At 39.1% G+C, this 144,179-nt stretch overlaps 1 protein-coding gene and 1 pseudogene across 5 annotated transcripts; one reads left to right on the forward strand and one right to left on the reverse strand.

Moving 5' to 3' along the window:
- The first annotated feature begins 18,678 nt into the window (after nt 1–18,678).
- On the forward strand, nt 18,679–104,430 carry SLC38A4 (solute carrier family 38 member 4). 5 transcript variants are annotated; one of them, XM_010805041.4, is made up of 16 exons: nt 18,679–18,976; nt 67,753–67,985; nt 72,967–73,057; nt 73,564–73,679; nt 76,499–76,572; nt 77,233–77,325; nt 84,547–84,628; nt 84,715–84,797; nt 84,894–84,952; nt 85,832–86,107; nt 86,239–86,318; nt 87,398–87,498; nt 89,706–89,830; nt 98,367–98,511; nt 99,894–99,991; nt 102,165–104,430. In XM_010805041.4, exons 2-16 carry the CDS (start codon nt 67,867–67,869, stop codon nt 102,264–102,266), a joined length of 1,644 nt encoding a protein of 547 aa, XP_010803343.2. In that variant the 5' UTR covers nt 18,679–18,976; nt 67,753–67,866; the 3' UTR covers nt 102,267–104,430. The 5 variants fall into 5 exon arrangements, with proteins under 5 accessions (XP_010803343.2, XP_024847596.1, XP_005206446.2 ...); XM_024991828.2 differs by lacking the exon at nt 18,679–18,976 and adding an exon at nt 38,274–38,332; XM_005206389.5 differs by lacking the exon at nt 18,679–18,976 and adding an exon at nt 53,630–53,678.
- Nucleotides 104,431–129,596: 25,166 nt separating this feature from the next.
- LOC132345272 (eukaryotic translation initiation factor 2 subunit 3-like) lies at nt 129,597–131,417 on the reverse strand (annotated as a pseudogene).
- Nucleotides 131,418–144,179: the final 12,762 nt, after the last annotated feature.

The raw sequence follows: 144,179 nt of genomic DNA on the forward strand, positions 1-144,179 counted from the left end.
TCCTTTAAAAACTGAAAATAGTACTACCATATGATTCAGCAATTCCATTCCTAGGTATATATCTAGAAAAAACAAAAACACTAATTTGTGAAAGATACATGCACCCATTGTTCATAGCAACACTATTTACAGTATGTAAGACATGAAAGCTGAGTGCCTATCAACAGATGAATAAATAAAGAAGATGTAGTATATACATACAGTGGAATATCAGCCATAAAATAAAGAATGAAATACTGTCATTTGCAGTAATGTGGGTGCACCTAGGTAATATTATGCTTAGTGAAATGAGAGACAAACACTACATAATGCCATTTACAAGTGGAATCGGAAAAATAATACAAAAGAATTTATATACAAAGCAGAAACAGACTCACAGACTTAGAACACAAACTTATGGTTACCAATAGAAGAGAGATTGGGGGAGGGGAAAATGTGCAGTATGAGATTAACAGACACAAACTACTATATATGAAATAGATAAGCAACAGGATTTACTGAAATATCCCAGGGAATTACACCCAATATCTTACAATAACCTTTAATGAAGTATAATCTGCAGAAAATGAAATCACTATGCTGTAGATCTGAAATTAACACAATATTGTAATTGATCATATTTCTTATTTCTGTTGACTCAATCCATTCTCATTGTGATAGATTAAACAAGGTCTCAAAGTTTTAACATTTTTTCATTAAGAGGATGAGGATGAGGTCAGGCTCTGTGACTGCTTGACCAATAGTATATGGTAGAGGTGCTACATTCCCTTTTCTAGGCCCTGACTTAAGTAGAGAGCATTTCCAATTTCTACCCTTTGGAAGATTCACTCTTGGAAATCAGTCACCATGGCAATGAGAGCACTCAAGCAATTCCATGTGCAAGGCCCACGTGGAGAATAACTGAAGCTCTCAGGTCATAGCTCCAGTTGAAACTAGGTGACAGTCATCACCAACTTGTGAGCCATGTGAATGAGTTGTCTTGGAAGTGAATTCTCACAGCTGATGCTCTGTAGAGCAGAGTTTAGTCATTCTTACTGAGCAAATTCATATGCAAATTCAAGTGCCACCAGCTCCCAGTTCTCAGTGTTATAACCAAGGTCCTTCTGCTCATGATCGTAGTGCTTCTTGAATTTCCTAACTCAGGGTGTCTCTCCACCTTTCCTGTTCCACCCTCTAGAACTGCCTGCTCAGCATCTCCACTTGCCTGGCCCTCTCACTTCTCCATGGAAGAAGCTGCATCAGAGATAGTATAGTGAGCTGCCACCAGACCCTGTAAGTACTGTATTTAGACTGCTGGACCTGCCACCCTCCCAGCACATCCTCAAATTTGTCTCATCAGTGGGTGCATCTTGTCTAGATAGTCTCTGTCTTGGTGGGAGTGAGAATCACTTGAGGAATGTGTTAAAAATATGGTTTGCCTCACATTCTAGAGATGCTGGTTCAGCATGCTGGGGGTGGAATGAGGGAATTTTTCACAAGTATTCTGGGGAATTCCCATTCAGGTGGCTATTTAGGGACCCTGCCTCACACATGCTTTTCATCTGGTTCCAGGCCCAGGAAAATGAGCCCTATCCAGGTAAAGTTTATGGACCTGGATTCCAAAGCCCGTATGATCCATATAACAGATATGGACACTGAAATAGTAAGACTCCAATCTGTTTGGGACCTAAGTCATTCTCTGACATCAAGTTAGGACCCTGGGGAAGGGTGAGAGTTGACCTTACAAAAAGACAAGATCTGACCCAGTATAATCTCAGGTTTTCAAGAGATAGCATTGTAGTTTTCAAACCTGGCCACACATTAGGATGATCCAAGGTATACCATTAAAAGGTAGATTCAAGGGACACAAATTGATGTCACCAAATCAACTTCCTCAGAATAGAGTTTTGGAGTTTCCATAAACCCCATGCTTCAGATAGATCTGGTACAAATCTGTGTGTGGACCTGTCAGCAATTAGAAACAATTAGGATATAGCACATTTCTTCTGGTTCCCGAAATTCCACACTTAGAGATTCACTCCTTTAGACTAAAGGTTGTTTGGTTATTCTATCAGTAGCAAACATTCCAAGGAAAGAGGGTCCCTTTAAGTGCTGGAGAACAGGGATAATTAACATTAAACACCATCATGTTGCTTTGGGTGAGGGTATTGAGATGTTTTCCAACCATGACCCAGCTGGAACCTTGAGGTTGCTTAGTTCCACATTCCTTTGTGCATTCTTCTCAACACTGTCCTCCACTCACCTCCAAAATTATTTTAGAATTATTATTTTTACCTGTGCACCCCTTTCCCTTAGACTGCTAATTCTTAAGAACAGGGTGGGTGGGCTAGGTGACTTCAGTTGTGTCCAACTCTTTGCAACCCTATGGACCAAAGCCCGCCAGGCTCCTCTGTCCATGGGATTCTCCAGGCAAGAATACTAGAGTGGGTTGCCATGCCCTCCTTGAGGGGATCTTTTCAACCCAGGGATAGAACCTGCCTCTCTTGTGTCTTCTGCATTGGCAGGCTTGTTCTTTATCACTAGCATCACCTGGGAAGGCCTCTTAAGAACAGCGAATGTCTAACTAGTATCTGCATCTTAGACATTATCCAGCATGTTAATAAATGTTGCTAAATAGACAGAAGATAGTACCTCAAATCCTCACACCTTAATGCCGATGATGCCAGCATAAGAGGTGTCCTAATATGGGGGAGGTATCACCTATTTGGGTTTCCCCAGAGGCTCAGTGGTAAAGAATCTGCCTGCAATGCAGGAGACACAGGAGACACAGGTTTGTTCCCTGGGTTGAGAAGATCCCCTGGAGGAGGGCATGGCCACTCACTCTAGTATTCTTGCCTGGAGAATCATGGACAGAGAAGCCTGGCAAGCTACAGTCCATAGGGTCCCAAAGAGTCAGACACAGCTGTAACTGAACACACACACACATCATCTATTTAGGACTGACCTCAGCACAGAAGTTGACAACTTGTGTCTGTCAACTGAGCAGATCTTGACATGGAGAAGGATAAGAATGTGAGGGCGTGGGAACTCCTCCCACAACACATCCCATGGGGCTAGAGAAAGCTGAAGATGCATTAGACGTACATCAAACTGTCAGCTTTTGTGCTGAGGTCAGTCCTAAATGGGTGATGTGGGTGTGTGATGTGTTCAGTTACAGCTGTGTCCGACTCTTCGTGACACTATGGACTGTAACCTGTGAGACTTCTCTGTCCATGGGATTCTCCAGGCAAGAATACTAGAGTGGGTGGCCATGCCCTCCTCCAAGGGATCTTCTTGACCCAGGAATTGAACCCGTGTCTCCTGTGTCTCCTGCATTGCAGGTAGATTCTTTACCACTGAGCCACTGGGGAAACCCAAATAGGTGCTACCTCCCTCATATTAGGACACCTCTTAGGCTGTCATCAAGCAGTTCTTTTCAAGGCCTGTTCACAGAGTGGGTGATTCTGAGGATTTTGGTGTGTTGGATGCTTAAAGGTCTGCTTGCCCTAAAGAAGTACAAGCTTCTGAATAAAATGAGAGAAACAGCTTTACATTTTTATGGGGTATCCAGAGATTAGGACACTACCTCAGGGATCAAAGTAGGGAGTTTGCCTTCCTAAATGGACAGAAGGCTCTTTCTTGTCCTGCAAAAGACAGGAAATAGGACATGTTCAGGCAGGGACCAGAGGATACTCAAAATGGAAAGTAAGAGAAAATGTCAGTCACATTCCATCACATTTACTCCTCTGGCTAAGGCCAGCCTAAAGAGTGGGGACCCTGTGTGGCGAGCTGATTTTAAAGTGAGAGCAAAGGTAACAAAATACTAGGTTCATGAACAGAAGACTCAGTTTGATGAGGATACTTGAAATTTACATTTGGAAACCAATTGTCATGATCACCTTGACACTCTTGTGTACTAGCTCATACCTTTGAAGAAGGATGGCCAAGTTTATCTGGAGGCATTTTCCCTGTAAGTTATAAATGGAACTGCTAACATAAAAATGGGTTATGTTAAAAAACACAGAGCCCAGAAGCTTGAGGTGTGACTTTGTCCTTTACACATTAAATATTGCAACAGGTCTTTCCTAACATGTTACATGCTGCAATGTGTCGACATAGATTTAAGAAAAATTTATGCACTGACTGTAAATCTTAGTTTTAAATTGACCTTTCATTTTTTTTTTTAAGTTTTAAAGGAAACTGTTTCATGTACCAGACCCTCCTCAAAACGATGGTGTTCAGGGTTCCTGAGTTTGAGACTCATTCATTACCATCCCACTCAGATGCTCTTGCCAGTTTACAGTCTGGCTTTGTTATAAAAGCCAGAACCCTTTTTTACCTTGAACTCTCTATGGCAGACTGAACTAACATTCCATCCTTTCTGATAGAGCATCAATAGAGGGTCTCTTATCAAAAATATCCCATCAAGCTGGATCATTGCTTCCAGAAAGCAAAGGGATAACTGATAACTAGTGTACCATGATGTTTAGTGTGATGTGCTTGGCTTAAGGAAGAACATAAAAAGAGCTGGAAGGATTTTGTTAGGGGTAGGATGGGATTCTCTCGGATTCCTAAGTATGAGTTTGTATGAAAGTCGCTCAGTCGTGTCCAACTCTTTGCAACTGCATGGACTATACAGTCCCTGGAATTCTCTAGGCCAGAATACTGGAGTGGGTAGCCTTTCCCTTCTCCAGGGTATCTTCTCAATCCAGGGATTTCACCCAGGTCTTCCACATTGGAGGTGGGTTCTTTACCAGCTGAGCCATAAGGGAAGCCCAAGAAGACTGGAGTGGGTAGCCTATCCCTTCTTCCAGCAGATCCTCCCCACCCAGAAATTGAACTGGGGTCCCGTGCATTACAGGTGGATTCTTTAGCTATCGGGTTACTAAAGGATCAGACAAAAAGAGGAGTAACTCTGGTTGTCTCTAGATGAGTAAATCATGTGTCTGTGAAATGTGTGGATTTGCAGAGGATCTAGAAACACAGACCAGCCAGCCCACAGCTGTCACTGATAGGGAGACAGAACTAGAATCAGGTTCTTGCATTTAACCCATTATGGGGACAGGAGTTTGTCCACCTCTGGAGAGAATGAGTAAAGAAAACTAAGAGGGAGAAGGTATCCCTCTTGCTACCAAAGGTGATCCGTTTACCTGAGGTGGATCCACATGTTCCACCATCTCAGGAGCACCAGGCTGCCTTGCCTCCCCCACAGGCATGGGCTTCCTATATGCATGGGAATACATTAAAGTTGTTCACCTTCATCTTCACGACTCATTTCCTCAGGTAAGTCTGTCCCTATGATCAGTGCATCCATCTTTCACTGCAGTCTTTGTCATTTTATGTGTATTAGTGTCACACTTTGATTGTTTTATCCTACCAGATCATAAACCCCATGAGAACAAAGATTGTGTCTGCTTTGACTCGCTCTCGGGCTTCCCTGGTGGCTCAGATGGTAAAGAATCTGCAATGCAGGAGACCAGGGTTCTATCCCGGGGTTGGGAAGACCCCCTGGAGAAGGGAATGGCTACCCGCTCCAGTATTCTTGGCCTGGAGAATTCCACGGACAGAGGAGCCTGGAGGGCTACAGTCCAAGAGGTCCCAAAGAGTCGTCACAACTGAGTGACTAACACTTAACACTTTGATTAAAATGCTTTCTCCTACCAAATTATAAACTCCATGAGAACAAAGATTGTGTCTGTTTTGACTCCCCATTTTGTCACTCATAGCTAGAACTTAGGAAGTACCCAGTAAATGTTTTTTAAATCAGAAGATGAGCAAATGCAGACAGGACTGGATTTTCTGAGGAAGGACATGGGGTCATGAGCATTAAACAGGGGACTACCTGTGGGCAGGTAAAGTCCAGAGAGGAGAGATATCTCAAGTGAAAGCAACTACATGAGGCTTCATGTCAGAGCCTTCCTTTGTGCAGTCAAATTAGTCAGAATTTCAACCCTGAATCGTCTACCTTGGGATACCCTTCAGAGATGTGCCTCACTCCTCAGAACTTAGCATATTTACAAAGTCCTGCACTGGTGAGCTACTGAAGGCTGTCCAAGCAGGATGACATGAAAGAGAAGGGTCTGGATATTCTGCTTTGCTGACAGCCTCATCAGAGAAGGATCTGGAAAAGCATTGAACCCCTAGGTGACATAGAAGGAGGAATCCCCCTTGGTCAGCGACAGCTATATGGAGTGGCACAGAAAACCCCAAGAAGACTCAGTTCTTCCAATGTTCCAGGTTAGGAAGAACCTTCATCCAAGCTGGAATAAAATAAGACCCCCAGTAAAACCATTTGATGAAAAAAATAAATGAATCAATCAATTGATGCTTCTCTGTTTTACAAAAAGTTGAAAAGCTAAGTGATAATTTTCTCTAAGATAAGGATGGAATTTAATCAAACAAAAACATTTGAAATTCAAATACCACTATGAAGACACTTTTGAAACTCATTGGTTTAAAATTATAACCTGGAGGCGGTCCTAAGATGGCAGAGGAATAGGATGGGGATACCACTTTCTCCACAACAAATTCATCAAAAGAACATTTAAACGCTGAGTAAATTCCACAAAACAACTTCTGAGTGCCGGCAGAGGACATCAGGCACCCAGAAAAGCAGCCCATTGTCTTCAAAAGGAGATGCTTTATCAATGGTGCTGTACAGATGGAGAAGTCTTGAGACTACTGTAAAAATAAGACTGAAAACCAAAAGCAGGAGGCTTAAAAAGTCCAAATCCTGAGAACACCAGAGAACTCCTGAATCCAGGGAACATTAATTGACAGAAGCTCATCAAACGCCTCCATACTTACACTGAAACCAAGCACCACCCAAGGGCCAATAAGTTCCAGAGCAAGACATACCATGCAAATTCTCCAGCAACACAGGAACACAGCCCTGAGCTTCAATATACTGGCTGCCCAAAGTTACTCCAAACCCATTGTCATCTCCTAACTCATTACTGGACACTTCATTGCACTCCAGGGAGAAGAAATCCAGCTCCACCCACCAGAACACTGATACAAGCTTCCCTAACCAGGAAACCTTGACAAGCCACCCGTACAACCCCACCCACAGCGAGGAAACTCCACAATAAAGAGAACTCCACAAACTGCCAGAATACAGAAAGGCTACCCCAAACACAGCAATATAAACAAGATGAAGAGACAGAGGAATACCCAGCAGGTTAAAGGAACAGGATAACTGTCCTCCAAACCAAACAAAAGAGGAAGAGATAGGGAATCTACCTGATAAAGAATTCCAAATAATGATAGTGAAAATGATCTAAAATCTTGAAAGCAAAATGGAATCACAGATAAATAGCCTGAAGACAAGGATTGAGAATATGCAAGAAAGGTTTAACAAGGACCTAGAAGAAATAAAAAAGAGTCAATATTTAATGAATAATGCAATAAATGAGATAAAAAACACTCTGGAGGCAACAAATAGTAGAATAATGGAAGCAGAAGATAGGATTAGTGAAGTAGAAGATAGAATGGTAGAAATAAATGAATCAGAGAGGAAAAAAGAAAAATGAATTAAAAGAAATGAGGACAATCTCAGAGACCTCCAGGACAATGTTAAACGCCCCAACATTCGAATCATAGGAGTCCCAGAAGAAGAAGACAAAAAGAAAGACCATGAGAAAATACTTGAGGAGATAATAGTGGAAAACTTCCCTAAAATGGGGAAGGAAATAATTACCCAAGTCCAAGAAACCCAGAGAGTCCCAAACACTCAAGGCGAAACCCAAGGCAAAACACCCAAGACACATATTAATCAAATTAACAAAGATCAAACACAAAGAACAAATATTAAAAGCAGCAAGGAAAAAACAACAAATAACACACAAGGGGATTCCCATAAGGATAACAGCTGATCTTTCAATAGAAACTCTTCAGGCCAGGAGAGAATGGTAAGACATACGTAAAGTGATGAAAGAAAATAACCTACAGCCCAGATTACTGTACCCAGCAAGGATCTCATTCAAATATGGAGGAGAAATCAAAAGCTTTACAGACAAGCAAAGGTGAGAGAATTCAGCACCACCAAACCAGCTCTCCAACAAATGCTAAAGGATCTTCTCTAGACAGGAAACACAGAAAGGGTGTATAAACTCGAACCCAAAACAATAAAGTAAATGGCAACGGGATCATACTTATCAATAATTACCTTAAATGTAAATGGGTTGAATGCCCCAACCAAAAGAAAAAGCCTGGCTGAATGAATAAAAAAACAAGACCCCTATATATGTTGTCTACAAGAAACCCACCTCAAAACAGGGGACACATACAGACTGAAAGTGAAGGGCTGGAAAAAGGTATTCCATGCAAATAGAGACCAAAAGAAAGCAGGAGTAGCAATACTCATATCAGATAAAATAGACTTTAAAACAAAGGCTGTGAAAAGAGACAAAGAAGGACACTACATAATGGTCAAAGGATCAATCCAAGAAAAAGATATAACAATTACAAATGTATATGCACCCAACATAGGAGCACCGCAATATGTAAGACAAATGCTAACAAGTATGAAAGGGGAAATTAACAATAACACAATAATAGTGGGAGACTTTAATACCCCACTCACACCTATGGATAGATCAGCTAAACAGAAAATTAACAAGGAAACACAAACTTTAAATGATACACTAGACTAGTTAGACCTAATTGATATCTATAGGACATTTCACCCCAAAACAATGAATTTCACCTTTTTCTCAAGTGCACACGAAACCTTCTCCTGGATAGGCTGAACAACATGCTGCTGAATAACCAACAAATCACAGAAGAAATCAAAAAAGAAATCAAAATATGCATAGAAACGAATGAAAATGAAAACACAACAACCCAAAACCTGTGGGACACTGTAAAAGCAGTGCTAAGGGGAAAGTTCATAGCAATACAGGCATACCTCAAGAAACAAGAAAATAGTCAAATAAATAACCTAACTCTACACCTAAAGCAACTAGAAAAGGAAGAAATGAAGAACCCCAGGGTTAGTAGAAGGAAAGAAATCTTAAAAATTAGGGCAGAAATAAATGCAAAAGAAACAAAAGAGACCATAGCAAAAATCAACAAAGCCAAAAGCTGGTTCTTCGACAGGATAAATAAAATTGACAAACCATTAGCCAGACTCATCAAGAAACAAAGGAAGAAAAATCAAATCAATAAAATCAGAAATGAAAATGGAGAGATCACAACAGACAACACAGAAATACAAAGGATCATAAGAGACTACTATCAGCAATTATTTGCCAATAAAATGGACAACTTGGAAGAAATGGACAAATTCTTAGAAAAGTACAACTTTCCAAAACTAAAACAGGAAGAAACAGAAAATCTTAACAGACCCATCACAAGCATGGAAATTGAAACTGTAATCAGAAAACTCCCAGCAAACAAAAGCCCAGGTCCAGACAGCTTCACAGCTGAATTCTACCAAAAATTTAGAGAAGAGCTAACACCTATCCTGCTCAAACTTTTCCAGAAAATTGCAGAGGAAGGTAAATTTCCAAACTCATTCTATGAGGCCACCATCACCCTAAAACCAAAACCTGACAAAGATGCCACAAAAAAAGGAAACTATAGGCCAATACCACTGATGAATATAGATGCAAAAATCTTTCACAAAATTCTAGCAATCAGAATCCAACAACACATTAAAAAGAACATACACCATGACCAAGTGGGCTTTATCCCAGGGATGCAAGGATTCTTCAATATCTGCAAATCAATCAATGTAATACACCACATTAACAAATTGAAAAATAAAAACCATATGATTATCTCAATAGATGCAGAGAAAGCCTTTGACAAAATTCAACATCCATTTATGATAAAAAACTCTCCAGAAAGCAGGAATAGAAGGAACATACCTCAACATAATAAAAGCTATATAAGACACACCCACAGCAAATATTATCCTCAATGGTGAAAAATTGAAAGCATTTCCCCTAAAGTCAGGAACAAGACAAGGGTGCCCACTCTCACCACTACTATTCAACACAGTTTTGGAAGTTTTTCCCACAGCACAGAGCAGAAAAAGAAATAAAAGGAATCCAAATTGGAAAAGAAGTAAAACTCTCACTGTTTGCAGATGACATGATCCTCTACATAGAAAACCCTAAAGACTCCACCAGAAAATTACTAGAGCTAATCATCAATGAATATAGTAAAGTTTCAGGATACAAAATCAACACACAGAAATCCCTCGCATTCCTATACACTAATAATGAGAAAATAGAGAAATTAAGGAAACAATTCCATTCACCATTGCAACGAAAAGAATAAAATACTTAGGAATATATCTACTTAAAGAAACTAAAGACCTATATATAGAAAACTATAAAACACTGGTGAAAGAAATCAAAGAGGACACTAATAGATGGAGAAATATACCATGTTCATGGATTGGAAGAATCAATACAGCAAAAATGAGTATACTACCCAAAGCAATCTATAGATTCAATGCAATCCTTATCAAGCTACCAAATTTCACAATTTGTATGGAAATACAAAAAACCTCGAATAGCCAAAGCAATCTTGATAAAGAAGAATGGAACTGGAAGAATCAACCTGCCTGACTTCAGGCTCTACTACAAAGCCACAGTCATCAAGACAGTATGGTACTGGCACAAAGACAGACATATAGATCAATGGAATAAAATAGAAAGCCCAGAGATAAATCCACACACCTATGGACACCTTATCTTTGACAAAAGAGGCAAGAATATACAACGGAGAAAACACAATCTCTTTAACGAGTAGTGCTGGGAAAACTGGTCAACCACTTGTAAAAGAATGAAACTAGAACACTTTCTAACACCATACACAAAAATAAACTCAAAATGGATTAACAATCTAAACATAAGACCAGAAACTATAAAACTCTTAGAGGAGAACATAGGTGAAACACTCTCCGACATAAATCACAGCAGGATCCTCTATGACCCACCTCCAGAATATTGGAAATAAAAGCAAAAATAAATAAATGGGACCTAATTAAACTTAAAAGCTTCTGCACAACAAAGGAAACTATAAGCAAGGTGAAAAGACAGCCTTCAGAATGGGAGAAAATAATAGCAAATGAAGCAACTGACAAACAACTAATCTCAAAAATATACAAGCAACTCTTGCAGCTCAATTCCAGAAATATAAACGACCCAATCAAAAAATGGGCCAAAGAACTAAACAGACATTTCTCCAAAGAAGGCATACAGATGGCTAACAAACACATGAAAAGATGCTCAACATCACTCATTATCAGAGAAATGCAAATCCAAACCACTATGAGGTACCATTTCACGCCAGTCAGAATGGCTGCGATCCAAAAGTCTACAAGCAATAAATGCTGGAGAGGGTGTGGAGAAAAGGGAACCCTCTTACACTGTTGGTGGGAATGCAAACTAGTACAGCCACTATGGAGAACAGTGTGGAGATTCCTTAAAAAACTGGAAATAGAACTGCCTTATGATCCAGCAATCCCACTGTTGGGCACACACACCGAGGAAACCAGAATTGAAAGAGACACATGTACCCCAATGTTCATCACAGCACTGTTTATAATAGTCAGGACATGGAAGCAACCTAGATGTCCATCAGCAGACAAATGGATAAGAAAGCTGTGGTACATACACACAATGGAGTATTACTCAGCCATTAAAAGAATACATTTGAATCAGTTCTAATGAGGTGGATGAAACTGGAGCCTATTATACAGAGTGAAGTAAACTAGAAAGAAAAACACCAATACAGTACACTAACTCATATATATGGAATTTAGAAAGATGGTAATGATAACCCTGTATGCGAGATGAGCAATAGAGACACAGATGTATAGCACAGTCTTTTGGACTCTGTGGGAGAGGGAGAGGGTGGGATGATTTGGGAGAATGGCATTGAAACATGTATGTCATATATGAAACAAAAAATAAAAAAATAAAAAAGGGGATGTTATGTTAAAAAAAATAAAATAAAATTATAACCAGGCTTTGTGTACTGTGCTTAGTCACTCTGTCATGTCTCTTTGGCACCCCATGGACTGTAAGGCTCCTCAATCCATGGGGATCCTCCAGAGAAGAATATTGGAGTGGGTTGCCATGCCCTCATCCAGGGCTTCCCTCGTGGCTCAGACAGTAAAGAATCTGTCTGCAATGTGGGAGACCTGAGTTTGATCCCTGGGTTGGTAAGATCCCCTGGAGGAAGGTATGGCAACCCACTCCAGTATTCTTGCCTGGAGAATACCTATAAATGGAGGAGCATGGTAGGCTGAAGTCCATGGGGTCGCAAAGAGTCAGACATGACTGAGTGACAAGCACAGCACACAAAGCCAGATTATAATTTTAAATCAGTGAGTTCCAAAAGTGTCTTCATACTGGTATTTGAATTTGAAATGTTTTTGTTTGATTAAATTCCATCCTTATCTTGAAGAAAATTATCACTTAGCTTTTCAACTTTTTGTAAAACAGAAGCATCAATTGATTGACTCACTTATTTATTTATTCAGCAATTACGTTTTGATATCACATCTACAGAACTTACAGTCTCAAGAGGAACCATGTAAACAATTTATCATACAATGAGAAAGAATGAAACCTACTGCAGCATTGGAACAGGGCCATGGAAAAGTAAGCACACAATTTTGACCTCTTTCACAACATCTATCTCTTATATTTGAAGACTAGACGTTAAATGCTTTCATAGTTTCAAAATTAAACTGCAAACTTTGTATTGCTTTACATTTCAATCTTAAGAATTTAAGTAATAGGTTAATGATAGTTTCCTGTTCTCCATTACTTCAGAAGGCAAATTTTAGGGAACTAGGATTTTACTGTGGTAACAAGGGAATAAAAGAAGTAAATATTCATAAGCTGTGCAATTGTAGAATGTTAAGATCACACAGGATGCAAGGATCAAATAGTCTGCTCTCTTGTACTAAGAATGAGGGAACAGGCCCAGGAGAATAGAATGAAGTTTTAGGGTAATTAGAAGAAATTTTCAGTAACAGATGATACAACTATAATCAGTATCTTCCATGTGAAAAAGGATGATTTAAGTGCCTTATGAGATTTACTTGATTTTTTGGAACAACTCTAGAATAGGTAAAAATACATGCTCAGTCATTTCAGTTGTGTCCAACTCTTTGTGATGCTATGGACTGTAGCCCTCCAGGCTCTTCTGTCCATGGGGTTTCTCAGGCAAGAATACTGGAGTGGGTTACCAAGCCATCCTCCAGGGGATCGTCCCAACCCAAGGATTGAACCTGAGTCTTTAAAGTCTCCTGCATTGGTAGGTGGGTTCTTTCCCATTTGTAGGTGGTTCTTTAGCACCACCTGGGAAGTCCATGTTATCCCCGAATTACAGATGAGGAAACTGGGGCATAGAGAAGTTAATAATTTACCTAATTATTATGTAACTAATAACTAATGACCAGCTAGTAAATATCAAAGTTAGAATTCAAATCCAGGAAGGATTCTGGTTCCAGAAATCAGAAACCAAGTGTTTAACTTTACATGTTCTACATCTTATTCATTTGCAAAACATACATGTATATATTAATACTTATTTTAAATGTGGTCATTCTCATTAAACATCTCTAGTTTTGGGAGATTAGTGATAAGTTCTTTCATTTTATTTTTCCAAATAAAGGAAAGAGTAAGTAAGTAAGACTATGTTTCTAGCTCTCAGAGGAATGTTGCAAAGGGGAAAATTTGCTTTGAGAGTAATTTGGTATTTTCTAAAAGCTGCCATGCTGTTGTGTTACCTGGCAATAGCAAATCAATGTCAGTCTCTGTTCAAACACCAGTTATGCAAAGCATGTCAGGGTAACTGGTAGCCTGGCAGACTGAATCAGCGACTGTCTCTCTGGGCACCAAGATTCTAACTGGCCACCTAATTATGGTTCTTCTTAACTACAGAGAAAAAATTGAGAGAAGATGCAAAATATCACTAGGGATAAATCACAGATCACTTTATTTAACAAATAACTCAGGCACAGAGTGTGTGACAGTACACAAATTGTAGGGGTGTTCTTCATTAGTTCATCCACTCATCCAATAAATAACTACAGAGCTACCCTACAGCAAATGTTGGGAACACTGATGAGAATAAACGGAGAATGGTTGCTCGGGAGCTTGAAGTCTACTGGGGCCTATACTCGTGTGTTATGATGTGCTTCTGGAGCCCAAATGAGGAGAATTCTAACAATGGGACAGAAGGGGGAGACCTTTGGAATCATATATAGCTTAATCCTTCCTCTGATTCTGCCTCTGGCAAGTCCCTTAACTCCTTCACTCTGTTTTCTCATCTGAAAAGTAAAGATAAAAACACCAACCTCACAACTAGTAGTAGTAGTGTTAGTCGCTTAGTCAAGTCTGACTCTTTGTGATCCCATGGACTGTAGCCCACCAGGCTCCTCTGTCCACGGGATTCTCCAGGCAAGAATACTGGAGTGGATTGCCATTCCCTTCTCCAGGGACTGCCATTCCCTTCTCTTTCGAACGCTGGTTTAAAACAAGCCCTTGAGGATGGTTAAGTATATTCAGCATAACAAGAGTTTGATTATATCACGGAAAGACAATGGCATGCCAGTTGTATTATATCACCTAGACATTGCTCAGAGCTCTTCTAAAACTCTAAGAATGTAAAATAGCTACAAAAGATGACAAGTTTGAATTTTGCTCATCAGTTTGTGGCTTTATAGACAATGCAATTCATTTTATTTCAATACATGTATGATTAAAGTAAGTAGCACATATGAAATGAACAACCTATAGTTCTCTACAAAATTAGGCAATGAACCACTATTTTTATGTACTAGCTAAGATATGGACACCAGATCAGATCAGATCAGATTAGTCGCTCAGTCCTGTCCAACTCTTTGCGACCCCATGAATCGCAGCACGCCAGGCCTCCCTGTCCAACACCAACTCCCGGAGTTCACTCAGACTCATGTCCATCGAGTCAGTGATGCCATCCAGCCATCTCATCCTCTGTCGTCCCCTTCTCCTCCTGCCCCCAATCCCTCCCAGCATCAGAGTCTTTTCCAATGAGTCAACTCTTCGCATGAGGTGGCCAAAGTACTGGAGTTTCAGCTTTAGCATCATTCCTTCCAAAGAAATCCCAGGGCTGATCTCCTTCAGAATGGACTGGTTGGATCTCCTTGCAGTCCAAGGGACTCTCAAGAGTCTTCTCCCACACCACACTTCAAAAGCATCAATTCTTTGGTGCTCAGCCTTCTTCACAGTCCAACTCTCACATCCGTACATGACCACAGGAAAAACCATAGCCTTGACTAGACGAACCTTTGTTGACAAAATAATGTCTCTGCTTTTGAATATGGTACCTAGGTCGGTCATAACTTTCCTTCCAAGGAGGAAGCGTCTTTTAATTTCATGGCTGCAGTCACCATCTGTAGTGATTTTGGAGTCCCCAAAAATAAAGTCTGCACTGTTTCCACTGTTTCCCCATCTATTTCCCATGAAGTGGTAGGACTGGATGCCATGATCTTCGTTTTCTGAATGTTGAGCTTTAAGCCAACTTTTTCACTCTCCACTTTTACTTTCATCAAGAGGCTTTTGAGTTCCTCTTCACTTTCTGCCATAAGGGTGGTGTCATCTGCATATCTGAGGTTATTGATATTTCTCCCGGCAATCTTGATTCCAGTTTGTGTTTCTTCCAGTCCAGCGTTTCTCATGATGTACTCTGCATATAAGTTAAATAAGCAGGGTGACAATATACAGCCTTGACGTACTCCTTTTCCTATTTGGAACCAGTCTGTTGTTCCATGTCCAGTTCTAACTGTTGCTTCCTGAACTGCATACAGATTTCTCAAGAGGCAGATCAGGTGGTCTGGTATTCCCATGTCTTTCAGAATTTTCCACAGTTTTTTGTGATCCACACAGTCAAAGGCTTTGGCATAGTCAATAAAGCAGAAATAGATGTTTTCTGGAACTCTCTTGCTTTTTCTATGATCCAGTGCATGTTGGCAATTTGATCTCTGGTTCCTCTGCCTTTTCTAAAACCAGCTTGACCATCAGGAAGTTCACGGTTCACATATTGCTGAAGCCTGGCTTGGAGAATTTTGAGCATTACTTTACTAGCGTGTGAGATGAGTGCAATTGTGTGGTAGTTTGAGCATTCTTTGGCATTGCCTTTCTTTGGGATTGGAATGAAAACTGACCTTTTCCAGTCCTGTGGCCACTGCTGAGTTTTCCAAATTTGCTGGCATATTGAGTGCAGCACTTTCACAGCATCATGACTAAAGCAATTCATTAAAAAGTTGAGTAGCTGCATAGTGAACTAGTATCAGTCTTAGGACTGCATTGATCCCATCTTTATTTGTGTTTTCTCTGAAAGGACCTTTTGTTTTAGAAACTTGGATTTTGCTTTTACTAATTTAGGTAGAGAGAAATATATATCTATCATGATCTCATTAATCCTCTTCCAATTTTACCAATTTTGACAATTTAATACTTTTATAAAAGATGCTTATATTTATTAAACAAGAATCGATGGAAAAGTGTAATAATGTGAAGATAATCTAGTTTCAACAAGTTTAAAGAGACATCAAAATTATTCTGATGTATTCTAATTTCTTGATTGTGAAGATCTTTTTTGTACAGTTCGTCTGTGTATTCTTGTCACCTCTTCTTAATATCTTCTGCTTCTGTTAGGTCCATACCATTTCTATCCTTTATTGAGCCCATCTTTGCATGAAATGTTCCCTTGGTATCTCTAATTTTCTTGAAAAGATCTCTAGTCTTTCCCATTCTGTTGCTTTCCTCTATTTTTTTTTTTTTGCATTGATCGCTGAGGAAGGCTTTCTTATCTCTCCTTGCTATTCTTTGGAACTCTGCATTCAGATACTTATAGCTTTCCTTTTCTCCGTTGCTTTTTGCTTCTCTTCTTTTCACAGCTTAACTTATATGCAGAGTACATCATGAGAAATGCTGGACTGGAAGAAGCACAAGCTGGAATCAAGGTTGCCGGGAGAAATATCAATAACCTCAGATATGCAGATGACACCACCCTTATGGCAGAAAGTGAAGAGGAACTCAAAAGCCTCTTGATGAAAGTGAAAGTGGAGAGTGAAAAAGTTGGCTTAAAGCTCAACATTCAGAAAACGAAGATCATGGCATCTGGTCCCATCACTTTATGGGAAATAGATGGGGAAACAGTGGAAACAGTGTCAGACTTTATTTTTTTGGGCTCCAAAATCACTGCAGATGGTGACTGCAGCCATGAAATTAAAAGACGCTTACTCCTTGGAAGGAAAGTTATGACCAACCTAGATAGCATATTCAAAAGCAGAGACATTACTTTGCCAACAAAGGTTCGTCTAGTCAAGGCTATGGTTTTTCCAGTAGTCATGTATGGATGTTAGAGTTGGACTGTGAAGAAAGATGAGCACCGAAAACTGATGCTTTTGAAGTGTGGTGTGGGAGAAGACTCTTGAGAGTCCCTTGGACTGCAAGGAGATCCAACCAGTCCATTCAAAGGAGATCGGTCCTGAGTGTTCTTTGGAAGGAATGATGCTAAAGCTGAAATTCCAGTACTTTGGCCACCTCATGCGAAGAGCTGACTCATTGGAAAAGTCTCTGATGCTGGGAGGGATTGGGGGGCAGGAGGAGAAGGGGACGACAGAGGATGAGATGGCTGGATGGCATCACTGACTGGATGAACACGAGTTTGGGTAAACTTCGGGAGTTGGTGATGGACAGGGAGGCCTGGCGTGCTACAGTTCATGGGGTTGCAAAGAGTCGGACATGATTGACTGACTGAACTGAACTGATGTGTGTGTATGTGTGTTAATGGAGAGTTTTTAATCCTCCTGATTATTATATATCTGCATTATGTGGATGGATTTTTGTTTTTGTTTTTTTCCTTTTTTTTTTTAAAGTGCTGAGATGCTGCTGATGTATTAGGTAATGGGAACTGTAAAATAAGACGGTTCTAGATATTCACAGTCTGAACAGTGAACCTTACCATTCTGGATAAAGTTAAATTGGGTATATGATAATTTAAAAAGTAATTTGTGTTGCCTGATAAGTTTGTTAAACTGTGGGGCTCAGATCTCTACAGGAGAACATTTTCTCCCTTAAAGAATGACAAACGAGCATTAAATAAACAGGAGGTTGTGAACATATTTGTTACACGCATAGGCTTTTTGGAAACAGGAATTTTGGTTAACCTCAGAAAAGTTTCAATGTAAACAGCTTTCCTTAAAATGGTAAGTGGTGCCTTTAACAAGCAGAACTGAAATTGTAGTGCTATTTATTAAATCCTAATTCCTTCTTCATATATACTGAGGATTATGCTTACAGTGGAATCTTGGAGTGGGTGGGAAATGACCACAAAAGACCCCTAGCCATGATTAAGGGCTGGAAAGCTATCTTCTACACTGCTCTTGCATTAAGTGATTTTTACTGTGAATGACAGGTTTTTCATTTACAACCCTTCCTCAATTTTTTTTCCTTTATGTCAGATTCAGGTTTGACATCATCAAACCTACAGGAAGTTTAGGGCCACCTACTGAAAGAAAGACTCTTTTACAGACTTCAAAATGAGCATGGACATGTATTTCCACATATAGGACAGATACAATAAATGCAACCTTGACTAATGAAGGAACTTAATTGTTAAAAAAAAAAAAAAAAAAACCCACAGAAAAGCTCAGCTCACACCACGATATCCTCTGTTGTCGTGGGTCCAGGAAAGCTGGAGCAGGGGCTGGCGGGTCCCAGGCTTCACTCTTGGGGGACAGCTGGACAGCTCAGCCCCACCTGGGAGGATGCTTTCGTTGACATCTCAGGTTGCCGCCTGACGATTGGTGGCTGGGGCTGGAAGGGAGGGTCCACAGGAAACGCGACACTGGGGATGCTGCCCCCTATCACATGATGGAAATTTCCACTCTTTAGAAAGGCGAAAAGAAAAGAAAGAAGGGTCTCTCAATCCACCCTTTTCCCCTGGATCCCAATCGGGAGAGGGAAGAAAAAGGCGGGTGAGTGAAGCTGTTTATATTTTCCGTTGACTTAAAGACTTGTCAGTGTGCAAACCTGTGGCTGGATCCCAACTGGGATATGTGTGTGTGTGTGTGCGCGCGCGCGCTCGTGTGCGCATGGGGACAGGCACACGTCTGCAGCGTGGTCTCTCAACCTTCTGGGGCTTAGGTCAGGCGTTATGGCTCCTCGTGTCTTGTTGATGGTCCTAAATCCTTATCATTTTCCAAAGGATCCCACTGCGTGTGGGTTACTGCAGGCTAATGACCGGACTGACTAGAAATTAAGTAAACCAGGGCAAACCGAGGTAAAGGGCACAGGCTGGGAAAGCTCCTGTGAGTCTCTATGCCAGGAGAAGTGACTGTGCCAAGGCGGCCTATTCCTGGGGGGGCTGGCAGTGGTTGGCTTGCGCTGGAACGCCCCGCCCGCGAGCCCGGGTTCCCTGGGTGTTCGAATTTCGCGATGCTTGTTTTGAGACCGCCATCCACAGCCGTGGCGCCGCCGCCTGCCTGGCCAGGGGATCCGAGACCCTCTGGAGGAACTGGCTCCACGTTAGCTAAGGATCGTGCTGGAGAGGTGTTACCCGAGTCGCGGGACCAGTGCCCGCGTCCTCGGGGTGGGGACACTGGATGCAGGACCTAAAATAGACCCATCTTCCCTGACAGCTGGGCCCCCTGGGAGGCCAGCGCGGTTCCCTGGGTCGGGAGTTCGGGCTTGGCCGAGGAAACTCCGGGGAGGCTCCTGTAGGGGAGGAAGAAGGCGAGATCAGCGCTGGATCTGGGGACCGTGGCTGCCGGCGGTGAGCGCGTTCCTTGCCGTCGGACTGAGAAGACTGGGGCGCGCAGAAAACAGGGAAAGAGCGGCGCAGAAAAGCGAGCAGGAAAGACAAGTGGAACCAAGGGAACGGAGAGGGGCCGTCGGGGAAGAGGGTTGAAGTCCAAGGAGGAGGAGAAAAGGAGAGAGCGATAAGGGTCCAGACCCCGAGAGGGGTAGGAGTAGGAAGGAAAATGGAGAAAAGGGAGAGAAAGAATGGAAGGAAGAGAGCGGGGACGCTGGGAGCACCTCGGAGTCCGGGAGAGGAGAGGGGTGAGCGCGGGGACCAGCTCCAGAGCGCCGCGAGGTTCAGGGAGGGGCTCTTCGCACAGGTGGGCGTGCGCCCTAGTGGGCGTTGGCTGGAAGTGGAGAACCGCGCGTCCCCCAGCTTCCCCTAGTGAACCAGCAGGGAAAGGTTGCGAGTGTCCCTTCCATGTGCACCGAACCAGCCCAGGAAGTGGGTACCAGGTTGCCGACTTGGTTAGAGGAACTGGGTAAACTAAACCAGGGATGATCCAGAAATCCCCACCTGCAGTCCTCCGCAGAGCCTTTAAATACCTGGGCCTGATTTCACCGGAGGACGCCAGGTTGGCTCTTGATGTGTATCTCTTAGTGCAAAAGGTGTATTTCTACCTGTCTCAGAGGGATCTTAGACCCTGAGAAGAGAGGAGAAGCGAAGGGTAACCTCTGCTGGAGGTGTAAGAAGACCTGGTCTTGCACTTAACCTCCACCTCCTCCTGGTCAGGTGCCCCATCCCCCAAGGCTGCTGGACCTGCTTTCTTTGTTATTGGTTGGGTAGTGGTGCACTTTGGTACCCTTAAGGAAAGGAGGGAGTGGCCAGCCTTTCACTATGAATGGTCTGTTTCCCAAATTCCTGATTTCCTATATTCATCTTTATTCGCTCCCTAGGCAGTGCAGACATAAGCATTATGACATCATTATGACTAAATTGTCTTATGTTGTAAAGAGAGGATCCTACACCCAGATCACATTTCCAGGGCCTGGGTTTGTTTCAGCATTGGTTAAAACTTTTCATTACCTTGACTTTTGCTGGGAGGGGGTGTAAATTCGCCTGTGGGTTTTTTTTTTTTTTTTTTTGTCTCCACACTGCAGATAAGGCTCTAAGGAGTGGGTGAGACTGGTGGACTCTCTCATATGGAACACAAGAAATGTTTGTGTGTGTGTGATACAGTCTCAAATTCTAACAAATGAATCTACAGAAAATCTGTGTTTTAGGTAGAAGATTGTAAGCACAGAGACACTGAAGACAGTGTCTGATCTCCCCAAGTTACAGAATACCATGGGGTGGCAAAGAGTCAGACATGACTTAGCGACTAAACAACAACACATATGTGTTCAGAGACAGAAAGCTTCTAATGGGCTGATTTTATCACAAAACCTCAAAAAACAGGAAGACTGGGGTAAAGGGATAAATAACTTTCAAGGCTGTGGGCATAGGAGGTCAGCTCTTCTGCCAGAGTATGCAGTGCTAGGTGCCCCAAAGATGCTAGTTTCTGCTCCATTCATCATAATAATGGCTCACGCATACATATCAATTACTATATTCCCTATATGTTACTAAGTGCTTCTTTTAACATTTGACCCCCATCTGACCCTAGCCTATTGAGCTAGATTCTATTATTCTAGCTATATTATAGATCAAGAAATGGAGATACACAGTGTGGGGGACATAGAACATCTTTGGAAGTTCTGTTTAGGCATTAATTATTCTTAAGTGTACAGAACAATCTTCTTTCACTTTATATTTAATCATAGTCAGAACTAGACAGGTTCTGGAGACCCAAGACTGACTTCCTAGTCTATTAGAGACTAATTCTATCCTAAGAAAGCCAAAAGCAGCTTAAGAATTAATATTTGTCAGACCCAGGACTGGATTTTTTTTTACAAGTGACATTTGAGAAATGCATAACTATGGTTCAGTTCAGTTGCTCATTCGTGTACGACTCTTTGTGACTCATAGACTGCAGCATGCCAGGCCTCCCTGTCCACCACCAACTCCCAAAGCTAGCTCAAACTCATGTCCATTTTGTCAGTGATGCCATCCAACCATCTCATCCTCTGTTGTCCCCTTCTCCTCCTGCCTTCAGTCTTTCCCAGCATCAGAGTCTTTTCCAATGAGTCAGTTCTTCACATCAGGTGGCCAAAGTATTGGAGTTTCACCTTCAGCATCAGTCCTTCCAATGAATATTCAGGACTGATTTCCTTTAGGATTGACTAGTTGGATGTCCTTGTAGTCCAAGGGACTCTCAAGAGTCTTCTCCAACACCACAGTTCAAAAGCATCAATTCTTCAGTGCTCAGCTTTCTTTATAGTCCAGCTCTCACATCCATACATGATTACTGGAAAAACTGCATAGCTTTGACTAGATGGATCTTTGTTGGCAAAGTAATGTCTCTGCTTTTTAATATGCTGTCTAGGTTGGTCATAACTTTTCTTCCAAGGTGCAAGCATCTTTTAAAAACAGGATGGCTGTAGTCACCATCTGCAGTGATTTTGGAGCCCAAGAAAATAAAGTCACAGTTTCCATTATTTCCCCATCTATTTGTCATGAAGTGATGGGACTGGATGCCATGATCTTAGTTTTTTGAATGTTGAATTTTAAGCAACTTTTTCACTCTCCCTTTCACTTTTAAGAGGCTTCTCAGTTTATCAAGCTCTCAGGACAAGCATAATATAGCAGCTTGTGAACTTCTGAGCTAAAGGTTTTTCTTCTTTTATATTATCATTTTTGTTCATTTCTGCAGTGGTTTTTAGGCATATTCTCCCCCCACCCCCCATCCTTTGTACTGACAATAATTTTTGTAACTATTTTTTTTTCTTCTCATTAAAAATTTTTTTTTTATATTGGAGTATATATATCTCCATTCTTTTTCAGGTTCTTTTCCTATTTAAAAAAAACTTAAATGTTTTATTTCTTGCAAATCCAAAGCAATAATTTCTATAGAAAACAAAAATTTAATGAAATGTAATGAACATATATTTTAATATGTATAGGTAATATTACTATTCTAAAAATGTATAATATATATAAAAGTAATATTACTATTCTAAAAAATTCCATGTGTCACATGAAACCATCTCGCATACTACTACTACCCTGATGATGTCTTGTAGGAAGATGAGGGATAGAAGAAGGGGAGAGCCAAAAGAAAGGAAGACTCTTCAAAGTCAGACTAAAAGTCAAGCCCTTTTAATGTGTGAATCACATTTAATCTTCACACAATACTCCACTGTATCAGATCAGATCAGATCAGATCAGTTACTCAGTTGTGTCCGACTCTTTGTGACCCCATGAATTGCAGCACGCCAGGCCTCCCTGTCCATCACCAACTCCCGGAGTTCACTGAGACTCATGTCCATCGAGTCAGTGATGCCATCCAGCCATCTCATCCTCTGTCGTCCCCTTCTCCTCTTGCTCCCAATCCATCCCAGCATCAGAGTCTTTTCCAATGAGTCAAGTCTTCGCATGAGGTGGCAAAGTACTGGAGTTTCAGCTTTAGCATCATTCCTTCCAAAGAAATCCCAGGGCTGACCTCCTTCAGAATGGACTGGTTGGATCTCCTTGCAGTCCAAGGGACTCTCAAGAGTCTTCTCCCACACCACAGTTCAAAAGCATCAATTCTTCAGCGCTCAGCCTTCTTCATAGTCCAACTCTCACATCCATACATGACGACAGGAAAAACCATAGCCTTGACTAGACGGACCTTTGTTGGCAAAGTAATGTCTCTGCTTTTGAACATGCTATCTAGGTTGGTCATAACTTTCCTTCCAAGGAGTAAGCGTCTTTTAATTTCATGGCTGCAGTCACCATCTGCAGTGATTTTGGAGCCCCCCAAAATAAAGTCTGACACTGTTTCCACTGTTTCCCCATCTATTTCCCATAAAGTGATGGGACTGGATGCCATGATCTTCGTTTTCTGAATGTTGAGCTTTAAGCCAACTTTTTCACTCTCCACTTTCACTTTCATCAAGAGGCTTTTGAGTTCCTCTTCACTTTCTGCCATAAGGGTGGTGTCATCTGCATATCTGAGGTTATTGATATTTCTCCCGGCAATCTTGATTCCAGCTTGTGTTTCTTCCAGTCCAGCGTTTCTCATGATGTACTCTGCATAGAAGTTAAATAAGCAGGGTGACAATATACAGCCTTGACGTACTCCTTTTCCTATTTGGAACCAGTCTGTTGTTCCATGTCCAGTTCTAACTCTTGCTTCCTGACCTGCATACAGATTTCTCAAGAGGCAGATCAGGTGGTCTGGTATTCCCATCTCTTTCAGAATTTTCCACAGAATACTCCACTGTATAGATATTTGTAATTTCCATTTTACAGAGGAGGAGATTCCAGCTCAGAGAAATTAAGCAAAGAGCCAAGGATCACAGAGATAGTAAGCGACAGGGCTGGCATCAGAACTGTGGTCCCTCCTATGCCAAGGTTCCTGCTTCCTATAAAGACAGCAGTAAGATGAAGACCATGAGGAGAGCACAAACTTAAATCAAGAAGGTTAGAGAGGTGTTATACAACAGAATGGGCTGTGAGAAACGGGAGAATGGAGAAAAACAAATCACTTTCACGTGCCTGCTAATCTTCTGGTCTTCTTTCCACTGTTTGTAGTGACCTAATTTCATTCATTCATTCTGCAAACAATCATTGAATATCATTATCCCCCAGGAAGTATTAGGGAGTTTCTTTTCTCCTCGTCTCCCTAACACCTACCAGAGTCCCAGGCGAATACTAGGTGATCAAAAAATGTTTGTTGAGTAGAAGGATGAGTCTAGTGAAGGAAAGAATAAATAAGCAAACAGTTGTGTTAACAGCATGTGAAGGGCCAGGGGAAAAAAATCAGATTTGAGCACTCTGCCACCAAATCTGGCTTAGGAAAGGGGTCAGAGAACATTTCTAGACCAGATGATACCTCAGATGGGTTTTGAAGCAGAAATAAAAGTCAGCCAGGCAAAGAAGTGAAGGAAGTAGGGGAGGATTCTCAACAGAAAAACTGGCCTAAGCAGAGAAAGAAGGTAGAGACCATATGGGGAATTTAAGAGTTCAGTGGAGATTGCTGGGAGGAGGTGAGGGTGGGGGTGGGGATGGGTGGGGATGTGGGGGTTGGGTGAGTATATGGTCTGGGTCCTAACATGCTTTCTCTGCAAATGTCCCATAGCTCTGCCTCTCTCTTGAATGTCGGAAGTGAACTGTGCTAACAGGGAACAAAATGTCTGAATATAATAAGAATTAGTGATACATTTTATTATTTTATCATTTTATTATGGCCCTATAATAGAGGACTATAACTCTTTATAATGTTAGTGTTTTAAAACCTAAGCTCAGATAGGAAGACCAGACCTTGTTGTCCTCTGTACGGGAAAACCAAATTATTTTTCTTGTTCTCAAGGGGACATTTTATTTTGGTATAGGTACAATCCACATGATCATGAAAAAGACTTCCTAGCTAATGCTTTATTATGCTTTTCTTAAAAGGTAGCTTGGAGGGATGTGGATTTCTCTTCTTATTTTAGTTTTTGTTGATTTTATTTTTCACTTTAGCATGCTAAAGAAGAATCAGAAAGTAAAAAATTTATTAAAAAAATGAAATGAGAAGACAGTAATAAATTTCACTGTCTTATCTCCAAAATAGAGGTTTAAGCCAATTAAAATTCTAGGTTTTGATAGTAGACTTTGAAAACTTAACTCCCAGCATCTCGTTTTTCTTTAGGGATCTTTTATACTAGTTTTTCATTGCAGGTTCAGAGGTCTGCATGCCACTTCACCATTTCCAGACTTGTAAAACACTCACTCACACTGTCATGAGGAAGGGAATTCAAAGAGTGACTGAAACCTATAAGTAATCCCAAACCTCATTTCCGTTAACAGATTAAAACCTCCACATTTTAGCATTAGATCCTTGGGTAAGTTTCTTAATCTTTCTGAGTTTCAATCTCTTCGTCTATAAAATTTGGATCATAATAGAATCAATCTCACGATCTATTAAATGAGTTAACATATGTAAAATTCTAGACCAATGCCTAACACATAAGAAGCGTTTAATATGTGATAGCTCTTATCATTAATGTTACTCCTTCTGTCACCCAAAGCACTGTTTGAAGTGTTAACAAATGTCTGTACTAAGTGTTGTTTGATAACGTGTTCTCCTCGAAGTGCTGTAACTACAATGAGGGAAACAGAAGGGAGGCAGTGAAAAGAGGACTAAATAATACTCATGTGGGACAGTCCAGCCCAGATCAGTGTCATTCCCTGTATAATAAGATTGAAATGTTCCCTTATTTCCTGTTGGCTCTTTGCCCCCAGGGCTCCTGATAAATCTAGTGTGTATTCATCATTAAAATGAACATCATGTCTGGTTCCCTTGTTTTCTCTCATTTTTGTCTCTTTTGGTCACTGCTGTCACCCTGGTACCTCACATAATGTCTGGCGTAAACAGACACTCATGCATGTTTATTGAATGAAGGAAGGAAGGAGGAAAACATGTTCCCTTTTTTTAATTTTTTAATTTTTATTTTATTTTATTTTATTTTTCAGTAAGAAGTTTATTGAGATATAACTCATACACGAAAAAAATGTATCAATTTTAAGTATACAATTCAATGAGTTTCAGTGTATTTGGAAAGTTATGCCACCATCATTACAATCAAATTTGGAACATTTTTATCACCCCTCCCCCCAAAAAAGCCACATACTCATTAGCAGTCATTACCCATTTTCTCACAATCCCTCTGCTGCTGATGCTGCTTAGTCACTTCAGTCGTGTCCAACTCCGTGCAACCCCACGGACTGCAGCCTGCCAGGCTCCTCCGTCCATGGGATTGTCCAGGCAAGAGTACTGGAGTCAGTCGCCATGCCCTCCTTTAGGGAATCTCCCCAAACCAGAGATCAAACACAGGTCTTCTGTACTGCAGGCAGATTCTTTACCACTGAGCCACCAGGGAAGCCCCACAACTCTAGTCCTAGGTGAACAATCATCTACTTGCTATATTTACCTATTCCCAACACTTCATTTTGGAGAAGGCAATGGCACTCCACTCCAGTACTCTTGCCTGGAGAATCCCATGCCTTTTTTTTTTAAAACAATATTTATTCTTCAAATAAACACTTTTTCGTCACAATATTAAAGGCCTTTACAAAATAAATCTGCATTGTGAATAATCAATATAAATATTTTAAAATTAAATTATTTTTTCATTGTGTTTCATTGCACATAAGGAAACACACAGGTTTGAGAGTCAGGGCATGTGGATATGAATCCTGGAGCCATCACAGAGTTGGGCTTCCTGGATTTGGATCTTGGCTCCATCCTTCTGACTTCTCAGGTTTAAATTCTGGCTCCCTTACTTTCTACCTGAGCCACACTGAGCAAGTCACTTAACCTGACTGCTTCATTCTCTTTATCTGTAAAGTGAGTGAAACAGTTCCTATTTCAGAAGGATTTTATGAGAATTAAATGAGTTAGTTTATTCAGAAGCATATTTGGCACTTTGTAAGCATTAGAGGTGTTTGTTAACAGTTAAAAGAAACTCTTTATTTCCAGGTAGGTATAGTAAAAGTACCTGTGTTACAGAATTAATTCGACAATACTGCACGATACATATTAATAACAATAAACACCCCCAAATGTTACTGTTGCTACTGCTATTGTATTTCTGTTTTATGGGGAGGAGCTGGAGCCCTGCCCGTAGCCTATCCATTCTTGGTTCATTGAAAGTCTTATTGATTCTACCTTACATTTCCTCCCCACTCTGTGTGTTCTTGCTGTTATTTTTCCTTGCGTCATTCGTGCCTTTTACACCGCATACTCCTCAAGACCAGGACTTTACTCTTTGTTTTGGCATAATTTTATAACATTTGGTACACTCACAGTACTATAAAAATGTTAAATGAGAAAAAGAAAAAAAGGTGTAATTCACCAGGAGGCAACTTTGGCCAAAAACTGATCAGGCTGCTGTGTTCGCAGTGTTGGTACTTGGTGAGGGCTGCCCAGCAGCTTCTCCAGGGGCAACTGGTGGTTCACAGGTAACGCTCAGGTCCCGCCGGCTCGTGGGGAGCATAAGCTGGGTCGCTATGCACAGGGAGGACCGCAGAAGGCCACCGCCTGGGGTTGCCACATCATTCACAGGTTTGCCTGCTTTGCCATTAATACAACTTCACTAGAAAGATCAGGCTAATAAGTCAGGCAAACTTGGAGGGAGACATAGCAAAGAACTGAAAAAGGTGGGGAGAGAGAGGCATTCTTTACAGGGAGAGGCTACGGTGAAGAAACGTTTCCTGCATGCTACATGGGGCTACAAGCTATGGTCTTATTTTCTGGAATTTTTCCAAAGGGGACAGAGGAATATGGTACCTGGATGCAGAATGTTCTTATAGACCAAACGACCAAACCGACCTTGATTGTTGGTGGGATCCAACTAAAGGGGTTTGTGCTTCCACCCTCACTTTGTGCATTCCTGGAAAACAGATGGTTCAGAGCTCTGCAGAAATGGAAGCCGCTGTGACAGCCCCGAGAACACAGTTCAGCACGATTTTATTTCTTCTTGCCTTTGAAGCAGCTCTTTAGTGATAGCACACCTTTGAAAAAGATCTCATACTTTTTTGGCATCGTTAGCTATGCTGTATTTATACTTGCTGTGCAGAGGAGTCCGCACTGTTGGTTGATTTGTATAAATTTATAATTTTAAAGCCATTATAGTTTCACAGGAAGTTGCAAAGTTAACACAGAGAGACCCCATGTACCTTTCAAAGCTAGTTTCCTCCAGTGGTTACCTGGGACATAATTTTCTTACAATATCAAGGCCAGGAAAGTGACATCGGTGCAATATGTGTATATATTTTCCGTGTCATTTTATCACATGCACAGATTTATGCAACCACATCACAACCAAGAGACAGAGCTTCCATGCTACCGAGATGAAGAACCTTTGTAGTCACACCCTCCTCTTTCTCTCTGCCCTTGGCAAACAGCTATTTTCCATCTCTTTATTTATTTTTATCATTTTGAGGATGTTACATAAAAGAAATCATAGTGTATGGGATCTTTTGTGGGATCAATTTTTTTTTCACTTGGTATAATGCTCTTGAGAGTCATTCAAGTTGTTGTATCCATGCATGCATGCGTGCTAAGTCACTTCAGTTGTGTCCAACTCTTTGCAACCCTATGGACCATATCCCAACAGGCTCCTCTGTCCATGGGATTCTCCAGGCAAGAATACTGGAGTGGGTTGCCATGCCCTCCTTCAGGGGATCTTCCTGACCCAGAGATCAAAACTGCATCTCTTTTGTCTCCTGCATTGGCTGGTGGGTTCTTTACCACTAGCACCACCTGGGAAATGGGTTGTTGTATTCATAGCTGATCATAGTGATCACGATGGTGTGATCACTGACCTAGAGCCAGACATCCTGGAATGTGAAGTCAAGTGGGCCTTAGAAAGCATCACTACGAACAAAGCTAGTGGAGGTGATGGAATTCCAGTTGAGCTATTCCAAATCCTGAAAGATGATGCTGTGAAAGTGCTGCACTCAATATGCCAGCAAATTTGGAAAACTCAGCAGTGGCCACAGGACTCGGAAAGGTCAGTTTTCATTCCAATCCGAAGAAAGGCAGTGCTAAAGAATGCTCAAACTACCGCACAATTGCACTCATCTCACACGCTAGTAAAGTAATGCTCAAAATTCTCCAAGCCAGGCTTCAGCAATATGTGAATCGTGAACTTCCTGATGTTCAAGCTGGTTTTAGAAAAGGTAGAGGAACCAGAGATCAAATCGCCAACATCCGCTGGATCATAGAAAAAGCAAGAGAGTTCCAGAAAAACATCTATTTCTGCTTTATTGACTATGCCAAAGCCTTTGACTGTATGGATCACAATAAACTGTGGAAAATTCTGAAAGAGATGGGAATACCAGACCACCTGATCTGCCGCTTGAGAAATTTGTATGCAGGTCAGGAAGCAACAGTTAGAACTGGACATGGAACAACAGACTGGTTCCAAATAGGAAAAGGAGTTCGTCAAGGCTGTATATTGTCACCCTGTTTATTTAACTTCTATGCAGAGTACATCATGAGAAACGCTGGACTGGAAGAAGCACAAGCTGAAATCAAGATTGCTGGGAGAAATATCAATAACCTCAGATATGCAGATGACACCACCCTTATGGCAGAAAGTGAAGAGGAACTCAAAAGCCTCTTGATGAAGGTGAAAGTGGAGAGTGAAAAAGTTGGCTTAAAGCTCAACATTCAGAAAACGAAGATCATGGCATCCGGTCCCACCACTTCATGAGAAATAGATGGGGAAACAGTGGAAATAGTGTCAGACTTTATTTTTCTGGGCTCCAAAATCACTACAGATGGTGACTGCAGCCATGAAATTAAAAGACGCTTACTCCTTGGAAGGAAAGTTATGACCAACCTAGATAGCATGTTCAAAAGCAGAGACATTACTTTGCCAACAAAGTTTCATCTAGTCAAGGCTATGGTTTTTCCTGTCGTCATGTATGGATGTGAGAGTTGGACTATGAAGAAGGCTGAGCGCCGAAGAATTGATGCTTTTGAAGTGTGGTATTGGAGAAGACTCTTGAGAGTCCCTTGGACTGCAAGGAGATCCAAGCAGTCCATTCTGAAGGAGATCAGCCCTGGGATTTCTTTGGAAGGAATGATGCTAAAGCTGAAACTCCAGTACTTTGGCCACCTCATGCGAAGAGTTGACTCATTGGAAAAGACTCTGATGCTGGGAGGGATTGGGGGCAGGAGGAGAAGGGGACGACAGAGGATGAAATGGCTGGATGGCATCACTGACTCAATGGACTTGAGTCTGAGTGAACTCCGGGAGTTGGTGATGGACAGGGAGGCCTGGCGTGCTGAGATTCATGGGGTCGCAAAGAGTCAAACATGACTGAGCGACTGATATGATCTGATCTGATTCATAGTTGGGGCCTTTCTATTGGCAAGTAGTATTCCAATTGTTTGACTGTACTTACTCGTATATTTTTGTATTTTTTCCTCTCACTTGATATACTTATTTAGAACTTTAGTTGGATTAAAGAGGTGCTGAAGGAACTTGATGACGTGAAATGTGAAGGTAAAATTTGAATGTTTCTCTTAAAAATGACATTTGTATGGTAGGGCAAAAAGGTGTATGAACTACATCTCCATTTAAGATGGAGGTCATTGGAGGGATGGAAAGGAGAAAAGGAATAGGGCAGAGAAAGTATGTCTTCAGACAGTAAGTTCTAAAATCTAGAATCTGTTAAAATTTCCACACCCATTTAATAATCTATTCTGTGATTTTACATTTAGTCTAGACAACTCCAATTTCTTGAAACTAACAAAAACAAAGCCTCTGTAGTAGGAAATCCCCTGCCAGTTTATGCTCAGTCACATAGCTGATAACTCAGGGACAGACACATGACTGGAAATGCCAGCAAATGGCACTTTAGTTTGACAGGGTCACTGAGAGTCAAAATAGCATCTTTGGCCCCAGGGCAACTATCAAGGGTCCAGAGACAGTCAGTGTTACCTTACTCTGCTTCATCCCTCCGGCCAATGGGAGGAGCATCCCCTAGAGGTCACTTAAGTGTTAAGAGAGGATGTTACCGCTCACCTGAATGCCCACAAACCTGGACGCTGGTGGCTGTAATGAGTAAGGGAGTGCATCACTTCTGTAGGACTGGAAGAGGTAAGCTTGGCCCCTCCATCAGTCAGCACCTAATTAGGCAACTTCCCACCCTAATACTACCATGCCTCCAAGCAGAGGAAAGAAAGAAATATCCACTACGATCTGAAAGTGTAAATACTCCTTTAAGTTTTTAGAATTTTACATTATGGGCTTTCTGAGTCACAACAATTCACAACATAACACTATCACTCAGGAACCCTGACTAGAAGAAAGTTTAACTGAAGGCATTGCCCACTAGATCTCCATTTTAATGCTTTATGTTACCAGAAAAATATTCCTTATCCCACATCCTCTGCCTGAGGATGGAAGGTAGATACAGGATGCTCGTTCCAAAGCCTAAAACATAGAAAGGACCAGGCATGTCATAGCTAAAATAACTTATAACTTCTTTGATAGGCAAATCTGCTTTTCTGAATCTTTCAAAATGAAATAGAATTGTTTGTACTGTCTTTATGATTTATTTTTATTTTGTGTAAATGTTAGATATCTCATATTGATTTACAGGCTGTTCTTCTGGGTCACGTCTCCTGTGTTTGGACCACATGGTCACAGCATGTGGTAGGGCAGTTAACTCAACCCTGCGATCTTGAAGGAGCCAACACTTGGCTGTCAATGGGAAGACTGAACAAAAGGTCCACTGAATGTAGTTTACTTTTCTTATATTAATGCTGTTTACTTATGTGACTAATGATGACAGTCATTGGCGTAGGGGGGCAGACACAAAATATAAGCACATACATAAACTGTGGTTCCCAGCACTGTAGTGATTTTTTTTAAGGGGTGATGGGGAGGTTGTTTGTTTTCGAATTTTTGTTCTTTAAAGAAAAGAAGTAGAGCTTTTCTGAAAGAAAAATAAAATATAAATACTGCATGTATTATATTAATGTACATAGAAATCAAGTACTAGCTGTACAGTTACTTTCAAACAATGTTGTAACCCTATAGCAGTATCCACGCTTTGAAGAATGAAACAAAATCCAATGCTTTACATTACTTTTTATACCAGAATTACAGAATGTTCAAACTCCTTAACTGGTGGTCAAGGCCAACCTCAGACAGACTCTGCACGAACATTACATTTGAGATAAAGTAGACTGTAGTCATTTTGCTTTTTTGGGTCCAAACTTCTGAAACCATTACTCCTGCCTGGACCCCTCTCACCTCGGAAGCCATACCATTTTTCCTCCATGACACCTGCTCTATTTGCCCCAACTCTCTTGCTGAGCCCTCCAGTTTAGGTCCATTACTTGGTGACAGGGACCCTATTAGAAATAGTGTTCAACATGGAGTAGGTACTCCATGGACATTGAACTGGATTCTGCAGTCAGACATGGGGGTATGCATGTCCTGCTCAGCCAGTCCTTCACCAGCTTTGGTCTTTGGATAAGTTACTCCATCTTTTTGATCATCAGTTGCCCCACGTGAAAAATGGGGAGATAATATGGCATCATCAACTCAGTGAACATAAATGTGAGCAAACTCCAGGAGAGAGTGAAGGACAGGGAAGGCTGGCGTGGTGCAATCCACAGGGTCACAAAGAGTCAGACACGACTTAACGACTGAACAAGAACAAAGGTGAGGATATTACTGACTTGATACAAGTCCCTGGCATAATGTTGGGCTGTCATGAATATGTTTATTACTAGTGAGAACTTAAATAAGAGATTTCAGACTTTACAAAATTAACAGGATAATGATGTGAGTGGAGGATGAAGAAAACTTGATTGTTTAGACTTCTCTGCATCTTTCAACCCTAATCGATATCACAAGGAGGAACAGAGTCCCTCTCTGCCTGTCAGCAAGGAAGAGAGAGTCTCCAGTGGCCCACCCACTGAGACTGGATACAAACAAATGGAAACAGAATGATTCTTCCCTTCTTAAATCTATGGAAATATGTGTGGTTTGGCACAGATTTTAGTTTTAGTAAGAAATAATCAAGTGATGGATGAATTTTTATAAAGAAGGGAACAAATCCTAGATATTAGCTACAAAGAGTAATTAAAATAGTCTCATGATGAATCATCTATCCTTGAAGCTATTCACAAACACAACCTGTAGCCTCAGACAAGTGAAAATTTCCATGAATTAACTGGTTATTCGAGCTACATAATACCAAATTATTAGAGTTCTAATGCTTGCCTACAAATTGGTTGATATTTTACTGAAGCATGGCTTCAATCAAATCAAGGCCCTAACTATTAGCTCTTTTTCTGGTTACACTTATGTCTAAACAAACTCCTTTTGTGTTTTGAATTACAGACCTAAAAAGGATGTGTTTAGACCATAGCATGCAATTACAAACAGAACAGCTATACTTTAAATAAATAGCAAAATATACTGAGTCTGGAATAAAGGGTCCCATACAAATTTTGACTTTTTCCTATTTAGGGCCACACCGTAAATAATTACTCTTTTATTAAGTGGTTGAAACTCTATTGGAACAACTCTAGAGTTGTTTCAGAATAACAACATCTTCTAAAGGAGTTCTCAATATTAGGTGAAGTGCACATATGTACATGGATCTGTACAAATTTCACAGTCACAGAGGAAGAACATTTGCTCAAAAGTCTCCTTAGTCTAACTAAGGATATGGAAAGTGAAAAGTGAAGTCGCTCAGTCGTATCCGACTCTTTGCAACCCCATGGACTGTAGCCTATCAGGCTCCTCCGTTCATGGGATTTTCCAGGCAAGAGTGCTGGAGTGAATTGCCATTTCCTTCTCCAGGGGATCTTTCCGACCCAGGAATCGAACCCCGGTCTCCTGCATTGCAGGCAGACGCTTTACCGTCTGAGCCACCAGGAAAACCTCTGTTAAATGACTGAGGAATACAGTGTTCTGATTAAGGGGAAATTGTACCTTCTATGGATTGCTGATTTTCAAAGAATTAGAACATAGCAAGATTCATTTTAAAATCACAATCTTATCAAATGTAATTTAATCTTTCAATGTTTCAGAGTGCCCTGGGCTCACCATCATGAACTTCATCTGTAATGGCCAAATTCAAAGGTGCCAGTTAATAGAAATTTCTGGTTGGTTGAAGAACTTTACAGTGTCTTCCTTCTGCTTTTAAACTTCTTGGAGAAATATCAAGGGAAATACATGTAGTAGTTCTGAACTAGGAAACTTAACCATGTTTAATATGGAAATCTCTAACATATTTCAAAGTAGAGAATGATATTCTGTAACTCTATCTAACTTCAACAATTGTTAATACTTGTCTGTTGCATTTCACCTATACCCAAGCCTTTCCTCCCTGCTGCTGCTAAGTCACTTCAGTCGTGTCCGACTCTGTGCGACCCCATAGATGGCAGCCCACCAGGCTCCCCCATCCCTGGGATTCTCCAGGCAAGAACACTGGAGTGGGTTGCCATTTCCTTCTCCAATGCATGAAAGTGGAAAGTCAAAGTGAAGTCACTCAGTCGCATGTGACTCTTAGAGACTCCATGGATTGCAGCCTACCAGGCTCCTCCGTCCATGGAATTTGCCAGGCAAGAGTATTGGAGTGGGGTGCCATTGCCTTCTCCATAATCATTACCAGGTTATTTCTAAGCAGATCTCAGTCATCATACCATTTGGTCCATACATGATTCAGGATGTATCTCAAAAAGATAAGAAGTCTTTAAAAATAGCTAAAATGTCATCACACCTTAAGTAAACCAATGTTTCCTTAATATTATCAAATATTCAGGCAGTGTTCAAATACCTGATTCTCTCTTTTGTTTTACCCTTACTGTGTTTGAATCTGAATGAAACAGGTGAACACACTCATTGGTTGATATTTCTCCTAAGTCTGTTTTAACCCAGAGGTTCAACCACACTTTATCTCTCTCTTTTTTTAACCTCATGTAATTTATTTGATGATAAATCCCAATCATATGTCTGATAGAATTTTCAATATTCTGAATTTTGTTAATTTATACAACCTTAAAAATGTCACCCTAAAACTCTAATCTTCTGCCTTCTTCAATCTAACTCTTGTAAATTGCTTCTGTTTTAAAGAAAAATTGCACTTTGTTGTCATTTCTTTGCCTGTTTCCTTGAGGGTCCTGTCCTGCTGGCTACATTTTGTGCAGTTTTGCACAAATATCCTTCCTCATAGTATCTGTAATTTACTGAACATTTCTTCCAGATAGAATCTGGCCAACCTGGAGTGCCCTTTCAGTATGGTTTCAAAATGTGTATTGATCTACTAACCCAGGTGCTTGCTCAACTTTCTCTAAGATTGCAAGACATCACCAGTAAATAGTAGGGGTTGTTTTGATTTTAAAAGCTCTGCTATGTGACTGCATTTTTAGAAGCGTACTTTTCTATTACTGATACACAAAGATATGTTTACTTGGAAGTTAACATATTTGGGATTTGCCTTAAAATAATGGAGTGGTTGTTTACACATAATGAGATTAACCCTGGCTGATAATTGTTGAAGCTGATAGTGCATATATGTAAGGTTTCTGTATATTATTTCACCAACATTTGTATAACTTTGAAATATTCCTTAGTAAGAAATAAAGATGAAATACAGTATATAAGCTAAGTTATGTAATGAAACATTCCATTTTGGGAAACTTTATTGCCAAGGACACTTAAAAAATCATCTAGACCTACAGGGGTGGGATTGTGGCATAGGTTCAAAAGGGGGGAGATATAAATATACTTATGGCTGATTCACATAAATATACTTATGACTGATTCACTTTGTTGCACAGAAGAAAACAGCACAGCATTGTAAAGCAGTTATCCTCCAATTTAAAAACGTCATGTCTAAGGAACAATGCACTTTGGTTTGTCTAAAAACAAGTTAGTTTTCAAGTTAAAAAAATCAATATTAAATAATATTTAAATAAAATGGAGAAATGGGGTTGGAGCGATTGAAAATGTGACTTGTGCAGAGGTGATTCATTGGTTTTGTGATTTGACTAAGCTGCCTTCTTTAACACTCTAGTGTGGTGGAACCCATCAACATGCCCCTACAGTCTACCAATAGTTGACAAAAGACTCCCCGAAGAGGAATGACCCAAACCCTTTGATTATCCCATAAGAGAAGATGCTCAGATGGATTATGACAGTCATACTTATAAGCTTTCCCTGCTATTATGCCAGATGAGAATTCAGGTTTTATTTTCCAAGGTGAAGGTCAAAAGCAAAACTTTCCCAAAACCTATCAACATTTAACTTTAGTTTGATTTCCCTTTGTTCTATTTGTTGAAAAGGTAAGAGAATTAACACCTTATGCTTATATTAGCCATATATACTAGAAAATACTTTTCAAAGGACATTTAGCTTCTATTCATAATAAGTTTCTATTATCTCATTAAGTAATTGATTTTGTTGTTTAGTCACTAAGTCGTGTCTGACTCTTTTTGACCCCACGGGCTATAACCCTCTAGGCTCCTCAGTCCATTGGATTTCTCAGGCAAGAATACTGGAGTGATTGCCATTTCCTACTCCAGGGGATTTTCCAGACCCAGGGGTCAAACCTGCATCTCCAGCATTGGCAGGCAGATTCTTTACCACTGAGCCACCAGGGTAAATAATAGTTAATTTTTTGTTATAATCTGCTATGCAACAGCAAAATTTAAGATTCTAGGGACATTTTCATGGGCAAAAGGTGAGGAGTTGGAATTTAACTGTATTTATCATCATCAATTTAAAATATGTAATAATATCATCGGTGATATTTTTACTTATATGAGTGTAAAAATATTTTGCGGATTCACTCAGGCTTGGCCCTAACCCTGTAAAACATATCTTCCCTTAAGATATTGAATTATGCAACCTGGAATTCTCCTCTCATGGACTTTTCAGAAGTTTAATGCTCTCAATTGGTGAGAAGTTATTCTATACCCAGATTCCTCAATCCCTCTGAGCTATTGCTTTCTACCTACTTACTTTTTAAGAATTTTGATCTGAATTGAAATAAAAAGCTAACTTGTGTCTCTTTGTAATTCTTTCAATAAAACTAATATAGGTATATGTCCTCAGTTTCTAGATTTATTAAGTTTTATAAAAAAATTAGAAAAAAATGATTCAATAACCTATGTGAATACATTGTGAATATTTTTTTTTATTCCTTTATTCTCTACCAAAATTAAGTGAGAAAAATAGATGGAGGCAACCCACTTTTGAATAGGGAAAGCATGGAAATAGTCAAGTGTGTTGGGCTTCAAATTTCATGGGGTTTAAGCCAACAAATATACCAAATATTGAGGCCAAAGGAAGGCCCAGTCACCTGCTCTCCTGACAATAAAGCACAAATCACTTTTTCAGCATAAAAAGAGAAGGAATGTTTTTTACTTGTTCTTTAAAAAGATATAGAGTGGGTTTTTTCAGGCTCTACAATGTTCACTTTTAACAAATAAACTTGAAAACAAAATGTCAAATGTCATGGAAAATAAAAATAAGACATTATATTTACAAATCATGTATTTTTTGTAAAATGATAGCCATTAACTCAAATTCTTACACTGCTGTGTCTGTCTTCTTTGCCAGATTCACTGTTATATATCCAAATACACCACAACTTTCAGATTTCTTTTTTAAAAAATAATAGTGGTAGCAATAATAGGTACTTAGAAACAGTCTAAGTATTTAAAAATATTCTTATGGTTCCATATAAAAATGTTATTACTATACACATTTCCATTTTGCAGAATATCTAATCTGTACTTGGACAACTAGCATATTTTTGTATGTTTCTTTAAAAAAAAAAAAAAGGTTCTCCTTATCTTAGAAACACATATAGGCTTTGTGTTGCAATGGTTGCTATGGCAAATTTGTATATTTTAATAAATACCAGACCAGAGTAAACAGACATCACAGCAGGCAGAGGTAGCTGGAAGCATCGAGAGCATGTCAGTATTTCTCTTATGAATATATATGTTTTCAGGGTTTCCTATGTTTGAAATGTTAACTCCAAGGCAAGTTAACACAAGACAATGAATGCTAATGCTTAAAAGGCTGACTTTTATTTTTAATTAATTAATTTAATTGGAGGCTAATTACTTTACAATATTGTGGTGGTTTTTGCCATACATTGACATGAGTCAGCCAGGGGTGTACATGCGTCCCCCATCCTGGACCCCCCTCCCACCTCCCTCCCCATCCCATCCCTCAGGGTCATCCCAGTGAACCAGCCCTGAGTGCCTTGTCTCATGCGTCGAACCTGGACTGGTGATTTGTTTCACATATGGTAATATACATGTTTCAATGCTATTCTCTCAAAGGAGCCCACGAAAGGAAGTTATTTCTCCTGGGGATCTGTGAATATTGCAAATAACAAAAGTTTGGAGGCTATTCCTGGAATGTTTGCTAGTAGGCCGAGGAATTAAATTTGCCACCTGGTTTTCAGCCAAGAATACAGAATGAAATGTTTATGGAAGAGCATAGTGGGCTACAATCCGTGGGGTCACAAAGAATTGGACACGACTGAGTGACTTCACTTAGTACATGATAATTGCTCTTCTGAGTCAAAAATAATCTACTGTTTAAGAGGGTTCTCATAAAAACATTAAATTCCTAGGCTATTTCATATGGTTCAAGTACTTAAAAATATACAACCAACAGCAACAACTAATATTTGCTTACTTCTATAGAGGTGGCGCTAGTGGTAAAGAATCTGCCTCCATATGCAGGAGATATAAGAGACTGAGGGTTCAATCTCTGGGTTGGGAAGATCCCCTGGAGGAGGGCAGGGCAACCCACTCCAATATTCTTGCCTGGAAAATCCGATGGGCAGAGGAGCCTGGCATATATCTGTACATATATGATCCCATTTGTGGAAAAGTAAGTAACAAATGCATATATCTTCTTTAATAAGTTACTGTGTTCAGTTCAGTTGCTCAGTTGTGTCCGACTCTTTGTGACCCCATGAACTGCAGCATGCCAGGCCTCCCTGTCCATCACCAACTCTTGGAGTCCACCCAAACCCACGTCTGTCGAGTTGGTGATGCCATCCAACCATCTCATCCTCTGTCGTCCCCTTCTCCTCCTGCCCTCAATCTTGCCCAGCATCAGGGTCTTTTCAAATGAGTCAGCTCTTTGCATTAGGTGGCCAAAGTATTGGAGTTTCAGCTTCAACATCAGTCCTTCAAATGAACACCCAAAGTTACTGTGTTCCTTGCAAAAATAAGAACAAAAAAGAAGGAAAAAGCAATATAATAGAAAATAAAATGTCTTAATTTATCAGTCTATCCAAGATACAAAACAAAGACCATTTCCATTTGATCCATAGAGCTATACACAGAGATCGAGATAGGTGCTTTTTAACTTTTTATAAATAGAATCTCTGAAAAGTTATTCCTCCCCTACCAAATCTGCTCAATGTAGGCATACTATCTGATGTACAATTATTCTCAAATATAATTTTAGTGGTCACAACAGAGAATAACTAAGTATGATTAGATGAGATAATGCAAAGCTTTGAAAGAAAATTGTTTCTTAAGCATTTGTGGTGGAAACTCAGGAGGCCATATGACTGCATCTGTTTCTACACTTTGAAAATGACCTGTATGTATACCTAGACATTCCTCATGGGTAGGTCTAAATTTGGTGACAATGCATATGGAAACTGAACACTTTTATTCACTAAAATCCTAGAAAAAAATAAAAAGAGTCTCATATTTTTCATTTTAGCTGGAGTGAGAAGACATCTAAACATGTGTTTCATCTCTTTGCCACATACTTCTAAATCCTTATATTAGTGCAGTAAATACTATCTATACCAGATATAAAAGAAATATTTAAGCTGTATTTCCTATGACAAATACATGACCAAAAAACATGGAGAAAAATCTTTGGGAGATACTTTCAACAACTCACTGCAGTCTCATTTTTTTTTTCTGTTTCATATTGTAGCTCTCTCTCCTGTTGATGCTTTTCATAATTGGGCATGGGAGTGATAAAAATCTTGTTTACTTAACAATTGCCCCAGGAAAACCAGTCTACATGGTGACACATTGGACAATGAGCAATACAACAGACTAGTTATTGTTATCCTACCACCAAATGGGCAGATTTAAAAAACAACTAAATTTATCTTCTGAAAATTAAACCGCATCGTTGAGACCATGAGTCTTAGTAGTCTAGATAAGTATTAAGTCTCGAGACATTATTGATATAATAAATATACTTCAACATTATTCTGTTTAGGAGAAAGACAGGACTTGATGTCAGTACAAGTACACTCATGTGAGAACAGTTCATTATGTCAGCAATTGGAAGACCAACTGTTTGAAAGAGGAAAAGATGGACAGAAAGTAAAATATCAGGATGGATAGCACCAACTTTTACCAGCATTGTGTTTATTTCCATTTCTACCCATACCACCCAGGAAAAAATGTCCTGTTTCCCAAAAAGCAGAAGAATGTTTGATAAGACTACTAAAGATTTTTAATGTTGTTTTTCATTTCTATAAAGCTTTCTGTATGAAAACACCTGCATATATGTTTCCTTATCTCTAAATTTCCAAGAATAAATTGACCTGGAGGTAATAAAAAAATAAAAAATTTGACGTGCTAGTCATTTAAACTTCAACTCAAATCTAAGCAGTCTTATACAAGTTAACTGGAAATTAGTGAGAAGTAGCATATGAGCATGCTTATAAGACTTCCCTGCATTTAAGAGATAAGGAAATGGAAGTTGTAGGGTCCTTCTTTGATCAAGAAGCTGCCTCAAAGAGAGCCAGTCATCCATTCATGTTGCCAGCTTATCCAGACACTGATTCATAATGATTAAAAAGGTCTTACCTTTGAATCAACTGGTCCTGATTAGACAAACCTATGTGGGTGGACAATTTGAGAATTAGTACAAGAAGGCCAGCAATCTCAAATCCCATAGTGTAAGCAAAAGGTCAGTCATTTATTGTGGCATCTGAAACACGTGTCTTGGTACATTTGGGGGTCTTCGTGTTTTGTCAATCTTATAGGAAAAAAAAAATCTAAAGCAAGCCAAATCAAACCTCCCTAGATCTACCAGCACATTTGCATGTTTAAACACTGTCTCTTGAGGACACATTCAGAGGTAAATATGTACCGTGGTACTGTTCAGCTTCACAGGTTGGTTAATGTTAAACAAAAACATGTATTGCAAACGGTATCTTATTATGAGGTTGCTTTCTGAGATTCCACGGGTCAGGGTCAAAACCTGCCGTTTTCTAGCTTTTCAACAGCACTAATCAATAGTTTAACAGATGAAATAATACTCTAATAAACAGTGACAATACTTTCAAACCAAAAGGTGTTGAAACCCAATTTAATTCTACCAATGATTTTGCTAATGTCACATTGCCCTTATAACCAAACAGCCACAAAAATACTTTTTATGTCTATAATGCTTAAATATCCATTATCTCATTTCATCCTCACGGTCATAATGGTTCTTATTAGGCACAATTTTAAAGACTGAGTTCTAGAATATTTAAATTTCTTTATCTACTTTTCAACAAAGAAAATAAGTGCCATATTAGCTTTCGAAGTTAGAGACAATTCTTTAAGCATACACATATAACAAATACATAATATTTATTATGTTTCAGAAACTCTTCTAAATGTTCTACAAATAGGGACTTGTTAATCTCCACAACAGCAGGGTGAGGGAGGCATTATTATCTCCTTTTTACAAAAGAGGAAACTGAGACATGGAGATAAAAAACAACTTGCCCAAAGTCAGACGATTATGAAGCGATAAGAATCAGATTAAAGTCTAGGCAGTCAAAGTCCAGAACCTATACTAGATTCAACTACACTAAATGAGACACAGTGTCTGCTCCTGAGGACTTCAAAGCCTAGAAGCTACTGTAGACAAATATACTAAGAGAGCATGTTGGCATGGTAGCAAAACTTTTAGAAAGCAGAGACAGCACAGAGGAGGGAGGGAATAACTCTGCTTTGTAAAGTCCTTCAACTAGTAGGCAGCAGGATAGGATTTAGATCTGAATCCTTGAATTTGGACTCCAGAGTCAGTGTGCTCTCCATTTCATAGGGCAACTCCATGTTTGGTAGAAGAATTGGGAATTACAGTGAGAAAACAACAGTGCACTTATAGTGCCCTAGCATATGAACCAAAGGACAAAAGCTAAGTTTGTTTTAAAAGGGGAAAAAAGCACTGTGAATCCTAATAGATATAAATGTAAACATAGATACAGATCTTTCGTATATGTAATGTAGAATATATAATTTAAAAGATATATATAGATAGCCACAGAACTCTTGTATATCTCAACCCAACTGTAAAGCTCTCCAGTCATTCTTGTGACTCGGGGTTTGTCAGAAGAAACAGCCAGATGTTCAGAAGTAGAAGGAGAGACTAAAGACAGGGAAACACTGATGGGCACGGTTATAGGAGCATACATAAGAGGTGTTCAGTGTTTACACCCTAAATGAGTGATTGCTAATTGACTGATAGAAAACAGGAAAAGGAAAGAAAAAAAAAAAAAAGATTAAAAACAATTCATTCTGTTATTCACCTTTTAGCTTGCTAAAATTTTGATGAGTTATTTAAATATTTAGGATAGGAATTTTATGTCAATGATCAGAATTTTACATCCAAAGAGTCTCTAGTGGAAAACCACTTTGCTATTTCTTTGACAGTTATATAAATATAGTTACCATCTATTTACATTTCTAAGTTTTGTGGTTCAAATGGTGGCAAAAGGGACTCTATGGGAAGAAAGAAGTAACTGTTTTGCCAGTATGAACTATAGTTATGTTTATAAGTGTTTTTCCATCACACAGTAGATCCTCAATAGATGAATGGGTGAATTTCATTTACTTCTTCCGGTGGTCTTGTTGTCACCTCAGGAATTATATACTCTTTGTAAATGAGAAAACAAAGGCCCACAGAGTTTACTGAGTTGATAGTTCCACAGCTAGTAAATGATGGAGTTAGACCAGGAACCCAAATCTTTAGAATCAAGTGCAATGGAAAATGTTAGCATAACAAAAGAGAGAGACCTTGTTTAGCCATTCAAATCCTTTGGGTGTCAAAGATTAGAAGGGATGAATAGAGACTGTTTCAAGACAGAAAATGTGAACTCCTCTGAGGCTTCCTCTGAAAAAGCTGTTAAAAGTCATAAGTTTCAAAGGAAATGTCATCAGTCTTTTAAAATTGAAAAAAGGCCACAAGCAAAATTATTTGCATCACCATGATTGTCTTATGTGCATGTAAAAATCAGATCACCCATCATTAAAAAGCAAGTATCAGTCTTTCAATTGTTATTTATTACACTATACTAGATACTATAAAAAAAAGAATGAGAGACTGTAGACACTTGAAAGTTAGGACATTAATATTACTAAGTATATTACTCATATATAATTTACTTGGTTATCAATCCTCACTTAGATGTATTTTAAAATAATTAAGGAAAGTGTACCAGGACAGTACAAAAACACAGTAATAATACTTTCCTGCCGTTTTAATATTTAAAAGATGGTAGGAATTCTTTTTGACCAAAACAATTTGCCCTAGTTTTATCCATATTAAAAAGTTTATGTCTGCTTTCTGGCCATCTTTGATACAAAATTCTCTCTGTTTTGATAGCCTTAGAAAATATACCATCTTTACCATGATGGACATACATTTTTTGCAATCAAATTAATAAAAACTTTGAAAAAGGAAAAAGAGAGAAGTTTAAATAGATTGAACCTTAGATTGCAACTTAAAATATAATCTTCAAATATCTAGGAATAACTAAAGAAAGGGTCAAGATTTCTATAGTTAAAAATTCAATTCCTGTAAGTCTTATAATTATGGTAGTTATGTGAGAGGTGGGCCATAAAGAAGGCAGAGCACTGAAGAATTGATGCTTTTGTACTGTGGTGTTGGAGAAGACCCTTGAGAGTCTCTTGAACTGCAAGGAGATCAAACCAGTCAATCTTAAAGGAAATCAACCCTGAATATTCATTGGAAGGACTGATGCTGAAGCGGAATCTCCAGTTATTTGGCCATCTGATGAGAAGAATTGACTCATTTGAAAAGACCCTGAAGCTGGGAAAGATTGAAGGCAGGAGGAGAAGGGGACCACAGAGGATGAGATGGTTGGATAGCATCACCGATTTAACGGACATGACCTTGGACAAACTCCAGGAGATGGTGAGGGACAGAGAAGCCTGGCGTGCTGCAGTCCATGGGGTTGCAAAGAGATGGATACAACTTGGTGACTCAACAACAAATAATGTATTTACATCATTTTAAGCAAAATACCTCATGAACGTGAATTTTTCTGTTCTTAGGAAAATTATAATACAACAGCCCTGATGGTGCAAACACAAAGCAGTGACCCCAGCTCACACAGTGCAGGAAAGAATTGCCTCACGCTACCCTGGTGGCTGTTATTACTGTTTGCAGTAGCCTTAAACTATCACCATTCCTGACAAAGCACATTTTCTTCACATATCTGAAATTGTGAGCTCTATGTGGCATTGCTGGGCTAGTCTTTTTAAATGAACTCATCTGAACTGAACAGAATAGAGAAAAAACATGGAGCCCTAACCCCCTGTGATCCCACCAGTGACTTTGCCAGTCAAGTTTTTTTTAACATTCCAGGGACACCAGACAGCTGGGAGCTGCTTCTTGCCTTCTTGCTTTTTCTTGTGCTGTCTCTCTACCTGCAGTCTGCTCCCCACGCCATCGATCCTAGCCAGCTCTTGTTTATTCTTTCAGTCTAAGCCCAGCTGTCACCTCTCTGGTAAGTCTTCTCTGTCCTTTTCAAGCTGAGTTGGGTGCTGCACTTCTTTGACTCCCCTCCCCATTCCCCTGGGCACTTCACATACCTCATTATAGCATCCTGACCTACTTAAGCAGATTCCCTGGAGAGACCAGGGCTTCTTGAGAACAGAGACTGGATCTTATATTTTTGTCTATCTTGCTTTATTATTAATTATTAAAGTATTAGTTGCTCAGTCGTGTCCGACTTTTTGCAACCCCATGGACTGTAGCCCATCAGGCTCCTCTGTCCATGGGATTCTCTAGGCAAAAATACTGGAGTGGGTTGCCATTTCCTCCTCCAGGGGCCCTTCCCAACTGTACATAAAGGAGACTTCATTAATGTGCATTAGAGCATACCCCAGGTTAACTGTTATAGAAAACTGTCTCTTGAGCCTTTAAATTAAGCAGTCATCTTCATTTATTCATTCAATAAGTATTATTGAACACTTATGTGCCAGGCTTTATGGTAGGGGCTATCTTGCCTTAGCCCCTACCATAAAGCCTGGCACATAGGTGTTCAATAATACTTACTGAATGAATAAATGAAGATGACTACTTACTAGGCTGTAACAGAAACTGACTGTCTCACAGCATTATGAGAAAACATTGAGGCTCCAAATATATTTAAATATCTCTATTTTTCTCAATAATATTTTGAGAGTTATTACAGTACCTCTTGCTGATTGGGAAGAGAAACAATCTATCCCTCCAGAATACACTGGACATGGATAATTTTATCTATACCTTAAATAACTGAAATGCCCATTCAGAACTGAATTTTTTTTTTTTTTTAAAGAGAGTTGATTGTTTCTGGTCAAGCATCCAAAATATTCTCACTAAAAATAGAGATTTAGTTTGTGGCTAATGTCTGGGATTGATTAACAATTTTTACAAAACCTAGTATTTTAATAGTATTTATTGTTTTTCTCATAGTAAAAGTAATCCATACACAGGGAGGCCTGGCGTGCTACGATTCATGGGGTCGCAAAGAGTTGGACATGACTGAGCGACTGATCTGATCTGATCTGATAGATGAGAAAAGAAAGATTATCAACATTTTCACAATCTGGAAATAACCACTCTTTATATTCTGATATGTATTCTCTAAGGCATTTTTCCCTTTCCCTTGAAAATATATATATCGTATGTTTTTATATATTAATGTATAATTTTAAAAACAACACTGGGAACATATTATTGTTAGATTTTGTATCTTGCTTTTCAAAACTTATTATAATTAGAATTTTCTCATGCTCTTATTATTATTTGAATATTCTTTGAACACATGATTGGTGATTACTGCTTAATATTCCAGGAATCCAGCTTTCTATAAAAGGACTAATGGCTCCTTGCATGTAGTATGGACATTCACCATACCATCTCACAACTGTCTCTGAGCACAAGAAGGAACTACTCCCTTTTAATATGCGGCATGATCCTCATTTAGAATAATTATAATGTTTCTCGTTGCAACCCTTAAATAAGTTCTAAAGAATTGTTTTGGATGCACACATTGAGACAGCACCTTTAATAAGGACTTTCACTCATTCATCATTTATGCAATACCTGCTGTGAACAGGCATAGTCTAATATTAAGGTAAACAAACAAAAGAAATTATTTACAACTAATCTAACTTGGCTGTCTAGACATACTCGAATTTATCCCCAAACCTCCTGAGTATACCATCTGCCCAAATGTCCCTCTTGACTGCTGTCCTGCTGAATGAGGTCAAGACATTTACTTTTTCTGAGTCAGCTTTCCTATATTTAAGTAAAGTCTGGTGTTACCCAGCCCTCCAGGAAGTATAATTCCTAACTCCTAAAACCCATAAAGTACAAATAGTTCAGTGAATCTTGCCATGTTGGCTCCTGCTAACCCTTGTAGCAGAGGACAGCACATCTGTCAACATGCTGCAAAGAGCTCTGACCTCACCATGACCTGGCCCTGGGGGTTGCTTACAGCTCAGCAGAGAGAGAGAGCTGCCCCCTCGCTTACTGAGATCTGACTCAGGAAATCATCTGCATTCCCAGAAAAGTCCATTAAGAAATGTCAACATCACTATTATAAGTCTCACTCAGCTCAAATTCCTTTGAAGAACACCTTAGCGTAGACTTGCTTGCCTGGTTTCAAAATTCTGGAGAGGCCAGCTTAAGCATATCTTTTGTTATTAGGGACACTGATTCTCGTACAGGATGGATTTGTGTCATTCCCTTTTTGGAGAGCCCCTTCCCTTTAATAATCCTGCTGGGTGATTTGTTTTTGTCTCCTTTGCTGTCTATCTCCTCCCAGTTTAGCCTGGCAGCCTATCGGGTCCCAGCTTAAGAAACTATTGGTTGTCCAATCCAGGCAAGATGACGTCAGAATTACAAAGTCCAATCACTGATGAAATTACAAAATCCAAATGCCCAGAAATTGTTTTGGAAGGGAATTTGCTTTGAAAGGAAAGGGAAGGGAGAAAGCAAGGAAAATTAATGTGCTGCGCCCGGATAGTATGTAGTTTTTAAAACATTAATTGCTGTTTGTTAGAAAGGCAGTCTTAGCACAATGTTAACACTGTATTCTGTGTGAAAAACTTAAATTATCAAGGTGATTTATTTAGGAAGTGCTGTTATAATTTAATCACTATCTCCTAGTAGTGCTATTTTCTCAAGCAGGCATTTTACATGATAGGAATCATATAAAACAAGGAAGGACTGGTGCTGAAGCTGAAGCTCCAATACTTTGGCCACCTGATGTGAAAAGCCAACCCATTGGAAAAGACCCTGATGCAAGGAAAGATGGAGGGCAAGAGGAGAAGAGGGCAACAGAGGATGAGACGGTTGGATGGCATCACTGACTCAATGGACATGAACTTGGACAAACTCTAGGAAAAAATGGTGATGGACAGGGAAACCTGGCATGCTGCAGTTCATGTTCACAACTTTGTAACTAAACAACAACAATTAACACTTAGAATTTCAGTACGTTATTTAAGTTATAATTATCCACAGGCCCCACAGATCTTATCTTTCTTCACTTTGGTGTAGCCGCTCAGGCAGAAGCCTAGAATGAACTTGAGATACCCTTTTCTCTGCATCGTTTCAATGTGGGATCAAGAAATGAAATGGACCAGAAGGATCTTAGTTGCTTGAAAGGCAAAATGAAGAAAACAAAACATGAACAACATAAGCTGTCTTCTAACTAGTCTTTTTTTTTTTTTTCATCAGCTGAGACTAAAGGAATTTTTATTTAGGTCTGTGGCCAAGTCAGTAAATTTGTCAACCTGCCCCAACCTTGTTTGCTAATTTTGCAACACGGTGACTATTCAAACATTTCCAGAATGCTCCATTGTATAACTGTAAAGGTGGTTTAGGCTGGATTCAAGACAGGGGGACGCCATCCATCAAGCAATTTCCTCAGCACATGTGGGTCATTGTTGTTCTCTTGGTCTGGGAATTTTTTTTTTTTTCTGAACAGAAAAGCAGAGCCTTTCCCTGGGGCCAGGCTGGGCAGCCTTTTGAGAACTCACATTTGAGAGGGTCCCAAATTTAGACTTTTAGAAGGTATCATCAAATAAGGCTCTTCATAAAGTCACTTGTATTATATGTGTGTTGAGGTGTTATTTTGTGAAATAGGAACATTGAAAAATGTATGACAGTTCAGAAATCCGCTTTTGGATTTTTTAAAAATTTAAAAAGCATTTTTGAATCCTCTGCCGAAGAAGAATAAGAAAATTATTCATTTGTATTTCTATGTTAACAGTTAATTTCATATGTGGCTTTTGAGGGTCATATTTACAGTTTTTTCTTCTTGTAGTCCTTATTTTTTTCTGTAAGTTGAGATTAATAATTTCATAACTATGAAGAGAGAGACCTATAGCACATCTATGCTTCCCTCTCTCTGCAGATGAATCAAAGGACCTATGTACTCAGATCACCTCCAAGATAACATGAATTCTGCAATTTGAATGATTTAGGAAGAATTATGCAACATTTCTATATGGTTTTTCTTCTTTTTAAAAAAATGTATTCATACTAAGATAAGATGAAGAATTTGGAGGGCCAAAGAGTGACATCAGTAAAGATCACAAATGCTCTTTGTCCTTGGAAGCCGGAAACTCAAAAGCCAGAGAATAAATCCTAAGTTAAAAGGAAGTAATCAAAGTCTTGTTTCTAATTGCAGTTATGCTAGTGTCTTCCATTTCTAGGAATGGCTTGGTCATTGTAGCTGATTACCTACAATACTGTAAAAAACAGTTGGATTAATTCACATATTGTCTGTGTTTGGAAGCACTAATATTGTAGGATGAGGACAGATCTATAATCTTGGCAACTGATCAACCGTGTTCAATTTTGGGTTCAAAAATCTAAAACCTAGAAATTGTAAAAGATAACTTATTGAAGCATAAGGCCTCGTAAAGACAGTATAGCAATTGAGAGAATAACTTTGAAACATATATATTACCATATGTAAAATAAATAGTTGGTGGGAAGTTGCTCAATCCAGAGAGCTCAACCCAGTGCTCTGTGACAACCTAGAGGTGTGGGATAGAGGGGGTGGAAGGGAGGTTCAAGAGGGAGGGGATATATGTATGCTTAAGGCTGATTCACATTGTCGCAAGACAGAAACTAACACAACACTGTAAAGCAATTATCTTCCAATTAAAAATAGAATACAAAAAATACAATGTAGCACAGAAAAGTTAAAAAGAAACAGAAGCAAGGAAAAAGGTAGGTGACCTAAAGGGAAATTAAAGTAGGAGCAAAGAAAAGCACTTGAATACAGATACAAAGGCAATACAAAATTATTAAAGATTAGGTGATTTTGTTTCTTAGTCATTACTGTTTCTACCCATATTCTTCCAATTTGGCTATAACCACATTGTATTTCCAAGTATTATTTTGTTCAGTGACTAAAATTAGAAATTTGGGTGCAATTATGAGAACAAGATGTTATCTTTCCTTATGTCATTGCAAAATGCCATAGTCTGGCTAAAGGATATATATATTGTTGATCAATTTTTAACTTTATCTAGCTGGAACTTTTCCTTCAAAGACATTGATGAAGGTAGAAATTTGAAACAAGATGAGTAGTGCTTTTAAATACAGGCAAGAAAAAAAAATCTGATTTAATGCATGGGTATGATCTGAATCAGTTTGAGTCAGAAAGTTTGTGCTTTTATTAGATAACATATTGGTATATACATTCTAGGATCTTCTCTGTACTATTTGAAAATGAGAACCACAGATTGATGGGGTGCTGAAGTGGATGAGTTACCACCATATATTCTCTTTCTCTATATAAAGAAATATAAAGGTTTCATTACAAGTTTCTTATTTCTAAGAGAAGTATCACATAAAATTCACACCATGTGTTGTGAGCTAGTGAAAGTGATAAATAGAAACAGTAGTACAAGAAAGAGTCAAACTACCATTGACCCCACTTCAAATCCTTTCCATTTGCCTTCTCTTCTGCCATTATTCTCAGATAGGTAAATATCACCAAAGCCAAGCCAGCAGTCAGCCTCCTCAGCATCCTTCTTGAACTCTTCTCCATCTCTACCCTATCATCCCACCTGTATCCCTCCCTGCTGATCCTATGATTTTCTTCAGAAGCTTTCAAGAGATCTTGATCACAGAAATCTGAGTTCTCTAGATTTAATGCCTTTTATAGCCTAAAGTATTCCATTCCAATCTGTTTTTCTCTGAAAAGTCTCTGCTGCAGCTAGACTAGTTTTCACTGTTGCCAGAATATGCTTCTAGCATTTCTACCTTTTGTGTCCAAAATGGCTCTCCCTTTCATCTCTGCCCATTGGAGTCTCACCCAGACTTTAAGGCCCTCTTCAAGATCAGTAGCCTCCCTCAAGTCATCTTGGATGATCTTAGCCCCCTGGGGACTTTTCCTCTTCTAGAGTCCTGGAGTATATGATATAATTCTGCTAATATTAATCATATTGTAATCTGGAAGCTGGGTATCTCTTTAAGTGGACATATATTTCACCTTGCAAACCAACTTCCCACCTCAACCAAGTCTCACCAACTTCCCACCTCAACCACCTCTGTTCTTGGTGGCACTTCTATGAATTCCTTACGAAAAGGATCATAATATCTGTCATTTCATTCTTCAGACTTGCTTCATTATTCACTATCCACATATTTTTCATTTTATTCATTTTTTTAAAAGTCTGTACATATTCTGGTTCATTACCTCTTTGTACACTGATGCTTGTACCAAATTAGATCCTATCAGATTATGTGGCATTTTCATGTTTTAAAAATCAAAAGAGAATAGACCTACTGCCAAATGTATATGAAATTACATAATGATATGATTTAAGAAATATTCAGAACATAAAACTATAATGCTTAAGTCTGTATTTTCCTTGTGAAAGGAAAGTTACTATGAGTTTTGTCAAGACCAAACCATACATTTCTTTGTTAATCTTTGCACGTCCAAATATGTCAGATATCTAGGGGGAAATAATTGAACGATAAAAATGTTCCTAAGTCATTTTAATTCAGCCAACTTTTGTCAAGTTAGTTTTTATCTATGTATATTTGACTTTTGAGTCAATGTCAGGAAAGTTTTCTGGTAAGAATTTTGCAATTAGAGTAGGTTCTAAAAAAATATAAAACTCTTCATAGAAGTCTCTTATGTGTACTTTTCATTTTAATTCAGCATGCTAATTTGCTATAATTACTTAGTGAACTTGAAGAACATAAGAGTTATATGGATGCCAAGACTTAAAATTTGAGAGGTAAAACCGTTGGTATTTATTCATTTATCTCCACTCTATTTTGCATGAAGATATACTATGAAATAAAATTGCACTATTAAATTTTGCTAGAACACAAATATTTCATTTTCTAACAATTAGCACAGGTTTTTGCTTTCTTAATTTTATACTCATCTGATAACTTTGCAAACAGAAAAAAATCTTAAGTTGGAAAGATAATTAAATGATGGAAATAACTTGAAAAGAAATATTCTTTAAATTCATCTGAAATTTAAATTAGTGTTGTTGTTGGTCAGTTGCTCAGTCATGTCCAACTCTTTGCAACCCTATGGACTGTAGCTCACCAGGCTTCCCCGTCCTTCACCATCTCCCAGAGTTCGCTCAAACTCATGTCCATTGAGTTGGTGATGTCATCCAACCATCTCAACCTCTGTTGTCCCCTTCTCCTTCTGCCTTATATCTTTCCCAGTCTCAGGGTCTTTTCCAATGAGTCGGCTCTTCGCATCAGGTAGCCAAAGTATTGGAGCTTCAGTTGACAACAAATTAGTGTATTTGTTATCATTTTTCCCCTAGACCATAATACTTTTCATCCGATCATGGACAAAGTTACAAGGTAACTCTGAAAAATAAAGAAGCAGAACTAAAAGACAAATGAAAGTAAACATACCATGTTAAAGTTAATAGACGAAATGAGCCTATTTGAAAAGGAAAAGAGAAATGGATAATTGGACACTTTGCTTAATGTTTAATTTCTTGCATCAACATAAGATTTTCTTAAAGAACAATGTTTAGTCCTTTTTTTTCCCCCAGAAATAGGAAATTGACACAACTGTTGCAATCTAGCATCTAGCATTTCTTTTGATTGGTTACTGGAGAGCCCATCGATGTTATAAATATTAAAGAGGCAAAGAACTCTTAATTCTGGACTGATTTTTTAATCTGTTTTCTCACTGAACTTTCAGAATGTTGTCTGCTTTATACATTTTCATAACAGAATGAGTTATTTGCCAACACATTTTAACTCTTCTTCTGATATATGGAAAGTCAAGTAGATTTTTTTGAAAGGGAGAAAATGTCTATTTAGAAATTCTCTAAAAACTCCAAATAATGTTTTGCTTACTCAGCACACTACCTTTGAAATGGTAGCAGAGTCTGAAGGGGCTTATGTTTTCCAGCCTCATGTCACCTTGAGTAACTTGGTGCTGTTGCGAGTGTCTGTTATTCTAATATAACATTTCCTCTGAATAAAATCAATGATTCCAAAGAAAATAACTCTTCTGCTATTTAATACTTTCTACACTTTCTGATTGTAATAATTCTTTAAGCAGTCTGATTCCATTATTATGGTATTACTTTAATTTGACTTCAGTTCATAAACCTCTAGAAAAATTAACATTTCAGATTTATCAGTCAACCAAGCTGTAGAATCTTGATACAGAAAGATACCGGTCAAGGTAAAGCTTTCAGTAAGTGACTGTTTTGTTGTATAAAAGCCAAAATTCTAAAAGCAAACAGAAATCGGTGTAACTGGTGTTTAATCCAAGTGTACAACAGTAAACTGATTTAGCTTCTCTATTTTTTTAAGAGCTGACGCAAGTTGAACAGAGGGAGGTGTTGGGGTGAGGGGTTGGTGGTGATTGGCTTGCCTAGATCACTCCCACTGGTCTTTAAATCATTGTCTAGGTCCCCAAAATTTCACATAAGTCAACTCTGCAACAGGGGTCTGCTATGCCAAACAATTTTGGAAAGACTGCACAGGACTGGATAAATAATTAAGGTAAAGCTGATTTTACATGAAAACTTACAGTGTTGAAATAATGCTTCATTTCTTCTTTTTATGGTATTGATTATTTATTGCTTTTCTTATAAAAAATCGATTCAATATACTGTCAAATATTGAAATTATTTACCCAGATCCTGGGAGGAGGCTCTGGAATGAAAAGCTGACACAGTTTGTCTTAGGGAAAAGTATAACCTTTGAGATGTACACGCTTAGTGTTATTAAAGACTTTCTTTATCTTAAAAACAAAAACACCCACCAAAACTTAGTTTGCTCAAAGAAGGAACATCATACCACTATAGCAGATGTGAAAGGCTAAGTGTTTGGGTGGCTTCATTTTCAAAAGAAAAAAAAAAATGTTGTGTCTTAGCTTGTGTTTTTAGGTAACCATTTTAGTGAAGGAGTATTTTTACAGCAAATTTACTGGAAGAAACTGACAGATTAGTAGAATATAAGCAAAGCTTTTAGATATAGAAAGGCTGGAATCATATCTAAAAATTAGATCTGTACTCCTCAAATGTATTTATCAGACAGTGGGAGAATTCTCAATGTATTTTGAGCTTTTTATAGAGCATATGGTGATTATTTTAATTAAATGTCTAGGTGATAATGAAACTGTTTCATAACTCAGTGAAAAAATATTTTAAATGATGATATACATCATATTCATGGACAATTCATTGACTAAGTTTTATTCTTGACAAACTAAAAAAATTTAGGTATGTTTCCTAGAAAAGATAGCCATTTGTTTTACAAGACAAGATCTGCCATTTTTTCAGATTTATATTTAGATAGTGTTTTGGGATTTTCTGGAAAGTCTTTCTACTTCTAAGAATTATATCAGTAACATTTAAGTGCTGAGAAATGTAGTTTTGAGAGCTCAACTCTTGACTTTTCTTAAACTATGTTATACAGTGTGCTTTAAGGGTTATGGAAGCTATTATTTTTAATATATGAGTTAACTTTTAAAAAGTTAAATAGTTTATTTCAGAAGGAAATAAGTACCTCTGCAGGTGGTCTAGTATCTATTATATAGAATATAGACATTTAGAATTTAGTATATCCATAATTTATGACAGATTATTAAATATTGCACATTAACATGGATAGCATAAGGAGTTCACTGTGTAATATTAAATATGCTACATATTGAGGTGCACTTCTGGAAACAAACTACTGTTTGGGAAAATAGGAACTAAAATTTATGCAGGAATTTAAGCTATTTCTTAATATTTAAGATGACTAGAGAATCTATGTCTTTTTCTAAGAGCAGAGCTAGAAAATTTTTAAGTAAAATAATGTATATGGATTTTATGAATAGTCCTTTATACTTCATCAAAAGGCTGCTTTAATTCTTATATTAGCAAACATGTAATATTCTTAGCAAAGGGACAAGACTTCAACATACGGTAAATTCTTTTAACTTTACAGTTCTCCCTTGATATTATTTCTAAGCTATGTCTAAGTAGAGGAAGGGAATGAAAATGCTAAAATATTAGTACCAGCAATACGAAGTTGTCAAGCGAATGTGTGCATGCTTAGTCACTCAGTCATGTCTGACTCTTTGAGACTCCAATGACTATAGCCCAGCAGGCTCCTCTGTCCATGGCATTCTCCAAGCAAGCATACTGGAGTGGATAGCCATTGTCTTCTCCAGTGGATCTTCCTGACCCAGGGATCAAACCTGGTCTCCTGCTTTGCAGGGAGATTCTTTACCATCTGAGCCACCAGTGAAGCCCAAGTCAAGTGAATACAGTTTTGCTATTATTGGCAGTTTCTTTTGTAAGATGTACTTCAGACTGACAGTGAACACTTTTATGAAAGCTGATTTCTGTGAGAAATCATGCCATAGACTAATGAGTCATTTGAGTATCAACATGTGATTATAATGACATTGTTGGGGAAATTGTTTAAGAGAATTTTACATAAAGGTAATATTAGATTCATTTCATTGTCAAATCTATATTCATTTATCCAAGATATATTTTGGATGTGGATTTAAATCAGCTCCTTTGATGCAAGATAATTTGGCTTTTAGAAGTTGTGATTGGTGGTGGTTTAGTCACTAAGTCATGTCCAACTCTTGTGACCCCATAAACTGAAACCTGCCAGGCTCCTCTGTCCATGGGATTTCCTAGGAAAGAATACTGGAGTGAGTTGCTGTAAGATCAGCAACTTCCTGCTCATCCAACCGAAGGGTAAAATCTGCTACCTGAACCTAGATTTCAGAGTAGATTCATCAGAACTGGACTGGCATGAAAAACAAATAGCAATGGTGGGAAATTTAGCTCCTTTTGTGCTTTCATTTATCAGGTAAAATAAATGTTTATAAATAATACTACAAAGAAATGTTATATATAATGTTTAATAACTAAAAAATATAAGGAATCAGCTATTTAGGACATTCAGATAATGTAATAAGTATGATGAAACAAAGACTTCTATATGGTGAGAATGTTCCAAATACTTTTGTTTCAAATTTTGATTTTTCACCTTAATGAATGAGTAAAGTAAAATGGCAATGCAGAAGATCACTGGACTCAAATATCCAGTCTGTTTCGGCAAAATCTCTATTGCAGAGAAACCTAACTTCATTAGCGAGAAAGGCTAGACTATAGAAAGTTCTGTCAAATCAAATCTGGTTTTTAACAGTCTTATGGACTCTGTGGGAGAGGGAGAGGGTGGGAAGATTTGGGAGAATGGCATTGAAACATGTAAAATATCATGTAAGAAATGAGTTGCCAGTCCAGGTTTGATGGACGATACTGGATGCTTGGGGCTAGTGCACTGGGACAACCCAGAGGGATGGTATGGGGAGGGAGGAGGGAGGAGGGTTCAGGATGGGGAACACATGTATACCTGTGGCGGATTCATTTTGATATTTGGCAAAACTAATACAATTATGTAAAGTTTAAAAATAAAATAAAATTTAAAAAAAAAAAAGAATTTTGAACATTCTTTGTACAGCAAAGCTGCTCTTCTTCTTGGGAACCGGAAGGGAACATTTCTATTTCACTTTGAAATGTTAACCTATAAAGCTATAACAAGAATTGTACTTGCATTTATAAAGGAGGTCATATAAAATTGCCTTGGTCTTCGAAGAATATGTCACCAGGTACTGTGCTAGATAATGGAAAATATGTGTAGTCTAGAAACCTGACCTTGTCCCACCTTCATGAATTTTTTTTGCCTAGCAGAGGAGACAGTTATTAATATTTATCAAATAGTCATACAACTAAAAATGTAAGTTCAAAGTGTGATGAGTTTGTAAGGAAGAGGAGACCATGTTCCATGGGAGAATCTAATTTAGACATGGGGCCCCTCTGACCGTGTGGCATTTAAAGATTTTTAGTTTCTTTTAGTTAACTGTGGGAGACACTTTGTTAAGAATGTGGGGAAGGGAATTCCAGGCAGAGGGAACAGCAGGTCAAAAAGGTCTCGAGGTGGCAATGAAGAAATGAAAGAAGTCCAGTGAATCTAGTGAGTAAGGGGGGCATGTGATTCAATGCAGGACTCAAGAGCTCTGTCTGGGTTAAGCTATGTAGAGCCTTATATAGCATGTTAGGAAATTTGACTTTATTCTGAAAGGTAATGAGAAAAATAATTTTGGGTTCTTCAACATGTAGTCATTTGGATTAACATAATTGTCATGGAGAGAAAAGTAAATTAATTTTAAATAAATGTTGCAAGAAAGATTGACATGGTGATAGATTGAACATGGGAGAGGGGGCACAGTATAGAGAAAGGGAAGTACCTATAATGATAACCAAATTCCTCTTTTTCTTTTAATATTTATTTTATTTATTTGGCTTCACTTGGTCTTAGTTGCGACACACAGGATTGCAGCATGTGGGATTCAGTTCCCTGACCAGGGATTGAACCCAGGCCCCCCTGCACTGGGAGCACAGAGTCTTAGCCACTGGACCACCTGGGAAGTTCAGCCAGATCCCTCCTATTGTTACCGAAAGGTGTATGGGATCCGGCTGCTTGACCCCCCAAAAGCCAATACATAGGCAGGTTGGTGGAAAGGAAAGTTTGCTTTATTTCAGATGCTGGCAACTGGGATGGAATGGGGGAGGGCGGACATCTGTCCCAAGGCCAACTCCCCGCCCCCGCCCCCACCATCCCTGAAGAGCAGGGGATTAGAGCTTTTATAGACAGAGGGAGCTATGTGCAAAACCAGCACAGTCAGCTCTGACAGTCATCTTCAAATTGATCCTTGGTGGTCTGGTCAGTCTTATCTTGGTTGTTGTAGGTATAGTTAATCTTCAGTTCCAGGGTCCATTTGTTCCCATTTTTTTTTGGCCAGTTCTCAGAATTGTGGCCGCTCGTGTCTTGGGTACAGTCTAGTCATTGTTTAGTTAATTCTTCCACCTGGTGTTTGAGTATCTGTAAGACAGCTCACAGGATATGGCTCAGAATATTATCTATAGCCCTTGAGAAAGAACTGAAGGTCCTTGACTATGCTTAATGGCTACATTATTATTATTATTATTTGGTCTCCTTTGACTGTTTTCCTTTGTTTCTGCATTTCTCACTTCTCTGATTAAACTTATTCTTTAACTAAGGTTTTCCACAGGCAGAAGGCAGGCAGAGGACAAGGGGAGGAGGGCAAGGACTATCGGGTCCTGCTCTGTTTCACTGTGAGCACTTCTTATGAAGTGCCATGTACTGAGATAGGGAGCAGCAGAAGAATCTATGGCTATGAAAACTAATATATTATATATTATATTATGAAAAGGGCTCCCCTGGTGGTTCAGACAGTAAAGAAGCTGCCTGCAATGCAGGAGACCCAGGTTTGATCCCTGGGTCAGGAAGATCCCCTGGAGAAGGGAATAGCAACTCACTCCAGTATTCTTGCCTGGAGTTTTCCATGAACAGAGGAGCCTGCCAGGCTGCAGTCCACGAGGTCGTGAAGAGTCAGACATGACTGAGCGACTGAGCACACACACGTATTATGTTATTATATTTTTCAGTCACAGCATTGTTCTTTTCTAGTCTCTCCAGGGAGTGATTCAATGATTAGTTTAATAAGTATTTATTCAGAGAAAAAAGTAAAGATTATAATATAAGAGCTTGTTCAAAAATCTATTTTCTCTACTAAACAGAATTCATCAGGTATAGGGATTCTGTCTTATTCGTGCTTTATCTTTCATAGTTTCTGGCTTATAGTTCATTCTCAGTATTTGTTGAATAAATAAATAAATACCATCTTTATACACTTCCATGTTGATTAATCATGTGTTAAGGTTTAGCAATTATGCTGTAGTCTAAATGCTTCAAAGGACCTACTTTGTGCAGCAGGCAAATGACTCAGTGTATCTAGTTTCTTGTAATGTTCTAATTCTTTTAAAATTGTGCTTTTAGCTGTTGTTCCCTTAAAATAGATCAGTAATAGAATCTTCAGAGCTAAAGATATGAGCTGTGAAACTGTGTTCCAACTTTGGTGAGAAGATGTCCCTTGACCAGGACCAAAATTAGGATTAGGGGCCATTCTTTATGCAATCTGTCTTATCAGGCAAATGGCCTGAGGTGGTAGAGAACTCAGGGAGACCCAGAAACTGAAAGGAGGCCAGAATACCTAGAACAGTGAGGTGGGAAGAGTGTGGAAGGAGTGAAATCAGGAGTAGAGGGACAATGTGGAACTTTGTGGGCATGTGGAGAATTTTATATATTATCCTAAGAGTAAAGGGAAGACAATACAGGATTTTATGCAAACAAACAACATGATCTAAGTTTTGTTTTTAAAAGATCAATATGACTATTTGTAGAAAATGGATGAGGAGAGGGAGGGTAGGCAAGAAAGGATGAAGGTATCAATTATGATTGTTGCAATTGACAAAAGGATAAGGCAATGGCACCCCACTCCAGTACTCTTGCCTGGAAAATCCCATGGACGGAGGAACCTGGTAGGCTGCAGTCCATGGGGTCGCTAAGAGTCAGATACGACTGAGCTACTTCACTTTGACTTTTCACTTTCATGCATTAGAGAAGGAAATGGCAACCCACTCCAGTGTTCTTGCCTGGAGAATCCCAGGGACGGGGGACCCTGGTGGGCTGCTGTCTGTGGGGTCGCACAGAGTCCAACATGACTAAAGCGACTTAGCAGCAGCAGCAGCAGCAGCAGCAGCAATTGACAATGTAAGAAAGTTTGGACAAAACCAATGGTGGAAGCAATAGAAGGAAGTGGACTAATTTGAGAAATACTTTAATTGTTGCAAAATCAACTAGACTTTAGAAAGGAGTAAATGTTAAGGATAAAAAATTAGAAGACTGATATTTCTGATGTGAAGATCTGGATAAATGGTGACAACATTCTTTGGACTGGAAATACTGGAAGAAGGAGGAACTGTCACAAGTTAGATTTTAGGCACGTTGAATTTGAACTGCCTTTGAGATACACAAATATATATACATTAGGGCACTGGAGATATGCAACTGGAGGTCAGAAGGAAGGCCTGGGCCAGAACTGTGATTTAGAGAGTTCATGGTGTATGAAGTCTTGGGAGTAGAGTGAAACACGGGGAGTTTAGGACCTATCCTTGAGGAATTCAAGCAAAGAAACTTCAAATGAAATGATCCTTCTTAAAGGAACAAAATCACAAGAGATCTGTAAAATAATAAAACTCAGCATTCAAAAAACTAAGATCATTGCATCCAGTCCCAACAGTTAATGGCAAGTAGATGAGGAATTAATGGAAACAGTGAAAGACTTTATTTGGTGGGGCTCCAAAATCCCTGTAGATGGTGACTGCAGCCATGAAATTAAAAGAAGTTTGTTCCTTGGAAGAAAAGTTATGACCAACCTAGACAGCATATTAAAAAGCAGAGACATTACTTTGCCAACAAAGGTTTGTCTAATCAAAGCTATGGTTTTTCCAGTAGTCATGTATGGATGTGAGAGTTGAACTATACAGAAAGCTGAGTGCTGAAGAATTGATGTTTTTGAACTGTGGTGTTGGAGAAGACTCTTGAGAATCTCTTGGACTGCAAGGAGATCAAGCCAGTTAATCCTAAAGGAAATCAGTCCTGAATATTCATTGGAAGGACTGATGCTGAAACTGAAACTCCGCATTGGCCACCTGATGCGAAGAACTGACTCATTTGAAAAGACCCTAATGCTGGGAAAGATTGAAGGCAGGAGGAGAAGGGGATGACAGAGGATGAGATGGTTGGATGGCATCACCGACTCGATGGACATGAGTTTGAGAAAGCCCCGGGAGTTGGTGATGGACGGGGAAGCCTGGAGTGATGCAGTACATGGGGTTGCAGAGAGTCAGACATGACTGAGTGACTGAACTGAACTGATCAGCAACAAATGGAAGTTTTAAGAATTCCTACAAGCCAGGAAGCAGATAGGGGTGGAAAACCTGTGAAAGAGAAAAGGAACCAGAGTAAACCAGGTAATTGGGCTTTTTCCAGAGGCAGTCCAGTAGGAGTTCCAAGTTAAGTCTATATACACAAAGAGGAGGCACGATTCACGAGCAACCAATGACCAAGTGTTCACCAAGGAACTTTGATTTGGACTCTTCATCTGTTTGGGTTGCCTCTTTTGGTCAAAAAATAAGGCTGCAATCTAGTCTGTAAAGAGAGCCTAAGAATGGACTTTATAATAAATATTAAGACCTCCACAGCAGGCAAAGAGAGATAACAAGCACAAATGGAAGCTCCACCAAGAGGAATATACATCATTGTGTTTTGCTCCCTGAGGAACCTTGTCTACAGCACCAGCTATGTCTGGGAGTGGAGTCCTGGAGTTGCTCTGCAGACAGACTGACTGCATAGACGCCACTTACCCAGACCTGTTGTTTGCTGTTTGGTCACTAAGTCATGTCCAACTCTTGCAACCCTGTGGAATGCAGCCTGCCAGGCTCCTCTGTCCAAGAGATTTCCCAGGCATCCCCTTCTCCAGGGGATCTTCTTCACTCAGAGATCAAATCTGCAACTCCTGCATTTGCAGGCAGATTCTTACAGGATACCTACAAGGGAGCAATCCGTCAGTGGAATGAGCCTGTAAGATTTCAGAGAAACCCCAAGTACTAGCTTTCTAAGTTAACCAACATACTCTTCACTCATAAATATGAACAGACAACCTAGGATCATTAAGAATTTCAGGAAAGCCAGGCAAATGGAAGAGAAGAGCCAAGATGAACAAACAGAATAACTCCAGGAAAAAATACATAATTTAGGGAACAACAAGAGCTTTTGGAAACTTGAAATCAATAGTCTTAGAAAGATTTGTGTAAATACTGCATCTATAAAACGAACAAAAGAGATGGTATGGAAAAAGAAGAGAATAAACAAATGATCAGAAATTAAAAACATGATTGTGAAAAATAATTAGCTGGCAGGTTGAAAAAGAAAACGGGTATAGCTTAAAAGTAAACAATGGTTTTCTACTCTACCCCCAATACTTTCTTCTGGTACCAAAAGTATGAGTTTTTCCCATACCAGCCAATTCTCCCACACCAGCAGGGAGTCCTGCAAGTTAGTCAATTCTGGCACTGTTTCCTGGAATTAGCATCAGATCCCACATATTAAGGGCTCAGTCCTACAAGACTGCCTCAACTTCAGATGCAATGGCAAGTTCAGACCTCCTGTACTTGTGACCAGTCAGCTATAAATCAGATTTAATCATTTTCTAGAATCACTCACAGAACTCAGGAAGACAGTTTGCTTACTAGATTATTGGTTTATTAGAAAAGGATATAATCAGGGACTGCCAGATGGCAGAGATGCACAGGACAAAGTACGAGGAAAGGGACTCAGAACTTTCATGCCCTCTCCTTGTGGACCACTCTCCCAGCACCTCTGTATGATAACCACTCCAGAAGCTCTTCAAACCCCTTCAGTTAGGGTGTTTAATATCTGCTACTGCTGCTACTGCTAAGTCGCTTCAGTTGTGTCCAACTCTGTGCTACCCCATAGACGGCAGCCCACCAGGCTCCCGTCCCTGGGATTCTCCAGGCAAGAACACTGGAGTGGGCTGCCATTTCCTTCTCCAATGCATGAAAGTGAAAAGTGAAAGTGAAGTCACTCAGTCCTGTCCGACTCTTCGCAACCCCATGGACTGCAGCCTACTAGGCTCCTCCATCCATATCTAGACATGGCTAAATAATTGGCCATATGTGATTGACTCAGCCCATACCCTCTGTCCTCTCTCAGTTGATTGGAAGTAGGGTTGGAAGTTCCAGCTCTCTAATCAATTGGTTGGTTCCCCTGGCAACCAGCCTCCATCCCAAGGGCTTTACAAAAGCCACTTCATTATCATAAACTCAGGTGTGGTTAAAAGGGTCTTGGTATGAATAACAACAACAACAACAAAAACATCTTTATCATTCCAGAACTGTTTCAGGAACTGGGTACAAAACCGAAATATTAGTTATATAATTACATTTGGAGCTTTGTGCCAGAAATGAGAAGGAAGACCAAATGTATATGTATTATTATATCACAGTGTTACACAGCTGAAAATCAAATCTGTTTTTCTGGAAATTGAGGAACTATCCCTGAACATCGAGTAGCAAAATGGGAAATAAAGAGAAAATCTTGGCAATAGAGATAAAGAGGGCCAGTACATGACTAATACAAGTTTCAAAGGAAGGGAAACATTTTAAAATGGTAAAACATTTTTATCAGAAGAAAGATACAAGTCTCTTAAGTGAATGGGCTCTTCACGTGTGGATTAAGATGAATTTTTAAAACGACTCGTATCTAGTTACATCCTGGAGAAATTTCAGATTTTGTTAAGGAGGAAAATTCTAAAACCGTTCAGAAGGGAAAAAAAAAAAAAACCAAAGAGATGAAAATCTGATTCATCAGAGGAAGCTGGAAGTCAAGAGACAAAGGTTTTCAGCCTTGTAAAGGAAAATGATTTTGAATCTAGAATGCAAACAATCAAAAAAGTTTGAGAATAAAGTAAAGACATTTTCCAACATGAAACAGCTCAGAAATTCTATTTCTGGACCTATTGTGAGAAAAAGTTATTCAAGGGAGTATTTCAGCACAATGCAAAATGAATTGAAGAAAGGAGATAGCTTGGTATTCAAGAAACACGGGCAGCTGAATAAGACCCAGAAGAGGGAGGAGGAAGCCCTTCAGAAAGTAAAAGAGTGTGGATAATTTGCTTCCAAAATTCTAGTGCATGCCTGCTAAGTCGTTTTAGTCGTGTCTGACTCTTTGCGACCCCATGGATTGTAGGCCACCAGGCTCCTCTGTGCATGGGATTCTCCAGGCAAGAATACTAGAGTGGGTTGCCACGCTCTTCTCCAGGGGATCTTCCCAATCCACGGATTGAACCTATGTCTCTTATGTCCCCTGCACTGGCAGGCAGGTTCTTCCCCACTAGCGCCACCTGGGAAGTGAAAGTTTTAGTAGTATAGGATTATATTGCCTTTATTATGTAGTCAAATATATCACTTGGTTCTTTGGGCATACTATTTACACAATTGTAATGTTGTAAATTCTTTGGCATTGCCTTTCTTTGGGATTGGAATGAAAACTGACCTTTTCCAGTCCTATGGCCACTGCTGCGTGTTGCCAACAAAGGTCCGTCTAGTCAAGGCTATGGTTTTTCCAGTGGTCATGTATGGATGTGAGAGTTGGACTGTGAAGAAAGCTGAATGCTGAAGAATTGATGCTTTTGGACTGTGGTGTTGGGGAAGACTCTTGAGAGTCCCTTGGACTGCAAGGAGATCCAACCGGTCCATCCTAAAGGAGATCAGTCCTGGGTGTTCTTTGGAAGGAATGATGCTAAGGCTGAAACTCCAGTACTTTGGCCACCTCATGTGAAGAGTTGACTCATTGGAAAAGACTATGATGCTGGGAGGGATTGGGAGCAGGAGGAGAAGGGGACGACAGAGGATGAGATGGCTGGATGGCATCACCTACTCAATGGACTTGAGTTTAAGTGAACTCCGGGAGATGGTGATGGACAGGGAGGCCTGGCGTGCTGCAATTCATGGGGTCACAAAGAGTCGGACACGACTGAGAGACTGAACTGAACTGAATGTTGTAAATTATAGCACAGCAATGTTGTAAATGCTGATTTTTTAGGTAAATTATGAGAGATTTGTTTTACAGAATAGATGACATTATCATGAATCTCAACATTGTAGAAGTATTTCATGAGCTGAAACAATTAGGAGTGTGGAGGAAGCAATTAGGAGTATAGAAAGAAGTATGTTAATTTCCTTATCTTTCCTAAGTGTCAGTTTAGAGTTGATAAACTAAGTCATCGAGGTTTTAGTGAATAGTTTAGAATGACTAACTGTAAATGAAGAAGTAAAAACAGCAGCTGTCATTAGTGATTGCTATTGGGAAGTGAAACCGATACTCTGGGATACTGTGGGATGTTGAGACAAGTGTGTACTCAGTTAATACAAGTTTCTACTTTTTTTAATTGTATGCTTCTCTCTGGTGCTTCTAAGATTTCCCTCTTTATCTTTGATGTTATACACTTACACTACCTTTTATTAATGAAAATATTCATTTTTCTTCCTCCTGCTGGAAGTACTGTGTGGTGTTTTTGAATCCTGAGAACTCCTCTCTTCCTTGAGTTCTCAACAATTCTTTGTCCTTTTTGTCTCTCATCTCACAATTCTTTCATATTAGAATAACTATTCAGACATGTTTAACTTTTTACCTCTGTTTTTCTTCCCCATGTCTCTTAACTTCATATTTTTCTTTCTTTCTTTGTGGTATAATTTGAGTGATTTCCACCTATCTATCTTCCAGTTTCATTACTCTCCCTCCAGCTGAGTTTTTTTTTTTTTAATTTGATTATATATTTTATTTTTAGAATTCTTTTTGCCTTTTTCTCAAACCAGTCTGATCTTCTATTGTGTTCATAATCTGTCGATGTTATTTCTTATTTCAAATCTATTATTACTTTTTATTATACTAATTTTATAGTCCATTTTATTTTTTCTTTTATCATAAAGTCCGTTTTAAATTACTTTGCAGTTTGTAGTCAGTCACTCAGGTGTGAATTATTACTTCTTGTGCCCACTGATTCTCCTAGTGAGTTTCAGTTTCCGTATGTAATTTGCAACTTTTGTGATTTGGAGTATGAAATCGTCTTAATCAAGGGTTGTCCTCCACAGATGGGCTGCTGCAGCACTGGATTTATGGAGTCATTATCGTGTACCTGTTTCTTACTTGCCAGGAAATTTATGGATTCCATGCATACTGGAGCAATTTTTTTTTTTTTTTGCATTGATTGATTTTATTTTTAAACTTTACATAATTGTATTAGTTTTGCCAAATATCAAAATGAATCCGCCACAGGTATACATGTGTTCCCCATCCTGAACCCTCCTCCCTCCTCCCTCCCCATACCATCCCTCTGGGTCGTCCCAGTGCACTAGCCCCAAGCATCCAGTATCGTGCATCGAACCTGGACTGGCAACTCGTTTCTTAGATGATATTTTACATGTTTCAATGTCATTCTCCCAAATCTTCCCACCCTCTCCCTCTCCCACAGAGTCCATAAGACTGTTCTATACATCAGTGTCTCTTTTGCTGTCTTGTACACAGGGTTATTGTTACCATCTTTCTAAATTCCATATATATGCGTTAGTATACTGTATTGATGTTTTTCCTTCTGGCTTACTTCACTCTGTATAATAGGCTCCAGTTTCATCCACCTCATTAGAACTGATTCAAATGTATTCTTTTTAATGGCTGAGTAATACTCCATTATGTATATGTACCACAGCTTTCTTATCCATTCATCTGCTGATGGACATCTAGGTTGCTTCCATGTCCTGGCTATTATAAACAGTGCTGCGATGAACACTGGGGTACACGTGTCTCTTTCCCTTCTGGTTTCCTCAGTGTGTATGACTAGCAGTGGGATTGCTGGATCATAAGGCAGTTCTATTTCCAGTTTTTTAAGGAATCTCCACACTGTTCTCCATAGTGGCTGTACTAGTTTGCATTCCCACCAACAGTGTAAGAGGGTTCCCTTTTCTCCACACCCTCTCCAGCATTTATTATTTGTAGACTTTTGGATCGCAGCCATTCTGACTGGTGTGAAATGGTACCTCATAGTGGTTTTGATTTGCATTTCTCTGATAATGAGTGATGTTGAGCATACTGGAGCAATTTTTATGTTAGTTTCTCTGCTCAGGATTTCCTTACCAAATGGTAGTGTATGTTTCAGAACCACACCTTCCAAGAGTGATAGTATTTTGCCCAATATATTGATTCAATAAGAATTGAATGAAACTAATGGTAAAAATTAAATTTCAGAATATTAACATTAATGGATTTGTAGCAATTTTTTTGCAAAGTAGCAGTCCACCCCTTTTCACTTAATTGAGGAAAATGAGGTTAAAAAAAGTTAAATGTGCTGAGATCCAGTGAATTAAAGGCAGAGCAAAGCCTAAAAGCTCGATCCCTTTCTTGTTAAAATGCATTTCAACTTTGCATAGATGGTGACTGAGGCTGATTCAAAGATAAACTTGTACTTACTTTTGTTACTGTTCTTAACTTTGGTTTCATGACCCAAGTGCCTGAAAAGGGGCTCCCTGAGCCTGACACTACCTTGTGTTGCCTGTTATTAAGTATTTTGATGGTTAATTCTTTCATGCCCGATTAACAGATTAAAGAAAAATTAACACAGTCATTTTCTGTGTTACTGTTGGTGGAGACACTGGTAGATTCTACCTTGGCAGATCTTTCTTTATCAATAGGTTACCACTGTCACCCATTTAAGTAATACAATTTGCTAACAAATACCTAAAGTTTCTTGAAGACTGCTACCATGTCTTAAGATTTATTTTTTTCTTCCTACAGTGACTATTAAAGCCCCTGCCATTGAAAAAACATTCTATAAATACCAGCTAATTTGGCAATTTATTAAGAATTTTCCTTTTTCTCTTTCACTTTCTTTCTTTCTTTTTTTTTTGTATTGGGTAATGGAAACTTTGGAGACATACTTTGTGAATTTTTCAGGAATTTATTTACTTTTCATGTTTTTACAGAGAACACACACAAGTAGGTGGTTTGGACTTATTGATCTAATTTAAAGAAATTTATAAAGATTTATTCTGTGTTCTGTTTGCAGAACAGAGTGTTCTGAACATAATAACACCAAGTAGAAGAGCCTCAAGCTGAAGGTACAGTATCTTGTTTACACTGAAGGAGCTTGTGTGTGGACAAGAAAGCGCTGACAACTCAAATGGATCCCATGGAACTGAGCAATGTCAACATCGAGCCTGATGATGAGAGCATCAGTGGAGAAAGTATTCAAGATAGCTACACCAGGATGGGAAATTTAGAAAAGGCAGCAATGAGCAGGTATGGGGTTAAAATGATCAGGCTCCATGGAAAAATGAGAGGTTTATGGACATGGAAAACAAAACTTTTGTTGGGAAGAACTGAATTTATTACCTATTTGAGAGCTAACAATGATCTTGATGTTAACACATCAACTCTCTGATCCTGAAGTATACATTGGTATATCATTATTGTATGTCAGTCCTTTGTATGATTACTTTAAAGTTGCAGTTACAGTGTTCTTGTTCCTATTAATAATATATAATAATTTAAATTATAATTAACACACCACTTCTCTTACCTTTGGGGTTATTCTCTCAGGTTCCTCTTCTTCTGACTGCTCTGTTAAGTGTTTCTACATCTCCAGAGTTCTGCTGAGATTCTTCTCTGGCTAAAAGTGTCCTTTGAGACAGCTTATTCACAGCCATCATGGCTTCACCCACTGAACATATGGCACATTTCAGCCTGTTAAACTTCTCAACTGGATTTCAGATTATCATATCCAACTGTTTACTACACATCTCTACTGGATGACTCATGTGTCTGAATTGCCTCCTTGATTCAGTTACACTTGTGAGTGTCTAATATTGAACTCTTGTCATCCTCTTCAAAATTTTCCCTTCTTCTAGCAATTTCATCTTGGTGAAAGTCATCAGCATCATTCAGCAACTCAATCAAAGGGCCTTTGGTATCAACTTTGACTCATCCCTTCTGCCGAACTGCATGTACAATGTTTGACTATATCCAGCTGCTTCTACCTCATTAATGTTTCAAGTCCACCCACTTGTCTATATCCATTCTATTGCCATCTTGCTTTTGTTCCTCATCATCTGTCACTCATCCACTAGAACAGCCCTGATTAGTCCCCATCTTACAATTTACTCCCTTCCAACTAGACCTCCACATTCCTTGCAAAAGTAATATTTTACAATTTCAAATGGACTCATGTCCTATCCTAAGGTAAACCCTTTCAGTGCTTCCTCAGTAGCTATGAGAGAAAGATTATACTACACATTGCTTGGCATATGAGGCCTTTCATGATCTAGCCCTCACCTAGCTCTCCTCTTCATCCCTTGCCCTGTTCCCTGTTTATGTGCTGTCTTCTAGCCTTGTTGAGCCACTTAAAACTCTTGTTCCTTCATTCACTCTGCTCTGTCTGCCTGGAATGCCCTGATTTAAATATTACCCACTCACCTTCCCCCTTTTTCTCTACTGGCTGCACTCTTTCTTCAAGACTCAGCTCAATATCAGGTCTCCTATGAAGCCATCCCCCAGTTAGAAGTGATCACCTGCTCTGTGCACCTTCTCCCTACCCAGATGTTCATGATGCCTGGAACAGAGTAGCTGCACAACTGTTATTTAATAAGTTTAGTAGCTTCTTATAAAATATTACGTAACACCAATTATTCATGATTTAAGATATTCAGAAGTGAATTTTTTATTAAATCTAGGTCTGGAGTAGAGAATATTATCCTCAAATCAGGATGTCTTATTGCATTCATAACACCCAGGAAGGGTGTCAGGAGGAAGCACTGTTCTTCCTCCAGGAAGCCAGCCCAGTAAACATTAGTGTTGTTGGATAAGAGAGGCCATGGAGATGTCAACACGACTCTTTGTAGGTTGGGTGACTCTTTTTTTTCAGCATAATATATTTAAAATTTTTTAATTAGAAGGTACTTTACAATATCATGGTTGTTTCTGCCATACATCAATATGAATCAGCCCTGGGTATACATATGTCCCCTCCCTCTTGAAACCCTTCCCACCTCCCTCCCCATCCCATCCCTCTGGGTTGTCACAGAACACCGGCTTTGTGTTCCCTGTGTCATACAGCAAATTCCCACTGGCCGTCTATTTTATATATGGTAATATATAGGTTTCAGTGATACTCTCTCCGTTCATCTCACACTCTCCTTCCCGCACTGTGTCCAAAACTCTGTTCTTTATGTCTGTGTCTCCTTTGTTCTCTAACAAGTAGGCTTATCAGTATTATCTTTCTAAATTCCATATGTGTGTGCATACTAAGTCACTTCAGTCGTGTCTGACTCTTTGTGACCCTATGGACTATAGCCCACCAGGCTCCTCTGTTCATGGGATTCTCCAGGCAGGAATACTGGAATGGGTTGCTGTGCCCTCCTCCAGGGGATCCTCACGACCCAGGGATCAAACCCAGTTCTCCTGTGTCTCCTGCATTGAGAGGTGGGTTCTTTACCACTAGTACCACATGGGAAGCCCAGATTCCATATGTATGTATATGTATGTTCGTATACAATATTTGTCTTTCTCTTTCTGACTTACTCTTGAGGAGGCACAGCATGGTAGAACCAGGGCTTTGGAATCAGCAGAGGAGTCATCTGATTTGGGAGAAGGTATTTATCTTCTTTGAGCTTCAGTGGAAAATGCAAAATGGCAAACCAACACCTACTTTGCTGAGGATTAAATGAGTGCCTTTGAGATAGATGATACTCAGTGAACTGTTGTTTTTTCCCCTGCACTTTGTTACTCAGGAAATTGATCAAATCCAAGGGCTCTTTTGTTTCTGAGAAAGGTGCATACAGATATGAGCTCTGTGGAAGTGCCAGAGCTGAAAGGGACAGGGTCCTAAGAAGAGTCCTACAGAGTCATTAGATTTGGTCCTCTGAAAGCCAGCATGAAAAGAGCAAGAATGCTTTTGTCAGCTTCAGACAGTGTGTTCTGGAATACTTACAAGGACTTAGCTTGTAAGTCCTGTCTCTACTGGGTCATTATTTTGCAATTTTATGATCATTTTTAAAAGATGGGTTTATTTATGTTTGGTTTGATCTCTTAAATGTAAATTTTGGGGGAAATTCAACATAATACATTTATTTGGATTCATTATACTTATGTTTTCAATATATGCTGGGCTTGATATTAAATCACTGAAGATTCTGGGGACATTTCTCATATATTTTATACAATCTTGACATGTTTTATGACTACAATTCATCTCATGTCAAAATAAGAACATGCAAATGCCTCAAAAGAGAAAGTCTATTTACTTTTACATTTAAAACTTTAAAATTACTCATGGGCTAAAGGATTCTAGCTTATTGATTGAGGTTAAAAATAGAATGTTGGATATTCCAGAGTTTAAATCTAGATGAAACCTTTGTTTTTATTATCATTAGGCCCATTTGGGGCTCTGTTTCATCTTATCTTTTCCGTTTCCAGCTATGAACATTATGTACCAGTCTCCACATAGCAAGTATATTAACTACAGACTATTAAAATAAAGCACAAAAGGGAGGAAGGAGTACAGAGATGGAGGAAGATAGCCTCTGAGGGCCTTATTCTTCCTTCAAGAGATAGGAGAAAAATGACAGGGAATATTCCTAACTTGTACACCACATGGTTGAAGAAAAGCCACTTCCTGGGTTTTAGAAAAGCACATGAAACTTTGTGATTTTGTCTTCGTGATCTGTCTAGTTCTATCTGCACTTTATATTGTTCTCTGTTCTCAAAAAGTAGCCTTATTGTCCCTCTTTCTCATAAGATATTTTCAGGCTTAACTTCTAAGAGATAATTTGCACAGATCTATAATAATTATTTTACCTTTTTTATTTCTAAGGGTTATTTAAAAAAACACTCCAATCATTTTACCTTACCCTCTCATGCAAGAAATGCCTTAAAAGTTGTAATTTATCTAATAATGAAGCACTTTTAAAAAGCATGCATATTTGAACATTTCCTATAATCAAAAGCCTCTGTGACATTTTCCAGTATCAAAATGCAGTGGTGGCAGCTGAACTTATTAGTCAAACGTTCAGAAACGTGACTGGTACTAGCTTCATATCCTCAAATCTTCATATCCTCATATCCTTCATATCTCTGGCACACAGCTTCAGTTGCCAACCAGTGCTGTCGTGGGATGTGCAGCTTCCAGCCTGGACCAAGTAGACCACTATCACAGTGTTTAGTGGATTTGTGCTTGCTCAGTCTCTTCAGTCATATCTGACTCTTTGTGACCCTACGGACTATAGCCTGCCAGGCTGCTCAGTCCTTGGGATTCTCCCAACAAGAATACAGAAGTTGCCACGCCCTTTTCCAGGGGATCTTCCCGACCCAGGGTTGAACCCACATCTCCTGCATTCCAGGCAGATTCTTTACTGACTGAGCCACCTGCTCTGTGTGGACAGTGATGTCTTAAAGTCCTGCTCTTTAATCCTGCATCTTACAGCCCTCTCAACTCTTCTGCTAATTCATTGGGTTTCTTTAAAAGGTTTTCTTAGTTTCATTCATTAATTGTCTAACACAACCAAGTACATTTTCAGAGTAATTAAGATACACATTCTTGCACACAACCAAACACAGCACAGAGCTACCCTTGAACTCCTTTCCAGCAAGAGATATGCGTATCAAATGTGGAATCAAAAAAGAGGAAAATGCCAGCTAAGGGCTCCGTCTAGGGTTGCATGGTGCTGTAGGAGACCCTAGATTCGGGATCTGGTGGGGCTGGACATGCTGTCTTACTCTTCTGAGCCATAGTTGCTTCATATCAGACATGGAAGTTTCCCTTATGAGGACAGTTTAGCACGAAGAGAGATGAGATCACAGTGCCAAAGCACTTAATAAATACTTATTGAATTAATAAGATCCTGTGGTCATGGTGTATTAACAGTTGAGAAAACGCAGTCACTGCTCTGTCCCCTTTCTTTGGGAGAGAAAGGGAATTAGCTCTAATTATTCTATTTTTTGCATAGTCAATGTGGGAGGAAAAATGTGGCTTTAAAAAGATTTCAACTAAAAAATATTTTCTTCCTTCAGAGCTTTCCCCCTCCCTCCCAAAGTATACTCATAAATAGGGCTCAGTCCTTTTTTCTGGAAGGAACACTAGTATGAAGAGGAGAAGAGAAAAATAAAAGCTTTAATGCCTTGTTTTCCTCCCCTGATTCAGTGACTTAGATCACCGGAAACATTAATACAAATCGGAGCATTCACTAGCTGTTTCTACTGTCTTCTTTTCCTTTGTATGTATGTTCAGTCAGTTTACTAATGAAGATGCTGAAAGTCAGAAATTCCTGACAAATGGATTTTTGGGGAAAAAGAAGTTGGCAGATTATGACGATGAACATGTAAGTGATTCTCTGCTTTCCGGCAGTAAACAGGACTTGAGGATGTCTGATCTACCTGGGTCTCTGCAGGAAAGCAATGTGACTGAAATTTTCCAAGCCTTGATCAGCACATTCTCTGTTTATTCAGGCCCTTACTGGAATAAGGGCTTGTTTTTCCTGTTCGCCATATGGCTGCATAAATCATTTATGAAATTTATTTGTTTTTTGGAGAAATCATTCTAACTCAAATGTGATCTGCAGTCGTACATGTTTTCCCTTCTTTCTATTACTCAACCTGTATTTTTTATTTTTACCGAGACCTCTGCTGAAATCAAGTACCACATTCCACTGAAAATTACATGCTTTTACTGAAGTTGAGTCATGGTTTTATTTGCTGTGATTTTACTTTAATCTTCAATTTTTGGTGGTAGTCTCTTCCAAAAAAAGATGGTATAGGATAAGAATAATCCAAAAAAGATTCATCCTTTGGTGGGTATTTGCTTATCATGCATCCCTTTTTCTTCAAGCATCCTGGGACCACCTCCTTTGGAATGTCTTCATTCAACCTGAGTAATGCCATCATGGGCAGTGGAATCCTGGGCCTGTCCTATGCCATGGCCAACACAGGGATCATACTTTTCATGTAAGTGCCTGGTCGTATCTACACTCAGTTTAAAGCCTGTGCATACCTGGTGCTCTTTCAATTAACAAAATTTGATCTTTGTGAATAAGAATCATCTGAGAAAGTACTAGCATATTCTCTCTCTTTTTGAAACAAAACAGCAATGAGAAATAATCAGAGCAGTCTAATCCTGGTACTTGTTCAACCAGCCATCTCTATTCAAATGGCAGAAAGTTTATGTTTGAACCCCCTTCCCCCAAAGCGCTAGAACAGCCCTACCAGTCCAAAATTATTCATCGTAAAGTAATATGGTGTTTAATAGTTTAAAAGATCTTTCCCAGTAGCAAATCTGACTTTATGACACTCAGGAAAAACATCCCTTCCCAAACCGGACCTGCAGGGTCCTGTGTGCCTTGATCCCATCTCAAGTCCCATCATCTGTTGCTCTGTATGCCAGATACAATGGGCACAGTGGTCTTCTCTCCATCCCTTAAAGGTGCCATCCCCTCTTACCACAGGGCCTTTGCACATAATCTTGGAACTGTCTTCCCTTTCCTCTACATCTAGTTAACTCCCCATAACTCAGTTCAGCCACACCTCAGTTATGCCTTCCTCCAGTCTCCATGACTGGGACAAACCACCTTATAGTCTCATCACAGTGTTAGTATTTTAGTGCAGTTGTCTGATTCATTTGTTTAATGGCTCTCTCCCTGGCTAGACTGTCGTCTCCAAAGCATTAAGCCTTTGGAGATGGCTCAATCCTGTTTTTATTCACCTCTTGTTTGTATCACCAAGACCTAGTAACAATGCTTGGCATGGGGAACTTTTGCATAGTGGCCAAAGTTTATTCCTAAACCAATGCACTTTATCCAAACTTGGTCAAATGCTGCCTGGTGGCAGCAGCATCACAGAGCCAACCTGGAGGGTGGAGACCACTTGTGACAGACAGCCACAGACATTTGTCATTATGTGCAGCCTGATATTTTCAAAGACACAGTTGGCAGCAGTGAAATACTTCACAAGAATAAAGTTAGGCATCAGTGTGAATGTAGATCACAATCCCTAATGCAATGCTGGAGTCTTGAATAACTGTCTAAGAATGTAACATTTATATTATAAATATATGCTATTTATGTTCCAAACATCACATATGATTAGGTAACCACATAGCTATTTGGGGGCTAAGGATCAGGCTGGACTATAAATATTGACATTGTGTCAGTGCTTTGATTGAACTGTTAGATTATAGTTTTTAGCTGAATGGGTTTTTATGTCACCTTTACCTTTCTAAGCCATGTTTGAAATAAAGTAGTTTTAAAAAATTCTCAGATTCTTAATGACCAGAAGTATAGTCATATATGTAGTTGTATACTTTTGTAATATACTCTGCCTTTGAAACAGACTGCCTTCTCTGTACTAATTACACATACCATTAAAATAATTAGGAAATTTTCCTAGATCACTGATGAGTTAGAAGTAAGAGATACTTTCTCCAATTCTAGAGCTGCAGATCATCTTCATGGGAGGAGAATATTCCACTTTTAAAACTGAGAGCCTCATTTTAGGCCTGTAAACATTTACCAGATTAATTTGGCTGAAGCAATTAAATCATTAGAGATCATGAGATGTGTTTTGTGTATCCAAGTAGCCCAAAATGGATTCAGCAATTTCCCTTAATTCCCAACAAGTGACACAGGATTTCATTGGTGTTTACTTTTAGTATTTTCTACCAAAGCAAGTATATGTTTAGAATATAGAGTATTCTCATCATTTTTCCAGGGAATAAAATTATGTAATCTGAATTGCATAATTCTTAAAAACAGGTCAATTCCATAGAACAACAGATTAATAAGACATTGATTAGACAGTTCTGGCGAACATATTTTGTGATAAATAAGAGCACAATAGAGCTAGAATTGTTAGAATATTTGTACCTCATTGTCTAAATCTATGTTTGCAAACTTAACTTTCCTAGGAATTACCAAAGAATTAGATCAGTTGTGGAGAGAATGTTTAGTGTGCTCTCATCATAGGAAACAGACACAGAATAAGATTTTTTTTTTCAGTTTCAGGTAAAGATTACTATTATTCCTTAATTTATTATATAATTGCTTCTATCTACACTCGATTTTTGCTGTTCAGTTCTTGTTTTTGGAAAGCACTGGTCACTGAATACATAAAGAAACCATATATGCCTGTGAACATGTGGAGGGCCCTGAACCAGAAACGATTCTTTTCTGAGTACAACAAAGGTTTTCCTGTAGCCTAGACTTACCTTTTTCTGTTTTTTCTATTATACAGGCATTTGCCAGACCCTCTGGTTCACACCTCTGACCACTCTCATATAATGCACAGACAGTAGTAATGGAACTCAGAGTTTGCTTTGGCTTCTCTGTTTCTAGATTTTAGATGAATGTTTAGTCGGTCATTGAATAGCCCTTCAGTTATAAATATTCATGAGAATATCATGCAAATATGATATACATATACATATGCCCCTTATACTGAGTAAGTATACATAGTATTTGCTAATTTTGCTGTACCTTGGCATCCAAATTTTAAACCAGATTCTACTATTGTTAGTAGTAACACACTAAAAAAGGTGGGTTAGGGACTTCCAGTAGTACATTTTGACCCATAAAATAAAGCCAATCCAGTTCTGAAGCATTAAAGAGTATTTGTGACATTCTGAAAAAGAATTTTCCAGCTTCCCCAAATCCACATATTGTTGGAAAGTTAATGATTGAAAAGACCAGTGTAATAATGTATTGTAACATCATGTATTATTATGTCTTATTTTTTACATAAATCTTATTGTCTCCTTTCTATTCCTTTCACAGAATCATGCTGCTTGCTGTGGCGGTCCTATCTCTTTATTCAGTTCATCTTTTATTAAAGACTGCCAAAGAAGGAGGTATGCTACTCCTTAGACACCAGACATGCCATTTTGATTCTGGTTAAAGGCATTTCAGTCTCTAGCTCCATACCTATAAGATGGTGTTAATCAATTTTACAGTTAATTTTCTTCTAATCCCAATCACATGGCCTCTCCGTGTTCTTAGTTATCTAGGCAAGTGAAAAATCAAGTGAAAGTGAAAGTCAGCCTGCTCAGGTTCAAGCCAAATACAGAAAAAGGCTTTTGGTGGATGATGGAAGTAACAGTTCTAACTTGCTGCATGGAGCCAAAGTGAATGAAGCCATCACTCCTTGTTTGGAGAACATACACCATATTTTGTAATGGCTTTTGAGATTGTGTATTTGGGGTTTATGATTTCTATAGGTGGTCACTTAGGTCATTTAGGTGCTCGTGCTCAGTCATGTCTGACTCTTTGTGACCCCATGAACTATAGCCCCCTAGGCTTCTCTGTCCATGGAATTTTCCAGGCAAAAATCCTGGAGCAGTTTACTATTTCTTTTCCAGGGGATCTTCCTAACCCAGGGACTGAACCTGAGATCTGTGATTTCTATATGCTGTTATTTACATGTTTGAGGTTCCAGTGCAGAATTATATTATAGAAATATCTTCATCACTAAAGCAGTTTCTTAACAAGGTTCTTTTCATTTCTGATTATAGGGTCTTTAATTTATGAAAAACTAGGTGAAAAGGCATTTGGATGGCCTGGGAAAATCGGAGCTTTTATCTCCATTACAATGCAGAACATTGGAGGTAAGGTTCTAGCTTTCAACAAACCATTTAAACTTTCTAAAGGAGGTTCAAGAAATAAGAAAATTTAATGGCAGTGAACAGGAATTTAAATAGAAATACCTGTTTTATCATTTTTAAATTTAATAAGTAAAGTTTTCTAGACAGATTTGCTATCTCTCTGTAACCCAAAACAGTGATATCTATATTGAAATGAAATACTATATAAACCCTATGAAATAAATTCTATAACAAAAATAAAGAATAAAACCTTTCTTGATTTCAAATATATATAAATATATATGATTGAGCATATTTCACAAAAGGAAATATTCAGTATCTGAGGCACGTGGTAAATTTTGAGGTCATTGAGACACATCTTATGCAGTCAGCCCACTGGGCATTGTTCATAGAAGTTGTGCTAAAGTAAAATGCTGGTGAGGCATCAAAAGCATTGTAAAACAGATTCTTATATTCCTCCTGAATGATCATTTCCAGAGAGAGCTGAGAAGCATATATTTTTAATCATGTTCCAGGTTATACTTGCCCACCAACTTCACTGGTCCTCTCATGTCTTTGACCTTCTAAAGACATTTTAATCCATATTTCTGATGTCCTGTGGCTATGTCCTCTTGCATGATCCAGACTATATCATCACACAGTGGCACTTACTTCCCCACCTCCTACCCAGTCCCCAAACTGGTTATTCCATCCTTCTGTTCTTTCATCTTGGTGAACAAACAATACCAGCAGATTTCTTAAGCCGGAAATCTGGGAATCAACCTGAGCATTTCCCTCTCTCCCTAACCCTGACCATTCCATTAAATACCAGCTCTTAAGAAAAGAAGAGAAGGGAAAAGCAAAGGAGAAAAGGAAAAATATACCCATTTGAATGCAGAGTTCCAAACAATAGCACAGAGAGGTAAGAAAGCCTTCCTCAGTGATCAACGCAAAGAAATAGAGGAAAACAATAAAATGGGAAAGACTAAAGTTCTCTTCAAGAAAATTAGAGATAGCAAGGGAACATTTCATGCAAAGATGGGCTCGATAAAGGACAGAAATGGTATGGACCTAACAGAAGCAGAAGATATTAAGAAGACGTGGCAAGAATACACAGAAGAACTATACAAAAAAGATCTTCAAGACCCAGATAATCAAGATGGTGTGATCACTGACCTAGAGACAGACATCCTGGAATGTGAAGTCAAGTGGGCCTTAGAAAGCATCACTACGAACAAAGCTAGTGGAGGTGATGGAATTCCAATTGAGCTATTTCAAATCCTAAAAGATGATGCTGTGAAAGTGCTGCACTCAATATGCCAGCAAATTTGGAAAACTCGGCAGTGGCCACAAGACTGGAGAAGGTCAGTTTTCATTCCAAACCCAAAGAAAGGCAATGCAAAGAATGTTCAAACTACCACACAATTGCACTCACCTTACATGATAGCAAAGTAATGCTCAAAATTCTCCAAGCCAGGCTTCAAAAGTATGTGAATTATGAACTTCCAGATGTACAAATTGGATTTAGAAAAGGCAGAGGAACCAGAGATCAAATTGCCAACATCCACTGGATCATTGAAAAAGCAAGAGAGTTCCAGAGAAATATCTACTTCTGCTTTATTAACTATGCCAAAGCCTTTGACTGTGTTGATCACAACAAACTGTGGAAAATTCTGAAAGAGATGGGAATACTAGACCACCTGACCTGCCTCCTGAGAAATCTGTACACAGGTAAAGAAGCAATAGTTAGAACTGGACATGGAACTGGTTCCAAATCAAGAAATGAGTATATCAAGGCTGTATATTATCACCATGCTTATTTAACTTCTATGCAGAGTACATCATGTGAAATGCTGGGCTGGATGAAGCACAAGCTGGAATCGAGATTGCCAGGAGGAATATCAATAACCTCAGATATGCAGATGACACCACACTTATGGCAGAAAGCAAAGAAGAACTAAAGAGTTTCTTAATGAAAGTGAAAGAGGAGAGTGAAAAAGTTGGCTTAAAACTCAACATTCAGAAAACTAAGATCATGGCATCTGGTCCCATCACTTCATGGCAAATAGATGAGAAAACAATGGAAACAGTGATAGACTTTTTTGGGGGGCTCCTATGGTTTTTCTTGTGCTCATGTATGGATGTGAGAGTTGGACTGTGAAGAAGGCTGAGCGCCGAAGAATTGATGCTTTTGAACTGTGGTGTGGGAGAAGACTCTTGAGAGTCCCTTGGACTGCAAGGAGATCCAACCAGTCCATTCTGAAGGAGATCAGCCCTGGGATTTCTTTAGGAGGAATGATGCTAAAGCTGAAACTCCAGTACTTTGGCCACCTCATGTGAAGAGTTGACTCATTGGAAAAGACCCTGATGCTGGGAGGGATTGGGGGCAGGAGGAGAAGGGGACGACAGAGGATGAGATGGCTGGATGGCATCACTGACTCAGTGGACGTGAGTCTGGGTGAACTCCGGGAGTTGGTGATGGACAGGGAGGCCTGGCATGCTGCGATTCACGGGGTCGCAAAGAGTCGGACACACCTGAGGGACTGGACTGAACTGAACTGAACTGAAAATCACTGCAGTTGGTGACTGCAGCCATGAAATTAAAAGACACTTGCTTCTTGGAAGAAAAGCTATGACCAACCTAGACAGCATATTAAAAAGCAGAGACATTACTTTGCCAACAAAGGTCCGTCTAGTCAAAGCTTGGTTTTTCCATTAGTCATGTATGGATGTGAGAGTTGGACTATAAAGAAATCTGAGCACCAAAGAATTGATGCTTTTGAACTGTGGTGTAGGAGAAGACTCTTGAGAGTCCCTTGTACTGCAAGGGTATCAAACCAGTCAGTCCTGGAGGAAATCAGTCCTGAATATTCATTGGAAGGACTGATGCTGAAGCTGAAACTTCAATACTTTGGCCACCTGATATGAAGAGCTGACTCATTAGAAAAGACCCTTATGTTGGTAAAGATTGAAGGCAGGAGGAGAAGGTGATCACAGAGGATGAGATGGATGGCATCACCGACTCGATGGACATGAGTTTGAGTAAGCTCTGGGAGTTGGTGTTGGACAGGGAAGCCTGGCGTGCTGCTCTCCATGGAGTCACAAAAAGTCGGACACAACTGAGTGACTGAACTGAACTGAACTGAACTATTCTTTCTCTTGTTTATCTTTTGAATCTTTCTCCTTCTAGTCTCATCACCACACTTCAAATTGTTGCAGTAGCCATCTAACTGATCTTTCTGTCTTGAGTTTCCCCTCTTCCATTTGTAATTCATCCTCCAAATTAACTTTCTCAAATCCAGATCTACCCCGGCTTCTCATATGCGTAAAATTCTTCAGCATGCCCTCATTATTTTCAAGATAAAATTTAAACTCTTTAGTCTGACATATAAAGGTCTTAGCCATCTTTCCTTTGTCTACCTTTCCTGAAAAACCCCCTATCGATCTGTCTCTCTCTCTCTCCTTACTCATCTATCATCTGTTCCTTATGTGTTTTGTGTCATAACTAACTACATTCAGCTCCCCTACTTTTATCATCCTCCAGCCTTACCACACATGCATTCTCTCCCTCTTTGATTGTTCCCATGATCCCCTATTCTCTAAGCTATTAGGTACTAGCACCTCTGGGCTCCTTTAACCTTGTTTATATAGAACCGATATGTTGTTGCTATTCAGTCACTCAGTTGTGTCCAACTCTTTTTGATCCCATAGACTGCAGCATGCCAGGCTTCCCTGTCCTTCATTATCTCCCAGAGTTTGCTAAAACTCATGTCCATTGAGTCGCTGATGCTATCTAACCATCTCAAGAGGTTTTTAAATCTTTGAGTGGAGAATAGACTTTTGGATCCTGACGCACCTGAATTTGAGTTTGTTTCTGTCACTGTCTATGACCTTGGGAAAATCACTTTACATATCTGCGTCCATTTTTTCCATCTATGTAAATGAGAGTAGTAGTTTATTCTCACAAGGTCATAATAATACGGGTTCAGTGCATAATTCCTCCTAATTCCTCCCCAGTTTTCTGGTTGTTCTTAAATGAGATTTTTACAATTATAAGACAAATACATACTAATTGTGAAAAACTAAAACATTACATGAATATACAGATTACAATGGAGAAGGCAATGGCACCCCACTCCAGTACTCTTGCCTGGAAAATCCCATGGACGGAGGAGCCTGGTGGGCTGCAGTCCATGGGGTCGCTAAGAGTCGGACACGACTGAGCGACTTCACTTTCACTTTTCAGTTTCATGCATTGGAGAAGGAAATGGCAACCCACTCCAGTGTTCTTGCCTGGAGAATCCCAGGGACGGGGGAGCCTGGTGGGCTGCCATCTATGGGGTCGCACAGAGTCAGACACGACTGAAGTGATTTAGTAGCAGCAACAGATTACAAAGAAATGTTTATGTAAATCACTCTTAGAAAAAACCACTTCAGGTTTTCCTCTCTGTCAAATTTAACAAATATAGTGTTATTGTTAAAATAAGATCATCTTATAACACTGATTTATAGCTTGCTTTTTATTTACTAATATGCCTTGAATGTTTTTGCATATTACTCTTTATAATGGTTTTTGAATTTTCCATTGTACAAATGCACAGTAATTGATTTACTGAATCACTCCATGAACAGTTTTGGAATGTTTTCAGTTTTTTACTATTGCAAACAATGCTGCTATAGAGAGCTTGCAAGGAGGCCATTCTTTCTGATTAATAAAATCACTGGAATTATCTGGGATTTCTAAAATGCAGCAATTTCTTTAAAAACCTTTAACTATAACTGCTCCTACTAATGGATAGTTAGTAAGAAGATAAATAAAATCCAGTCATATCATAATGATTTGTATTTATGCCTGTCATATTTTTATATATTAAGAGTACAATCCCAGGTAGAATTTGGCAGTAATTGTTTCATTCTTTTTACTGGCATTGAGCCCCAAGCATAAAAGTCCCCCAGCCTCCACCAAATAAATTGCTTTACATTTGGTTCAAATTTTCAGCCTTATTAAGATTTAATCAATCAATTCTAAAGGAAATCAACCCTGAAAGTTCATTGGAAGGACTGATGCTAAAGCTGAAGCTCCAATACTTTGGCCACCTGATGTGACTCATTGGTAAACATCCTGATGCTAGGAAAGATTGAGGGCAGGAGAAGAAGGGGGAAACAGAGGATGAGATGATTGGATGGCATCACTGACTCAATGGACACGAGTGTGAACAAACTCCGGTAGTGAAGGACAGGGGAGCTTGGTGTGCTGCAGTCCATTGGGTCACAAAAAGTTGGACATGGCTTAGCGACTGAACAGGTACAATGAAGATTTAAGTATCAAGCATTTCATAGTAGGAAATTTAAATTTAAGGATTTCATGGGAGTCCTTTGCAGGTATTCTAATATACTTATTTGGCCCATAGAACTAACTGGACATACACATACTTAGCACTGATCCCAACAGGCTGAGTGGCAACAGCATTGTCTATTGTTCCAAGTGTAGCTACTAGTATGCTTCTAAACAATGGGATAAACTATAGCTTGGTCTCTCAATCAAGCCCCACCACACACACACACACAGTATGGCTTTAAAGGAGTAAGATGAAATTTCATACAGCATTCCTGAAAATCTCTCATTTTGGTTACTCTGTGTGATTAATGGTTATTGTAGCCTAAAAGAAATCACCTGTATTTCTGTATTTGGCAATTCCACATTTAGAACATTTAATTCCCTCAATCCCCTGAAAAATTAACACTGACCATGGATATTTCAATATTAGCAGAATAATGTTGACATTATCCAGACAGGTCTGGATCATTCTGAATTTTTGAAGACCAAACACATTAACAGGGGTGACATCACTGAAAGTCAGCAATTAACAGCTCTAAAATTGATGGTACCTCACTGAACTAGTTAATCAGAAATATCTCCTCTGTTTACCCTCTGTAAGATTTAGCTTTGGCCAAGGTCTTTGTAAAGATTAACCAAGTCATGTTTACAAAAGACACATCAGATATTGTAAAAATCATTTCATTTCACAATAGAGAAGAAACACTGGCCTGAAATTAGGGAGCTTATATTTTGGATGTGGTCTGTCATTTTTCAAGCTGTGTGATATTGGACATGTCATTTAAGCTCTCATAATCATTATATCCTCAGCTGTGGAATGAAGACAATAAGAGGCATCTTCCTCTTTCACATGGCTTTTCAGCTGGCCACATGCAAAGCTAAACCATGTGGGGAACTATTATCACTATTATTGCTTTTATTTGAGGTTAAGGAAATATTTTAAACTATTAATAGTTCAATTTGCAACTTGGATCGCTGCTTGAAATGTCTGTTAGCAAAACTTCACTAGAAGGAAGTAGCACACCCTTAAACCTTGCGATGTGAAACTTGTCAGTGTTATTTTCAGTTGAGCCCTTTGACCATGTGTGAAATAGCAAATTAGTATTATTCTTCACTGAGTGGATGGACTTTGGAAAGGGATGTTGCATAAAACCCCCAAATTGTATCTTATTGTGCATGTCTATATAAATGTTTTTCCAGAGAGAGGGTTTGCACATTTTCATAGGTCAAATTTTCAGAAGAGTACATGCTCACACGTGCATCACTTATAGAGATGCTCAAGAAATTTTGCCACTTTTTTATGATTTCTTATTTGGACAAAAGATACAGAAAAACACTTCACTGATAAAGGTTAGAGAAGCTATCCTCTCTTGTACTTTTCTTCTTTATCAATCCAGTATGACTCCAATTTGGAGAATCAGCAGTCTGAGATTTTGTGTGCCCTCATGGAGATCACACAGGACTAAACTGGTGTCCACCTACTGAGGGCAGAGTGACACGTACTCTACCCAACTCCACCTTGCAGTTCTACCCCCCTCTCTTGTGGTTGACACCTTTGGTTGTCAAACCTCTGCCTGAGTTTTAGATACAAACAGGCATACGTGTAAGGCCATGACGACTACTAACAGGAAAGCTTCAAAACTGCAGCTTCACTGAAAACCCCAGAGCTGGATTTAACACAGCATCAGCATTGATACTGTCGGCAAACGTCCATCGGGAAGAGCCAAAGGGCCCAATATCCATTTATGAGAAGAACTTGGAAGGCATACAGGATACACAGTGGGTGGCTTTTCTTTCGGTTTGGGAAGTACTGAGAAGTTGGGATGTCCCCAGTGCCTGGACTTCTCACAACTGCCTGTGACGTTGGTGCCATGAACACCACTAAGCTGTCACGTTTTCCATTTTAGCCATGTCAAGCTACCTCTTTATCATTAAATATGAACTACCTGAAGTAATCAGAGCATTCATGGGACTCGAAGAAAATACTGGGTATGTCTTCTGTTTTCTCTGTAACTTCGATAGACTCATTCTACTTGGTCTTTTCTGATCCTAATATTCTGGTCTTTCTTTTCTAGAGAATGGTATCTCAATGGCAACTACCTCGTCATATTTGTGTCTGTTGGAATAATTCTTCCACTTTCTCTTCTTAAAAATTTAGGTAAAGTCATTTTCCACTTTGGTTTTAATTTCATATTTTAAGAGGTAAGCTGACTGTAGATGCCATATTCACCTTCTGGAATTTCCTAACTCCTAGGTTACCTTGGTTATACCAGCGGATTTTCTCTTACTTGCATGGTGTTTTTTGTCAGTGTGGTAAGTGATTTTTGACATGATCCTTGTAACTTGGTAGGCATGTGATGCTTTCAGCGCTTGAAATGGTGTCCTAATTTTTGTTAAAGCACATCATTCGCATGAAATAGTTCTTGCATCACAAGCGATTTTCTTGTATTCTCATTTGGAATGAGAGACGAATAGTCATGAGTTTAAATATAGTTGAGTTAGAATGTCAAGACCATTGCTAATAGTATGTTCTAGGCACACTAGATGTTATAGTTGGACAAAAGGAACACTTCAGCAGGAATGTGACAATAACTCAGTGTTTAAAAAGGTGGAGGAAGAAGAAGTGAAGAGACCCAGAAAATAAATGAATAGACTCTAGAATTATCCTTATTTGCATGAATCAGCCATTTTCTCTTACTCATTCTACCCATGAAGAGAAGGTGACCAAAGGGGAATTAAAGAAAGAAATCCTTTCCCACCCTATCCCACTCCCCTCTAAAAGGAGGAATTTCAGCAAATATCATGAATGCCAACATTCATATAGCATTTCTCCAAAGAGGCAAAGGAGGAAGGAAGAGTTTCTGATGACTATTTTCATTAGTTTGAAGAGATGAAAGAGATGAAATGCAGCAAGAAAATGATCATCTTTCTCATGGAAGAGTATGCATGAAGCTTAGGATGGATTCACACAAAATGCTGTCTTGTTGCCAACCATAGCTCCAACTCCAGCCATAGCTCCAGCTCCTTCCTTTGAACAGAGGCTATAGGGAGTCTCCATCATCCATTAGTCTAAGAGGAATCTTCAGCAGAGTTCCCTCATATCTACCCCATAAACCAACCATATGGATTTTTGTTTCATTGTTTTCCTCAAAAGGCTGACTCTTTGTTGTTGTTGTTAATGATCTGGTCTAGGTGATTTACAAGAAATTCCAAATACCCTGTCCTCTGCCCATTCTGGATCACAGTGTTGGGAATCTGACTTTCAACAATACCGTTCCAATGCACGTGGTGATGTTACTCAACAACACTGAGAGTAGTGGTGTGAACTTCATGATGGATTACACCCACCAGAATGCTGCCGGACTCGATGAGAACCAGGCCAAGGGCTCTCTTCATGGCAGTGGAGTAGAGTTTGAAGCACACAGTGATGACAAGTGTCAGCCCAAATACTTTGTCTTCAACTCCAGGGTACGTGAGAGCCAGAGACCTCTAAGAGCCTAGCAATGGAGTCTCTGAGTTTTTATTTCAGAAGCTGAGATGGCCTGAGGTAGCCCTCTGTGTTGGAATGCTAAATATGAGGTGTTATTTTTGTTTTTCAGACGGCCTATGCAATTCCCATCCTAGCATTTGCTTTTGTATGCCACCCTGAGGTCCTTCCTATCTACAGTGAACTTAAAGAGTAAGGCAGCCATCATTTTAACATTTAAACTTGCTTTGAAAATGTGCTTATATGTTCAAAGGTGCTTCATACAGAAGCATAGTTTACAGCTTTGTCTTTGCAGAAAGTTTATGCTGTAACCACTCATCAGTAACATGTTTTAACCACAAAGGTATGAATCAGCCCCTTCGCTACTTTCTTTTCTCCTACTCCTTCATCCTAATGATCCAGGTGAGGGGTCCAGGGGGAGGAGGAGCCCATGTCTGCAAGGATTTTGGCAGGCATGTGGAATTTGAAATTGGTGGGAAGAAGATGTCACCTGAGCTGGAAATGACCCACACCTATGCAGACCAAAAATTATGGTTAGGGTGGCCTGGCTAAGCAGCTTCTTCTTTTACCCTGAGGGGAAGGTGTCATATAATAATTCTCATCTTCTTTACCCAGACTTCAATACTCAGTTCTCACTAAACAACAATAACTTGCCCCATATATTCAGATATACTTCTTGAAAAACTTTTAGAGCACTTCCATTTACTTGGAAAGTCCTATGTAGTAGTTCATCTACACTTGATCTTAGCTCAAAGAGAAGTGATAGCAATTACCCTAGAGGCCTGATGATGGTTTAAGCAGCCAAGTGCCTCCAGAATGGTTTCCAGAAGCTGTCCAGGTAAAAATATCAAGCTTTCAGGTAGTCTGGACTCCTAGAAGGAGTGTTTTGTTGGTTCTTGTGGATTCTTGCCCTCAAATCTATCTCACTGTGAAGTATGAAGTCTTTCTGCATTAGAAGCCAGCTTGACCCTTGTGTCAATTACACTCTCAAATGTGCAATAGACAAATGTACTTATCAACATAAAATAAGCTGATCCTTTTCTAGGAAAATAGTTATTTCTAAGACTGAAGAGGTAACATTTAAGAAAAATGGAAGCAAATCCTCCATAATTCTCGAAGGCGAATTTTAAAAAGTGATGTTTCTGCACTAAAAATGTGGTTTTAAAATGAACAACACAGACGTATATTGTGTTCTTAGCTTTTAAATGGCAAAAATGTAGTATTTTCATCAGTTCAGAAAATCAAAGCTCAATGTCCTTTATGTTTTTCAGTCGGTCCCGGAGGAAGATGCAAACAGTGTCGAATGTCTCCATCACAGGGATGCTCGTCATGTATCTGCTTGCTGCCCTCTTTGGTTACCTAACCTTTTATGGTAGGTCACTCTGTCAAAGTCATTCTCTTTGTGCAAATCCTAGTTGGACAGATCATTAACCTGTAGGTATAATTCTTTTAATTACTCTCAATAAACAGCATGATCTATAGATGCATATACTCAATTAGCATGCTATATAAGCCTCCTCATTTGACCTAAGAAAATGACTTAAGAAAAATTGAATTAGGCTGCCTAACAGTTTACAATAATTTGTGAACTCCCTCATATTTTATTAAAAAAAAACCTCTCAATCATAATTCTTTTTCTTAAGGGATAAAGGGTATTTCAGCTGTATGTTGCAAAGCTCTTTGGGTAGAATAACTAATTAACAAACAAATGGCAGAAAAAGTGCAAAGTCCTTGAGTTAGAACCTGCTTCTTGTTTACCAGTCAAGTCAGATCTGGAGGCCTGGAGCATTAGACACATTTTCTGGCTAATTTCATTCTTCTATTATAGTGACTGGTTTCTAAGTGAAAGGGACATGACAGCATTCCTTTCAATCTGGGGACATACTGTCAAAAAACAAAGTGATTCTGGTCACATTGGATTATGCTGAAAATATTTCTTCTATGGATACAAAAGGAGCAGGATTGTTCTTCTCTTCCCTGAAGCACTGGCCCTAGAGATGAATCTCAGGGAATCAAACATTAATATTAACCAATGTTATCAACTTACATATATTTTTAAAATAAAACTGTCTATAGTTTTGTATTTTTTTCTGACTGACTCAGTAAATTAAATTGATTGCAAGACAAGTTGGGGAGGAAGACGCTGGAGAGGGCACCATTTGCTTGGGTTTTTTTCTTTTTGACTAATATTTGGTTTTTAACCAAGCTCTGGTTTAGATTGGGCATAAACTCTGCTGGTTGTAAATTAATGAAAGTCAGGACAATGTCATTGATAGTATTTTTATCCTCCTTTGATTTCGAGGGAAGGAGTCGGAAAATCAGAATACATCTGATTCTATAAGTATTTCCTTATCATGTGTGCCTGGAATCCTGAATGAACTGTGTTTTCCAGGAGGGCAGCATCTTAAACTTAGGGCATTATTCACTGAAAGACTCTATAGCAATCATACTACTTCATCTTTGCATTATTACTTAGTCTCAGTTCAGTTCACTTGCTCAGTGGTGTCTGACTCTTTGTGACCCCATGGACTGCAGCACACCATGCTTCCCTATCTATCACCAACTACCAGAGCTTGCTCAAACTCATGTGCATCTAGTTGGTGATGCCATCCAGCCATCTCATCCTCTGTCGTCCCCTTCTCTTCCTGCCTTCAATCATTCCCAGCATCAGGGTCTTTTCCAATGAGTCAGTTCTTTGCATCAAGTGGCCAAAGTATTGGAGTTTCAGCTTCAGCATCAGTCCTTCCAATGACTATTCAGGACTGATTTCCTTTAGGATGGACTGGTTTGATTTCCTTGCAGTTACTTAGTCTAATGAGTCTCAACTCAGTGAGACAAACAAAAACTTGACAAAGTCCAAGAATACGTCTATGAGAGTAATGATGGGGTCATAACTGTTGAGCTTGGAAAAGTGTTAAGAGATTATTTGTCCTAGGGTTTCCATACTGGGTTTGGAGAAGCTGCATCAGGGCTCACTAGGTAGGTGGGAGTCGAAGGAGATGGCAAGATGTAAGTGACAGTCTGATAAGGCTTAGTCGTTTCATCCCTTTCAACCAGAGGACCTCAGCCTGTCCTGTTTTGTGGTGCTTCTGTAAAGCAGAGAGATTTACCACAATGTCAGTGACTCAGAGAAGAGCCTTACCAATTTTATATTAAATCTGCAACTTTACAAATTTCAGGACCCTTTGTTCATTTGAATAAAGATCACACAAGGTGGCCGAGCAGTAAAAAATCTGCCTGCAATGCTGGAGACGCAGCAGAGGCAGGTTCAATCCCTGGGTTGGGAAGATCCCCTGAAGAAGGGCATGGTAACCCACTCCAGTATTCTTGCCTGGAGAATCCCAAGGTCAGAGGAGCCTGGTGGGCTACAGTCCATAGGAACACAGAGTTGGACACGACTGAAGTGACTTAGCACACACACACAACTAATAAGTTGAGACAGGATAAAAACAGAGGTGTCTGGATTCTCAGATCTGGGTTCTTCCTGCTATACTGTGCTCTTCCTATAAAATGTTGTCAAAGGTGAGCAGTGCCGATTTGACTACACTAGCGGACTCATTCTCCTCTTCCTCTTTGCAGGAGAAGTTGAAGATGAATTGCTTCATGCTTACAGCAAAGTGTACACATTTGACACCCCTCTCCTCATGGTACGCCTGGCTGTTCTTATGGCAGTAACACTAACTGTGCCCATAGTGCTATTCCCTGTAAGTACCTGGGTTTGGTAAAAGAATGCTGCTTGACCACATAGATTAGTACATATGCTCTGACTTGATGTTGATTCAATTCAAATGCAATTCCTGAGAACATTATATTTTATATAGCCTTTTGAACCTACTGACTATGTACTATGTAGATACAGCAAGTATTTTTAGGTTTTATTATTTATTTACTTATTAAAATTAAAAAAAAAATTTGGCCAAGCCACCCAGCTTGGCAGATTTTAGTTCATCGACCAGGAATCAAGCCCATCTCCCCAGCAGTGAAAGCACAGAGACCTGACCATTGAACTGCCAGGGAATTCCATAGAGCAAGTATTTTTAAATGCTAAGCTGAAACTCCAATACTATGGCCACCTCATGCAAAGAGTTGACTCATTGGAAAAGACCCTGATGCTGGGAGGGATTGGGGGCAGGAGGAAGGGGATGACACAGGATGAGATGGCTGGATGGCATCACCGACTTGATGGACATGAGTTTGGGTGAACTCCGGGAGCTGGTGATAGACAGGGAGGCCTGGCGTGCTGCGATTCATGGGGTCGCAGAGTCGGACACGACTGAGCGACTGAACTGAACTGAACTGAAGTACTTTTCAAATGTAGGGAAAAAAAATCACCAAATTTATTTCTTTTTTTTTTTCCTCTTTTTTAAAAAAATTTTATTTTATTTTAAAACTTTACATAATTGTATTATTTTTGACAAATATCAAAATGAATCCGCCACAGGTATACATGTGTTCCCCATCCTGAACCCTCCTCCCTCCTCCCTCCCCATACCATCCCTCTGGGTCGTCTCAGTGCACTTAGCCCCAAGCATCCAATATCGTGCATCGAACCTGGACTGGCAACTCGTTTCTTACATGATATTTTACATGTTTAAATGTCATTCTCCCAAATGACATTTGGGAGGTCTTCCCACCCTCTCCCTCTCCCACAGAGTCCATAAGACTGTTCTATACATCAGTGTCTCTTTTGCTGTCTCGTACACAGGGTTATTGTTACCATCTTTCTAAATTCCATATATATGCATTAGTATACTGTATTGATATTTTTCCATTTATTTCTATATATTTATTTGTTTTATGGTTTTATTGAGATTGAAATTTATTTTTAAACTAAAATTTAAAAAAGCAGATCTTGAGCTTCTCATAGATTAGTAGAAATGAGTAGTAATTCATACAACTTTTGAAGTTTGAAAGCCAAAACCACGTTCACTTTCAGATTATATTGCATTTTCACCACAGTTCTGAAGATATTTCATTTTTTTGCCTCCTAGTGCTATTATGCTACCTTAACATTCAAAAGTCACCCTATTTAATCTGATTCTTGAAGGTGAATGAGAAAGAGATTCATGTTAAGTAAATGACACACTACAACCAAATTTCCTTTAAAAAAATAGTCATATTATCCATCATATATCTTTTTAATGCTTCTAAGACTGACACATACCCTCTTGCCAGACTGGTATTGGGACAGTCCCTTCATGGCATTTACTATTGGGGTCAGTTGTTAGGGGATCATAGAGCAGGGCTGGTTGTGGAGACTTGAATTACAATTTAAAACCACTACCTATGGAGAAACACAAGTCTGCACTTGCCTGCCAACTCTCCTTCCTTTCATAAACACTGAATTTACCATTCATTTTAGGGGGAAAATTAGCAGCACAGTAGTCAGCACTGTCTTGTACAGAATGTTCCATACAGGGCCAAACACATGAGGGCTAGTCACATAATGACACTGTGGTCACTTTAAATGCAGCTTGTGTGCTGAAATATTTGTTGGCACATTCCTTTTTCATGAGTGCATGAAATTAGATCTTTATTACAACGGCAGCTAAGAGTTTACTTTTAAATAATGTCTTGTCTCTCATTTATCTGAAAGTATTTCAAATGTCGTGCACACAGCTTTAGCCTAAAATCAGCCCCATTGTAGGTATAAAGCAGAAGACAGCTGTAGACAGAAACGGTTAGTTCAGTTCAGTCATGAAGTCGTGTCCGACTCTTTGCAACCCCATGAACTGCAGGACGCCAGGCCTCCCTGTCCATCACCAACTCCCGGAGTTCACCCAAACTCACATCCATCGAGTCGGTGATGCCATCCAGCCATCTCAACCTCTGTCGTCCCCTTCTCCTCCTGCCCCCAATCCCTCCCAGCATCAGGGTCTTTTCAAATAAGTCAGCTCTTTGCAATAGGTGGCCAAAGTACTGGAGTTTCAGCTTTAGCATCAGTCCTTCCAAAGAAATCCCAGGACTGATCTCCTTTAGAAACTGTACCATAGGGTAAAATTTTCAAGCAGACAGCATTGCCAAGAAAAGAATATCTGGAACCCTTCTTTTTGTGTGTAAAGATATTACTGATTAAATTTTGGCATACAGTGGGCACTCATATCATTGTTGAATCAAAGCATTTTATAAAAGAAATCTGTTATGTGCTTCTGCATTGTTTTTTATTTTTTATTCATAAGCCCTAAATGTGGTGCTTTCAAGCCAAGGTCTCGGAAGATTAATGGACTTGGTTGGGTTACCCAGCTAGCTGGTAACGGTTGAGCTAATGCATTACTTACAGATGACACTGATGGCTGCAGTCATAATCACGGGAAGTAGAAGTTAGCCTTTCATTTGATGATGATCATTTCACTTTGACATTAACAATCCAGATTGACCATAGAAATTCTTCCCCTGTTTAACAGATAAGGCGTTGGCACAAATCTGACTATCAAGAATGGCAACATATTTCCCATTAGATGTATTTCCCATTGTGGTCTGGAAGCATTTCCCATCCAATGCCCATTAAAACCAAAATTGACCATTAGAACCAAATTTCAGAACACATAAGTAACTGCTATCCTTCAATATGTATTTTCATTCAACATTCAGTTCAGTTCAATTCAGTTCAGTCGCTCAGTCGTGTCCGACTCTTTGCGACCCCATGAATCGCAGCATGCCAAGCCTCCCTGTCCATCACCAACTCCCGGAGTTCACTCAGACTCACATCCATCGAGTCAGTGATGCCATCCAGCCATCTCATCCTCTGCCTCTGTCGTCCCCTTCTCCTCCTGCCCCCAATCCCTCCCAGCATCAGAGTCTTTTCCAATGAGTCAACTCTTCGCATGAGGTGGCCAAAGTACTGGAGTTTCAGCTTTAGCATCATTCCTTCCAAAGAAATCCCAGGGCTGACCTCCTTCAGAATGGACTGGTTGGATCTCCTTGCAGTCCAAGGGACTCTCAAGAGTCTTCTCCAACACCACACTTCAAAAGCATCAATTCTTCGGCACTCAGCCTTCTTCACAGTTCAACTCTCACATCCATACATGACCAAAGGAAAAACCATAGCCTTGACTAGATGGACCTTTGTTGGCAAAGTAATGTCTCTGCTTTTGAATATGGTACCTAGGTCGGTCATAACTTTCCTTCCAAGGAGGAAGCGTCTTTTAATTTCATGGCTGCAGTCACCATATGCAGTGATTTTGGAGCCCCCCAAAAATAAAGTCTGACACTGTTTCCACTGTTTCCCCATCTATTTCCCATGAAGTGATGGGACTGGATGCCATGATCTTCGTTTTCTGAATGTTGAGCTTTAAGCCAACTTTTTCACTCTCCACTTTCACTTTCCTCTTTACTTTCTGCCGTAAGGGTGGTGGCATCTGCATATCTGAGGTTATTGATATTTCTCCTGGCAGTCTTGATTCCAGCTTGTGCTTCTTCCATCCCAGCATTTCTCATGATGTACTCTGCATAGAAGTTAAATAAGCAGGGTGACAATATACAGCCTTGATGTACTCCTTTTCCTATTTGGAACCAGTCTGTTGTTCCATGTCCAGTTCTAACTGTTGCTTCCTGAACTGCATACAAATTTCTCAAGAGGCAGGTCAGGTGGTCTGGTATTCCCATCTCCTTCAGAATTTTCCACAGTTGATTGTGATCCACACAGTCAAGGGCTTTGGCATAGTCAGTAAAGCAGAAATAGATGTTTTTCTGGAACTCTTTTGCTTTTTCCATGATCCAGCAGATGTTGGCAATAGGATCTCTGGTTCCTCTGCCTTTTCTAAAACCAGCATGAACATCAGGAAGTTCACAGTTCACGTATTGCTGAAGCCTGGCTTGGAGAATTTTGTGCATTACTTTACTAGCATGTGAGATGAGTGCAACTGTGCGGTTATGAAACATTTTTTTTGTAAATCTGCCTCACCCTTACAATGTTACATTGAGATGGTCTATATAATTGTCCACATTTTCCCCTAGAGGTTAGGCCTATGCACGGTGACCGGCATAGGATGAGCTCAACGTATTTGCTAAGGAAGACGATCTCCAAATGAAGCCTGCCTTTTCTTAAGTTGTATGAACTGCCTTTTCTAGCAAAAAAGACATAGACTCTCCCCCTTGCCAACATCTGCCATGAACTTCAGTTTGAGTGAGGATCTTGGCTACCTGAACCAAGCCTCCATGCTTTGATGGATGACATAAAAACGAGTTTGGCCTCCTTGCCCTAGTCAAATACATTCAGGCTGCATTTAGTCACTTCTCTCCCAAAATGATAGAAATTGGTTGTGCTGCATTTCTTTGTTTCTTCCAATTTCAACCCAAAATTTTCCATGTGTCGCATGCTGAGTCAAATAGCATGGTTCTTCTGATGAGTTTCTTTGAATTAAGAAACTCTTGACCAATAAGTTTATTTACTTTGTTTTGATATCCCCACACATAAATAATAAAACAAGCAAAACCTAAAATGGATTAGGTTTAATCTGGATTAAAATCTATCAGTTTTAGGTATTTTTGGTGTTCTCCATTTTTCAACAAATCTGTTGGTCATTTTTCAACAAATCTGTTGGTCATTTTTCTTAGGAGCCCAAGAAGAGATAACAAGGGTTTTGTTGTCAGTTGTGGTTGGGTTTTCCTTTTGTCTCTCCATTTATTGTCTTTCTTTTTTCCAGATAGCATTTTCCTTTTTAGAAAAGGCACAAAGTGTTTATTGAACAAATAAAGAGAATTAAGGTTAGTTTTTCTACAAGCTGCTCAACATTTTTTCTTTCTTAGCTGGAGAAGGTGATATGCAGCTGGGTTGTCTATTATGGAATCGACATTTTCAGCAAAAACTCAAATTCTACTCACTGCACCTTTTTCTCTTTAAGACAAAAGAGAGATCATGTCTCAGATCCTCTGTTCAGTTCAGTCAGTTCAGTTGCTCAGTCGTGTCCGACTCTTTGCGACCCCATGAATCGCAGCACGCCAGGCCTCCCTGTCCATCACCAAATTCCGGAGTTCACTCAAACTCATGTCCATCGAGTAGGTGATGCCATCCAGCCATCTCATCCTCTGTCATCTTCCTCTCTTCCTGCCCCCAATCGGATCCTCTAGCTACTTCTATTTCATTTTATTTTAGTAAAACCATTCTTTTCACTTATGTTGCCTTCAGATTTCCTCTTTTGAAGTGAATATGGATGTAGGCATAGAAATATGGCAGATGTTTCTATGTCTGGAATAGCACAGTGACCATCGGTATTTCTTACACTCTTTGTCCTACACAATCCTGTTAAGTGAAGTGTGGTTCACTTCTAAGCAATAGAATGGATTTTTTTTCTTTTTGAGTTGAGAATGAAGTCTCCCCCTTTCCAGTTGGCCTCCACATTTCTCACTTTCCCATTGGGCCTGCATATTAGAACACAGTACCTCCTAATAGGCTCCTGTTCGGAACATTAAATCTGGAAATGTTTTCTCTAGAGCTGCATGGAACGTGACTGGAATCACTCTGGGGGACTTGTGTCCCCACAGTATCTGACCCACATTTCCAGGTTCTTATCAGTTTGTGTCAGTAGAGAAAAGGACACTGAGATAAGTCAGTAATAAGCCAGAGTCACCTCTGTCCTGACATAGGTAAAGCTGCTGGGGACCTCAAGATTCCAGGCTCACCCCGCAAGGCAGTGTTCTTATGTGGAATGACTAGCAAGTTTCATTCTATTTTTTTCCACCATCTACCACCACCAGCAATCTCCCATCTCCCTCTTTGCCCTGTCGCCCATTTTAGGAATAACTGGGCAACTCTATACGTCTTCAGTCCTTTTGGGGATTTTGTTATTCCTTGTTCATTCTGAAGCACAAGCTTTCACCATTTACTTCAACCATTATTCCTATAAGCTTTCTGTACTCTTACATCATTAAGCCAAATTGTAATGTTTCTGAGAGCCATGAGATCTTAGGAAACTGTATTTATTTACATTCAGACACCCAGTACACATAGGCTTGTCTCTGCTGCTGCTACTGCTAAGTCACTTCAGTCGTGTCAGACTCTCTGCGACCCCATAGACAGCCTCCTACCAGGTTCCTCTGTCCCTGGGATTCTCCAGAGAAGAACACTGGAGTGGGTTGCCATTTCCTTCTCCAATGCATGAAAATGAAAAGTGAAAGTGAAGTCGCCAGTCGTGTCCAACTCTTAGTGACCTCATGGACTGCAGCCTACCAGGCTCCTCCATCCATGGGATTGTCTAGGCAAGAGTACTGGAGTGGGGTGCCATTACCTTCTCTAGGCTTGTCTCTAACTTAGCTTAAACAGTTAAAGACATTATTACAACAAAGGAATAAAAAGCACAAACATGTGACCCCCTGCCTGAAAATAACCTGTATTCTACTTGTTTATGCTATAACTTTATCACTTTCAGACAAATAAATCCTTAAAACCACAGAAAGCTTATTTTAAGTGTGTTAAGTTTGGACAGCATTGAATAAGCACGAATTGTCAGACATAATGTAGAATTAATAAACTATTAGGAAAAACAAAGTCAAAGCTTTTGTTTTCCTCAGTCTACTTTTCAGAGTTGTGTAATTTTCACTCATCCAATTTTTAAAATCCATTACAAACTCACTCTTAAACTGTTTCCAGAGACTATACAGATTTGCCATTCTGGAAATGAAACTTCTTTTTAAACCTAAACAGATAGCTTTAATTTTTGGTGGACTGGCATGAAAAGAATGCTACATTAGAAACTGAGGCAATTCAACTCAAAGTTTTTGTTATTTGCATGTGTGTTTCAAAATATATTTTACTTTTCTCTTCAGTGAATTCCAATCTTTGCACTATTAAGAGACTTCAGAAGCAAAAGTTTAAAGTGAAAATCAATTCCACATTTCTAAAAATAGGAAGTCCTAGCTTAACTGAAGTGCTCATTTATTGCAAAGCCAATAAACTAATTCCACTAAGTCCAAAAGTGTCTCCTAAAAGATTCCAAAGATAAGAATATTTTCAACTTTGTTAAGCTGTACAAACATAAAAGGCTCTCCCTCCCTCTACCCACAAGGATCTTTTCATCCAGTTACATCAGGGTAACTTGAGCCGATGCTACAATTGGAGCCTCCCTGACCCTTTACCTAGTTATTTCAGCTGCTGCAATAGGACTGAAATCTCATAAGAATCCTGAAGGGAGGGGAAAGATTTGTTCTGTTCAATTCATCAACATTTATTGGTGCCTTCTGCATGTGAGACACTAAGATAGAAACTCTGAGGAATGTTAAGATTGCTAGGTCTTGTTCTTTGCCTTTTGTGCATTTATAATCTATACTGGGGCGGGGAAGGGGGGGTGGGAAAGAAAGAAGTAAACACAAAAAGTATCATGTTTCTTAAAATACCAGGTGATAAAAATGTTAAAGTGTGAATTTAAGAGATGCTAGGTTGGTAAAAGTTCTGCTCACAATCATATGCAAATAAATTCAGTGCTTGCCCTTCATACTTAATCCAGGCTGATGAGACATAATTAGAAATCAACAGGGGTTTTTCTGTGTCTCTGAATTATATATCTTATTTATCTGTTCTTTTATCTCTTTCTGACTGAGATTGTTTTAAAGAAAAAAATTCTGAAAACTGAGAAAGTGAGCACAAGATAGGTTACCAAGGAAAAGTGACTCCCTCCCAAACATCAAAAATCAGCATCAAACTTACACAACAATATGAATGCACCTAATACCACTGAACTAGAGACTTAAAAATGGTTAAGATGATACATTTTATGTTATCTGTACTTTGCCACAATTTTTTACATTTTTGGAAAAATATCAGCATCAAGATCTGTTCTGGGGGAAAAGAAAAACAAAGAAAATGCTTTAGAGGGATGAGAATATTTGAAAAAGTAGATGAAAACAAAGCAGTGACCCAAAGGTGATAGTGGGAGTGGGAAGGGAAATACATTAGGTGTTTGGGATTAACATATATACACTACTGTATATAAAATAGATAACAAGGACCTACTGTGTAGCAGAGGAAACTACAGTCAATATCTTGTAATAATCTATAACGGAAAAGAATCTGAAAGACAATATATATAGTCATACATAAATATGTATAATTATATGTATAATTGAATATGTATAATATATGTATAAATATATGTAATATACATTTACATGTATAAATATGTAAAATATATATGTATAATTGAATCAATTTGCTGTGTACTTGAAACTAACATAACATTGTAACTGAACTTTCAATAAAAAAACAACACAAAGCACTGACCTTGCCTTTGAACTTTCCTGTTGCAGATTCGCACATCAGTGACCACACTGTTATTTCCCAAAAGACCATTCAGCTGGATAAGGCATTTCCTGATTGCAGCCATAATTATTGCTCTTAATAATGTTTTGGTCATCCTTGTGCCAACTATAAAATACATCTTTGGATTCATAGGTAAGTTTCCAAAAGGCTTTTATTTAGTCAACTCGAGCTGTCCATAAATGGAGAGCAGGGAACCAGTGATGGGAGGTCAAGGATCCCAGTCCATCTCAGGCTCTTAGAATTCCGAGTAGCCCAACTGGGCTCCAGTTGGTCACCATCCCTTCCTCCTAGGTGACACTGGACTTGATGGACAGGACCAGAAAGTGTTGGTGCTAAAACCTACCTTATAGATCATCTAATCTAGCTGCATTTTCTGACAAACAATGCAGCTTAGCCCTATAGAAGTTAAATCATGTTGGAGTGAACCCAGGGTTTGGACTGAGGTCTTAACTCTGCATCAAGAAAAAAAAAAAAAGAGGAAAGAAGGTAGATTCTACTTAAATGGTCTGTGAGTATCAGATTAGGATTAAAGGATATCTTTGGAGAAAGAGGAGATTGACTTTGTAAACATATTTTTTCTTTTAACTGGGTGACCCATTAATATATTTAATTTTCCATTCTGCTGATTTGAGGGTTTACTCACATTTTAAGTACAATATAAAACTTTATAAAACAATATAAAAACACAGATGTAAGCAACTTGAAAAGTTAGAAGTGGATCAGAAGGGTGTGTGAGGAGTTCAATGGCACCCCACTCCAGTACTCTTGCCTGGAAAATCCCATGGACAGAGGAGCCTGGTAGGCTGTAGTCCATGGAGTCGAGGAGTCGGACACGACTGAGCGACTTCACTTTCACTTTTCACTTTCATGCATTGGAGAAGGAAATGGCAACCCACTCCAGTGTTCTTGCCTGGAGAATCCCAGGGACAGGGGAACTTGGTGAGCTGTTGTCTATGGGGTCGCACAGAGTCGAACACGACTGAAGTGACTTAGCAGAGCAGTATGTGTTTATATTACTAATTTCCTTTAAACCTACAACACTCGGCCTTTTTGTTGTTTATCATGTGTTATGTATTTCTACTAGGCACCTATGATGTTAGATGCATTTTAATTTTATTTATAAATATATTTTGTTTTGAATAAACATCCATGGGCTAATGCTTCGGCCACCTGAAGCGAAGAGCCAACTCATTGGAAAAGACCCTGATGCTGGGAAAGATTGAGGGCAGGAGAAGAGGGCGACAGAGGATGAGATGGTTGGATGGCATCATTAATTCAATGGACATGAGTTTGAGTAAACTCTGGGAAATGGTGAAGGACAGGGAAGCCTGGCATGCTGCAGTCCCTGGGGTCACAAAGAGTTGGACATGACTAAGTGACTGAACAACAAACCATGAGCTTATAGTGCTTTTTGTGCTTTGCTAAGGGTAGTTTTAGACTTGGTTTCTTTTGAGTGTATGCCCTTGCATCTCTGCCTGTTGAGTAAGACTGACTTGTCCTGTGTCTTTCCTCAGGGGCTTCTTCTGCCACTATGCTGATCTTCATCCTTCCAGCAGTTTTCTATCTTAAACTTGTCAAGAAAGAACCTTTTAGGTCACCCCAAAAGGTCGGGGTAAGTAAGGTTTACAATTTCTCCCTTTAAGTTTCCACTATTTAGAGTAAACCAGGAAATGTATGCACATGTTCCAAAAACTGAGTTGATGTACAAGAACTGAAAATCGAAGATGGCTGGAACTCTCTGGTGGAAAAAAGAGAGGTGTAGATTTCTAGCCCTGAGATGATTCTGGGATTTCTTCTCTTCACATATTAAATAGCTTGTGCTAAGTCCTTCCTACCTGTCAAATGCTAATGGAGTTTGCCCACAGGCATACATTTATAACAGTTTCTACCACCAAGCTATTGTTGCACTATCCACAGGAAAATATGCAGGAAGGAATTAGGCTCCTTAGCAGCGTTATGAAAAAATATAAACATTTTGGTCACAGTCACTAGGTGAGGCCCAAAAATGTTGCTTTTCTTTTTCCCTTCTCAGTGCCTTGTTGTCCCCTGTGGACTAAGAACAGAACCATCTGTTGTCCAGTTAGTCTCTTTCCGTGTAATTTATAGTCCTATTAACCTGGGGAGTATATATGTTTTTCCCACAATAGTACTACAAAAATGTATACTAGAAATAATTATTCAATATTAAATATTATCTATGACTGCTTAATAAAGTCTTGTATTAAGCCTTGAAAAGCGCCTCTGACTGACTGACCCTGAATTTTGCCTGTGAGTCATTCTCCTCTCAGGATGGTTTGGGGACTTTAGGAAAGTTTGGTATCAAAAGCTCCTCCCATCATCTTGCCCCCAGATTTCCACTCTTTGTAGTCCATTCTGCTTCGACTTTTATAGCACTGTGACCTTGGTAAATCACTTTTTCAGTTTGACTGGATATAAAAGTGAGTAAAATTATATCCTAGATCCTTCTTAGTGAAAAAAGATTTCAGTTGCTGTTTCTTTTTATGTAGAATTAGGAAGTCTATGTGGTAGTCTATAAGGCCCCTTTTAGTGTTAAATTTGTGAAATATTTATATGTTTATGTAATTACAGGTATATTACAAGTATAGGCATATATGTATATGTTCAGTTCAGTTCAGTTCAGTCGCTCCGTTGTTTCCGACTCTTTGCGACCCCATGAGCTGCAGCACGCCAGGCCTCCCTGTCCAACACCAACTCCCAGAGCCTACCCAAACTCATGTCCATTGAGTCAGTGATACCATCCAGCCATCTCATCCTCTGTCGTTCCCTTCTCCTCCTGCCTTCAATCTTTCCCAGCCTCAGGGTCTTATCAAATGAGTCAGCTCTTCACATCAGGTGGCCAAAGTATTGGAGTTTCAGCTTCAACAACAGACCTCCCAATGAACACCCAGGACTGATTTCCTTTAGAATGGACTGGTTGGATCTCCTTGCAGTCCAAGGGACTCTGAAGAGTCTTCTCCAACACCACAGTTCCAAAAGCATCAATTCTTCTGCACTCAGAAGAAGAATTTATAGTCCAACTCTCACATCCATACATGACTACTGGAAAAACTAGTATATGTATATGTAATTACGTATTAATACACACACATATACCTTGAGGCTTTTTTTTTTCAAGAAATATGCAATGCACATTATATTGTGTGTGTGCTCAGGCCTCTTCAGTCATGTCCGACTCTTTGTGACCCCATGGACTGTAGCCCGCCACGCTCCTCTGTCCTCTGGGGATTCTCTAGGCAGGAACACTGCAGTAGGTTGCCATGCCCCACTCCAGGGGATCTCCTCGACCCAGGGATCAGACCTGCATTTCATATTATGTCTCCTGCATTGACAGGGGTTCTTTACCACTAGTGCCACTAGGCTCTGTTTTGTTTGCTTTTAAAAAAATTTAATCATATCATACATGCTACTCTTTTATAACCTGCCCCTTTTCACCTAAAAGATTGTGAGCCCTCCGTAAGTCATTTAATCTTTTTCTATTACTTGGTTTGTAAGGATTACAGGGTATTCCATTATTTTATGTACCAAATCAATTAACCATTTTTCTGTATTGAACATTTGGATTAAATCTCTCTACTATCGTATTCTTTCCCTCTTTCCTGAGGTAGGGTTCTAAATTGGTTAACTGCTAGGCATGGGCAGCTATAAGAATAATACAATTCAATATGCAAATCAAATGGCTGTCTTAAGTAAACAGCTTATGAAAGCAAACTGCACTAAGGAAGTATAATTTCTGTGTTCCCTAACAAGTTCTTTCTGACTTACAGGCTTTAATTTTCCTCGTGGTTGGCATCATCTTCATGATGGGAAGCATGGCACTCATTATAATTGACTGGATTTATGATCCTCCAAATTCCAAGCATCACTAACCCAAGGAAAAATACTATCTTTTCCTGTTGGAGATGGTTACCAATTATGCTCCCAAAGACATTTTAGTTGTCTTGTTTGGCATGTTATTCATAGGAAGTAACAGGAAGATTCCAAAGATGTTTACCAGCAATATTACCAAGCACCTACAGAAGAGAAAATCATCATTTTTGTCACAAATGGCTATTTATATGTTTAAAATCTGTGGTGCACATTTCCACCCAGGTTTTACTAGAGCAGTGTGTGATGATGTATTTTTGCTTTTGCGTATGCAGAATAAGAGTAGCTGCATGTAATGATCATCAGATAATACTCTTTTCCCTCTCCCCGCAAAAGTACCAAATTTCTGTATTCTCAGAACATCAAGCAAAAATGCCCTGATGGCAAAGCTATCACCATTTAATGCCTTCCCTCAATCTTGCACCAAATACTCCAGGTCTATTTAAAGACATGTATTGTGAACTGTCTCTACAAGTTACATGAGTGATCAGACACTAGGCTGGAGCATTTTATGCTCAACACTAACAAAAAATTTTGCCCATCCCACTTGTGACATTAAATTAATGACTTCTTCATTCAATCATTCTTCTGTAAATATTAAAACATCTTATGAAACATAGAGAGGGGCTTTACTGAAATTATAGAGCACCAGCAAAACAATGCTTATTGCTATACTGAATGTTCTGGAAGCATTTATTAATGTTATTCGCAGTCCTCTTGTCATACTTTTGTCACTGAACAATGCCCTCCCTCTCGTCTTCCATTTTCATTCAGAATTTTTAGAATACCACTATTCATGTGGAGCTACACTACCCAGTATTGTTTAATACATTTTTATTTGATAAACATTCAGTGCAGGAAACTGTGATTGCTTTATGTTTATGTATATAATCTTATTCTGTGGTTATCAGAGTTTTAATGTATGGTACATTTGATTTTTATTTTTTACATGTGTAGTTTTCTCTCTTCACAGTCAAACATTTATGTTATGGGGGGTGGGGGTAGGGAATTGAGTTGATAGGCTCAAAAATCCCCATGTATGTATCTGTCTATTGGGCATATGTTAAATTTGAAACCTGAGTGATATATTCAATAGTTTGGTAATGCTCTTCTTCAGTGTTTACAATATTACCATAATCATCTACAAGAAAATGAGTGTCCTATTTGCAAATAATTATCAATACTAAGGTAGTTCTTTTAATTTAGCAGGTCTAAAATAGGATTTAGTTCATTTTAGCTTGAATAGGTGTTTGCTAACATTGATTTGCCATTTAATACAGTCTTGAGCTATTGTCTATAAAAACAAAAGTGCTAACACTACAAAGAGATGCAAATTACTATTCTCGCTCACTTTTACAACACAGTTACATGAAATGGATTTAAAAATTAGTACTCATTGCCTAGAATTTCTAGATTTGCTCCTTTTTATCTCAATCAGTAGCAAGCACATTTGTTGTATATTTTGGTATAGCCTAGTATGAAATACAGGTGTTATGTTAGTATGATAATATTAAATCATATTTCAATAGTTTTTGCTGGAATGTGCCTTACTTAAATATATATTTGTTTTATGTATTATTCTCTAGAGGCATAATATTGTAAAATGGTGCACTTTATTAGGGAAATTGAGCATTACTAGAAACTATCACGACTTCTCACTTACTATTATTTACCAAATAGCATTTTTAAGATATATTTCTATTTTCAATTCATCTAAAGAGAGTATCAAAATAGAAAATGGGAAAGAGGTGCCTTCTGAGTGTTAAAAATGTTTGATCTGAATGTATTTAAATGTAAATACAATGGATTGATCCAAAAAACTGAAAAGCTGTAACATCTGTATATATTTTAAATGCTTTACATTTGAAATGACTCACTTGAAAGTATCAACATGTAAAATTATATAAATATTCAAGAGCAATACTACAGCGCCAAATAATAAAGCGTCATTTTTTCCTCATGGCCATTTTCAGGATTAGAGTTCACATAGACTGCAGGACAGGCATACATATGGTATATTGTACTGGTTAATTTAGCCCCATTTATAAACAGATGAAAATTTTATTTTCTTATTTCATTTACAGGATGGTTCAATATATTGGGAGGCTTTTTTTTTTATTACAGAAAGTGTATATTGGTATATAATAAATGAATTTTTCAAATGACTATGATGTAATTTTCTTTCTATTGTTGAAGGCATGAAAAATATTATTTATAAGTGAAAACATATTTTAAATCTTAATATTGTCTCTTTTATATTGGTATATGTTCCATTTTTATTGTTACTCTGACATAAAACTAATATTTATAGCTTTCAGAAAATAGTTGCCATCTTATTCTGGCAAAATACACAGCTAATTTGAAATCATGCTTGTTTTGTATCATCCTAGAATGAATGTGGAAGAAACGACTCTCTTAATGGTGAATTAATGAAGAATTTATCTGGGATGGAAAAAGAGGGAATAGAAGAAGGATGAAAATAGTTAAAGATCTGAAATATTTGGGAGAAGGGAAAGCAACATGGGAGTGCTGAGAACTGGGTAGAAATGAACTTGTAGTGGGACTGACAGGTCATACATTAAGTGTATGCTTAACTTTCTAAGAAACTTCCAAGTCATTCTCCAAAGTGGTTCTACCGTTTTCATTTTCACCAGTAATATACACGAGTTCTAGTTGCTCCACATCCCTGCCAGCAGTTGACATTGTCTTTTGTACTTTGCTGCCCTTCAAGTAGGTGTGGAAAATTATCTCACCGTGATTTTCGTTTCCATTTCCCTGATGACTAGTGTGGGAAACTTTTCGTGCATATAATGACCATTTACATTGTCTTTTGTAAAGTGTCTGTTCAAATCACTTGCTCATTTTTAAAATTAGGTTGTCTTTTTATTGTGTATTTGTCAGAATTCTTTATATATTCTGGATACATGTCCTTTGTCAGATTGCAAATGTATTTTCCCAGTCTATGGCATGCTTACTCATTTTCCTAAATGTGTTTTGCAATTCCTGTCTTAATGAGGATGAGATTAATTGGAATGGTCAATTAATTGTCATAATTGTTTAGATTTTCAAATTTGGAGAGTACAAGAATTTTCTCTCTTTTTTGTTATTGTATCTTTTTGCCTTGTACTTAGCTTCATTTAATGTATGCTAATCTAGTTCCCCACGTCCAAGATAAGAGAAACCCAAGTAAGACAGTAGGTGTTGTGAGAGGGCATCAGAAGGCAGACACACAGAAACCATAATCACAGAAATCTAGTCAATTTAATCACACTAGGACCACAGCCTTGTCTAACTCAATGAAACTAAGCCGTGCTGTATGGGACCACCCAAGACGGGCGGGTCATGGTGGAGAGGTCTGACAGAATGTGGTCCACTGGAAAAGGGAATGGCAAATCACTTCAGTATTCTTGCCTTGAGAACCCCATGAACAGTATGAAAAGGCAAAATGAGAGGACACTGAAACAGGAACTCTCCAGGTGGGTAGGTGCCCAATATGCTACTGGAGATCAGTGGAGAAATACTCCAGAAAGAATGAAGGGATGGAGTCAAAGCAAAAACAACACCCAGTTGTGGATGTCACTGGTGATAGAAGCAAGGTCCGATGCTGTAAAGAGCAATATTACATAGGAACCTGGAATGTCAGGTCCATGAATCAAGGCAAACTGGAAGTGGTCAAACAGAAGATGGCAAGAATGAATGTCAATATTCTAGGAATCAGCGAACTAAAATGGACTGGAATGGGTGAATTTAACTCGGATGACCATTATATCTACTAGTGTGGGCAGGAATCCCTTAGAAGAAATGGAGTAGCCATCATGATCAACAAAAGAGTCCAAAATGCAGTACTTGGATGCAATCTCAAAAACAACAGAATGATCTCTGTTTGTTTCCAAGACAAACCATTCAATATCGCAGTAATCCAAGTCTATGCCCCAACCAGTAATGCTGAAGAAGGTGAAGTTGAACTGTTCTATGAAGACCTACAAGACCTTTTAGAACTAACACCCCCCCCCAAAAAAAAATGTCCTTTTCATTATAGGGGACTGGAATGCAAAAGTAGAAGGTCAAGAAACACTTAGAGTAACAGGCAAATTGGGCCATGGAATACAGAATGAAGCAGGGCAAAGGCTAATAGAGTTTTGCCAAGAGAACGCACTGGTCAGAGCAAGCACCCTCTTCCAACAACACAAGAGAAGACTCTACACATGGACATCACCAGATGGTCAACACCGAAATCAGATTGATTATATTCTTTGCAGCCAAAGATGGAGAAGCTCTATACAGTCAACAAAAACAAGACCAGGAGGTGACTGTGGCTCAGATCATGAACTCTTTATTGCCAAATTCAGACTGAAATTGAAGGAAGTAGGGAAAACCACTAAACCATTCAGGTATGACCTAAATCAAATCCCTTATGATTATACAGTGGAAGTGAGAAATAGGTTTAAGGGACTAGATCTGATAGAATGCCTGATGAACTATGGATGGAGGTTCGTGACATTGTACAGGAGACAGGGATCAAGATCATCCCCATGGAAAAGAAATGCAAAAAGGCAAACTGGCTGTCTGGGGAGGCCTTACAAATAGCTGTGAAAAGAAGAGAAGTGAAAACCAAAGGAGAAAAGGAAAGATATAAGCATCTGAATGCAGAGTTCCAAAGAATAGCAAGGAGAGATAAGAAAGCCTTCCTCAGCGATCAATGCAAAGAAATAGAGGAAAACAACAGAATGTGAAAGACTAGAGATCTCTTCAAGAAAATTAGAGATACTAAGGAAACATTTCATGCAAAGATGAGCTCGGTAAAGGACAGAAATGGTATGGACTTAACAGAAACAAGATATTAAGAAGAGGTGGCAAGAATACACAGAAGAACTGTACAAAAAAGATCTTCATGACCAAGATAATCATGATGGTGTGATCACTCACTTAGAGCCAGAGATCCTGGAATGTGAAGTCAAGTGGGCCTTAGAAAGCATGACTATGAACAAAGCTAGTGGAGGTGATGGAATTCCAGTTGAGCTATTTCAAATCCTGAAAGATGATGCTGTGAAAGTACTGCACTCAATATGCCAGCAAATATGGAAAACTCAGCAGTGGCCACAGGACTGGAAAAGGTCAGTTTTCATTCCAATCCCAAAGAAAGGCAATGCCAAAGAATGCTCAAACTACCGCGCAATTGCACTCATCTCACACGCTAGTAAAGTAATGCACAAAATTCTCCAAGCCAGGCTTCAGCAATACGTGAACTGTGAACTTCCAGATGTTCAAGCTGGTTTTAGAAAAAGCAGAGGAATCAGAGATCAAACTGCCAACATCCGCTGGATCATAGAAAAAGCAAGACATTTCCAGAAAAACATCCATTTCTGCTTTATTGACTATGCCAAAGCCTTTGATTGTGCGGATCACAATAAACTGTGGAAAATTCTGAAAGAGATGGGAATACTAGACCACCTGATCTGCCTCTTGAGAAACCTATATGCAGGTTAGGAAGCAAAAGTTAGAACTGGACATGGAACAAAAGACTAGTTCCAAATAGGAAAAGGAATACGTCAAAGCTGTATATTGTCACCCTGCTTATTATAATAACTTATATGCAGAGTACATCATGAGAAATGCTGGACTGGGAGAAACACAAGCTGGAATCAAGATTTCCAGGAGAAATATCAATAACCTCGGATATGCAGATGACACCACCCTTATGGCAGAAAGAGAAGAGGAACTAAAAAGCGTCTTGATGAAAGTGAAAGTGGAGAGTGAAAAAGTTGGCTTAAAGCTCAACATTCAGAAAATGAAGATCATGGCATCCAGTCTCATCACTTCATGGGAAATAGATGGGGAAACAGTGGAAAAAGTGTCAGACTTTATTTTTTTGGGCTCCAAAGTCACTTCAGATGGTGACTGTAGCCATGAAATTAGAAGATGCTTACTCCTTGGAAGGAAAGTTATGACCAACCTAGATAGCATATTCAAAAGCAGAGACATTACTTTGCCAACAAAGGTCCGTCTGGTCAAGGCTATGGTTTTTCCAGTGGTCATGTACGGATGTGAGAGTTGGACTGTGAAGAAGGCTGAGTGCTGAAGAATTGATGCTTTTGAAGTGTGGTGTTGGAGAAGACTCTTGAGAGTCCCTTGGACTGCAAGGAGATCCAACCAGTCCATTCTGAAGGAGATCAGCCCTGGGATTTCTTTGGAAGGAATGATGCTAAAGCTGAAACTCCAGTACTTTGGCCACATCATGCAAAGAGTTGACTCACTGGAAAAGACTCTGATGCTGGGAGGGATTGGGTACAGGAGGAGAAGGGCACGACAGAGGATGAGATGGCTGGATGGCATCACTGACTCGATGGACGTGAGTCTGAGTGAACTCCGGGAGTTGGTGATGGACAGGGAGACCTGACGTGCTGAGATTCATGGGGTCTCAAAGAGTCAGACATGACTGAGCAACTGACCTGATCTTACCTGACCTGAAGTCACTTTAAATCTTAGTTCAGAAACCTGGTACTGCCTATATAGGCCCAGGACATCCAACATCTTTTTCAGCTACTTGTAGTCAACTTTACTAGATCCCTCAGCCCTTGCTATAGGCACATATAGAGGAAACAAGAGAAATTAGTTTATTCGATTCTCATTTAGCAGCTTGGAAGTCCTGCCATTTTCTCTTGACTCTGTATTTTCCTTCATGTACAGAAACAGTTTGTATAGTTTTTGCTTCTGTAGCATGCATCCTCATGACTGTCTTTTTTTTTCAATAAAAAATGTTGCACAAATTATTAGTTTAATAAAATCAGTTTAGAGCTTTTCTTCACACCAAACACCAAAATGAAACAAAATCATTATGAAAGCCAAAAAGTAATGAGGAGACATCTATGGAAAAACTGTTTGATAGCTGGATATGAAAGTAGGTATCAGTCACTCAGTTGTGTCCAACTCTTTGTGATGCAACTGTGGACTGTAGCCCACTGGGCTCCTCTGTCCTTGGAATTCTTTAGGCAAGGCAGGTAAAAATAATAGAGTGAATAGCCATGCCCTTCTCTAGGAGATATTTCAGACCCAGGGATTGAACCCTGGTCTCCTGCATTGCAGGTGGATTCTTTACCATCTGAGCCATCAGGGAAAGTAAAGCACAATGGCAAAAAGCACAAAGGCAGTCAATGATGATTAGACATAAGTATGTAGCAGGAAAATATAATTCTGTCCATTAAGGAATAAACAAAGATAATAGCTACTACAAAATGCAGACCAATATATCCTCAATGTTTGAAGAGATAATACAGATCTATCAAGAATCTATTAGAAGAATGGACAACAGACATGAAATCTATACAGAAATGAATGGTGAATGCGTATTCACAAATAATTAGATCTCACTATGAATCAACTGCAGGCAAGTAAAAACATAACTAAAAAAATTGCTTTGTCAGAGTAATAAAATAAAGAAAAGACAACGTTCTGTTTTAATGACTGTGAGGAGTTAATCACTCTCATTCTGGTGACAGAAATCTTTCTTTTGCTAGCCTTATGTGGAGCTCATTCTGGCCATGCTTATACAGATCCTCATAAATGCTTGTAGTAGTTTCCTCAGAGATGTTCACACTCTAATCCCTGGCACATGAAAATATGTCGGGAAATTGAATTTGGCAAATAGAATTGAAGTACAGATCTTAAAATAGGAAGATTATGCTGAATAACCTAGTCACATAAGCCCTTAAAATCAGAGAACTTTCTTCAGCTAAAGTCAAAAATGTTTAAATCAGAAGGGCTCAACTTGCCATTGCTGAGTTGAAAATGGAGGAGACCACGTGTAAACCGTGTGAAGGAAATGAATTCTTCCAACAACTTAAATAAGACAATAAGACAATAAGATGATTCTTCTCCTAAGTTTCCAAGTAGGAGCCTAGGGCACCAATACCTTGATTTGAGCCTGGAGAGCCTAAGCAGAATATTTTGTTGAGCCAGCCAGACTTGTGATCTAAAGATCTGTGAGATAATAAATGAGTGCCTTTTTAAGCTGCTAAACTTTTGATACTTGGCTATGACAGCAATATGAAACTATAGAATACAATATTCATGTCTGTTGATTAACTAATTTCTGTTCTCAGGAAATAATCAGAAAAATGAATTGACTATTACACACTCTGTCTTCTTGCAACATATAGTATCTTATAGTTCTGAAATATTACAAATGTACAAAATTGTGGAATCATTTAATAAATTCTAGTACCTTCATAGGCTGGACTATGATGCAGTCATCAAAAGTATTTTAATAAAAATATTTTCATTAATAAAATGAAAAACTATGGTATAATATTAAGTGAAAAAAGAATAAAAGCTTTCTTATCCCAATTTTATATATTATAAAAGCATGAAATAGAAAAAAGAAATGAAAGTGACCTAATGTTAAAAGTAGATATTTGTAAGTAGAAAAATGATTAGCAATGTTAGTTTTCATTTTCATATGTTTCTATTATTTTCTAAATTTTCTTTGAAGATTATATATTCCTTTTATCATTAGGAAAAAACTCTTCAGAAATAGAAAAGGCTTTCTGCCAAATTCTATTCTGGAAAATAAACCATGCTGCCAATTTCTATACATTTTTATATTTTAAGCTGAGTCTAAAGGCATAATTAAATGAATGTGCAATTCATAATTAGGGAATAGTCGTTAATGACTGGAGCAGACCCTCAAAGGATGGAACAGACCTTGACCAGAGGTGGGACTGGGATGAGAAAAGGATGACTTGAAGAAAACAGTGTAGCAGAGCCAGGAGACCAAGTTTTGAGTCCTATATCCATGTTCTGGGTAAGTCATTTAATTTTATTGAGCTTTAGTTTCCTCATATTTGTTGGAATAATTTCTGTATAATGTAATTCCCAAGATCATTTAGCTTGTAATCACTGGAAATGTCAGAAGATTCTGTCTTATAACATAATCATATCTTTAATGCAAAGATTTGGCAGTAGTCACAAATGAGTGCTGGAAGAACTCTCTCCAACGGGAAAGTTACAAAGCATACATTGCAACAACAATTTCAGCAGTTTGTCCTGGAAGTGAGCAGATACGGCAAATGCTTCGGAGGAAAACTCTGCCTTGCTGCTCAGGTTGAGTAATTTACTGGATAAACATTTACTCAGTGAAGAACATGCCAGATTCCACATTGGGTACAAGAATACAGAACAGTACTCATCTTCAAGGAGTTTTAAGGGCTCTTGAGGAGGGAAAACATGTATACAGATAGTTACAATAAAAAATGGAAAATGCTTTAGTATATACCCAGGATTCCCTGGAACCACTAAAGGGAGTGCCCAAGTCAGCCTTGGGGAAGAGGAGTAGTCATGGGTTTCTGGCAACAGATACCCCATAAATTGAATCCTAAAGAATAAATTGGAGTTATCAGGTAAAAAGATGGAGTGGAATAGCAAGTATTATGCACAAGAACATGATTCATCTCATTGACCTCCCCATTCCCCACATAAACATGTATGCACATGCCTTCCACAAACCATGTATTAGATTCCTTTTACTGCTATAATAAATTGCCACACACTTAGTGACTTTAAAAATATCCTTTCTTATCTTACCACAGCAACAGCAGGAATCAGTAGAAGCTCCAGCAGAATCATACAAATCAAGCAGAGCAAATAAAACAACAAAGATTCTTAAAATTAAACTGTGCCTAGTACTACAGTCACAAAGTAGACCAGGACCGATGTGTCCAATCGAAAGAGAGTGACAGCCTGCTACAGTAAAAGATTTAAATGGACAGGATGTCTGACACACAACTGAAGATCATTAGTCATATCGAGAACCAAGGAAAGTACAATTTGATTGAAAAAGATAATTAACTGATGCCAACACTGAGACAAATCAGATGTTGGAACTATTTGACAAGGATTTTAAAGCATCCATCATAAAAATGCTTCAGTGGTCAATTATAAACTCTCTTGAAGCCAGAGGAAAACAATGGAACATTTTAACAAAGAAACTGAAGTTCAAAAAAGGATCAACTGCAAATTATAAACTGAAAAATACAATAACAGAAATTTAAAGAAAAATTCATTGATGTTCTTGGTAATAGAATGGAGATGATGAAGGATATAATCAGTGAACTTGAGCAAATAGCAATGGAATTCACCTAATCTGAGGGCTTCCCTGCTGGCTCACACAATAAAGAATCTGCTTGCAAATGCAGGAGACCCAGATTTAATCTCTGGGTTTGGAAGATCCCCTGAAGAAAGGAAGGGCTACCCACTCCAGTATTCTTGCCTGGAGAATTCCATGGACAGAGGAGTCTGGAGGGTTACAGTCCATGGGGTTGCAAACAGTCAGACAGAACTGAGCGACTAACACTTTCACTTTCATTTCACTTTCATCTAATCTGAACAAAAGAAAGGAAGGAAAGAGGCACTAGGGAAAGAAAGAAAGAGAGAAAGAGAGAGCAAGGAGGGAGGGGAAGAGACGAGAGTGAGAAAGAGAGAGAGAAGGAAATAAGAGAACTGGGCTGTGAACGTATGTGATGAAAACAAAAAGTCAACATTTGTACTATTGGAATTCTAGAAGAAAATGAGAAGAAATTGGCTTTTAAAAGTCAACTTAAAGAAATAATGACTAAATATTTTCCAAATTTGGTGAAAGATACAAAGCTACACTCTAAAGGGTAAATTAAAAAAAAATCCACAACAAATAATAGTCAAATTTCTAAAAAGTTAAGATGAGGAAAAAGTCTTGAAAGCATTTCAAGAGAAACAAAATGTTATCTACAGAGGAATACCAGTTCAAATCTTACAGGATTTCCTACCAAACCTATGGAGATCAGGAAGAAGCAGCACAGCAATTTTCAAGTGCTGAGAGAAAAAGAACTGTCAACTGCAAATTCTATATTCTTCAGAAATGAAGGGAGATAACACTCCCCCCAAAAAGGAAAACTGAACGAATTGTTCCAGACCTAGTCTTAAAAATTGATTAAAGAACATCCTTCAAACAGAAAGCAAATGATAAAAGAACAGATGTTAGAGCATCAGTAAAGAAGAAACAAATGAAAGACCAGAAATATGTATATATACAATAGACGCTTCTTTTCTTCATGAGTTTTGTCAATACCTTTTGTGAGAAAAAAAAATTACAATACCATCTGATACTCAAGGTAATATCTTTTTTTAATGGTGAAGGTGAATTAAAAAAAGGTGAATGGTGAATCACAATTTGCTCAAGATGATTAAATGTTGATACCAGTTGAATGTGATAAATCATATATGTATTCTACAATATCCAGAGTAACCACTACAAAAACTATCCAAACAAACACATTCAAAAACACTGTAACTAAACCAAGATGAATTCCTCAAAAATGTTTAGCACACTGGATGCCAATAAAAGAGAAATAGAAGAATGAGAACCAGAAAGAACAGCAAGAAAAGAAATAATAACGTGGCAGACTGAAGCAATAACATACCAGTAATTACTTTAAATGTAAATGATCTAAGTACACCAATCTAAAAAAGATTAGAAGAATGAATAAAAATTATGACTCAATTACATGCTGATTACAAGAAACTTGCTTCACGTTCAGTGACATAGGTTGAAAGCAAAAGGGTGAAAAAATATACACATGCAAAAAATTAATAATAATAGAAATGTGACTATATCAATATCTAATAGATTTCAGAGGAAAGAAAAATAATAGAGACAAAGCAATGTCCCTTTGTCCCTATCATGTAAATAACAATAAAATAATCAATGCGGCCGAAAATACGATTCTAAGTGTGCACAAAACAAACAGCAGAGCCTCAAAATCAGTTCAATTCAGTTCAGTCACTCAGTCAGTCATGTCCAACTCTTTGCAACCCCATGGATTGTAGCACACCAGGCTTTCCTGTCCATCACCAACTCCTGGAGCTTACTCAAACTCATGTCCATTGAGTCGGTGATGCCTTCCATCCATCTCTTTCTCTGTGGCCCCCTTCTTCTCCTGCTTTCAATCTTTCCCAGCATCAAGGTCTTTTCCAGTGAGTCAGTTCTTCACATCAGGTGGCCAAAGTATTGGAGTTTCAGCTTCAGCATCAGTCCTTCCAATGAATATTCAGGACTGATTTCCTTTAGGATTGACTGGCTTGATCTCCTTGCAGTCCAAGGGACTCTCAAGAGTCTTCTCCAACACCACAGAGCCTCAAAATACATGAAGTAAAAACTGATGGAGCTGAAGGAGAAATATGAATCCACAATTACAGTGGCAGACCTCCACATTCATCTCTCAGAGACTGATAGAACTACTAGACGGAAAATCAGTAAAGATAGACATCTGAATAACATAGTCGGCCAAAAGGTTCTAACTGGTACATATGAAACACGCTATCACCAGCCACAGAACACATAGACTTCATTCAAGCACTCACAGAACCCCAACCAAGATAAACCATATCACGGACCATAAAACAAACCTCAACAAATTTAAGAGGGTTGAAGTCATACCAAGTGTATTTTCTGACCTTAATGGAATCAACTAAAAGTCAGTAACAGAAAGATATGGAAATTAAACGCCCACTTCTATTTCCTCCTTGGATCAAAGAAAAAGTGTCTAAGAAAAATTTAAATACATAGAACTGACTAAAATTTTTAAAAACAACATATCAAAAGATGTGGGCTGCATCTAATGCAGTGCTGGGAGGAAAATTTGCAGCACTAAATTGTTTACATTAGAAATGAGGAAAGCTCTCAAGTCAATAAGTTAAATTCCTAAGTTAAGAAACAGGAGAAAAAAAGAACAAAATAAACCAGAAGGAATCAGAAGGAAGAAAAACAACAAAGGTAAGAGCATGTATCAGGGAAACACAAAAAGAGAAAACAACAGGAAAATTGATAAAAACTGATTCTTTGGAAAATTGAAAATTGATAAACTTCTACCAAGACTGACAAAATAAAAAGAGAAAATATATAAAGCATTGTGTTTTAGTTTGACAGAAATTTTCCTTTTCTAGTGGTTCATAAAATAATGGTGTATCTTAAAATTTTAAAACATCTTAACTTTAATAAAATATATCTTTTGTAAAAAACATTGTTAACATTCTTTGATAAAAAGGACATAGGCTCCATTTTTTTTTAGAGTTCCTATGCATGGTAGAACACAATGGTCTGATTACTGCCACCATGTACCACTCTAATTCTATGATGGTGGTGGTGGTGATGTGTGTGTGTGTGTGTCTGTGTGTGCTTTGGAGGTAGGATGCAGGGGGCCAGACCAGCCAAAGAAAGGTTACAGAAGGTAACCATATGAAACATGAACTCACTGCAATATGAATTTTTTCCAAATCAGACCTATTTTGATCTAACTCGTTAGTTAGTAGACCCATAAGAAGAAAATATTATAAAAGGGAAATTGAGGGCCCAGGAATGAAGGGGTAATACTGAAAACATCTCCACACTGCACTTGGCCTTCCTGGTCTTTGTAATTCTCAATCCTGGATCACACAGTATATAGCTCCAACAACAAGATTCGTAGACCACAATCTTTACTCTTAGTTTGACATTAAGTGAAACTGTCACTAAGCTGGAGTATTTCCACCAGCCCTGGGGGTGCAGGGAGAAAGCCAGAACCCCAATTCTTTGCTGTTCATAGCTCAGCTTCCCTGGCACAGGATTGTGGCTAATTTAATCAGGGTTATTTGTGAATAAGCTACATGAGACTGATTCTTCTATGATCTTGTTCCTGGTACTGTCATCTCAAAGGAAAACTTGATTGCTCTCCATAAAGTGATGGGCATATTTTTTCCGTTATTGCCAGTTTTTCACCTTAAAACTTTGGAAAATCACCAAGTTTCACTCTGTGAGTAAAATATTGTCTAAACTTGGTCTACAGACCAAACCTCTGTCCTCAGATGAATAATCAGAATTTCTTTCAGCCTATACTAACTCAGCAACTTAAAGAGGATTAAAAATAGTTGCCATTTTGGATCTCTCTCTTTTCCTAAAGGTACAAATCTTGGCCAGGATGGGTTGCTGAATGGATATAGCTGCTGTTTAAATGACAGTAGTTTATGTCTTGCTATGCAAGAAAATGAAAAGAAGATAGACTATTTCATCAAATAATTATTTACTTATGGAGGATACTCATCACATAGATCATTTTCTGTTTAATAATGTTATGAAATGAAGTATTATTTAGTAGAGCTTTGTGTAATTATTTTCACTACTTGTTTAGAATAAGAGTTAACTGAATTATATTGTATTATTTCCAACTCCAGCTCCAACTCTGCTGATGGGAGAGTAGAAAAATGAAGAAGTGAGGCTTCGAAGGTTTGAGTGGTAGCTACCAGCCCTTGCCAGGGGATCCTGGGAAAGACCCCCCTGCAACAAAGCCCTTCATCTGGTGGACTGATTAAATCAAATGATCTGAACCAGAGACCCATTGAGTCTACGAAGGAGACTTGAACTAAAGGAAAACTTAGAGGAAAACTTACCAAGTAAAAGTCTCAAAATTGCTGAATTCCCGTGATACTTTGAAAATCTCCCTGAAAGACAGATTGCCCAAAAGTTTGGGCAGAATCTCACATTAAAGTAGAGGACCAGGACATAGCTTCCTGGCTTATGCAATTCTTCACATCCCAGCCCCATGTAGCTCTCTCTCATCAGTAACACACACACACACTGAGATGGAATGAATGTTTTTACCCCTTCCAAAGTCATACATTGACGCTCTATCTCCAAATCTGATGCTTATTTGGAGGTAAAACTGTTGGGAGGTAATTGAGTTTAGATGAGGTCCTGAGGGTGAGACTCTCATGATGGGATTGGTGCCCTTATACAAAGAAGAAGAGAGCCAAGTGTGTGCTCTCTCTCTCTTTCTGCCATGAAGAGGCAAAGCCACTTTCAAACCAGAAAGAGGGCTCTCACCAGATGCTAAATCTGCAGATACTTTGATATTGATTACTTGGGAGAATACATTTATAAGCAAATATTCATAATAATGAGAAGATAGGAGGACAAAAAAAAATCACTTAAGCAAGACCCTCCTGAAATAAAAGGTGGCTTTTGGATTAGTTTTCCCTTTCAGATAAGCAGATGACACCACCCTTATGGCAGAAAGTGAAGAAGAAATAAAGAGAGCCTCTTGATGAAAGTGAAAGAGGAGAGTGAAAAGGTTGGCTTAAAACTCAACATTCAGAAAACGAAGATTATGGCATCCAGTCCCATCACTTTATGGCAAATAGTCGGGGAAATACTGGAAACAGTGAGAGACTTTATTTTGGAGGGCTCCAAAATCACTGCAGAAGGTGACTGCAGCTATGAAATTAAAAGACGCTTGCACCTTGGAAGAAAAGCTATGACCAACCTAGACAGCATATTAAAAAGCAGAGACATTACTTTGCGACAAGGTTTGTCTAGTCAAAGCTATGGTTTTTCCAGTAGTCATGTATGGATGTGAGAGTTGGACTATAAAGAAAGTTGAGCACCAAAGAATCGATGCTTTTGAACTGTGGTGTTGGAGAAGACTCTTGAGAGTCCCTTGGACTGCAAGGAGATCCAGTCAGTCCTAAAGGAAATCCGTCATGAATAGTCACTGGAAGGACTGATGCTGAAGCTGAAACTCCAATGCTCTGGCCACCTGATGCAAAGAACTGACTCACTGGAAAAGACCCTGATGCTGGGAAAGATTGAAGGCAGGAGGAGAAGGGGGCAACAGAGGATGAGATGGTTGGATGGCATCACCAACTCGATGGACATGAGTTTGAGTAGGTTCTGGGAGTTGGTGATGGACAGTGAAGCCTGGCATGCTGCAGTCCATGGGGTCTCAAAGAGTCAGACATGACTGAGTGACTGAACTGAACTGAACTTGGTGTTTAAAATCATTAACTTCACATAGCAAAAATCCTCCTGCTCCAAATAAGGCTCCAGCTTAGAAATTTGAGTGTTCTGTTTTTGCTTTCATGATCTTTCATCAAAAGATAACATTAGTATTTCTTGATTTTCATATATTAGTTAGGTCATTTGGAATTTTGGTATTTCATAACTTCCCCTTGATACTCAGTGTGGTGTCAGTGCCATGAAATTGGAAACATGCAATTAGAACAGCAGTGTGAAGAGTTGTCCTGTAACACAGAGGCGTTTTAAATTTAGCTTTTAGCAAATTAGATGACTAGGGAAAGTTAGATGAAAGGGGCTTAAAAAGGAAAAGCAGGTCAAAACCATTTTGCTGATTTTGTCTCCACGAATCTTTTACCTTGTATATTTTTAACTTTTCATAGCATATTCATATACACACATAATCTTCAAAAGAAGCTCATAACTTCCTGAACAACATACAATATTCCATAGGATTCATTTTCCAAACATCCTTTGACTCCTTGAAGGCATTTGGCAGAAATGTCATCTACCAACTCAACATTGTGTTGCTCAATCCATAAGTGTCAGAATCAGAACAGCCATTGACTTTCCAGGGTAACAGTCAGCATTTCTCTAACCCTTTGGCAACACATTATGCCTACTTTGTCCCTTCAGAAGCCCCATAGCCTCCAGCTATCAACCATCCTTTGTTGTTGCTGTTTTAGCTGCTAAGTGGTGTCCACCTCTTTTGCAACCCCATGGACTCTAGCCTGCCAGGCTCCTCCATCCATAGGATTTCCCAGGCAAGAACACTGGAGTGGGTTGCCGTTTCCTTCTCCAGGGCATTTTCCTGACCCCAGGATTAAACCTGAGTCTCTTGCATTGGCAGGTGGGTTCTTTACTACTGAGCCACTGGGGAAGCCCTTCCTGCTATGCAAACCTGCTATTAGAACAGGGCTTGACACTGGTCTCTTACACCTATGGTTAAATTCAAGCCAATTGTTTCCCTCTTACTGGATTATTTAAAGCTTCTCTTAAACTGAGATTTAAAGCTATGATTTTTTTGTGTGTGGTTAACAAACATGTAAAATTTACCATCTTAGCAATTTTTCATCTTGCAAAATTAAAACAGTATCCATTGCACAACTTTTTCTCCCTCCTCACAGCCCCTGGCAACCACACTCTGAATTTGTCTACTTTAGACACCTCATGTAAGTGGAATCATGCAATATTTGTCTTTTGTGACTGGCTCAACTTAGTAATAATGTCCTTATAATACAGTTGAAGCATACTGTAGGATTTTTTTCAGCATGAATGAGTTAGAAATTGGGGGAAAAATGCAAAATTGGAGCCATAATTAGAAAGCAGTAAATAGAAGCACATAATAAGAGGTGTTTTATGCTCAGCTTTATCAACCATACAATCTATATGGCTTAGATTGGGCAAATCTTTGGGATGAGAATAGTTGGAGAAGTGGTGTGCCTTAAAGCTAAAAATGGGTGGACTACTTACTTACTTGCTGTCCCCTCAATACCATAGAAGGGATAAAAACCAAATCCTTAGAAGCACTGCTGCTGCTGCTGCTAAGTCGCTTCAGTCGTGTCCAACTCTGTGCGACCCCACAGACGGCAGTCCATCAGGCTCCTCCATCCCTGGGATTCTCCAGGCAAGAACACTGGAGTAGGTTGCCATTTCCTTCTCCAATGCACGAAAGTGAAAAGTGAAAGTGAAGTCGCTCAGTTGTGTCTGACTCGTAGCAACCCCATGACTTCAGCCTACCAGGCTCCTCTGTCCATGGGATTTTCCAGGCAAGAGTACTGGAGTGGGGTGCCCTTGCCTTCTCCTTAGAAGCACTAGTAAACCAAAAAGCTGATGTTAGCAGACCAGAATATGAGGTAATTTCTGTATCGTATAAAGCAGATGGACTAGACTTGGATGTTCGCAAAACCTAACAGGATATGGGAATCTGCTTTTGAGGTCACTGCCTGTAGCATTCACCCCAGTCTAAAGTCCTAAAAATACCTCTCTAGACAATAGATTTACTTGTAGGAAGTGCCCAGCATGAACCACTGGGCTAGAGAGAGAAGTGGTGTAATGTCCCAGGTCATTTCTGGCTTCTCTGAGGACATGCAGCCTCACACTTAAAGGTAAGCTTCTCTGGACTTCAGAAAAAGCCCACTCATCACATCAACCCACTTACTATAGAAGCAGACACCATTTGAGAAAACAGAAAGAAAAGCAATAAATGGGAGAAGTAAAAAAATCATCAGGGGAAGCAAAATTAATGCAAGAGAACACAAAGTAATTCTTGGGAGTTAAAATTCTGGTTGCTAACAACTCAGTAGAAGAACTGAATGCAGAAACAGAGGACTACAGGCATACTTTGCAACCTGGAAGCTTAGGCTAAGGGCTTTTTTAAGAATTCAAAAAATAAAAATGAAAACTATGAGAAATTAATAAACTTGGAGCTGTATCCAGATAAATATACATTCAAATATTTACCCAATAAAATGAGAGAACCGAGAGCATGGAGGGAAAAATAAAATCAAAGAAACAGTGGAAGAAATTTCTATATGCTAAAGAAAGACATATGTTCAGATCAAAAGGGTTTAGCATGTTTTACACAAATATTAAGAAAACTCACATTCTGATGATTTTCATGAATTCCAAGGATAAAAAAAAATTCTATAAACTTTTAAAAAAGAGAAGGTGGAAGAAATTTTTTAAAAAGAGAAGGTAGAAGGGAAGGAATATCACAAAGGAGTTATAATGAATCTGGCACCAGACTTCTGATTAGCAAGTGAAGAAGTCAGAAAATCATGGAGAAACAACCAAAATATTCTGAGGGAAAAGGGTTTGTAAATTTTTTCCAGCTGAATTGCCATTCAAGTCTGAAAGCAAAAGAAGATAATTTTGAACACGCAAGCAATTTAGAAATTTTGCCACCCACAGACCCCTCTGAAAAATATTACCCAAAATAAAAATGTAATCCAAGAAGAAGAATGACAGATATACAAAAAATGCAAGAATAGGAGAAATAGAAAAAGTAACCAGGAGAGCATGTAATCAAGACAAATAATTTCTTATATTGCAGCTGTAATATGTATTACAATTGCTGAGCAAAGATTCCTAAAATAGAAAATGTGATTTTAAAATAATCTGGAACAATAGAAGAAAAAGGAGGAGGAGGAGAAGAAAAAGAGGGAGAAATAGAAGGAGGATGGTGAGGGGGAGTGGAGGGTAGGTAAGAAGAGGGGGATGAGGAGGGAGAGAAAGAGAAAAGGAATAGCAGCAGAAAGGGAATAAAGGACAGAAGTGAGGACGTGGGAAGTGAGAAAAATGATGCCAATGGTCTTGTCTTGTACAGTTTTAATGGAAGGCTGGAGGGGGAGTACAGGTGAGTGGGGAGCACTTTCCCCACACCTGTCACTGAAGATTCCATTAAGCTCCCGATTCAGTTAGCAGAAACCACAGTTTATCAGAACTCCAGGAACCCTGTAGGACAAGAGCAGATAATGCACACATGTGTGACTTGTTCCCGACCACTTGCTTGTTTTTTAAAGAAGTTGTCCATACAGTGTATCATCCAAATCTGTACACACATGAGAGTGAATGGGGCTATTAACTGGATGAATGCAGGGACAATATGCCTAAACCAGGATTCTCTTGGAAAATGGGGCTAAATGATCATCTGTAATGATCATAACATAGCCATCTGTCAGTCACACTGACTATGCTGGAGAGAGCCCTGTCACGTTGGAGAAAACAGCTGGATCCTTGCTTGGCCACAAGTCATCGATGGAGTTTCATCATCATTGTTGAAGAACTTACATTCTGATGAATTTATGTAATTTCATGTAAGAGGTGATTTGCAAACATCAAGATCTGTTAGTTCTTGAATTGGGCTCTGTTAATGACTGTTCTTGTCGAGAACCTCCTCCTCTGCCATTCTTTTTATTCCCAAAGTGGCTAAATCTAACAAAGAAGGTGCCAAACATGAGGTCTACTGCAACCCTGTTTAAAATGATCATTTCCCCACCTTAAAGAAACTGAGACAGGGGTTGTAAAATGCTCCTTTCAAGTGACTTAAAAGATAAAATTGCTATCTCAGAGGCTGAAAGCGGGGCACCCAGTGTCCATTTGGGTTGGTCACAGCTGAGGAAAACATAAGGAAGGATGTGTAGATGAAAAGACCATGCAACAACTGCATTAACCTCAACTGTGCCTGAAATGCAGGAAAACAAATCAGCTAGTTGCTGTAAGGGCTCAAGTGAGCCAGACTCAGGGGTCCCCACTCACAATCACTCTCTCTGTCTCCCACAAATCTGAAGGACATCTTCACAGGCAAAGTTTGCCCTGATATGATGTGGGCCCTTCAGTTTCTGCTACATCCTCTCAGGCTCAAAAGTGTTTATTCACTGTCACTGTACTTCTATTTTCTTGATGTTTTCAGAGTCCTTTAAAAAAAATAGGTTATAATTAAAATTGTCCAATATATAAATATGTCTGTGATGAATAGGTATGTAGTTTCCTTTCAATTTATATTGGGTTTCTCTTGAAAGTCAGTATCCAGTCTTGTTAAGCAGTCATGCAAGTGGGTGTGAAACAAGGTGTTAAACAAATGCAAAACTGAGCACCTAAAGCAACTGAGTTATCTTTATTCATAAAATGTGGTTTAATCACATTAAATTAGACCAAATGTTCAGCATCATTTTATTCTCCCTACAATGTATTAGCTAGAGGCTTAGAAACTTTGTCCTGGCAACCCTGAAGTCACCGTCTTACGTGTTTCACTTGAGAGCAAGATTTAGTATAAAATAATTGCAATGGCATCGGTGGAGCTTGAGGACATTACACTAAATGAAATAAGTTGGTCAGAGAAAGACAAATACTGTATAATGTCACTTACATGTGGGATCTGAAAAAGCTGAACTCAAAGATAGAAGAGACTGGCAATTGCTGATGCTGTGGGTGGGAGACGGGGCAAAATGAGTAAAGGTGGTCAAAGGGTTCAAACTTCCAGTTATAAGATAAGTCCTGGAGATATGGTATATAGCATGGTGACTACAGTTAAAAATATTGCATTATGTATCTGGAAGTTGCAAAGAGAATGAATCTTAAATGTTCTCATTACAAGAAAAGAAATTGTAACTATGTGAGGTGATGGATAAGTTCATTAAGGTGATCACTTTGTAATGCATATGTATATCAAATCATTATGTTGTACACAAACTAATACAATGTTAGGCTTTGATTATATCTACAGATATTATTTATAGCTGTAAAAAAGTAGGATCCTATCCAAAATGGCTTAATTCCTGAAGGTTTAAAAAAAAAAACCCTACTGTGAAAGACGGACCCCAGAGTATGCCTGAAGTAGGTCTTCTTTTAAGCCAGTAAATAAATAAAAGTGAACATTCAGACAATGCTTACTATGTGTCTGGACTATTTTAAATGCTTTACAAATATTAATTCATTTTAGTGAAATCCAAAAGGCTTTACTGAAGAAAAACAATAAAATGTTTCTAATAACATAAAAACTTTAAGTCATTAAAGAGAGAGAAAAAGGGGGGAAAAGAGCAAGAAAGAGTTGGAGGGAGAGCTGAAAACCAAGAAACAGAAATGGGAAAACAAGGAAAGGAGAGACAGGAAGTGAAAATTTTTTTCAATAGGGAAGTTAATTTATGAAGGAAGTTCATGATGAGAGAGAAACAGTCTGAAAAGTTACTCATCAAAAACTGCCCCCTTTCAGCATCACTATTTTGGGAATGCCTTTTATCAGAGCATGACACTCATAACAAAAAAAATTCCCTGGGGTACAGTGGTTATGACTCTGCACTTTCAATACAAAGGCTGCAGGTTCAATCCCTGGTCAGGGAAGTAAAATCTCACAAGCCATGCAGCACAGCCAAAAAATATAAATAAAGTTAAAAAAAGAGTAAGAATTAAATTTAAAAATTTTTAAAAAGAGAAACAAAATAAAGGTTTGTTGCTACTCTGGCCTGAAGAAGCCTCAGGCTTCCTTACTCCATCCTCTGTTTATTCCCGTGATGAGCAATGCCAGGCCAATAACAGTAACAATTAACATAAATTGAGCATCATGCATATCTCTGGCCCTTGTGTCAGGTTCTGCAATGGGCTTGCTTATCTCTGTTCCCTCACAAATGTTGCTGATGCCATAGGGGCTACAGATACACTTTGTGCAGTCAGAAAATAGGGGCTGAATGTCCCTGATTCCTTGGAGTTCAACTAGTCACAGAGCTTAGGCCAACAAATATATTTGCATGAGATTTGGACGATTCAAATTCTAGGGTATCTAGAAAGCGAAAAGTTCTGCTCTGTTAGTTCTGGAAAACAGTGTCATGGGGGTATTTCTTTGTCAGATAGAGAAGATGCTGGTCTTTTAAGACCATCTCTGGCTTTATGAGTACTGAGAGCAAGGGGATCCATTTACCTGCCCATGTCATGGAAGAGAGCAGGGGTGGGAGTCATCCTAGAACCAGTAGTTGTGATGGCAGCTTTTTCTTTTCTGAGCTTCCTGCTTGTAATCAACGTAGAAGCTCACTTAGAGATCAGGTCTTCAAGACCATTTAAGGAGTCATTCCTAGAAGCTCAGCTTAAGCCTTCAAAGTTTTAAAAAGCATCTAATTTCCTACACTGAATGTCTTCCTGCTTAAACTGGCTTGAATAGATTCAGTTGACTCTACTGAATTTTTACTGGGGGTACCTCAATTGATAGGGACTGGTTCTCTGATTTGGTGGATGGAAGGTAGTGAAGATCCAACTGCCATTAAGGAATGGAATACTTGTCATTCACAACATGCAATGTCAAAAAGCTACTTAAACCATCGTTAAAGCTGTATTCAGTAAGTGTCTGTTAGCACTTTTGGCAGATAGGGGCTACTTCCACAGCACAGTGTGAAAGGCACAAGAAATGCAAGAGAGGTACTGAGGGTTGGATGCTTCTAATATACTTTGAAGCTTAAAGAAAGGAAATCCAATGCTCGATGTTGTAAGTTTTTACATCAAGGCATGATCAGAGAAACAGGCAGTTTCTCAGATTATCACAAGAGAATTTCTTTATCTCAAGAAAAATATGTCAAAACTCAAATGTGGAGTGTCATGTTGTTTGGAAAACTGTCTTACAACTTCATGTGAAAGCAGAGCATAGACGGAGAAAGAGTGGAACCATGAAAATTAAAATGGTGAATGAGATGATTCTGAATCTCCCCAACTCTACTGATCATTCTTTGACAATAAAATCATCTTCTCATTCTCTGTCTGAAATAGCTCTTGCTCAAAGTCTCCTCATGTTCCATCTATACCACCTCTTGTTGCTTTCAGATGTTTAACTACATTCCAACATGCCCCAGGAGACCAATTAGAGTGTCAAACCCAGGAAGGAAATGCTGACATGGCCCCCAAATTACAAAAATTTGCTAATTAATTTTATCTATTGCTTCATACCCTGGAGAAGGGAAAGGTTACCCATTCCAGCATTCTGGCCTGGAGAATTCCATGGATTATATAGTCCATGGGGTCACAAAGAGTCACGACTGAGAGACTTTCACTTTCATTGCTTCATAACATAGCAACCAAAAACTTAGTGGCTTAAAGCAACAAAATATTTACCTAGCTCATGAGTCTGTAGTTACCAATTTAGACTGAGAACAACTGGGTGGTCATTCTAGTATGGACCAGGATCATCTATTTATGCCTGGGTTCACTTACATGTCTCAGACTTTAGCTGGAATGACTGGGATGACAGCGAAATACTCATTCTCCAGTAGGATACTCTGAGTCAGTTCATGTGGTGGTAGAAATAAAACTTAAAATAATTCCTTTTAATTAAAGGATAAATAGATAAATCCATAAACATAATGGAAAATATTAGCTGGAATCTCTAAGTAATTGATTAAAAATCAGAAAGGACATAGAGATTTGAACAAACAGAGATTAACAAAATTTTCCTTATATATACATACATATATATACAGGTATATATGACCCAGGGGTTGAACCCAGGTCTCCCTCATTGCAGGTAGATTCTTTACCAACTGAGCCATCAAGGCCTCAAAAACTTTTCAAATATAAAAATCATACAAAGTATGATTCATATGTTATGTTCATAACACAGTGGAATTAAGCTCAAAATTAACCACAAAAGATAAGTTAAAAATCTCCAGATGCTTAGAAATTAAATATGGATCAAGAATGTATCACAATAGAAACTGGAAAATATTTTAAACTAAAGGCTAGTAAAGATATTGGATATCAAGACATGTGGGAGGCTGCTACTGCTGCTCTTTAAGGAAATTTATTGTGTTAAATGCACATATTCAAATAGGCAAAAGGTTTAAATTAATAGTATCCATAAAGAGAACTTAAGAATATAGCAAATTATAGGAAATAGAAAAAAGAAATAATAAAGAGAAAAAAATTAATAAAGTAACAATGCTCTACAACTGGTATACTATAGAAATATTCAATAAATCCAAAGGAGGTTCTTTGAAGACTAATGAAAAGAATAAAGTCTTAAGAAGCCTGGTCAAGAAAAAGGAGAAAAAAACACAAATTACAATATCAGGAATGGAAAAGAGACCACATTATGGATATTACTGATAATTAAAATCACAAAAAGACATTATATATAATTTGTGTCAATATACAATTTCCCCCAAATGACACTGAAAGTAAAAAATATTTTATTTATTGAAGATATTAAATCTACATTTTAAAAACATTCCACAAGAGAATTGTGGATCCAGCTGGATTCACGCATGAATTCATCCAACATTTTAGGAAACAAAAATAATTAATCTTAAAATTTTTTTCCAGAAAAGAGAAAAGAAGAGACTATTTACTGGCATGTTGTGAGGAACGATGCTAAAGCTGAAACTCCAGTACTTTGGCCACCTCATGCAAAGAATTGACTCATTGGAAAAGACTCTGATGATGTGAGGGATTGGGGGCAGGAGGAAAAGGGAACGACAGAGGATGAGATGGCTGGATGGCATCACTGACTCAATGGATGTGAGTCTGAGTGAACCCCGGGAGATGGTGATGGACAGGGAGGCCTGGCGTGCTGCGATTCATGGGGTCGCAGAGAGTCGGACATGACTGAGCAACTGAACTGAGCTGAACTGAACTGAACTGTATGAGGATATTAATCCTGGGAAAAGACACCAAAAGAAAAGAAAATTATGTATCAGTCTTTCTCAGTAGATGCAAAAACTTTAAGCAAAATATTAGCAAATGAGATTCTGAAGTGTAAAGAAAAGGACAAGTTGAGTTTGTTTCCAGAGTTTGAAACTGGTTTACCATTTCAAATGCAATCAGTATATAATATGTCACCCACATTATCAGAATAAAGGAGAAAAAGCATGTGTTCAACTTGAAAGATGCAAGGCACTTAATAAAATGTAATGCTCTTTGATGATAAACTTTTAGCAGATTAGGACTGAAAAAGAAAATTTGTTTTCTTGTAGAGTATTTAAAATTAAAATATATATCACATATTTAATAGTAATTTTCAGGTGGGAGAATATATTTGAAATACATGTATATGACAAAGGGCTCAAATCCAGAATCTACAAAGAACTACATATCTATAAGAAACAGGTAGGCAACACAATTTTTCTAAATGGTGTTTCACAAAAGGGAATCTCCGAATGTGAAACACGCTCAAGTTCAGATACCAAGAAATGCAAATTAAATCCACAATATGTTACCGGTAGACATCCACCAGACGGAAGGGTAAAAAAGAAGGAAGAAGATGAGGAGGAGTGCTCGGATGGGTGATAGGAGAGGGAAGAGAAACAGAAGGAGAAGGAGGCAGAGAAAGAGAAGAGAGGGGGCGGGGGAAAGGAAGAGAAAGAAGAAGGAAGAGGGGATAGAAGCAGGAGAAGGAGCGGGGAAGACAGAGAAGACTGTCTTCTTCTGACAGAGGAAAGGAAGAAGTAGGAGAAGAAAGGCAAATGTTAATAAGGATACACTCAGCATCTGGGGCTCTATTGATGCAGCACCTGGACATAAAGGTACCAGTGCTTTGCAAAGTGTTTGGCAGCATCTTCTATAGCCGAATATACGTATACTGTGTGTGCATGCTAAGTTACTTCAGCCCTTTCAAACTCTGTGTGACCCAATGGACTGCAGCCTGTCAGGCTCCTCTGTCCATGGGACTCTCCAGGCAAGAGTATTGGAGTGGGTTGCCATGCCCTCCTCCAGGGGATCTTTGCAATCCAGGGATTGAACCCACATCTCTTAGGTGTCCTGCATTGGCAGGCAGGTTCTTTATCATAGTGCCACCTAGGAAGCCCATATGTATACTACATGATCCAGTAATTCTGCTCATAGACCCATAGATTCTGTGTTGGGAATAGACCCAACATAGACGTGTACATTTATTTATCAAAAGACATATAAGAATGTATTCATTTACAGCACTCCTCATAAAAGTTCCCCTACTGAAAACATCACAACATCCATCAACAGTAGAGTGGATAAAAAAATCATAGTATATTTATAATAGAGGAACAAAGCAACAAGAATACACAAAATATAACTACACACAAAATCACTGATGAATCTCACAAATATAATACTAAGCATAAGAAGACAGACATTGAAGAATAGAATAGGCAAAACTAATCTATGGTGATAGAAGCTAGGAGAATGGGTACTCTGAGAGGGGTAGATGGGAACTTCAGGGAGGCTTCTGGGGTCCTGGGAGTGCCTGTTTTTCCAGCTGGCTGCTGGTTTCAGTTTATGTAACTCTAAATTTGCTCATGTCTATATTTATGTTACTCACAAGTAAAATTTGAAATTAAATCTGTTCCTTGCAAAGACATGTAAAAATTATTCATTTTTGATTTATTCATGAGCTTTAATTCCTTTCTTAGCATTATTATCTTTAGTTATCATGCCTTGTTATCATTTGACAAATTTATCTTTTTGAATAAGGTGTTTATGAAATGTTATGCCTAAAATATTTCTCAGATTTGCATTTTGTGGTTAATAGGTTTGAAATGATTAATACTTTCAAATAATCCTGTTCTGTAAACTTTATTCACCTGAGAAAATCTCTGCAGGCGCTAATGTATACAGGAAGCTCAGAGGAAATGCTAAATTGAAACCATTCTTAATTCAAATCTTAATTCAATAGTTTTATATTGAAGTGAGCAAAATTTAGAAGCCCAGATATTTTCTCAGATAGCATCTTTTTTTTTTAAGAAGAAAGATTTTATTTTGAACAGGTTCATTGGAATGTATGCTACAGCAAAGTCTCGTTGTAGCAAGCAGTTTACTTTCAAACCTGCACTGTATAAATTGGACATTGTTTAGAAATGATTAATTTCTGGTAAAATGTAGATTCAATCCAACATTATGCCAACTTTTACATTTATTGTAGACCCTGTCTCAGTACTAAAGGTTAAATTTTCATCACTCAAAAATGAGAATAACCTTACAGCTACTACTAAGGTAATGAACTATGAAATTAATTCCCTACTATTGCTTTGAAAATATACCCCTAGGGTGTTAAGAGAAATTCTGACTTCATCCATATCTGTTATTTAATTCTTCAGTCATCATCTATCGTTGGCTTGATTGCCACTCCTCTTCTTATTTGACCCCAAGCAGTGTTTCTCAACTCTTTGACGAAGGCCGATATTTTTTTCTTCTACTTCCAAGCACACAGAATTGGTCAAAACAATTTTGCCCAAATCAGCCTTGACTGCACTAATTCCTCCTCCTGTCGACAGGGATCCTGTGTTCACCATAAGCACTTCATTCTTTGATGGCTTTGGCACTTTTGCTGCTTTCTTGTCTCCTTCAGTGCGTCCACCTAGGAGCCATCTAAATAGGAAATAGGAAATTTCCAATTCTGTGAAGCTCTCAGGTAAAGTTTCAATCACACCAAGTAACGTCCACACCATTCTGTCAGCCTGGCACAAGGTAGGGTCAATTTTTGTTCAAACTCCAATAAGACCTCCTAGAGCAGCATATTAGGGTTTCCCAGGTAGCACTAGCAGTAAAGAACCTGCCTGCCAATACAGGAAATATAAGAGATATGGGTTCAATCCCTGGGTCGAGAAGATCCCCTAGCGGAGGGCATGGCAACCCACTCCAGTATTCTTTCTTGGAAAATCCCATGGAGAGAGGAGTCTGCTGGGCTACAGTCACAGGGTTGCAACGAGTCAGGCACAACGGAAGCGGCTCAGCACACACACAGAGCAGCATACTGAAGATCGTTATGCTCTGCAAAAAGTGATGAAAACATGAATTTTCCTTCAGTATCTTTGGAAACAACACTGGGTCTGACTTCCATCTCCTGACCCACATTTAATACTCCTTTTAGAACACTACCACCAGCTACATTCTCCTTAAGGTCATCAACTTCACATCCAGATTTGTTGACATCAAAGGATCTAATAACAGTAAGTTGGGGTTCTTAAGTGAAGTCTCTTGGGGGCACTGGAAATTTCTTTACTATGTATTCGCAGACAACTTCAATATTGTATTTTAGCTGAGCAGAAATTGGAATAATAGGAGCTCTTTCTATGCTATTGTACCTTGTACAAATGCAAGGATCTGTTCATACCATTCTTTAGTCTGGCTTTTTTTTTTTTTTAAATCAATTTTACTTTGTAGAATCAAAATATGGTTCAGTTTCATAATTTCCATAGCAGTCAAGTGTTCAGAAGTCTGAGGCTGAAAACAAGACTCATTCAGTTCAGTTCAGTCACTCAGTTGTATCCGACTCTTTTCGACCTCATGGACTGCAGCATGCCCTATCTATTACCAACTCCCGGAGCTTGCTCAAACGCATGTCCATCTAGTTGGTGATGCCATCCAACCAGCTCATCCTCTGTTGCCACCTTCTCCTGTCTTCAGTCTTTCCCAGCATCATGGTCTTTTCCAATGAGTCAATTCTTCTCATCAGGTGGCCAAAGTGTTGGAGTAAACTGATCATATGAACCAGAGCCTTGTCTAACTCAATGAAACTATGAGCCATGCCATGTAGAGCCAAGACAAACGAGTCATGGTGGAGAGTTTTGTCAAAATATGGTTCACTGGAGAAGGGAATGTCAAACCACTTCAGTATTCTTGCATTGAGATGACCATGAACAGTATAAAAAGGCAAGACTCATTACCAGCTATCAACAGAGAAGCGGCATCCATCACTGAGGCATTGTTCAGCATAGGGTCATCGCAATATCGTAATATTCCAGGGCAGTCAACAAAGGCAACATGCATGTGTGCATCTTCAGTCATGTCAGACACTGTGCGACCTCACAGACTGCAGCCCAACAGGCCCCTCTGTCCATGGGATGTCCCAGGCAAGAATACTACAGTGGGTTGCCATGTCCTACTCCAGGGAATCTTCCCAACCCAGGGATCAAACTTTCATCTCCTGCTCTCCTGCATTGGTAGACAGATTCTTTACCACTGTGCCACCTGGGAAGCCCTAACAAAAGAAATATGGTGAAGGACAATATAGGTCATCAAGTTTATAAATCTTAGCATGCTGCTGCTACTGCTGCTAAGTCGCTTCAGTCATGTCCGATTCTGTGCGACCCCACAGACAGCCACGCACTAGGCTCCCCCGTCCCTGGGATTCTCCAGGCAAGAACACTGGAGTGGGTTGCCATTTCCTTCTCCAATGCATGCAAATGAAAAGTGAAAGTGAAGTTGCTCAGTCCTGTCCGACTCTTAGTGACCCCATGGACTGCAGCCTACAAGGCTCCTCTGTCCATGGGATTTTCAAGGCAAGAGTACTGGAGTGGGGTGCCATTGCCCTCTCCAAATCTTAGCATAGTCAAGTTTTATTGCAATATTTCTTTCCAGTTAATTTTTGAACAGGACAGTGTGAATTACAGAAATAGCTTTACAGCCATAGATTTCTCATGAACTACATGATGAACTATACCTATATTAATTATAGTGCGGCTGCCCCAAATTCATACCAGCCTCGTCCCCCTGACCCCTCTCACCCCGCCATCTTGCCCAGAGAGATAGTACCTTTTTGCCTTCATTCAGGATATATTTTTTTGATAAATATTTTTATAGAAGAGAACTCATTAATTCAATTTATGATTCAATTCTTTTGAATTGCTGCCATATTTAGATGCTGAAAAATAATAAAAAATATGATTAGTCAGTTCTAGATACATGTAGTCATCTCAGTGTCAGTCACTGGGGATTGTCCTCTGCCCTCCTTTTCCTGAGGTGGCATCTATGTTGGGGCTCAGGTACCATCACAGCATCAGGGGAGGCATCTATTGTTAGACACCTGTCCACACTGACATTCATTACCATGGCCATTGTCTCACCTGGTTATGGCATCAACACTTTATGCCAGCATCTTCTAAGAGGTCACATTCTCCATGACTTTTAGACCTACTATCCTCTGAGATCTTTTGATGACATCCCCTTGGAATTGATACAACAACTTCTGGTTTGCCAGTTTGCATTTAGGTGGTTTCTGTGCTTTTCTTGGAGTATGGAAAAATTCCGCTTTCCTCTCAACTTCTTCTGAATCCTTCTCATTGCTAAATGGGTTGGGGGGGAAGCTGCTATGACTACCAGAGACTCTCCAGCCCTGCTCCCCATGCAGCCATCTCAATTCATTTTAAATTTATTTTCTTGAAGGAAGTATAGTTGATTTACAATGCTGTGCTAATTTCTACTGTGCAACAAAGTGATTCAGTTTTATTTATATTCAATTCATTTTTAATTTATTTTCTTGAAGTATAGTTGATTTACAATGCTGTGCTAATTTCTACTGTGCAACAAAGTGATTCAGTTTGTATATCTCCTATATACACATACACAAATAGATTCAAGGGATTAGATCTGATAGACAGAGTGCCTGAAGAACTATGGACAGGGGTTCGTGACATTGTACAGGAAGCACTGATCAAGACCATCCCCCCACCCCCAAAAAAATGCAAAAGTGCAATATGGTTGTCTGAGGAGGCCTTACAAATAGCTGAGAAAAGAAAAGAAGCAAAAGTCAAAGGAGAAAAGGAAAGATATACCCATTTGAATGCAGAGTTCCAAAGAACAGCAAGGGGAGATAAGAAAGCCTTCCTCAGTGACCAATGCAAAGAAATAGAAGAAAACAATAGAATGGGAAAGACTAGAGATCTCTTCAAGAAAATTAGACACATCAAGGGAATATTTCATGCAAAGATGGGCTCAATAAAGAAATGGTATGGACCTAACAGAAGCAGAAGATATTAAGAAGAGGTGGCAAGAATACACAGAAGAACTACATAAAAAGATCTTAATGACCCAGATAGCCACAATGGTGTGATCACTCATTTAGAGCCTGACATCCTGGAATGTGAAGTCAAGTGGGCCTTATGAAGCATCACTACAAACAAAGCTAGTGGGGGTGATGGAATTCTAGTTGAGCTATTTCAACTGGAATTGAGTCCTAAAAGATAATGCTTTGAAAGTGCTGCACTCAATATGCCAGCAAATTTGGAAAACTCAACAGTGGCCACAGGACCGGAAAAGGTCAGTTTTCATTCCAATCCCAAAGAAAGGCAATGCCAAAGAATGCTCAAACTACTGCACAATTGCACTCATCTCACACGCTAGTAAAGTAATGCTCAAAATTCTCCAAGCCAGGCTTCAACAGTACGTGAACTGTAAACTTTCAGATGTTCAAATTGGATTTAGAAAAGGCAGAGGAACCAGAGATCAAATTGCCAACATCCATTGGATCATCAAAAGAGCAAGAGAGTTCCAGAAAAACATCTACTTCTGGTTTATTGACTATGTCAAAACCTTTGACTGTGTGGATCACAACAAATTGGAAAATTCTTCTAGAGACAAGAATACCAGACCACCTGACCTGCCTCCTGACAAATCTGTATGCAGGTCAAGAAGCAACAGTTAGAACTGGACATGGAAAAACAGACTGGTTCTGAATCAGGAAAGGAGTACATCAAGGATGTATATTGTCACCCTGCTTATTTAACTGATATGCAGAATACATAATGTGAAATGCCAGGCTGGATGAATCACAAGCTGGAATCAAGATTGCCAGGAGAAATATCAATAACCTCAGATATACAGATGACACCACCCTTATGGCAGAAAGTGAAAAGGAACTAAAGAGCCTCTTGATGAAAGTGAAAGAGGAGAATGAAAAAGCTGGCTTAAAGCTCAACATTCAGAAAACTGAGATCATGGCATCTGGTCCCATCACTTCAAGGCAAATTGATGGGGAAACAGTGGAAAGAGTGAGAGACTTTGGGGCTCCAAAATCACTGCAGATGGTGACTACAACCATGCTGTTAAAAGATGCTTGCTCCTTGGAAGAAAGGTTATGACCAACCTAGACAGCATATTAAAAAACAGAGACATTACTTTGCCAACAAAGGTCCACCTGGTCAAAGCTATGATTTTTCCAGTAGTCATGTATGAATGTGAGAATTGAACTATAAAGAAAGCTGAGTGCTGAAGAATTGATGCTTTTGAAGTGTAGTGTTGGAGAAGATGCTTGAGAGTCCCTTGGACTGCAAGGAGATCCAACCAGTTAATCCTAAAGAAAATCAGTCCCAAATATTCATCGGAAGCACTGATGTTGAAGCTGAAGGTCTAATTCTTTGGACATCTGATGCAAAGAACTGACTTATTGGAGAAGACTCTGATGCTGGGAAAGATTGAAGGTGGGTACAGAAGGAAATGACATAGGATGAGATGGTTGGATGGCATAACCAACTCGATGGACACGAGTTTGAGTAAGCTCTGGGAGTTGGTGATGGACAGTGAAGCCTGGCGTGCTGCAGTCTATGGGGTTACAAAGAGCTGGACATGAGTAAGTGACTGAACTGATAGACACATACATATATACATTCTTCTTCATATTTTTCCCATTATATCTTATCACAGGACATTGAATATAGTTCCTGCATTATACAGTAGGAACTTGTTGTTTATCTATTCTACATAACAGTTTGCATCCATTAACCCCAACTCCCAATCCATCCTTCCCCACATCCTAGCCCCTTGGCAATCACAGCTCTGTTGGCTAACTCAGATTGTCATGGGATGCTGCTGCTGAATGAGCACTTCCCAGGGTTCTGGAGAGAAAACAGAGGCCCTGGCTCCTCTGCTCTGGGCTTCTCACAGTTGGGAAAATTGTTCTATTAGCTATCCACTTCCCAGTGTTGGAGCTAACCACAAGGCAGGGAAGCAGGGCACAGCAAACCTGTTCAGGGCACCTCACCAGCATCTTGCTCTCTGCTTGTCCTCTAACTTTACTCCAACTATGTCCAAGACCCTCCCTTTCAGGGAGCAAAAGGGCTGATGAACCTGCTCAGTGTTTCAGTTGAGGCTTTTACAACATTTAAAAGGCAAGGGCTTAATGTACTTCTTTGGTTCTTTTGCATTTTTTATTTGGGGGACAATAAAATCTCTTATTGCTTCCCAGGTGGTGCAGAATCCAGCTACCAATGTTGGAGCCTCAAAACATGCTCGTCCCCCATCCCTGGGTTGGGAAGATCCCCTGGAGGAGGAAATGGCAACCGACTCCAGTGCTCTTGCCTGGGAAATTCCATGGACAGAGGAGCCTGGTGTGCTGCAGTCCATGGGGTCACAAAGAGTCAGACACAACTGAGCACACACACACACACACACACAATCCTCTAGCTCCAAGAGGAGAAGGTCACAGGGTAAGCAACTAACATAATTAACAGAAACCAATGTGGACGAATGTGATCCTGCCCTATAGCTGGCATCTATTCCTTTATAGCATTGGTTACAGGACAGCCAAGTCTTCTTAGCTCAACACTTGGAGTAGACTTTGCATGTGTAGCTGCAAAGCCTAAAATCTCTGTGAGCAATAGCAAGGACCCTGTTAAAAGTACACTTTGGCCCTGGGACGAGACAGCAGAGGACACAGAGGAAAGGACAATGGAATCAGATGATGAATGAACAGGTCACCAGACAGCATCAGAATTTGTAAACTTTGATTCTTTTCATATGAAATAATGTTTCTCAACTAGGGGGCTTAGACTAATGGGGGTCTTTAAGTTCTCTTTCTTTTTCCATTTAATCATTTATTGTCAAAAATACAGTTTTTGAACAGTATATATGCTTTATCCCAGTTTCTGGTTACAGAAACAAAACTCTGATATTGGCTATTATAGAACAATAGAACTGAGTTTTACATAGTAGCATTTTTACTGTCATCTACTGTTTCAATTTCACGTGTTCCCTACAAATTCTTTGTCTATATTTTCTTTCAGATGATGATCTTAAAAATTACTATAAACATATTAGTTATCATCTAGACAATCACTTTATCTTCAAACAGCATCATGCAGTTTTAATTCCTACTTCTCCATTTGTCTTTACAGTAGCCATAAGGAGTCATTTTAAGTGGCCACATTTAAGTTTTAATGCATTGGAAGCATGTTTGCCTGATCTTAGATCAGCAGCCAGGGGCTTACCTGGAGGCTCTGTGGTAAAGAATCCGCCTGCCTATGCAGGAGGCACGAGTTCAATTCCTGATTTGGGAAGATCCCACATGTAGCAGAGCAACTAAGCCCAGGGTGCCACAACTGTTGAGCCTGTGCTCTAGAGCTCAGGAGCCACACCTACTGAAGCCGACGTGCCCTAGCGCCTGTGCTGTGCGAGGAGAGAAGCCATTGCAACGAGAAGTCATGCACCACAGCTAGAGAGTAACCCCTGCTCACCACAACTAGAGAAAAGCTCGGGCAACTTCAAAGACCTCACACAGCCAAAAATATATAAAATAAAATAAATAAAATTTAAGGTCAGTAGCTAGACCTTAAGTGTTCTAATATCAGAACAGAAATCAGAACCGAAATGCGTGTCTCTTATTCTCAGTTACACTCAAATTAAACTATTTTGCCACTTAGAAACATGCAAGTTTTCTTTGGAATGATTGTTTTCAATTAAAAAATTTTCCATAGCATGCAACTTGTCTCTTATATTAACTAATAAATGAGATCGATTTGACAATACGAAACAAATTCCTGCCAGCGAGTAACATAATGAACTAGTCTCCTGATTACAGGCTAGTGTAAAAATAAAGAACAGTTGAGGATTTAATGTAGAGGTGAGGCGTTTCAGCTAAATGAAGACCAGGTGATGTCACTGTGTACCTTATGAGAGAAGTTTCTCATATTTAAATGAAGAAAAGGGATGGGGGACTTGAGTCAGCCCTTGGCACAGGACACCTTCTGGATGGCAAACTTGGAAGCCCAAACAACATGCGTTTATATTTCAAATCACAACAGAGCCAAGGAAAACAATTACCCACTATACTGAAATAATATGATTAATTTTTATTTATTTATTTTTTAATTGGAAGATAACTGCTTTACAGAATTTTGTTGGTTTCTGCCAAACATCAACATGAATCCATGAATCAGCCATAGGTATACTACCTCCCCTCCTTCTGGAACCTCCCTCCCATCTCCATCCTCACATCACCCCTCTAGTTTGCTAGACACTGTGTTCCCTGAGTCATACAGCAAATTCCCACTATCTATTTTACATATGGTAATATAAGTTTCCATGTTACACTTTCCATACATCTCATCCTTTCTTTCCTTCCCCATCCCCTCACCACCACTGTGTCCATAAGTCTGTTCTCTGTGTCTTTGTCTCTATTGCTGCCGCTGCTGCTGCTAAGTCGCTTCAGTCATGTCTGACTCTGTGAGACACCATAGACGGCAGCCCACCAGGCTCCTCCATCCTTGGGATTCCCACTGGAGTGGGTTGCCATTTCCTCCTCCAATGCATGAAAGTGAAGAGTGAAAGTGAAGTCTCTCAGTCATGTCTGACTCTTAGCTACCCTACAAATAATTTCATTAGTACCATCCTTCTGGATTCCACATATATGTGTTAGTATATATTATTTATCTTTCTCTTTCTGACTTACTTCACTCTATATAATAGGCTCTAGGTTTATTCACCTCATTAGAACTGACTCAGATGTGTTCCTTTTTATGGCTGAGTAATATGCCATCATATGTATGTACCACAGCTTCTTTATCCATGATTTGTCAATGGACATCTAGGTTGCTTCCATGTTCTAGTGTTGGGGGCCAGAGTGAGGTACTCCGCCCGTGACAAAGGTCATGAGGAAGGAGGCTCGACATACGCAAAGGCGGGATCGAGCCTCAGGAGTCCCCCTGGAACTCCTCGAGCATCTACCCCCATAACCAGAGCCTGCCTACTTTACTACTTTGTGCTCACCTACACCTCTGACTTTACGGGGGGCTGTCCCCCACCACCTCTTTTGGAGAAGGAGTTAACTTAGAGCTCCAGTTTATAATAATTCCTGGGCGTGATAAGAGTGTTTTAACCTACAAACTCCTCTGAAGGTTCTCTAGCCTGCCTGACAGGCTCGTCCGGCCACATGTGATTGCTCACAGCCTCCCAACCGTGAGAGGCACAAGATGCTTTAAACCCTCTAAAAACGGGTTCTTTAGAGAAGTTAGAAAACTATTAGTATAAGTATAACGGGCTGATTAGAAATTGTATTGGTGAAGGGTTTTTCATTTGTTGAGCCAATGTTTGTTGCTAAGTCTCCACATCCCCTGCCCTTACACACATTAATGAATATATAGAAGAAATAAGTATTAACCTTTGATATTAATCACGTTAGACCTTAGGCTAAGTAAATTCTTTCCTTAGCTAAAACCCACTACACCCTCACCCTGTAGGAATGTAACTTTACTTGGGTGGCGTCTGTTTTGAGAATAATCAGCCCTGGAGAAATAAGTGTCCTGATTGACTGACCGCTGTCACAAGGAGAGGGTCGTAAATTGTCAGCAGGCCCCCCTGGCCAGAAGATGATGTAACACCCCTAAGACCTCTGTATACATTTGTATGAAGCACCTGACTTTGATAAAAGTCAGGACTGCTGACCCCACGTGACTTTTGCATAACATCTCAGTGTATAAAAGTAGACCATGGAAAATAAAGAATTGGGATCAGTTTCTCGAAATACTGGTCTCCCCATGTCGCTCTCTCTCTCACTCTGGTTGAGTCTCCATCTGGAGCGCGGAACCCACCATGCTTACTAATTATGCCTGGGCTTCTAAGATCCGACCGGGGAGGCCTCAGTGTCTCCTCTCCTTCGGGAGAACGGAAGGACGCCTGCGGCCTACGTAAGTGGTGCAAACTTCTTGTCTTGAAGTTTTATTGGTCTCCCGCGTAAACCAAGCTACTCAGCCTCTTTTCTCCACTGAATTTTCCTACTGAGCTATCCTTATTCTATTACTCTTTATATCTTTAATTAATACCTAATTGAAGCTATCGTATCCTGATCCTCGCCTATGCCGTCTCTCCTTCGAATACCCTGGATCAGCCGGGGCTGGTCCCCGGCACTAGTGATTGTAAAATAGTGCTGCAGTGAAAACTGAGGGTACATGTGTCTTTTTCAATTTTTATTTCCTCAGGGTATGTGCCAAGTAATGGGATTGCTGGGTCTTATGGTAATTTCATCATAGTTTGTTAAGGAATATTCATACCATCTTCTATAGTGACTGTATCAATTGATATTCCCACCAATACTGCAAGAGGGTTCTTTTTCCTCAACACCCTCTGCAGCATGTATTGCTTATAGACTTTTTGATGATGGCCATTCTGACCAGTGTGAGTTGATATCTCATTGTAGTTTTGATTTGTATTTCTCTAATAATGAACACCCGAGGTCAGGGGCGGCAGCCAAGAAGAGCAACCCCACGTCCAAAGAGTGGTGGCTGCATGGGCGCAGGAGGGCTGAGAGGTGCTACTCCATGTTCAAGGTCAGGAGGAGTGACCTCGTCCAAGGTAAGGAGCAGCGGCTTCACTTTGCTGGAGCAGCTGTGAAGAGAAACCCCATGTCCAAGGTAAGAGAAGCGCAAGGAAGATGGTAGGTGTTGCGAGAGGGTATCAGAGGGCAGACACACTGAAACCATAATCACAGAAAACTAGTCAATCTAATCACACAGACCACAGCCTTGTCTAACTCAATGAAACTAAGCCATGCCATGTGGGGCCACCCAAGATGGACAGGTCATGGTGCAGAGGTCTGACAGAATGTGGTCCACTGGAGAAGGGAATGGCAAATCACTTCAGTATTCTTGCCTTGAGAACCCCATGAACAGTATGAAAGGCAAAATGATAGGATACTGAAAGAGGAACTCCCCAGGTCGGTAGGTGCCCAATATGCTACTGGAGATCAGTGGAGAAATAACTCCAGAAAGAATGAAGGGACGGAGCCAGAGCAAAAACAATACACAGTTGTGCATGTGACCGGTGATAGAAGGAAGGTCTGATGCTGTCAAGAGCAATATTGCACACGAACCTGGAATGTTAGGTCCATGAATCAAGTCAAATTGGAAGTGGTCAAACAGGAGATGGCAAGAGTGAACGCCGACATTCTAGGAATCAGCAAACTAAAATGGACTGGAATGGGTGAATTTAACTCAGATGACCATTATAGCTACTACTGTGGGCAGGAATCCCTTAGAAGAAATGGAGTGGCCATCATGGTCAACAAAAGAGTCCAAAATGCAGTACTTGGATGCAATCTCAAACACAACAGAATGATCTCTGTTCGTTTCCAAGGCAAACCATTCAATATCACAGTAATCCAAGCCTATGCCCCAACCAGTAACGCTGAAGAAGCTGAAGTTGAATGGTTCTATGAAGACCTACAAGACCTTTCAGAACTAACACCCAAAAAAGATGTCCTTTTCATTATAGGGGACTGGAATGCAAAAGTGGGAAGTCAAGCAACACTTGGAGTAACAGGCAAATTTGGCCTTGGAATATGGAATGAAGCAGGGCAAAGGCTAATAGAGTTTTGCCAAGAGAACGCACTGGTCAGAGCAAGCACCCTCTTCCAACAACACAAGAGAAGACTCTACACATGGACATCACCAGATGGTCAACACTGATATCAGATTGATTATATTCTTTGCAGCCAAAGATGGAGAAGCTCTATACAGTCAACAAAAACAAGACTAGGAGCTGACTGTGGCTCAGATCATGAACTCCTTATTGCCAAATTCAGACTTAAATTGAAGGAAGTAGGGAAAACCACTAGACCATTCACGTATGACCTAAATCATATCCCTTATGATTATACAGTAGAAGTGAGAAATAGATTTAAGGGGCTAGATCTGATAGATAGAGTGCCTGATGAACTATGGACAGAGGTTCGTGACATTGTACAGGAGACAGGGATCAAGACCATCCCCATGGGAAAGAAATGCAAAAAATTAAAATGGCTATCTGGGGAGGCCTTACAAATAGCTGTGAAAAGAAGAGAAGTGAAAAGCAAAGGAGAAAAGGAAACATATAAGCATCTGGATGGAGAGTTCCAAAGTATAGCAAGGAGAGATAAGAAAGCCTTCCTCAAATTTTCCAGCAAATTTGGAAAACTCAGCAGTGGCCACATGACTGGAAAAGGTCAGCTTTTATTCCAATCCCAAAGAAAGGCAATGCCAAAGAATGCTCAAACCACCGCGCAACTGCACTCATCTCACACACTAGTAAAGTAATGCTCAAAATTCTCCAAGCCAGGCTACAGCAATATGTTAATTGTCAACTTCCAGATGTTCAAGCTGGTTTTAGAAAAGACGGAGACACCAGAGATCAAATTGCCAACATCTGCTGGATCATCGAAAAAGAAAGAGAGTTCCAGAAAATCATCTATTTCTGCTTTATTGACTATGCCAAAGTCTTTGACTGTGTGGATCACAGTAAACTGTGGGATATTCTGAAAGAGATGGGAATACCAGACCACCTGATCTGCCTCTTGAGTAACCTACATGCAGGTCAGGAAGCAGCAGGTAGAACTGGACATGGACAACAGACTTGTTCCAAATAGGAAAAGGAGTACATCAAGGCTGTATATTGTAACCCTGCTTATTTAACTTCTATGCAGAGGACATCATGAGAAACACTGGGCTGGATGAAGCATAAGCTGGAATCAAGTTTGCCGGGGGAAATATCAATAACCTCAGATATGCAGATGACACCACCCTTATGGCAGAAAGTGAAGAGGAACTAAAAATCCTCCTAATGAAAGTGAAAGAGAGTGAAAAAGTTGGCTTAAAGCTCAATGTTCAGAAAACTAGGATCATGGCATTTGGTCCCATCACTTCATGAGAAATAGATGGGGAAACAGTGGAAAAAGTGTCAGACTTTATTTTGGGGGCTCCAAAATCACTGCAGATGGTGATTGCAGCCATGAAATTAAAAGACGCTTACTCCTTGGAAGGAAAGTTATGACCAACCTAGATAGCATATTGAAAAGCAGAGACATTACTTTGCCAACAAAGGTCCGTCTAGTCAAGGCTATGGTTTTTCCAGTGGTCATTTATGGATGCGAGAGTTGGACTGTGAAGAAAGCTGAGTGCTGAAGAATTGATGCTTTTGAACTGTGGTGTTGGAGAAGACTCTTGAGAGTCCCTTGGACTGCAAGGAGATCCAGCCAGTCCATTCTAAAGGAGATCAGTCCTGGGTGTTCTTTGGAAGGAGTAATGCTAAAGCTGAAACTCCAATACTTTGGCCACCCCATGTGAAGAGTTGACTCATTGGAAAAGACTCTGATGCTGGGAGGGATTGGGGGCAAGAAGAGAAAGGGACAACAGAGGATGAGATGGCTGGATGGCATCACCGACTCGATGGACATGAGTCTGAGTGAACTCCGAGAGTTGGTGATGGACAGGTAGGCCTGGTGTGCTATGATTCATGGGGTCGCAAAGAGTCAGACACGACTGAGCGACTGAACTGAACTGAACTGAATAATGAACTATGTTGAGCATCTTTTCATGAGTTTGTTAGTCATCTGTGTGTCTTATTTGGAGAAATGTCTGTTTAGGTCTTTTCCCCACTCTTTGATTGGGTTGTTTGTTTTTGTGATATTGAGTTGTATGAGCTGCTTGTATATTTGGGAAATTAATCCTTTGTCAGTTGTTTCATTTGCTATTATTTTCTCCCATTCTGAAAGTTGCCTTTTTACCTTGCTTATAGTTTCCTTTGCTGTGCAAAAACTTTTAAGTTTAATTAGGTCCCACTTGTTTATTTTTGTTTTTATTTCCATTACTCTAGGAGGTGGGTTATAGAGGATCTTTCTTTGATTTATGTCATCGAGTGTTCTGCCTATGTATGATTTCCTCTGAGAGTTTTATAGCTTCTGGTCTTACATTTAGGTATTTGATCCATTTTGAGGTTATCTTTGTGTATGATGTTAGGAAGTGTTCTAATTTCCTTCTTTTACATGTAGCTTTCCAGTTTTCCCAGCACCACTTATTGAAGAGACTATCTTTGTCCCATTGTACATTCTTGCCTTCTTTGTCAAAAATAAAGTACCCATAGGTGTGTGGGTCTATTTCTTGCTCTCTATATTGTTCCATTGGTCAATATTTCTGTTTTTGTGCCAGCACCATACTGTCTTGATGACTGTAGCTTTGTAGTATAATCTGAAGTCAGGAAGGTTGATTCCTCCAGCTCCATTCTTCTTTCTCAAGATCGTTTTGGTTATCCAACGTCTTTTTTGTTTCCATATGAATTGTGAAATTTTTTGTTCTAGTTCTGTGAAAAATGCCATTGGTAATTTGATACAGATCACATTGAATCTGTAGATTGTATTTGGTAGTACAGTTATTTTCATAATTTCATCATTTCAAAAATAATGAAATATTCTTCTAACCCAGGAACATAGAGTATCTCTCCATCTGTTTGTGTTGTCTTTGATTACTTTCATCAGTGTCTTACAATTTTCTGTAGAGTTCTTTTGTCTCCTTAGTTTAGGTTTCTTCCTAGATATTTTATTCTTTTGTTGCAGTTGTGAATGGGATTGATTCTTTAATTTCTCTTTCTGATTTTTCATTGTTAGTGTACAGGAATGCAAGTGATTTTTCTGTATTGATTTTGTATCCTGTGACTTTGATAAATTCACTGATTAGCTCTAGTAATTTTCTAATAGTATCTTTAGGGTTTTCTATGTATAATATCATGTCATCCGCAAACACTGAGAGTTTTACTTCTTCATTTCCAATCTGGATTCCTTTTATTTCTTTTTCTTCTCTGATTGCTTTCCAAAACTATG

This window comes from Bos taurus, chromosome 5, assembly GCF_002263795.3.
Source record: "Bos taurus isolate L1 Dominette 01449 registration number 42190680 breed Hereford chromosome 5, ARS-UCD2.0, whole genome shotgun sequence".
NCBI lineage: Eukaryota > Metazoa > Chordata > Mammalia > Artiodactyla > Bovidae > Bos > Bos taurus.

Bases quoted from the DNA above. Each gene is read 5' to 3' on its own strand.
- SLC38A4 (XM_010805041.4), top strand. From the start codon at position 67,867: ATGGATCCCATGGAACTGAGCAATGTCAACATCGAGCCTGATGATGAG. The intron at 86,108-86,238 runs GTACGTGAGAGC...TTTGTTTTTCAG, and splicing joins ACTTTGTCTTCAACTCCAGG to ACGGCCTATGCAATTCCCAT. The intron at 99,992-102,164 runs GTAAGTAAGGTT...TCTGACTTACAG, and splicing joins GGTCACCCCAAAAGGTCGGG to GCTTTAATTTTCCTCGTGGT.